The sequence below is a fragment of the Cavia porcellus genome, unplaced genomic scaffold (assembly GCF_034190915.1).
Source record: "Cavia porcellus strain 051 isolate PalLab524CR breed Dunkin Hartley unplaced genomic scaffold, mCavPor4.1 scaffold_28, whole genome shotgun sequence".
Classification (NCBI taxonomy): Eukaryota; Metazoa; Chordata; class Mammalia; order Rodentia; family Caviidae; genus Cavia; species Cavia porcellus.
Window position 1 is genome coordinate 18,001,220 of NW_026947511.1, and position 144,179 is coordinate 18,145,398.

A 144,179-nucleotide genomic window follows, 5' to 3' on the forward strand; every position below is an offset into this window, starting at 1 on the left:
ACAATGTCCAGGAAGATTGTATACTTCATAGAACTCAGTCAGTGAGGAACCAGCAAAAGGACCTGCACACCAGAGAATAAAATGCTCGCTATAACTGTCCGAGGTGTGTCTGTTTACAAGAAATCTGATGTTGCAAGACATACTTATATAAGTACTTCATGGCTCGAGTCCATTCCTTGGGTTTGGGTTTGTGAGCATACACCTCACAACCTGCCACACAAATAAAGGCCCCGTGTGAATTGTCTAAGAGCAAATGAAGGGAAAGAAGTTGGTTCTGCCATCAGCTGACTGTGGAGCAAAAAGAAGCACAGAGACAAAAAAAAAAAAGATCAAGAGTTTGGGAAGAATACAAACTGTAGTTTGGAATGAAGACAAGCACCTCATATTCCACAGAATTATTAGATAAATACAGCAAACTTCTTTTAGGTTGTGAGATGGAAGGTTCTAACCAAACCCAAACCGTGTGTGTGTGTGTGTGTGTGTGTGTGTGTGTGTGTGTGTGTGCGTGTGTGGTTGAGTAGCATCATGGATTCCATACTGGAATTTCAGCTATTTGACAAAATTTATTTGTAACCTCCCAATCGATGCTAATGGCATTTTCTCAGCCATTTTTGGACATAAATAAGGCAGCCAAAAAAAGCTGAGTTATCCAATATACGCAATGCTACCTGATATGGAAAAAGTCATTCAGCTCTCATAAACAAATATCTGGTTCCATGATTTTCTGTTATGAGTATGTGTGTGTGTGTGTGTGTGTGTGTGTGTGTGTGTGTGAGAGAGAGAGAGAGAGAGAGAGAGAGAGAGAGAGAGAGAGAGTTACTTAAAATGGCCTTCCCTGTTGAAATTTTATCTTAGGTTCCTAAAAAAACCAGAAAGTTATAGTACGCCTAAGAAAGAATATAAGTGTGGAAAATCTTCACTCAAGTGCAAGTGCTAGAGCTGGGGGCTCAATGTTAATAAATCAGCATACATATTGATACATCAAGGTACCGCAATACCATTTCAACATCAACCTCCTAGAACTAGTGTTCAGACTCTGCAGGTTACAAGGTACAATGCCACCAAAGACTGCCTTTTCTTTGAAGTTCCCAGACACCTGCCTTTCTGACCAACTGGTTACAAATTTGGGAGTTTCAAGGATGCCCTCAGGTTCAATAAATCATAAGGATGACTGATAGAACTCAGGAGAGTACCACACCTATATTTATAATTTATTACAAAAGACACAAATTGGCTGGGGATTTAGCTCAGTGGTATAAGTGCTCACCTGGCAAGCACAAGGTTGTGAGTTCAATCCCCAGTACCAAAAAACCAAAAGACACAACTGAATGAAGAAATTCTATGAAGGCTGGTCCCAAACATGTATCTTTTGTGATCTTAAAATGGTTTGGCTGAGAAAAATAAGAGGCTGAAGGTATAGCTCAATAGTAGAGTACATGCTTAGCACTCTCACTTAGAATGGCTAAGGCCCTGGGTTGTATTCTTAGCACCAAGGCAGAAGGGAGAAGAGAAGGTGGGAGGAGAAGGAGGAGGAAAGGAGGGAGAAGGAGAGGGGAAGGAAGGAGAAGGGGGAGGAAAGGGGAGGAGAGGGAGGGGGAAGGAGAAGGAGATCATTCATAAGGGCAACAAAAACACTAACGTATCAAAAGATAAAGTTTTATTTTAAAATTTTTATGACATTTTGGGACCTCTATTGGTTAAATAGGAGATGATTCAGTGGTCAGAGACTGAAAGGGGAACCTCAGCCAGGCCTGTCTGTCCAGATTCTTCTAGGCCTCTCTGTGTGTCATTGCTTCCTCCAGATACAGGACAGGCTCTGGAATGAGCGTTTGTGGCCTACCATCAGACAAAATTTTCAGAGAACTTTTTACGGCCAGGGAAGATTAAAATATTTCTGACTTCTATGGGTGCCCTTGGGGGAGAAGAGTTTTAGTTTCTACAACTTGCCAGGAGGAAGAAGATCTCTGGCTTGGCCTGAAGGAAAGGAATGCTAATATCTATGGCCGGCCTTACAGACTGAAAAGCAAGCAGGGGAAAGAAAGGCTGGAGAGTGTCACAAAGAGACTTGCCTGCGGCCCTTCCAATATCCTTCAGCTCAAAGTACTCAGCATGCCACAACTCCTTACTTTGAGGCATCATTTTTCTGAGCCCAGTCATGCTACAGAAGTAACTGTGAACAAAATGGAAAATCTTTTGCTGTTGTGGAAATTCCCTTTTACTGAGCAAGCAGAATGTGCCAGGAAGAAGACAATAAGGGAGAGTAAAGAAGAGACAATAAATAGACAAGAAAAATGAGACGGTAATAAAGCCTATGGAGAGGGGCTGGTGACTTAGCTCAGCTGCGTAAGCACCTGCCTGGCAAGTATGAGGTCGTGAGTTCAATCCCCGGTACCAATAAATAAATAAATAAACCCTATGAGGGAAATGAGTGGTTTAAAATCCTTGAGCAATGAGGCCGTAGCTGATGTTACTGGGGAGAAAACCATGTATATCAGTGATGCATTCACAGAGGATTAGAAAGTGTGGGTGAGGCAAGTTTGAATACGTGAGCTGGCAGTTTCAGGTAACACCAAGTGCAAAGTTCAGGTGTAGAATAAAAGAATAGCAAGATCACTGCCAGACTAGCCAGCGGGTGAGTGTGACAGGAATGGTAGGGAATGAGATCCAAAGACTGTCACAGCTTTGAGAAGAGAAAGATCTGTAAGCCATTGTGAGTATTTTGGATTATAGTCAAGTGTAATAAGAAGCAATTGGAGGACTTTGAGCAGGAATGTAAAACACTTTAACTTGGATTTTAACAGTCATTCTTGCTACTAAGTGAAGAGTGCAGAGAAGGTGAAAAGAAGTCAAATATTCTTGCAGTGAGGGTGCTTTAGAGAAATCTTGGAATGTGAACGAGGGTGACTTAAATCAGTGTTATGGTTTGTGTCTGGATGTCCTCTAAAGCCTCATGCACTGTTAGATGGGACTTTTTTGGAGGCGGCTGAATCTAGAATTTGTGATTGATTCATAGTGCAACTCTGGGATTAAGGATGAGTGGTTGCTGGATCAGTCCAATGCTTGGGTTGGCACTGCCCTAATCCCAAAAGTCTAGATGAGATAAAAGGGACAGAAAGAGACTTGTTTCTCCCTTTTTGGCTCTTGTTGCTCTTGCTGTCTTCCACCTCCATGTGTTGTCTGTCCGCCATGAGCTTCCCTGCTTGGAACCAGCCAATTAGGGACTGAAACTTCTACAAAATGTGAGCTAAATTAATCTTCTCTCCTTTAACTTAGGGTTTCAGGTATTTTGTCAGCAATGGGCGAAATGTAACCAAGACACTTAGGGTGATTGCACTGGAATTAATGAGAGGGAGAAAGAACATGGATGTATTTTGAATGAAAAAAATCAACAATATTTCCCAGTGAAATGGATGTGGGGGTATGTGAAAAAGAGAAATCAAGGATGCCTGCAAGTTTTGTTGCAAGGATAATTGAAAAGATGATTAAATGTGCTGGGGGGGGGGGCACAAGGAAGGAATTTGTATATTTTTCTAAGTGTTTGAATATTCAATGTTTTACTGAATTGTATCATGGCTATACTATTTATGATTAGTACAGGGGTTGGGGCTACATACAGTTTCAATCAATATTAATAACTATTTAGCAACACTTAAGATCCCAGCTTAACTCTTCAGTGAAATAAGTTGCTTTGCAAAATACCCAGAACAACCTGACTGTATGTAAGGATAGTCTATGAGAAATAACTATCTGTTCTGAGTTACTGACTTGCCACCTGACAAACTAAAGGGAGTGTTCCAACCTGTGATACTCAGGAGAAACTACATTTGAATGCATGACTGTCTGATATTTTTTCTTAAAAAAAAACTGGAACGATAATTAGCAGTTTAAGAGCTAGAGATTAAAATAGAAATGTCATTGGGAGGAGAATATTTGACCTTTAGAAACAAAAAACTTTGTATATGTCTTTCAATCATATTGTTTTGTGCCTTTTGCTGTAATATTTAGTTTCCAAGAAAGTAAACAGAATGTGTTTCTTACAAAAAGACAACTGGCAGCCTCTGTACAGATCCTACACTTGTTTAACTGCTTATTTCAAACAATTTTATTGATTATAATTTACAGTATCAAAGTGCAAAAGTTCCATGAGTTTTAACAGCTAGATTGGTGTACCCACTGTCACAGTAAGGGTGAACAATACTAACTACATCATCATTTCCCACTAACTCTCCCTCCACTTCCTTTGGCAAGCACCTTCTCTATTTATGGTGAAGATGATGTCAAAGCTACCAATCTCTGTTCCGCCAGGGAAAAATCAAGTCTGTGAGTCTGTAGTGTTTCTCCTTTTGGGTAGAAGGAAGATCTTCCACACCAGAATAATATTTCCTGTTATATTTTGAGTAGAGCAATATTATTTAAGGTTTTCAAAGTTTTATCAAATATTCTCATTTTCTTCAAGTGCTGTTAGGTAAAACCTATGTTTATCTTTGGGTGGGACTTCACTACATTCATATCAATGCAAGATCAAAGATATATATGTAGTAAAATATAGAAAGGGGAGAACAGATGAGTAGAGGGTGAGAAGGCTGAATATGCACTAGCCCAGGACCCAAATCGACTCTAACACTAGCAATGTATGACGCTGATGTACTGATGTCCTGACTTGATGTATTAGTACATCTACTTCCTTGATGACTTCTGTATGCTTCAGGCCACAGAGTGCCTGATTCTGCTGCACACAGAACACTCCCACCTTCTTCTACCACGTCCCATTGCCATCTTCTGCTGCCCCCCAACCTGTACCCACAGGCCTGGCCCACAGAAGGTGGCAGATCCAGGGTATGGAACCCAGTGAGTCTTTGAGGCTCTCATAAATCTCTGGGCATCACATCAAATTTTGTTCCCTCAGAAAGTGTGTTTCTAAATTTCCCTTTTGACATTCTCTTTTCCCTTTGACACTCCTTGGTGGCCGTCTGTACAGACCAAACTCAACCAAAAGAGGAACTAATCAAAATAAAGGGAAAGGCTGACAATGATCTCAATAACTCTCAAGCTGCATAAGTAGTTTGTTTATTATAAGATAGAACATCTACAAATATGGATATGTAACCTAATTTCTTCAGCTTTGTTCAGTTTCCATTTAATGCTAGTATTTGATGAGAACAAACTGAACCATTTGTTATACAAAATGAAAATATTTTTATTAGAGGAGAGGCCACTGAACAACAAAAACTATGCTTAAATTTTTCTCACAATGCAGTCAGTAACATCTCCTAATTTAGAAAAAAAACTAGTATGCTGTAGCATATTCCTACTAATGTAAAAGATCTGACTTACAGATAGAGCTTAGCTGTATTTGAATTATGGTATACCTCATTTGTACTCAAGCTGCTGGCTGCTATCTTAGCAAAGGTGTTAAATTACTTGGGATAAACTGTTTCACCTACCAGTGAGGATTGTAATGGAAGTAAATTTTAACGTAAAAATGCTTTACACAGAAAAAATATAAAAACTATTGTGATTTAAAGCTTGGTGACTGAAAAATGAAAGGATTAAAGCTTTATTTTTTAATACATATGTACTAAAAATCCACGAAATATAAAACAAAGATTGTACATTAATGGACATAAAATACAGATTGTGCATTAATGGACCTAGAGAGTTGGTTTATCCATAACAAAAAAATGTTGTGACTTTTAATTAGGTAAAGATTTCTTAGACTCAATATTAAATGTACCATATATAAAAGAAAAATAAATGAATGAATTGAACCTCGGCAAATTTCAGAACTTATGGTCTTTAAAACAAAACAAAATGTCGTCTCTGTCATGAGAATAAAATCCTATCCAATCAGTGGAAAAAAAATTGATAAATTACATGTCTGATAAAGAACTTGTATACAGAATGAGTAATGAACTCCCAATAAGGAAAAAAAATGCTATGATAAAAAATTGGACAAAAGAGTTGAACACTTACCTCTACAAAAAGATATACAAGTAGCAAATAGGTTCACACAATGACATTTAACAACATTAGGTATAAGTTAAATGCAAGTTCAAACCACAGTGAGTTACAGCTACACATATATTAAATTAGAATATCTAAAAATGCTGTAAAACCAACTGTACTAGTATTGGTGAGGATGTGAAACAACTGTCAAAATCACAGAACAGTGAAATCACTTTTGAGAATAGTTTAGCAATTTCTTAAAATATAAAACTACCATATGACTCAACCATTCTGCTTCTAGGTATTTATTTAAGGAAAAGGCGATCATTTGTTCACATGAGAAACTTGACAAAAGTTCAGAATAGCTTCCTTATGTTAAAAACCGTGCAATTCAAACTTCTTTCAGTGGGTTAACGAACAAATTATGCTATGTGCATACAATAGAATTCCATTCCACGATAAAAGGCACGAACTATTGATACATGCAGCTATGAGAATGAGTTTGCAAACAGTTATTCCAAAAGAAGTCAGATCGAATACATAGCTAAGAAGTACACGAGCAAGCTGGGTATAACAGCACACACCCGCAATCCCAGCCACGCAGGTGGCAAGGCAGGAAGAGCACAAATTTGGGGCGAGCCTATACAGTGCAGTCAGATCCTGTGTTGTGGCTTGTGTCTAGATACTCCCCCTCCCCTAAAGTCTTGCGTGGTCTTGGACTTGTTTCTCCACTGGTTTGTTGCCTTGCTAACTTTTGCCAGCCATGAACTGTTTCTCCTCTGCAGTGCCTATCTGCCATGGAGTTAGCCAATTACAGACTGAAAGCTCTACAAACTATGACCCAAAATAAACTTTTCCTACTTTAACTTTGGGTGTCAGGTATTTTGTCTCAGCAATGAGAAAAGTAATTAAGACACCCTATTTCAAAATTAAATTAAGGAGGTAGCTCAGTAGCAGAGTACTTATCTAACACTTGCCAGTCCCTGGGTTCAATATTTAATAACACACACATACAAATACACAATCCCTCACCATACATGTAAAGTATATGAAAAATGAATGTTTAAACTAACGTTTGTAGCTTTAAAGTAAGCTGTACTTTCCCTGAGAATGGAGATCTTTTCATAACTTTACGTAAATCTTAAAACCTGGTATTAGGAACCCCACAACTCCATTATTTTAAAAAATGATTTTGACCATTCAATTCCTTTTGTCTTTCTACAAAGATTTTAAAATTGAAATGTGTATTTCTATGTACAAAGATTCTTCTAGGATTTTAATTAGAATTACGCTTAAAAATAGATCATTCTGGTAATAACTGATATCTTAAAAACATTAAATTTTCCCATCCATAAACACAGTATAATCTCAGTGAATGCAAGTCTTTTTTGAATTTTCTTCAGTGCTTTGTGTTTATATCATCTGTAAGTTTCAGTTCACAATAGCAAATAGGTTTTTAAATATATATTATTAAACAATATGACCTAAAGAATTATTACATAAAAGAGAAGAAGACTTGTTGGTCTGCACACTAAGATCAAAGGCTGATGAAGATAGTCTGATTCAGCAAAGTGGTTGAAATAGAGAGATTAAAGGGAAGAAAAGAATGAGATATCAACAAAGCCAATGAAGAAAGAAGACGTTTGTATCAGAAGGTACAGTCAAATGTGTCAAATGCTAGTAGTCATGTACAATGACAAGTGAAAGTTGAACGTCAGATGCTGATCTTGACCAGGACATTGAGGGTGGGGTTGCTGAGAAATCCTCGAGTGAGTTCAGTGAGAATAGGAGGGCTGGGGATTTAGCTCAGTGCCAAAGCACTGACCTGCTAAGTGTAAGGTCCTGAGTTCAATCCCCTGTACAAAAAAAAAGGCAGAGACTAGGAGTGGAAAATTTGCTGTAAAGGGTGCAAACAAATAAGATGGTAAGTATAGAGATAAGAAAAACATCAGTAAAAGATGTGTAAGAGAGTATTATAGCTACAAAAAAATCGTGTGTGTATGCTTATAAAAATGATAGAGGGGAACATTCAAGTTGAAGAGAAGAAGCAAAGACAATTCCACTAGAGATGGTTTTTAATATGAAAGAACATATACTGCATTTCAGGGCAACAGTGAAAGAATGACTACGATAGACATTGCCAGTGTTCATCCATTAGAGTGATAATGGGAGATACCAGCAAGCAAGCCCAGTTGGAACCAGCATTCATGCACAGGCTGCCATTGGACAGGGAACAGCCAGGCCCAAGCCTCTCCCCATGAGTCAGCACTATTCATGGACTGCAGGGAGAGAGAACAAAGCCACACCAGCAAACAAGCCCAGTCTGGGAACCAGTGCCATGCATGGGCCACTGGCGACTGGGAATATCCAAATCCCAATCCCTTCCAGTGCACAGGCTGGTAAACAAAAAGTACCAATCCCCACTTTCTTACCACTCTCTCCGTAAGTGACCAGTTTATCCAAAGAAACATAGGCTGTAATGATAGCTATCAAGGTGAAACACAATTGGATGTGTGTGGTGCTTTGGTGTTTCACTAATACTGCAGGTCTAGGGCCAGCAGTCTGATCACAGGTTCAGAGAAAGCGGTACATAGTGTGGCATCTGGGGGCATCTTGTTCTGAGGGTTGTAGCCATTGTTGATTCCCTATGGTCTTGTTTTGAAGTCTAATATCATTTTCATTGTTTTGTTGGTTGGGTTTTATTCTGTTTTGTTTGATTGTGTTAAATCTGATGGCAGGAGCAGCTATTTCAAAGATAGTAAGATATATTATGGTAGGAATTTTGGACATGCTATTAGCCTATTTTGAAATCCTTTACTGCATTCATTGTTTTGTTTTTATTGTTTGTATTCCATTCTGTTCTGCTTGATTTTTACTATGTCCAAAGTTATCAATAGCTATTTTGAAGACATCAAAAGGCATTATGGTGACTATTGTTGATTTCATAACGTTTTGAATTCCTATATCTCTTACACTGATTTGTTTTGGTTTACTTTATTCTGTTTTATCCTCTTTAAAATAAAATTAAGAAAGAAGAAAGATAGTAGGAGAAAAACCCATGGTGTAGAAGGAATTAGACTGGCAGATTTGAAGAAGTGGTTGTGTGAAAGTTCTTTTGATTGCTGCCATTTTCTTTTTGAAAAAAAATGGACAGGCACAGTGGCACATGCCCATTTCCCCAGCTGAGGTATAAAGCTCACACATTTGAGGCCAGGCTTGAACTTAGTAGGACACTGACCCAAAATAAAATAAAATTGAGATGGACTATGGATGTAGCTCAGTGGTAGAGCACTTGCCTAACATGGTAAACCCTGTTTCAATCCCCAGTACAGTAAAATAAATGGACTCTGAAAGAATGATGAAGAGACGTAGTGAAACAGTTTTCTGGGATAAGGTAGGAGTGAATTGACTTGGGAAACCTAATAAGATCACTTTGACAGTACTTCAGTCCCACATGAAATCACAAATTTCAAGTGGTTCTAGTTAGACCATTATATTTTTCTATAGCCATTTTTTGCTCTGAGATACAGGCATTGCATCTGTGGAAAATTGAAGACCATCATTATTTTAAGCTTTCCTGGTGACTATTACGGAGGGCACATGACAAGGGAGTTTGGAACTGTGTCTATGGGAGTGGCTATAATGAAAGACCTTTAAATCTAAGTCGCCTAATAACTAAAATAAAGACATGGGGCCTGGAATTTAGCTCATTGGCACAAGTGCCTGCTTGGCAAGCACAAGGTCATGAGTTCAATACCTGGTGCCAAATAAATAAATAAATAAACTAAAGATACAGAGATGCTGAACAATGCAAAGGTTAGTTAGGATCAAGGCACTGGATACTTATGGGGAAAAAATAGTTGACTTGGGGCTGGGGATTTAGCTCAGCGGCATAAGCGCCTGTCTTGCAAGCAAGCAGTCGTGAGTTTGATCCCCTGTATTGATAAAAAGGAAAAAGACAAAATAATAATAATAATAATTGACTTAATGGTAGACAGAGGGAGTTGAAAGGATAGGAGATAGTAAGATTATATGGTAATTATTCATGAGTGTTTTAAGTGGGTATGGAGAGCAAAATAATTAGAAGTGAAGTGATCAGGGACAGGGAGCTCAGGATCTTAAGATCATCATCATCAACATGTATCATCTGTGTATACATGGGTGTTACCATGGATCATGTTAGAAACTATGGAATATGAATGCAAACCAGGTACCATATTTGCTCTCATTGGAGGGGCAGTGAATAGATGTAATAAAGACAGAGAGCAAATCTTTGTAGGAGCTTGCCTTGCTTTATTGAAGGAACACAGACATGAATAATAATGATCTTGGAACTGGCTATAGAACACCTGTCAATTTAAAGTTATATAACTATAAGGACAAATAACTACCCCTAAACTTCAATATCTCCAATTAATATGTAAGGAATTATATAATACCATTTAAAAGGATTACTGTAGCAAGTTAACAGTTTGATGCTTCAAGAAATTTATTTCAGTTGCTTGGATACTTGTTATATAGAATATGTTTCAAAGAATTAAGTTTTTAAGCCCTTTTTGTAAAAGCAAGATCTCCACAAATGCTTTAAAGAAAAAGTAAAAAATAACCCATAAAAACTGCATCAACACATATTCACACAGTTACTTACTGAGCACAAATATAATTAATCAGGGAGAGAAAAGATGGTGGGTAGATAACAGCAGCTACAGAGGCTCTCTGAGATAGCCAGCTTAGATTCCAGGAATGGTACGGTGCGGAGAATCCTAAGCAGAAGGAGATATACCCTGTTGACCCAGGAACGAACTAACCTGAGAGAAACCAACTGGAAATGCAGTACAGGTGCCACAGTTGGAACAGCTAAAGTCTTGGTGCCACTGCTAGAACTCACAGATTGAACTCACTGCTGCTGCCATGCCTGAATTGGTTTCAACTCACTGGAGATGCAAATGCTCTGAGAGAAGGAATCAGTGAACCAAATTAAGAGCAGAGCTAGCGGGGAACCCTGCATTAACCTGCAGTGAGTGAAAGGAATAAAGACCTTTCCATAGACAAAGAGGCTCTAACAAGAGGACATTCTGACTGGGCAGACTGGCCGGAACAGGGTGCTGCAGTGACTTCAGTCATATATTCCCTTCTCAAGCGGGACTGGTGGGGAGCACTTGACCTGGGTGATACCACGGACTGAGGCCCAATAGGCTAGCCCAAATGAAGTCCCTACGACTGGCAGTGGATCCTAACGCAGTGAAGCCTTCAGAATGTTGACCTGAAAGGGCGGGCCCATCATAGGCTGCCCAAGTCTGTTTCTCCTTAGTACACTGCAGTGGGCAGGACCACCTAGTCAGCACACTTCAGGCAAACTGAAATGACAAAAAAAGAAACTGGGCCTCCTATACACACCTGTATGGAAGGAACAAAAAATATGAGAAGAGGAGGCCACAATAAAGGGTCCTCAGTCCCCAATCCTGAGAATACTGATCCAGGAAAGGTAAATACAAAGGAGAATGAGGACAGAAAACATGCAATATCAGGCATGGCACCAATAGACATAAAGTGATATCTTTGGGACCTCATGGATGAGTTCAAAAGTGAAGCATTTAACCAAGAAAAGCAAGATATAAGTAGAATAGTTAAAGAAATGCTAAACACCTCCCAAGAAAAAAACAGATGGTAGAATGGAAGAACAAAAAAGGGGGAGGGAATTGTTTGGTAAAGAAAATAGAGAAAACATGGAATACATGAAGCAGGTTCAAAGAGATTACCAGGAAACTAAAAACTCTATTGAAAGCTGGCATAATAGCTTGAAAGAAACTAAGGATAGATTATCTAAACTGGAAGACAGGTTTGTAATGTGGGAACATGAAAGAAAAACTTCTTAAAAATAACAAGGAAACAAGCAATAACAATACAAAGGCTAGAAAATGACAAAAGAATCTATAACTTAAGAATAAAGAATGTAAATGAAGAAGCAGTGGTACAAACAAAGGAAATGCAAAGGCTATTCACAGAAATAATCAAGGAAAACTTCCCAAACATAGGAAAAGGAAAGGATGCTCAGATGTATGAGGCATACAGAACTCCAGCCACTTACAATCAAAACAGAACTACACTCAGGCATATAATAAAGATTCCAGAAATCCAATATAAGAACAGAATATTAAAAGCTGTCAGAGACAAGAGACAGATCACTTAAAGGGAACACCCACCAGAATTACAGCAGACTTCTCAGCACAAATAATTAAATCTTGAAGAGTATGGGACAAAATAATCCAAGCTTTGAAAGACAATAACCTCCAGCCAAGACTGACATATCCTGCACAACTGTCCCCAGAAATTAATGGAGAAACAAGGTGCTTCCAAGATAAAGAGGACTGGGGGAATTTGCAACCACCAATCCAACTCTACAGAGAATACTGCAAGACATTCTAGAGAGAGAAAAGTACCACAATTCCAGAAACAATGGCAGAGAGGCCACAATGAATGGAGCAGAAAGTGAAATGAAGAAGATAAACAGACAACTAATGACAGAAAAAGAGCTCAACAGAAATGAGACAAAGAAGGTTGGATATAATTTCTAATAAAGATGGCCTAGATATACTAACTTAAGGGAAAAAAGAGAGACTCACAGGCAGAGTGGATCAAGAGGTAGGGTCCACCGAGAGGCTCTTTATAGGAAATATAATTAACCTGAAGAAGGTTATATGGACCAAAATCAAACATAAGAAATCGGAACTTGATATGATAGGGAACCAGAGAGTAATAGGCGTAACTAGACCATTATTTATAATAGGTTGAACAGACAAGCTTTAATAAATGAAGAAATGTAACTAGAAATCCAGCCCAGGAGTAAGAAAGTTTGGGAACACTTAGGTAAATAGCAGATTGCCCCTCAATACAAAACCATGAGTGTTGGGGAGACCCAAAAATACACAGCTCATTCTGGAGGAGTAAAAGGGAAGAATAGTCTTAAAAAAAAAAACAGCAGAAGGTATAGCTAATAGTGTATCAGGAATTAAAACCCGTATTACTTGCACCACTCTGCTTGGTTGAAACTTGTTCCATCCTAGTTTGTATACAAGCACTGGATCTGAGGGCACAGACAGCTCTCCCAAACATATCAGGACATAGCACAGTGGTCATCTTTAATTTCCTATTAACTCAATCAGGATCCCTGTATGACTTATACTGTTGTATCATGACTGATCCTAGTTAAATTTGACTTGTTTTATTGTTGCTTGTTATTAACAGATTTTATTCAAAACTGCTAGCTTGCTGGTATCAAGTTGAGGAGTATGGACAACTATACTGAAAATGACAATGATTCACCATGATATCCATTCTGATTTGATTACTACCTGTTTTTGTAGCTCTCCACCATCTACAAAGTTGTATTTCTGTTAATCCTGTTATGTACTGATATGTTCAATTATACTTTATCAGATGATATAGTCAATTTTGATGATGATAACAAGAAACAGCACAGTGATCATGATAGAATTCCTTAAACAGCAGATTTATATGTCTTTTTTAGTTTTATATGTCTATAAGAAAAAGGTTAGTTCTGTCCTACTTTGTTCTGTTTCTCCCTCTAATATAGAAAGGATAGAAATACATGTTAAGATTCATGCTTGCGTAAAACCTATAAACAGTTTATGAGAACTGATCTTATTTTTTTTTTTTTAATTTTATTTAAGGAGAAAAGAAAAAAAAAGCAGGGAAAGGGTACAAGTTATACAGATTTACAGAAAAAAAATGAACAGTAGGAAATCACTAGTTAATGGATTACATATTGTCATCTTAGAAATAATTGTTCAAGTCACAAAATTAGAGCTTGTAAAGTGGACATTCCATCAATGATACTGCAAACAGTTCTGTTCATTGATCCAATAAAACTCTGTGATATCATTTTCTATCTTATACACTTAAATATACATGCAGTTATATAGTTTGGAGCACTTTCTTTTCTTCTCTTTTGTACCATGACTATTACACATTTTGGGTTTCATTGCTCCCACGGTTCTTATTGCTTTTTTGGAAGAGAGTAAAACCAAATGTGACATAACAGAACAGAATCGGTCAAGTCAAAAGGGTGGACATAATAGATAATGTAAAAACATAATACAAGGTGATCAACAATGGTTACCATAATGCCTCCCGCTATCTCTAATAGAATTGCCTATATCATTAGTTATAATACAATTGAACAAAACAGTAAAGAACAAAACCGACAAAACCAAAACATTGGAGACATTGTAGGTCTTCAAAAAGTAGACAAAAGTCAACAAGAATGGGCGTCATAATGAATCTCATTATCTTCACAGCTGATGCCTAAACTTTCGAACCTGATACTATCCAGCAAAACAGAATAGGGGAACATCAGTTAAAAACCAGATGGTGAGAGTAATACAGGGCTTTAAATCAAGGTAATGAAAAGTCAAAGTAGGTTACTATAATATATCCTGCTATTTTTTTTCCTTTAATTAAAAGGATAAAGATAAAAAAGTAAATAATGGAGTGGAGATTGAGATAAAAGAGGGCATAACAACGAAACAGCACAGATCAAAACATAACCATTTAAGCAGAATAGTGTTTCACCACCAGATAATCCTAACCTAAAAGTAGTTACCATATTGTTTCTTTCTTTGAAATCCTTGAGTACAACTTCGTATACTGTAGCATTAAGTATATCAAAACAATGTAAAACCATTCAAGAGAATGACAGCATTACAGAGTATTTAGAATCGACTAACAAAATGAACAATGGTTTCTGTATAATCTCCTTGTCTTTAAAAGGTTTTTGCTTATACTATCGTACATAATAAAATCCAATAAGATACAGCCTATTTAGACCATTGGAGACAGAAGGACAAAAGCTAGATGAGACTTCAAAACAAGATGATACTAAATCTGTATTACCTATTAAGATGTCATTTTCTCCAAAATAGCTGTTCCTATCATCCAATCTTCTCTGCCTCATTTCTGTTAAGCTCTTTTTCTGTCCGTAGCTGTCAGTTTGTCTTCTTCATTTTGTTCTCTGCTCCATTCGTTGTGGCCTCTCTGCCATTATTTCTGGATTCTTTGTATTTTTCTTTTTTTAGAATATCCTGCAATACTCTCTGTAGAGTTGAATTGGTGGTTGCAAATTCCCCCAGTTCCTCTTTATCCTGGAAGCACCTTGTTTTTCCATCAATTTCCAGGGACAGTTGTGCAGGATATCTCAATCTTGGCTGGAGATTATTATCTTTCAATGCTTGAATTATTTCCCCCCACGCTCTTCGTGATTTGATGGTTTGTGCAGAGAAATCTGCTGTAATTCTGATGGGTGTTCCCTTGTAGGTGGTCTGTTTCTTGTCTCTTACAGCTTTTAATATTCTGTTCTTGTATTGAATTTCTGGAATTTTTATTATTATATGCCTGGGTGTTGCTCTGTTTGGGTTGTAGGTAGCTGGGGTCCTGTATGCCTCATACGAGAACTGATCTTATGACACATGCTGAAATGAACAAATACTTTGAAAGAAAGAAAGGGGCACTGCAGTATCCAGTGATGATTCTGGAGTGTTATGATGTGAAATTTAGCAATATATTAATCTTTGTTCAGAAGGATTTTAATCTAATAAATTTTGTTAGGTCTCAACATAAATAAAGATATGGATAAAGGCATACATGTCTAAGTGCATAGGATTGATAACCATAATACTTAGTTTTTGTTAGATAGTTGAACAGAATTGTTTGCAGTCTTTCTGGTTGAATTCCCATTTATATGTTCCACTTGTGTATCTTGAACAACTATTTGTGGGGGGACAATATGTATACATCAACTAGTGATTTATTACTGTTTCTTTTCTTTGAAAGTATGTACTATTTCTTTAAATAAATAAAAACTATATACTATATAATTAATCAGGCAGAATTACTATAGATCTAGAATGTGGAAATTAGTGATAATTCCATTGATTGCTTTAGATAAACCCAGAGTGCTAGATGTTGTCATTCCTAAAAGAAGACACACTAATTCCAAGAAAAATATTCAAGGAAAAGTAGGAAGTTGGTATGGTTTGGATAAGATTTAGTGTGTCCTCAAACATCCATGTGCTAGAAAGTTGATCCCAAATGAGGTAATGTTGAGAGGTGGTTGAATCTTTAACAAATAGGACCTAGAGGAAGGTAATTAGATTGTAGCGGTAGGATATTACCCTTGAAAGGGATTAATGCTGAGCTCTAGGAATGGATTAGTCCCATCAGTTTGCATTGTTCTAAAAGAGCTTGGCTCACTTGTTTTCTATTAGCCACGTGACCTCTTCCTCTCACACATTGGTACAATGATGCCATTCACCATTTTATGATACAACCAGAAAGCCATCATCCTGGGTTGAACAGATGGGATCACCATATTGTCTACATTTAGCCTCCAAAACCAGAGCCAAATAAACCTGTTTTCTCAGTATAGTTTCCAGTCTCAGACATTTTAATATAGCAACACAAAAATTAACTAATCTGTGAATTTCCAGTGTGCTGTCTGGAAAAAACAAGTGAGACATGCAAGAGAAACAACAATTATAAACAAGCATTTCTCCTCAGAATTTTCACCCTTCTTGGGATTTTGTATGCTAATAATAGAAAAACATAGTGATGGGGGCTGGGGATTTAGTTCAGTGGCATAAGCACCTGTCTTGCAAGCAGGCAGTCATGAGTTCAATCTCCGGTACCGATAAAAAAAAAAAGAAAAACATAGTGACAAACATGACAATGAATTAATGTGAACTTATCATTTAGAGGAATAAATATCCAGTTAAGTGGTCAAAATAGCATAGTTCAAATAGTATTTTAGAATTGAGTATCTTCTGAAACTAAAACTGAACAAAACTACTAGTTTAGTGGAAAACACATTTTAATATAATAAAAGGTATGCTTTTTAGCATAACGTTTTACACAGAAGTATACCAGTTTATACATAATTGGAAAAAAATCAATTGACATTCCAGTTAACATCAAGAAAGCTCATGAACAATGTAAGATTGCTTAGGATAACAAGTCACCATAAAATGATAATTTAAAATTGAAAAGGCCACACTGGGAGACTGCCTACTTCCTTTACCTAGCAAAGGTAATGGTTAATAACCCAAATGAAAGGGGAAATACAGGATATGTGAAAAGAGGTTTTAGGGTCAGGGATACATTCAGTGGCATAATGCTTGCCTGGCAAGCACAAGGTGCTGAGTTCAATTCTCAGTATGAAAAGAAAACAAAAAAAAAGTGGTTTTAAAATCTGCATAAGATTCTTGTCTTGCTTTTATGCTCAGATTCTCAGAATTAAATGTCCAGTCTCACTTGTTCTAACTTTGCTACCTGATGAAACTACAGACCTTGAGACAAGGAAAAGCCTAGCAAGCAGTAGCAAACTTGCGTTTTTTAATATCCTCTGGACCTCTGTCTGTCCTTTTGCTTGTACACCAAAAAGTGATCTATAAGCTCCTAGATTCAGGTGCTTCCTTGGTGCCCTGCCCCCACTCTTGTGAAGACTTTCCTCTGTTGTTTCTAATAAACCACATCTGGTGTTGTTCAAGAACCCAGAGAGAGAAGACTGGTTATACCATGACAAGATTCACCTTCCTGGTGTGCTGTAAGTTGATTTGATGGTTGGAGTACATATGGTTGATGAGGTAGAGTGTGTGGTTGGTTGCCTTGTGGTCTCCCTGTGTTAGTGTCCATTCAGTGTCTTCTAACATTGATTCTGGGTTTGGCAACTGTAGCAAACTTAAAATGGGAGTTTGAAATCAAATATTTTTTAACCTTCTTTAGGATCCTACCACAACTAAAAGAAATGTCTGGGCCAATCTCCTGAAAGGATGAGAAAGAGACATCATTCCATACTGCATGCCCCAGCTTACCTGCCTGGTGATTGCGGAGACATGAGGAAGTCTAGCCAATAGCAGCAGAACCACACAACCCAATTGTAGAGCCATGCAAATAATGAAGATAGTTGTTTAAGCCACTTACATTTTGGGTGTTATGCAGCATTAATTGCTAATACAGTGATGAGTGGCCCTAGACCCAATGACTATAGAGAGTGGAAAATGGAAACAACGGATGGTCCATTCATCTGCTGGTGAACATATAGTCCATTTATGGTTTATGTTTAGATATTCCCAACCACAAAACCTCATATGATCATAGGTAAAGCTATTGGAAGGTGATTGGATAATGGGGTCTCATGACTTGCTATTAGGAGGTGGATGTGGTTGGAAGAGATGGATCATTGGGGTGTGGCCTGGGTCTATTTCTTCCTCACTGCCCCATTTACCCCTTTCTCTGGCTTTTGTAGTCACGTCATGGACTGGTTCTAGCCTGCCGTGATCCTCTGTTGTGGTATCCTGCCTTGGAGCCAGCTGACTACTGACTAAAACATCTACAACTATGAATCAAAATAAACCTTTCCTGCTGTGAATTGTGGGTTTCAGGTATCATGTTCCAGGGATGAGAAAGTGAGCAGATTTTGATACCAAAGAAGTGGGCTCATTGCTGTGACTACCTGATCATGTGGTTTAGAGGCCTTTGGAAGTGGCTTGTAGGAGTTTGGAAAGGTTTTGAGATACCAGCTGGAGAAGCACCCCTAATATGCTATGAACCGAGCATGACGGGAAGCTTCCATCAGAGCTCAGAAGACCACAATGCTAATAGAAAGGCATCCAGTAAAGACAAGGCTCAGTAGTTTCAGCGGGGAAGAAGTATTATATCTAAATTATGTAGAAACATTGTAGGCAGTCAGACAGGGTGGACCTCAGGGAGTCAGTGCTGAAGATAAGAACTTAGCAGAATGTGGCTGGAGGCACATCTAAAGATTAGAGTCACAATGGCCAGATTTACATATTTTACTAAAAGAGAAATAGGGCAATTTGACCCTTTGATACCTTTTGACCTTTGACCCAAAGAGACCCTTTGATATCTCATTAGGAATGGATTATCCTCTCCCAAGAAACTGAGACTAAGACAAAAACTAAGACTATGGTAAGGCTAAGGTTATAAACACTAAGGAAACTAAGACTGACTACAAATTATAAACCAAAGTTAATCTATATGTGCTTGCAACTATTGGATCAATATGGCCTAAGCATCTTTACTTTTTGTTGTTGTTGTTGTTGTTGTTTTGTTTTTTTGTATTGGCAATCCAATTTGGCACCCTGCACTTGCCAGGCAGGCACTTATGCAGCTAAGCCACATCCCTGACAGTATCTTTTACTTGTAATCCTATTGATCATAGTTTTGTATCCACCTCTTGATTTTGCTCTAGAAAGCCTCCCCTGTAAAGTGGAGTATGTAGTAACCCACTTTTAGTTGCATCCTGTCTTTTGCATGAGCTGTTTCTCTCTCAATAAAATTTCCTACTCTTAAGCTTCATCATTCCTCAGAATTCACATTGATTCTGGGAACCCCAAACTTGGCACGTTGTGATATAGGGGAATGCCACTCCCAACCTACTATATGTCCAATACAAGCTTATGTTCTCTAAAATTAAAGAATGAATTTTAGGAACAATGGAGGTTAAGAGCAGAATTTATATATTGAGACAAAGAAAGTTTCTGTCTGAGAGAAACAGACAGACAGACAGAAGGGATCTCAAGTGGCTGCTCTTGTAATCTACAAACGAGCCCCCAAACTCGAGTTCAAAAAATGGGGCAAAAACATATTTTAAAAAAGCAGCGCTGATTTATTTTATCCTGGGCCCAGCGACACAGTACAGTTGGAGTTTGCAAAAGCTGTGTGTCTCTCTCAAAGCTTGCAGCCTTTATGTACATATCACAGTTTACAAAGTAAGGGGTTATGGGAGTAGATCAGGAAATCTGATAAGGAAATGTTTTCCTTAGCAGAGGACAGAGAAGTCTAGCAGTAATTAATAATCTTTTGTCAGCTTATTTTAGCACCACATCTGTTATTTGTAGAGGGCAACAATGGTTAACATATCAATTAGGTTAGGTTTCTAGGGATTCACAATTCTTTACAGAGGGGAGCATTGATTAACATATCAATTAGGTCACCCAGGGGGAAGGGGGAAAAACCCGCATACAGAACAGTATGGCAGCCTTACAGTTACTTTGGTCATATAAACATAGTGAAGCTCTTTTTGCTAGTGTACAGCAGCTGCCAAGAACTCTGTCTTTTCTAGGGTCTTTTATAAAGCAAAATCATGATGTGAGACGGGTCCAAGGTGGGGAAATGCCACGACCCAATGCAGCTCCTGAAGTTCTTGGAGGTAAGGACCATAAGAGGATAAGAAAAACAAGAGACAAAACTGAGGTCAGATGGAGCCCTTATCCTCCGGATGGGAGGAAAGGTACTGCTCAACCAATGTAGCATTTTTATTTATATATGATGTCAATTTCAGTCCCTCTGCCTAGCAATCCATTGCTTGGGTTGTCTAGGGGCTTGGTGTTTTCCTGAGCCATAGCAACTTCTTCACTTGACTGACCAGGTTACTCTTTGTTTAATGGCAGGGTCACCTCTGGTTCATGCCCTAGGTCAATTTCTAGCTTCCACGGCTCCCAACAGGGAAAAATGGGAACTTGCAAGGTGGGCATAAAGTGGGACAGCACTGTGGTCAAACGATAAGATTAACTGCTCTGGTAAAATTGATTAAATCAGAAACAAATGCGGAAGCAAGTCATGTACTAAGTGGGCATGCTTAATCTCAGTGACTCTTCCTGTAGGGGTTTGGGATGGTGACTCCTTGACTTCCTTAGGATGATAAACTATTTAGACAGTCAATCCCTAGGGTATGGGTGTATTTGCTTTGCATTTTGTCTTGAAATCTGGCTCCCAGATGAGGTGTCTTTCTCCTCCAAGGTCAAAGACATCTGGTCCTCTGTGCTGGCTCCCTCGAGGGCCTAGCCCTGTCTGACTGCCTATAACATTTTTAACTCAGCTTCTTGTAACTATTGGACATCTAGTAGGTTTTGAGTTATAATCATTTGGAAGTCCTACAACAGAAGGACTTCACTGGTTAGTTGGACCCAAGATGGAATGTGTTATTCTCTGACAGAAAATTTGTCTGCATTTTGGTTGTGTCCAGAGACATTGTAGGAAGCTGAGACTAAGGGTGGCACAATAAATTTCTCTGGCAGAAGAAATTCCAAGGCAGTTTAAAGTTGAAGCAATGGCATACATAGGTACCATCAGAGGCTTTTAAACAGCTCTACACTGAAAAACAAGAGCAAAGGGCACAGTTGAGTGTTTTGAAAAGGTTTGAGTTTCATCAGCAAGGAAGCACCTGTAAGCTTAGAGCCTGCAAATATAGAGCAGTGGAGAGCTTGGTGAACAAATTAGCATTAAAAAGCAGCTTGAGTCCCTTAACAGTAGAAAAAAATGCCTTGAAGTAATGTGAGGAACCAGTAGGGCCTCACCTTCTCAAAAATGCAAGTCTTTGCGTCCAGAAGAAAGTCCCAGGGCACCATGCTCCAGAAGGCGGCCACTTAGGGAATTTGTTCCTCTCTGTTCATTTTCTAGCACCCTGTCATCCAGGCCCTCAGGAAGCCTGGCTATAGCTACAGCTAACTACAGACTGTCTGTGATACTGCTTTGAGATGCAATCAGAATATCAGAAAGCAAGATTTGTAAGGGCAGGGAGCCTTTCACACAGATTTCAAAAGAAGGCCTGGGATAGCAGGCAGTGTGTTCCTGAGAGGGCAGTGTGGGAGCTTGTGACGGTGAAACCAAAAGTGCAGTGCAAATTGCTGAATGTTGGAAAACCCAGAAACATGGACTATCTGAGAAAAGCTCCAAGGGGTGAGCAAAACTGGTGAGAGGCCACAAGGGCCACAGCCACTAGCGATGCTGGAAAACTGGGGCTCTTAGGCACTGGAGTTCATATACTGCCAGACTGCCCCAGCTGCCACACGTGGAACTACACAATTTGTACACTCTGGTGGGTGTTGATTTTGCTTTGGTCCCATTGCTTTCTATTCCATTTCTCCTTTTTGGAATGGAAATATTTACCCTGTGCCTTTGTATATTGAAAATGTTTTAACTTTTCTTTTTTCAGGGCTTGCAGCTGAGTTTGCCTTGAATCTCAGAGTAACTTTGTGCTTGCAACGCTGCAGCTCTTAAGACTTCGGCAAATCCCAGACTAGACACTTTTTGCATAGAGATGCAGGAGTCTTTTGCAGGCAAGGGGCTGAATGTTATGGTTAATATCTATATATTCCCCCAAAACTTGATGTGCTCGTGGGTGGGGCTTTTGGGAGGTGATTAGATTATGGGAGTCCATGGCTGATTTGCTGTTATAAGTGGTGGGCCACTAATGTGTGGCCTAAATCTATTTCTTCCCTGCTCCTCCTTTGATCTCTCTCTTCTGCTTCCTGCTGCCATGCTAGAAGTTATTTCTCCTTTCATGACTCACGCTGTTCATCCTTGGGGCCAGCAGACTAGGGACTGAAACTTCTACAAACTGGAGCCAAAATAAACCTTTCCTCCTTTAAGTTGTAGATGGTGGCTATTGTGCTTCTGTGACAAGAAAGTAATGGAGAGACCAAGACTTAGCTACTACAAATTATGCTGCCTTAAACATGGGTATTCATGTATGCCTACAATATGACAACTTCAACTTTTTCAGGAAGTTACCTAGAAAATCTATTTTATTTATACACATTGGGGTACTACTCTGTCATAAGCTTGAGGCATTCATAGGTAAATGGTATAACCTGAAACCACATTATGAAGCCACACAAACTTAAGTATCACGTGGTTTCTCTTCTATATGTACCATGTATATTCTCATTCAAATGGATGAAGGAGCAAGACATGGGAGGGAAGAGAAAGAGGAGAAAGAGAAAGAAGATGAATAAAAGAAAAAATTATGAAAACAGAACTTTTACAAATGTGAAGGGGCCCAAGAGTTGGAGAAAGTGGGGAGGGAAGAGAGGGATAGGAGATGGAAAGAAAAAACTGTGCATTACATACATGTATCAACTGCCCACAGTAAATGTAATCATTATGCACTGCAAACATGTACTAGTTAAAAACAGTATAGAAAAAAAAAGACCTGAGAACTAAAAGTTATGGCAGTAGTTTCTTTACAATTGGGAGGAGAAAGTTCTTTGAATTGGATCCAAGACTGAGAAATTGTCAATTTACCTTAAATTTATGATCTTTAAAATGTGTTGAGTTATTCTCCAGATACTAACAAATGTCCAGACACTTTCACATTCCGGTTTCTCTGAACTTGTTCTATGAAAGCAAACGACGCAACTAAGGCTTTCTATCATAGTCAGGAGACTGCAAGAGGAATGTACTTGCATCTAGCAAAGGTCAAACCACAGAATGTTCTTAATAAACTCGAATAAACAACTGAAGTCAGTATTCAGGCCAATTCAATCTATTCAAATTCATTTTCAAAATAAATGCTATATCCTTTACCTATATTTTTTATAACATTTCAAGATACTTTGCCAAGGTATGCTAACGTAATAAATACAATTTTTTATTAAACTTTTTTTTTTATCGGTACCAGGGATCGAACTCACGACTGCTTGCTTGTAAGGCAGGCATTTATGCCACTGGGCTAAATCCCCAGCCCCAATAAATACAATTTTAAGAGCTGGAGGTGTAGCTCAGTGGTAGTGCACTTGTTTAGCACATACAAGGCCCTAGGTTTGATCTCCCAGCACTGGAAAAATAATTTTAAAGACCTTCCTAACTTTCCTTAGAAATACATAGCTATGACATCAAATCAAACATTTTCAGGGTATATTAACCAACTGTACCATACCGCTTACATCACAACATCTCTAAAATGTTTAGGTGACAAGTACCCAGTATATATACAAAATGTTTTCAACTGACAAAGTACTATTCACATAGGGAAAAATGCAAATAGCACAAATACAACATGAAAAGCTTATTATTACATACCTCCCAAAATGTATTGCAGAAGGCAGTGGCTGAGGATGTAACTTAGCTAATGAACTTTTCTTCCAATTGAAAATGGCCAGCATTATCTTGAGCCATCATTGCTGGCTGCCTTTGCTCACTTTTGAACCTGTTTATTTCTCTGTTGCCAGCTCTCTTGTTTTCAAATAGCCAGGCTGGGTCTCTACTGAGTTGTCCTGTCCAAATTCTACTGTGCTTCCTACACTTAAGAATGTTTTGCAAGTCTTACAACTTAAATGGTAGACCCCATCTAGGCCTACTTAATCAGTATCCCCCAAGTGATTATTTTCACTCTTAAAATTATTTTTACTGTCATTTCAGCTCATCATCTTTATACTCAGCTGTAAACTGAGTAGAGCAGTGTGTTTATTTTCAGCAGTTAAACAGCCAGGAAGAAAAAAAAATACTTCACAGAGTATTGATCTGTCCTACAGTGTACATTCAGAAGTAGGAATAAAGAAGGAATGTATTTTGAGCACTGACCTAAAATTGCTGCAATGTAATGAATCACTGTTCATGTTATGCGAAGTGACTTCCCTCTCATAATTTTACTTATCAGTGTGTCAGTCACAACCCCAGTAACACTTTATATCGCACTGACATGAACTTTCCTCTGTACCAGACAGTATGTATCTTGAGAAATGAGGTACTGAATCTTATTCACCCTTTTAAAATTACCAAAGCCAAAGACTGTGCATAGTAGAGACTGTCTGACATTGTCATCTTTAAAAAGTGAAAAGACTGACTTGGTCACTGATTAGGCAACCAATTCACAGTTTCATTCACGCAAAAATATCTTACATACTGAAGTTTAAAATTTATATATCTTCACAGCCAAGTCAACTTGTTTTTCCTATACATTTACTTTTCTTACTAGGCTAACTCCAAAGTTTTTAGCTGATGGCAGAAAAAATATTCAAAATAGCTATAACTTCATTGCTGAGATTCATGTTTCTTCCCACAAACATGCAGCTTAATTATCTTTGAATCCTTAATGATTTCCCTAATTTCTGGTACCTGAATCACAAATATTTGTTGAATGAGTTATTTTTCAAGTTACCACAAGTGTGCTAGCATCTTACAATTAATGGGAAAAAAAGCTCCAATGAAAAACATTTTAATGGGTTGTCAAATATACAGTTATTGGAATTATCTAAATATTACTTATAAAAATTGGTATACCACATTAGATGATTCTATAAAACACAAATTACACATTGACAATAACCCCTGCAGTCCAAGAATATCCATCAATAGTACAAATTACAAACACACTAAGAAAAAAAAACTAAAGACATGAGACACTTAAACCAAAATAACTGTGACTAAATACATTCATTCATGGAATACAAAACAAAAAAAAGTATCACTGCACATTGTCACTAATAACATAATTTTAGGTGCAATTTCACATGCTTTCATTAATCTTCCAGTACAATTCCCATGTAAAGTGTCTTTGTGCACACCATTTTTATTTATATGCAGGTGCATTGTACATCATAAAGACTGTTCAACCTCATAATTGTTTATACTGTATGTGAACACCAGGCCAAAATTTAACCTCAATAACAAAATTTAAAATTAAAATTGAAAGCATATACTAATTTAATTGTATGAACAGTATTTCCTCTTAGATGCTATCAATATTCCGTAACAATTTAATAACAAAAGATGGTGCCTCCAACCTTCCTAAAATATCAACAAACATTTTAAGCTATATCTGTGAGTCAAAAACTAATTTCACATTGCCATACTTAAAATATCAGGTTATTTGAAGGTAAAATTGAGGCCTAAAATATCCGCTTGTGAATATGTAATGGAATGTTTTTCACAGTTATGTTACATTAAACACCATAACAAATGGGCAGATAAATAAACGTACCTTTATCAGTAAGAAAAATTAAGGCTTTTTCATGTAATCTGTAACTACCATCCGAATTCAAGAATCAAATGAAGGTTATGATCCAGAAAAACATTACTTCTAACCTCTCTATCACACTGATATTAGTTCCTTCATCCTAATTCAATACTTGGAGGAGAGGCGGCTAACAGTGCTTGGCACCTGGTGTATGTCCATAAGTGCTCTGAATGAACTAAGAAGCCAGCCTCCAAGGGCAGTGCTACTTGTTTCCCTAACACTAGGTAACTGCCGCCTCTTCAGATAAGCAAAGAGACAATTTTTAAAAAGACAAAGTCTCCTGGGCTACGCGAACATTATAGAAAGTACAAGAAAGGATAACTGAAGTTACAAATTACCAAACCAAGGTCAAAGGCACTGGATGAGGAAGATAATTACAAAGCATTGTAAACAATTTTTAAAGCGAATCAATTTTTAAAAATCAAATTCTAAGAGAAAATAATGCTAAATGATGACAATACTTTAAAATAGTGGACAAAATCTCTGCAATTTCACAATGGAATCTTCCAATATTCTAGTCTTCTTTCATCTCACAATATCCCAAATCCTAAAAATGAACATGTTTTTAGTTCCATGAAAGAAGAAAACTTAAAGAACTCTGGAAACTGATTTTTTCAAATGTCATTAAATTTGGTAAACTTAAAGATATGACATAAAGATCATCTTGAAATCATAAAATACTAAATTACACTCAATATTCAGAACAAAAGTTCTTATTCAGTTGAACAGAGTCTCAGAGTAGCAAACTGTAGTGTAAAGAGGCAAAGTAGTATGAGTTTTCCAAACACACAAAGAATTATGAATACTGATTTGAAATACCACAAGATCCATGGTACATCCATTTAATATACATGTTTGTAAGTTTTTTTGAAAAACTATTTAGATAAAATATTATCATTTATCATTGACTTTAATTTATTTGAATCTATGCAACTTTCATTCATATTAAAATATTAATGTAAATACTTTATTATAAAACTATTTTACAGTTTAAATTTTATTTGAGAAATATATTCACATCCACAGTTTCTTAAAAGTCCTTTTTATGAGTGCATTCCATAAGAAACACACAAAATTATTAACTCATGTTTGGGGGGGAGACTAATAATCTTACTGCTTCAAACTATAACCTTACTTTGCTTATTTCTTAAACATTTACATGTTTAAATATGATTGCTGAATAGTGATCATTCATCCCCACAGTGGCAAATTTCACGGTAATCTTAAAAGACAGGACTAGATAATAAAATAGTCACACACAGATACATAATAGATACTTACTACATTACATGAAAGCTTACTTACAAAGTAAGGTAAAATGGGCATTGGATAACAGTGATTAAAAAATGTAAACAAAAAGAATTAAATGTTAATCATTTCCCTGAAAAACAAAGATAAAAGCACTTTTTATTTTCTTAAAAACAAAACATGATCTATTGTATCAAAAAGGTAAGACACAGATTTTACAATACTATATTTCCAAATACAGATGAAGAAAATCTGCAACAGCTGATTCAGACTTTATTGAGCAAAGGATCTGATAACACTTTATTAAGAAAAAGCCTTAACATTCAACATAGTACTTATTATCTGACTACTATTGAACCATTATTGAAACAACAACAACAACAACAACAACAAAGGTCTATATTGTAAGAAAAAACATAAAACTTAAAATTTTTTTTCTATTAATTATAATTTGAAGTTGATTCTGACAAAAAAATGAACAAAAACCCTATAGCCAAAACTCACTTGGGCTGCAGAGAAAAACCATGAAGTCCTTGTGAAAAGTACTTTACACTGACTCATGGATTTTTTAAAGTTATTCCGGTTTAACAGATTTAGTAAACACAAAATTTGTACAGCACTTTTGTTGTTTTTGTTTGGACTCACCTCCCAGTCCAAACATGAATATAGAAAAATTATTCAACCACTTATGTTAATCATGTAGTAAACCAGAGGGGAAGTAATAACACCATTAACATCAAAGGTATTTGCAAATTCAATTTCAAAGTTAATATTTTTAGTGTCAAATAGTTAATATTTTAAAAGGTAGTATATGTAAAATAAAACACTTTCAAATCTAATTTTTCCAGGAAAAGTAACATTGCTTCTGCCCCTAGTGAAATTAAATTACAATTTCTCTGTTGAATAAGATATAAAATAACTGTGAAGTACAAGTATGGATACAGATAATGCACCAAACACTGTATGACGTGCTTAGTATTTTCATTAACATTTATACAACTCGATGCCATCTTTCACTGTTTAACTAAATTTGGAAAAATACTATTTTTTACAACAAATATTTATACTACTGCTTGACAAGAGACATATAGATATATAAATTTTAAAAGGAAAGCCTTCAAAAATTACTTAAAGGAAAAATAAAACAACAATCATCCACCTTCTTGAAGCCTCTGAGAAAAAGGTGTTACATGGTTATGACACTTCTCACAATGTAATGAGCATCAATTCCAATTTTGCCATAAAGAACTTAAAAGAAAATAATTTCCTCTCTTCTTCTGACCCTGTTAAGAATATCAGTGCCCTTAACAGCAAGGCATTTGTTGTTGTTGTTGTTGTTGCTGATTTCAATTATATTTTTCACACAGTATTTTGAAAGAAACAGATAAATGGAAACTAAAGGGAAATCTGCTTTTGGAATGCCACAATTCTAAACCATTTCACTAAGAAGCACCTTTGATATGCTGGTCTGAACTTTTAATATAAAACCTAAACAGTACTTATTTCTGAAGTAGGATTTTTCTCCAGTTTTATAACTTCATACATACCAATACTAAGGACATTAACCTGTGCTTTCTAGATTTTTCAAGGTGTTTAATAATGTAATAGGTAACATATGGCTCATTGTCAAGGTTGGGTGGACAGAGATTTCATGATAAATTGGCTACAAAAAGCTAAATAAACTCTTATAACTGAATAATGATTTGTATTTTGCTTAAGCCAAACAGATGTTGAAGCCATGTACCACCACAGTCCCTGCTTAACGTTCCTGTTTCTTTATTCTTCATAGTTTTCTAATGAACAAATTAGTATTCCTGAGTAAGAGTATAAAAAAGATAATCTTTCTACCAAAAGTATAAAGACAAATAAAACATCGACTCACAATACAAAGTTTTTACACAGCATTACAGATGCAGACAATGACTACTGCTCTTCAGTACAACTGGCTCGTTCTTTAAAAGACTGCAGCAAAAGATTCAACTGTCTAAAATATTTCGAAGTACAGTAATTAAATTCTTTAAACCATAAACATATCCCTCATCTATCGTGTTGCTAGGAAATACATGAGCAAAATCTATCATTCGCACTTCTACTTCTGCAATCTCTTGGCAACCAGTAGGAAGATGGCAGAAAACTTTTTCCAGTTGGGAAAGTACATTTCCATTTAAATGTTCTTGTGACATGCTTTTCCATCCATTGTCTTGCTCCATATTTTCAACTTTCAGTGAAGTCTGACTGTGATGCTTCTTTGAATACATTTTTCTGTGACGCGCATACATCTTGGATAAGTTCTTGCCTACTGAAGACTCTATTTTTCCATTCACTGTGGAACTTAACATATGAAAGTTATTATTGTACTCCAGTACTTCTGTGTCTGACAGTTGTCCTTTGGACAAGAATTTTTCTGCCAAAGTTCTATCATTTGATTTTGTAGTGGTTGGCTGAGATGAACCTTCATAAACAAATAGTAAAGAACTTGCATAAAAGTTAAGTTGCTTCTGGCTTTCAAACCATTGCAGAATTTTCTCAATCTTCTCAATACTGGCAGCAATAGCATCTTTTCTTAAGCTGAACCCATTATGAAAAAACTTGGAGATGCCTATAAAATAAAATGTATTAGGATTAGAATCAAATTATGAAGTATCACTACTTGAAAGAAAACTCAAAGTAGATAAAATTCTACAAATTCTTCCCATTATCCCTTACAATTATCTGAATACTTATTAGTCATAGAATTCTACTATAGGTAGATATAAAAACTTAGACCACAACCTAATTTTTGGTGAAGATTTCGTATTAGAAAACATTTAAACAATAGCAATGTTTCTTATTCAAACAGAAATTTATTACAGGTAGGCTAGAAATATAGTTAAATGTAATTCCAAATTTTGTTTTATTTGCTATTGTGATGGATTTTATAACAAAACTACCTGCTTCTTACAATCACATTTAAGAGCTAATTTAAAATCCAAAATCAAATAACTATTTTTAATAGTGTCATAGCCCACAACCAAGTATTAAACCATAATTCTACTAATTCTTCTTTTTCTCAATAATACTGATTTGTTTTTCATAAAAGTGAAGCATGTTTTTCTGGGACTAACACTTCTCTAGGTTGACACGTTATACTCAAAATTCTGATTTTTAAATATTCTAACCACTTTTAAAACTGTATGTTAAAACTTTATCATATTTGGAAATTTATAGGTATATACCATTTGATTTTTACTTTTATAATTAATGTGTCCACCCTCTCTTGTATAGAAGAAATGTATTTAGATAGTACCAAACTGCAGCCCAAGTAAATATTCTTAAAATAGCCAATTGAACACTATCCTGTTGTTAAGTTCACACTGGATGTCCATCTTCTATACATAAAATAAAAATTCTTCTAAAAATAAAAATTCTTCACTCTGTATTACACATAAACTCTTCTCTACATTAGAAGAGACAAAAGTAAACTATTCCAGAGATACAGGTTATATTTGCTTTTGTACTGTTGACTATCAATATTCAGAAGCATGTATGTAACCAACTTTAATTAGCCCTGTTTTATACCATTTAATGTTCCTTGGTACACCTAGAAGCTTATATAGCTCTAAAGTACATAAGAAGTCTCAAAAAATGCATTACATGCAACATGACTGATACACTATAATGTCTTCTATATAACAAGCAGTTTCAGTATTCTATGACACATAATCTACCTAAAACATAAATTTTAATGACAACCTTAGTTTCAGTGTTGAGCTAAAAGATTTGTCCTCAGATGTTTAATATCTTTAAAAAGGGTGCTTCTATAGTTTAGATCTGTTGTCTTCTAAGGGGCGTGTCGTAGGCATGCTTGGTGGGAGACAGTGAAAAATCTTCCAGGTCTAGATCACTATGGCTCTGCCCTTAAAGGGAATATTGGGATCCCAGCTCTCGCTCCTTCTCTCTTTGCTTCCTGATCATCATGAAGTGAACTTTTCTTCCCCAGTCACTATTGCCATGATGTATGATGCTGCAACAGGCCTCAAAACAAGAAGGCCACGTCACTATAGATAAACTGTGAACAAAAATGAACATCCCCTTTTGAATTGATCATCTCAGAAATTTTTTCAGTCACAGAAAGCTAACTAACACCCATATTTATAAGAAATTAATAAAAATGTAAAAAAAGGACATTTGTGATCCCATGGTTTTGTTGTTATAAAGTAACAATTATGATTAATCCAATTCTGTGAATCTAAGCTTCATTTCCCCCAAAAATGTTTACTATGAATTGAATCACTATTTAAAAGGAGAATTAAAGCAATTTTAGAATTATTTCAACATTGTGATAATAAAAGCATTAATTTTTAAGTATTTACCATCCTTTATAGTTTCTTTTGTTAAGCTTCTTCCAAAGTGCTGGTTTTGTGTCTCATAACTATCAGAATGAACATGATAAACCTGCCAAAAAAAAATTCAGTGAACATTAAAAACAAAAATACTTCTCAAACACGTAGGTTTTAACCCAGCAATGCAAAGATAATTAAAGATGAAACCTACTGACATAATTCATTCTACTAGACTTGAGAAGAAAAAAATATTTATATCAATGAATGTTGAAAAGTATTTAAAAATTTAGGATCTCTATTGAGGATAATTCTTTATAAGGAGAAATATTTCCAATATAATAAAAATATTTATTTCAATCCACCAAAAATTAACTTGAAGGATAAATAAAAAAGCATTTCTTTTAAAATATAGAAAGACTTCATGGAAAGTACAATACCTTTATTATTTAATACTGTTCAGAATTACTATCAAATGTAAATAAATGAGAAAAAGATATTAGATAATATAATCATTTGGAAATAACAAAAAAGCCCTATTTTTGGTACATAATAGTTGTATACTGGAAAATCAACTGAAATACAATGAATAAAATTGGTAGTGATAGTTAAGCATAAATAAGCAGAAAATAACCATAATATATCATATATGATCATATATATAAGATGTAATATAAGAAAAGACCCTATTTACAAATGAAACAAAAGAAGAATTAAGATGTAAAAGACCTACATATGAAAACATTTCTAAGATGGCTGGGGATTTAGCTCAGCAGTTTAAGTGCCTGCCTGGCAAGTGTGAGGTTGTGAGTTTGATTCCCAGTACCAAAAAACCCCAAACAATAAAAACAACATTTCTAAGACACACCCATGTTCTTCAAGAGACAATATCATGAAACACATCAGTTCTATTCAAGTTAACCTACAACTATAATGATACTATAATAAAATCATCTACAATGTTATAGCCATCTGAGCTAATTCCAAAGTTCACAGAAAGACCAGGGCATGACGGTACATCTCTATAGAGTCACCTACTCTAGAGGCTGAGGCAAGGCAATCACTTGAGCACAGGAGTTTAAGGCCAGCCTGGGCAACATAGCAACACAGCAAGGCCTTAACCTCCTAAAAGACAAAGAAAAGAAAAGAGAAGAGGAAAAAGGGAAAAAAAGTTCACCCAGAAAATAACCAGGAAAAAAATCAAAGTAACATTAGAAAGGAATGGTTAACTCTATCATGTGACCAAATACTGAACCATTTTAGAATGAGTAATGTATGGCAATTCAGTGCATGGTAACACAGCTTTAATCAGGGGCAAGGATGGACATATAGACTAAAAGTGAAACAGTTTCAGCCTGTTAACATGCTCTTTTTCTGTTTATTTCTACTTAGCAAAAACCAGAATGAAAAGATTTTCTCAAAAGTTGTTCTCTTGGGCTGGGGATTTAGCTCAGCGGCATAAGCACCTGCCTTGCAAGCAGGCAGTTGTGAGTTCGATCCCCGGTACCGATAAAAAAAAAAAAGTTGTTCTCCTGCCCTGAAAACATGTACTATATAGCAAAAGAAAAAAGGGATTCTGAAAGAGCAAATAGGATCCAAAATGTATGATACTGTGAAAGTGAAAGGGGAAGAAACTGCTCAAAAGGAAAGAACTGGGATGAAGGAAAAAAGAAAGAAGGGGGAAAATACACGTAACATATACACACACACACACACACACACACACACACATACATGTACACATATATATGACGGGTTAAAAAATTTTTATTTTATTTTTTGTTCTTTTTGAGACAGAGTCTCGCTATGCAGTTCAGGCTGGCCTTGGGTCTCATTTTGCGGCCCAGGATGGTCTTGAACTTGGAACGATTCTCCTGCCTCAAACTGTCAAGTGTTGGGATTACAGGTGTGTGCCACCACATCTGGCTTTTGACAGATAACTATATCACTAATCTGTTAGTTTATCAAAAAGAACAGTTTGTGCTTTAATTGTTTGACCATTTTTTATGCCAAATCTTGTAATCTGAGCAACTACTTTGAAGATAACAATACACAATACAGCACCAGTTAATTAATCTCCTATTATGTTTTGAAATTTTCTATCATTGTCTTTGTTCTTTTTTCATTTAAAAAAAATGACTCCTATTAAGCCTCATGGTTCATCCTTAGTTTTAATGTTCAAGAATCATATAATTAACTCTGTATTCACACTGTCACTTTCATTTGTCATTTCACACTTCTACCATGTAAGTGCACAATGTGTAATTATAAACTGTCATTACTATACAGAAAAAGCTATAAAAACTCTATAGTAAACCAGTTATAATTTTGTAGTGTTAGAGACTAAATTCAGGGTCTCACTTTAGCTAAGCATAGATCTACCAGTGAGCTACATCCGCACAAACAGGTGAATCAATTTGATCTACAGACCTAAACTTGAGTACTATCAAAGAGAAGAATAAAGTTAGAGAATCTACAATTCAAAACTTCCTCCAAAGATACATTAATCAAGACACTGTGGTATATGTATACAGGAATTGGAACATCTATATATTTCCAGTAGAATATAAAATGGTACAACAATTTTTGAAAAACACTTTAGCAGCTTCGTAAAAAGTTAAACATAATGTAACCACAGGATATACAAATTTCTCACTTAGAAATCTACCAAAAAATAAAAAAAAAATTCATTTCCTTTCAAAGTTATACACAGATATTCATAATAACCTTATTTATAACAGCCAAAACGGGAAACAACCCAAACTGCACCAGTGAATGGCTGAATAAAACATGATACATTCATAACAGAATATTATTCAGCAATCAAAAAAACAAAATGGGTGATGAATGCTACAATATAGATAAACTTTGAAATTATTAAGCTGACTAAAGAAGCCAGTCATGAAACACCACATATAGCAATGTATGATTCCATTTACACAAGATGTTCAGAAGAGAAATCCATGGTAAAGTCTGGGTAGGGATGGGAATATGAAGGATGAAAGTGCTTGTAGATGCAAAGATTTTTGAAAGACTGAGTTAAAAAAAAAAAAAAAAGGTGAATGTGAACCCGGGCATGGATGCTGACTAGCTTATAAAAGTTCAAGCCCAGTCTGGGTAACTCAGAAAGACTTTAACTCAAAAAAATGGGTAGAGAGAGTACTCAGTGCAAAGGTGCTAGGCTAAGTCTTAAGTAGAGAGAAAAACAGTATGTAGTGATTGTTACCCAACAATATGAGTAGACAAAACTAATAAATTGTACACAGTTCTCCCTCAATACCATAGAGGACAAACTCTAAAGTCCTTAGACCTTAGATACAAAAATGCAAGGATACTCAAGTCCATTCTAGAAAATGGCATGTATCTGCATATAACTTAGGTACATATGCAATACACCTGTTATCCTTTAAAATCTCTCTAGAAAACTTACAGTATTTAATGAACTGTAAATACTATAAAAACGTTTCATGTTGTATTGCCTAGGAAACAGTGACAAGGGAAAAAAGTCTGTTCATGTTAGTATCAATGCAATGAACAAAAATCTCCCAGCTTAATAGTGAGTAAAGACTAGCAACAAAATACAACCTCTCTAGGACCTGGTATGGGGACACGTGGAAGACAACGTGGTAAAGAAAAAACAAGTAGATCTCCACAAATTGAGGGGAACTAACAGGAAAACTAGAAAGTACAGAGAAGCTGGAAAAACAGAGTATAATGCAAAGAAAAGAACAAAGCAGTCTGGAAAACAAACTCTGGGTCCCAAAGAAGCGAACCCCTAAAGTAGCATTTGCGAAGCCCACAAAGGATTGGCAACTCCAAGGAGAAACAATGAGCCAGGCCAGCAGCATTCACCCCTAGAAAAGCCGAAGGTTATTGTAAACTGCAAAGACAGCATGGGGTTTTACTCTCAAAGTGACTCCTTCTATATACCAGGCTGGAGCTGGAGAAGAAATCCACTGAAGCACCTGCCATAATTCAGAGTGGTATCTTTCATTCATCCTTATGGTATGTCAATAACCAGTTCTCTGACTCTGTTATTGTAGCTGATTTCAATGCTACTGCCACAGTGATGGTCTTGCCACTAACTGGCTTTTACTGTACACCAATATTTGGGTTGTCTGTGTGTCATCAATAATGCTATGGTTCATTTCTGGGGAAATGGTTGCTGGGCCAATTATATACCACACCTAGAAGAGGTGATCGGATTTGGAAGAGAGGCAAAGGCCTATAGTTAGCCACACCCCTAGTGCATCACAGGAAAGCAGACACTAACTAAAGAGCTCTTACCAGCAACAAAGTCTTTCCACTATAACAGACCCCAACTCTTAGCACAATAAACAAACAAATGAGCAAGAGATATATGAGAATACAAAGCAACAAATACCTCCACAAATTTCCCAGTTCCCCAAAGATAATCCATGAGGCAATAACAGGGAGGAAAACAAAGGTCAAATAGTTGGATTTCATGAAATGATAAAGAGACCAAAAAAAAAAAAATTCAATGAGACACTCTACAAACTCAACAATGACATAACCAGGCAACAAAGTTCATAAAGTGGTCAGTGAATTTACACATGACACTAATAAAAAGCTAGCTGAGCTAATAAACAAAGCAAAACATAAACAATCAATTTAGCAAAGAATTAGAGACCAGCACAAATGAAATTCAAAGTTCTATTGAAAGTATTGACAGCAGAAATGATCAATGAGAAAACACTATCAGAACCAAAAGACTGGGCTGATGTAGGTAAGCATGTACTCAGACTTACCTTAAAAACAACAAAAAAACATGGAAAATGCATCTCCAATTTGCTATATGACACAAAGTCTGATCTAAAGTTAACAGGAATTAATGAAAAACCAGGAAGCAATATGAATGGTATACAAAAAAAGAATCTATTTACAGAAATAATAGCAGAAAACTTTCCAAGTACAGGAAAAAGAATTTAACATACAAGTAAGATGCAGAATTCAAAACAGCCACAATTAGAAACAGACTGCACCACCACTAATCATACTCAAATCCCCAGAAGTCCAACATATGGACAAAATCTTAAAAGCTGTTAAACAGAAACAAAAAAAATCACTTATAAAAGGAAATTCTATAGAATTACAGCAGATTTCTCTACACAGACCTTAAAGGTCAGAAGAGCTTAGAGTGAAGTATTTCAAGCTTTAAAAGAAAATAACTTTCAACTAAGACTAATATATCCTATAAAAGTATCTTTCAATTTATGGAAAAATAAGACAATTGCATGAGGAAGGGCACTATAAGAAATTTATGATCACCAAAACCAGAACTCCAAAAAAATTTTCAAAGATATTTTAGAAAGACAACAAAGCTAAGACTGGCAAAAAGTCTAAGGAAATGAATACACCAAGCAGGTTTAAGCAGATAAGCAGAAAGCATGAAAAAAGGGAAAAGGCATAAGCGCCTGCCTTGCAAGCAGGCAGTCGTGAGGTGGGAAATCAGTAATATAGAAGTAATGCAATAACAAAAATAAGTTAATATCTTTCAATAATAATTCTCCATGTGAACTGCTTCAACCCTCCAACAAAATGACACAGATTGGTAGATTGGATCAAAAAACAAAATTCAGTTATATGCTATATATATTAAATATATTTAATCAAAAAAGAAATTAACAAACTAAAAATCAAAGAAATAAAAATAATATTCCATGCAACAGGAGCCAAAAAGCAAGCAGCAGCTATCCCATTTTCAAACAAACTAGACTTTAAACCAAAACTGATCAGAACATTCAAAGAAGGTCAGTACATATTGATTAAGGGATTAATTCAACAAGAAGACATAACAAATATGAATACACAGGCATCAAACACCACCACATAAAATTCTATAAAATAAACACTACTGGACATAAAAGATCAGATAAACATATACTGCCACAAATAGATCAACTAAACAAAAAATATCAGAGTTCAACCATGGTTTTAAATTAATGGTCTTAATATTTATCTATAGTGTTCTACCTAACAATGGAATGGTCTTCTCAGCAGCACATGGAATCTTTTCCAAAATAATCCACATTCTAGTCCACAAAGTACGCACAAATGCAAAATAATTGAAATTATCACTTGCATGTTTTCAGATCAAAGTGCAATAAAACTAGAAGCTGATGGAAAAAAGGGATCATAGAAATTATGCAGATGAATGGAGATTAAACAATACATGCTTTAATAATCAAAGAGTCACAGAAGAAATCAGTTTCTAGAATCAATAATGCTTGTACAACATGCCAGTACAACACACCAGAACCTATGGGACACAACGATAGTAGTCCTAAGAAAGAGGTTTAGAGCTCTCAGAAAAACACAGAGCACCAGAATAACACCCTTCAAATAAATAATCTGATGGACATCAGAAGGCAAGCCCTGTCTGCAACCAGTGCCATGCACAGGTCACCACCAGACTGGGGACAACCAGACCCAAATCTTTCCCCATGATTCAGTGCCATTTAAAACTGCGGGGAGAACCAGCAAGGCTACACCAGGAAGCAAGCCCCATCTAGGAACCAGCACCATGCATGTGCCACCGCCCAACTGGGAACAGCTAGACCCCAGCTCTTTCCAGCGCATGGGCTGGCAAACAAGAAGCACTATCTCCCCCTGCTCCCTGGTAAGTGACCAGCTCATCTGGAGAAACACAGGCTGTGATGATAGCTATTGAGGTGAAATGTAATTGGATGCCTGCAGTGCTTTGATGTTTCACTGACCTTGCAGGTCTAGGGTCAGTGGTCTAATCATCTGTTCAGAGGATAGCAGTAGGCAGTATGGTATCCGCGGGGGAGTGGGTGGATCTCCTTCTGAGGGTTGTAGCCACTGTTGATTCCTTATGGTCTTGTTTTGAAGTCCTATATAATTTTCATTGTTTTGTTGGGTTGGGTTTTATTCTCTTTTGTTTTGTTTGATTACATTAAATCCGATGGCATGAGCAGCTATTTGAAAGACAACTAGATATATTACGGTAACACTTTCAGATTTACTATTGGCTTACTTTGAAGTCCTTCACTGCACTGTTTTGTTTTTATTCTTTGCATTCTATTCTGTTCTGCTTGACTTTTACTATATCTGAAGGTATCTGCAGATATTTTGAAGACAACAAAATGCGTTACTGTAACTATTGTTGATTTCATAACGTTTTGAAGTCCTGTATCATACAGGTTTGTTTTGATTGGTTTTATTCTGTTTTATTATCCTTGGTTTTATCCTCTTTAAGATAAAATAAAAATTAACCTAATGATGCACCTCAAGGTTTTAGAAAAACAAGAACAATACAAATTCAAAACTAGTAAAAGGAAGGAAACTATAAATATCAGAGCAGAAATTAAAAGAAACAACAAAAAAATACAAATTAGTGAAAGAATTAAAAAAAAGTATCAGTGAATTGAATAGGTGGTTCTTTAAAATAAGAAGGGCAAACTTTTAGTCGTCTTGCCACAAACAAAATCAAAGACACAAATCAATGCAACTAGAAATGAAAAAGGCAGTCACAATAGACTTCACCAAAATCCAGATTATAGTAACTACTTCAAAAACCTGTACTTGGTTCGGAATTCAGCTCAATGGTTTAAGCACCTGCCTGGCAAGTGCGCAGTTGAGAGTTCCATACCCAGTACCAAAAACAAAACAAAAAAACCTATGTTCAAAAAAGTGGAAAATTCTGAATAAACGAATGTATTTTTACACATACTGTACATAAATTATTAAAACTGAACCAAAAAGATATAAAAGGTTGTGTGTAGTGGCACGTGCCTGTATAAGCCCAGCAGTGGGGAGGTTGAGGCAGGAAGATTGCCTTGAGTTTGAGGCCAGCGTGGACTCCATAGAGACCAAAAAAAAAAAGGCAAAACATATAAAACCCCTGAATATTTCTGTAACATGGAATGAAACTAAAGTAATAATACAAAAAACCTCACAAAACTAATAAAATTCCAGGACCCAATATATTAACTGCTGAATTCTGTAAGAACTTGAAGAAGACCTAACATTAATACTTTTCAGTATCTCCAACACATTCCTGAGAGCCTAAACCACCAATGGTACATGCATATTGTCCCATCAGGGAATGTATACCACTGGGGTACAAACAGATCTAATCACTTTTATTAGTCTTACTAATAAAATAAACGGCCTATGAAGGAATTAAATCTAGTTAGTTACTTGAATCTGAATCATTACTGGTCAAATATAAATACTATTCATACAGATTTTTAAAAATATTATAATCAACAAATTTATTTCATTAAAAGAAATCTATTTGTATTTATAAATATTTTATCAGTAATTAATTCCCTAAATTTTAACATGGAAAGTACCCATTGCTGGTACATATAATATACATTTAGAGCCACAAATCAGCTGTGTTAAGGAAGCATAATATGATGACCTCTGGCCTGCTAAACAATCCCTTTATTTCCATTATTGTATTCAATGAAATTCTGGGAAGTGGTATAAGGCACCTAAACAGTATCAGAAGTGGTTCAAGCCAATAGGAATGAGTCACAGTTGGCTAAATCCATGGATGTAGAATCCATTGATATCAGAGTGAACTGTTTCTTATCATCTACCTTGGCCGCCTCATGTGAGTATGTGGGGTGGCAATGAGGCTTAACCTGGGCCTTGTACATACTGGGTAACTACTCCTGCAATGCTGTATACTCTCAACCCTTAACTGTATTATGAGTGAAGTGAATGGTAAGTAAATTATGTCTCAGTAAAGATATTTGAAATAAAAACAAATTTCTGTTTTTCTAGGGAAGAAACACATCCCAGCAGAGCTAAATCATGCAGTGCCTTTCTTATCCTAATATGTATCCTAAAAGCAATGGAAACCCACTGAAGAGCTTTTAAATAAGTGAATATCATGATTAGATATATATTTTCCAGTATTTGTAATAGACTACAAAAGACCAAACTGAACACAAGTGAAAAAAGTCTAACAAGGTAACAGTGAAAATGAGACCCAAATGTTCAGAAATCAAGATCAATAAAACAGATGACAGCTCTGAGAGGGAACAGTGGCAACAGGTTTCTACTTTGCAAAACTGGATGTATGATAATACCATTTACAGAGATAGGGAATAAAAGAGATTCCATGTGAGTACCAAGATTACTGCTTTGTGAAACGGATGTATCCATTTTGCCTGGACTGCTTTCAAGATGTTTTTGAAGATCACTAAAATACAATGTCTAACAGACTGAAATACACAGTTCAGAAGATCAAAGAAAAGGCAGAGGATGAACACACACACTTGGAAACTGTGTCACAGACAGTAAACCAATGAGAACAGAAACACAAAATAGGAAGAAATAGAAAAGAGAAGCAGCATTAAAATGGAACCAAAAAGTAACATTTTAAGAATGAACAGAAAGAAATGAGCTAGTAAAGATTGTAAAATATCCTTAGGAAAAAAGCAGGGTGGGTGGTGGGAAGTCACAGACACAAGAAAAATTGTCTCAAGAAAGATCTGGTCAGTGTAGAGGTTTTTCAAAGTAAAATTTGATGAATATAAAAAATGCTACTTGGACTTAAGTGACATGTAGGTGTCATTAAAGACCACAGAAAAGAACCAATCTGGTAGCATGATGGGACAGAAAACAGACTGGAATGGGCTGAATTCTGAACGGAAAATAAGGGAATGAAAATGGTCTAGTTCTGAATGGGAGACCAGTTAAATCTACAGCTGAAGAGCACAGCAGAATAGTGGCGGGGGGAGGAAGGAGTTGATCCTTTTTGTTTTTTTAAAAATGAGCAAGAATGTCAATATATAGGTAGAAGTTGAAGGTAGCAGGAATGACAAGACAGAATTAATACGGCTGTTTAGTAACACAGATCCAGAGGACAAAGGAAAGGGCTACGTTTAGACAAAAGGACTGAACATTCTCCCACGCAGCCAGGAGAGGCAAGGTCTGTGCTGTATCTGTTGGCAGGAAATTAAGGCAAACCTTGTCTAATGGTTTTTATTTTTTCTGAAGTGGAAGGCAAAGCCATCTGCTGAAAGTGAGAAGGAATGTGAGAGTCAGAGATCTGTAAACAGTGGGGGCTGAAATAGCCGTTTTCTGTGGGATCCCTGTTGCTTGTTTTATAATCAATCTTTACTCCTTTCCCCTTTCTTATATACCCACATTTAATTATAGTTTTCTAAAATGGAATGACTGCTGGAACAATTTCTCTGGTTTTATCAGAATTAAAATATCAAATTCAACTTGATAATCATAATGTGTTATTAGCACAATAATAATCATCTATAATATTTCCTATTGGTTCCCCTATTTAAAAACTCTAAAGCAAGATTCCATATTGTGTAACAGGATGAATTTCAAGGCCACCCACTACGCTTACCCAGGTAAAGACACCATTTCTTTACAGGAGATTTTCTTCCCCCACAATGTATCGAGACCTTGGCACCGCCTGTAAAATGGCCTTAACCATTCTTCCTTCCCATCCTTGCGTGCACAGTCACTCTCCTGTGACTTCGCTTTGTCCACCATCAGAAGAGAAGCCTGTTTCCCAGCCCTATCAATCCAGGCTGACCCTGTGACAGACCACTGAATTCACAAAATGACGGCCAGTAACTTCCTAACCAACAGTTCAAGCATGCTTGCCGCTCCTACTTATGCCTCTCAGAATACAGTGCTGTGACATGAAAAAGCTTGAGCTAGAATTCAACACCACAAGGACAAAAAGCTCTGCCAGTCAGTACCAACTACCAGACAGTCTGGGCCAGCAAGCCCCTTTCAAATCTTCAGGTAACTGCAGCCACACGAAAGATTCTGGGTGTGATTACGGGAAGAACTACGTGAGCCAGCTCAAACTGTCAATCTAAAGGCTTACCAACGAGTAGTAAGTTATAGATGGATAGATAGGCAGGCAGACAAATAAAAGAAGTACAGTGGGGTAAACACACATAATGATAATATGCTATATATATTCCAAAAGAGCTAGAATAAAGATTTTGATCACCACAAAGAAACAATGTTTGAGGAGATAAATATGTTTACACTGGTATAAACATTATACAATGTATACTTACATGCAAAACTTGTACACATTAAAAATTAAAAAAAATTAAATGCCAATCATAGACTTGTAAGCACATAAAAATTGTTTTAAATCACAAATTTTAAAACAATGACCTATATATTAATTTTTGTTTTCTATTTTAAAAATTACTGAATATATATGAATGGTACTTTTCTTATGGGAAAATCATAATAGTTTTTACTTTTAATACTTATTTTGCATTTGAATTTAAAGCTGCTTTAAAACAAAACAAAATTACCAGAGTTGTAGTCTTAAGATTCAGTCATACATTTATTAGTCCCTAGTATGCACCAGAATTAGACACTGATAAGATATACTCCTATTAGAGAACAAGACATAAAAATCCCCATCCTCATAAAGTTTATAAACTGAAGAATTATAAATTCTAAAACACACTATCTCCTTATATACTCATACTAACATATGCATAATTTTCAAGGGAAGAACGTTTAAAGAAAAATGTGTATATTATTCTGATAATCACTCTTACCCTCATGCCAAGCACCAAGAATCCAATCTCTTCCATTAATGGGTACTTGCTGACCTGTTGCTGAATCTTCTCAGATGAGGCAAAAGGATCATAGCTTTTTCGCCCTATCTTTACATCCATTATACAAGGCCTATTAAATTTATGGGTCACATCTTCCAGTTTTAGGTATAAATCTGTTATTGAAGAAAAATCTTAATTAGTGAAAACCAAATATATTACTACTCAAGTAACTGCCAGGGCAAAACAAAATGAGGCTATCTTTAAACAGAAAAATTACAATAAATCTAGAGTCAACAATTATTAACTACCATAAAAAAGAGCAACAAATTCATAACAAGTATAAATATTACAGAGGAACTTGTAAGATGTAAGTTAAACATATTCAACCATAAACAAAAGGTAGAAAGTAGGTATAAAGTTTCTATGGGCATTAAAAAGGAAACAAATGCACTTATTTCAAAAACTATTACATTCATCCTCATGTGAATATAACTTATGCCATCAATGCCTCAATAAGAAATCTAAGTATTTTAAAAGCTTACTCTTTATTTAAAATTATAAACAGGAATAAGTCTCTCTCACAGAGCATATAATATAACAGAAGTACAGGTTAAGATATGATAAATCAATCTAAATGATTATCATTATCAAATATATATATTCTGGTCTTACTAGTTTCAAAGAGAAAACAAATACCTTGCTTTTAAGAACACAGGGGACTTCCCAAACATTTGGTTTTCTGCATACATCTTCCCACAGAAAACTTAAATTGAGATTCACATACAATGTTATAAAAGCCCTGATTATCCTACAGATGAACTTCTTACAGTTTGAGCTTGAAAGCAGGGATCCAAGTGCAATGAGGGAAGAAAAGAAATTCTCCCCTTTCATGAGTAAAATAATCTTAAAGTTCTGAATGAAATTATGACCTGTGAAGTTTTAAGGGCCTCAGATATAAGAGGCATAAATCTCTTCTTTCAAAGGATCTGAGATAAAAAGCTAAGTTTTAACCCTTATAGGTAGAGGAGGGTTTTGACTATGCAGATGGTGAGCCCAAATATGACAACAAATGAAGTGCAGTCCAAGACCAGTACTGACTTATAAGAAGGACCTCTTCATGCTTCTGACAGACATCATCAAGAGAATAAAAGAACACAAAATGTCTAAGCACAGACAGAACATGGCAGACAATACAAGGTAATGAGATAAGTGGCAACACTCTGATAAAGGAGCTAGAACCCATCCAGTCTGTGCCTTAGAAAACAACCACAGGATGAGAAGCAGCAGCACAGGACAGTTCCCTCTAGATTCTCCACCATCTCCAATCAACATGAGCAAAAAGGAAACATCCATATTCTTCTATAGCTGTACAGGAATTTCAGCAACAAGACCTGTATTCCAAGTACCAAAAAAAGACTGGAGATCAAACACAGTGGATACTTGTCATTCACAAACTATCATTAATTAAAAAACAAGACTCTAAAATTCCTATTCAGATGAAGATGTATAAAAGTATAAAGACAGTCAAGAACCCACTGTTATATCTCAGTGTAAAGTTATTTTCCATCTGTCAAGTTGGTAGTGATTAAAACACAATAAAATGCTTCTTTATGATATGCCATAAGCTAAAGTTGAATATAACATTTCGCTTTCTCCTTTTCCCTCTTGAAGAGGAGGAAATCACAAATGCAAATTCTATTTATGGTAGGAATATAATAAACATTTGCTGAATAAATGGTTGTCCTTCCCATTCCTGCTGCCACAGTGAAACTTTGGACTTGGCCTTGCTTACACTGTAATAAACTGAGTCATTTCTATAGTAAGTAAGACTAAGTATCATGGTTTTGTAAAAATGAAAGCTTTACATTTATTCTGACTAGTCAAATTTGTTTTTCTTTGTTTTACTATCAGGTTTTCTAATATGTTTTATATAACTGGAGTTTCTAAATAATTCCTATTTATCAGTTTTCAGAAGTAAAATAATAAATTATGGCCTTGTAAGGATTGTTGTTCTTGGAGTTTGAATACGATTTGAATTTTAAGTGAAAATTAAGAATTTGAGATTCTCATTTGAATCCTTTCTTCTAAGTTACAAAAACCACCAAATCTGTTTTAGAGATACAGAGAATTAATGTTGTGCATCTACCAGCTTGTCACAAGTACTTTTGAAAAAAGCATACAGGAAAATGAGGCATGATCTGAACATTATGATTGTTACTGATCTTCGTTATAGGTCGTCATCTGTATTTAAATCTGAATATTAATTCACTCTGAGAATGCTACAGTTCTTTTCATATAATAAAGCTTACTTTAAAGTAGGCCAATCTTGAGATTCATTCATTTAAATGATCAAAGACATTTTACTATAAGACAGCCTCATAAGGAAATGCCAGACTGGATAACAAACACCTTTTCAGATAGGCCCCTCTAGGGTTAGAATAAAGCAGTACTTTTCCATTTTTAAGTCACAAGTAGACTATGGATTCAACTCAAGGGGCAATAACCAAAATTTTTTTGAAGAGAGAAAATACAAGATTGAGCACTGTTGGAGGGCTGTCTCAATCTTACTCACACTGAGCGTCAATGTAAAAACGTGCTTCATATCGTAGACAAAGTTGTTTTTAAAAAAACTTGATTAGAGAGAATGTTACTGTCTACCCAGCTAAAGAGCCATCCAGAGCCTCGAAGCTGCTTCCTTTTAGTTACTGTCATACTATGAAATCTCGTCTGTCTTGGTCAGTCACTAAAGCTGGCATCCAGTACAAACGTGGCCAGTCATCATTTAGAACTGAGACTCACATATAACCTGGGTCTGGGTCACTAACATATCCCATAACATATAAAACCCTTCATGAAAAGCAAGATTTCTTTGGTGGGACTAGCACATAAAGGCAGGAAGGGTTAATAAACATATAGATATATAATAAATATATAGAAAGTTATATCTTTGGACTCTTGATAGGGTTTGGCTTCTAGTTCCGATCTTATCTTGGACTCAAGTGATCTTATAAGACATTCCTGTATCCTTATACTAATAAAGTCTTCCTTTCTGATTAATGAAGCACAGGTCTGTCACTATAACTTGCACCCAAAGAATCTTAACCAAAATAGTAAGAGTTTAAAAACTCTTGTGTTGAAAGCTGAGGAAAAAAGTTCAGTTCTCAGCTCCACCATTTGTTAGTCAGGTCACTAGTATTTTTATATGCCTCATTTATATGTAAAATAGAGATAATTATAGAAACTACTGAAGGGTTAACATGAAGACTAAATGAGACACTACAATGCAAAGGGCTTAGTACAGTGTCAGTACTAGTTCCATAAATGGAGGTTAAAATAGTCCTCTACTCTGCCCAAAATGAAATCCTAGGCATTCAGTACCTAATTACTGTGTAAGGCACTTCTCTGGCCTTCATCAAGCCTTCATCGAGCTGCATTGTTTGGAACTCATTTCTTAACCATTAAGTATACATTAAATATTAAATACACATATGATGAATAAACACTAAAATCTGCCAATCATGTTAGGTTACCAATGGGTCCCAGTTGGAGCTCAATATTCAGGATAAATAAAAAACTGTAAGACGATTCTCTGGAGTCTACCTTTGCAGGAACGATAACCACAAAATAAAAAGACAAGAGTCACAATTAGGCGTTTGATAATGGATTTTTTTGCAACCCTGAGGCTAGTATCAGCTAAACATTAAAAATATCTATTATATATCGATTTTTATCTCAAGTCAAAAAATATGTTATCTTGACTCATATTCATACTCAATCTGGTACTAACTTCAAGCAGGCCTTACAGTAGCTCAACTATCATACTGTATTCCCCAAATCAACTCTTGTCCATCCTGAGATCACTACTTCTTACTTCTTTCCTCAAATACACCCAGCTGTTTTTTTTTAACTCTGAAAAGTTAGTTAAAATAACAGATGATAAGGATTATTGCAGCACATAAGTTTTAAAAGCTATTTTAATGATGCAAAATAACAAAAATAAAATGTATTTTTAAATGCATACAAAAATGGACTAAAAATAAGATATATATGCTCCATCTCTAATAGTTTAGGTTCACTGTAACTAAGGTCAAAAATATAAATTACATTAATATGATGCTTAGAAAGCATGATATTACATTCTAAGATGTGGTATGCAAATATAGCACTTTGAATATTAAAAACAGCTACTTTTACATATCTGGTCATGTATATATAAATAATAAAGATAGCACAACTGACTGGGTTTACTTTTTTAAACTTTGGAAACTCTCTTGTAAACCAACTTACAAGTCAGTCTTTCCCAGATTCTAGGCCTGGTGTTTATAAGCCCAGATCCAAAAGAGGTAGTCTCTAAAGTTTGGTGCTAATAGGTATTTGCATAATAAATAAAAGTCATCAGCTATTCATAAATATGTGGTGTTTATTTCAAGCAGCACAGGGCTTGCCTGGCAAATGCGAGGTCACAAGTTCAATCCTCGGTACCCAAAACAAAACAAAAAGAAGTCACAGTAATTAGAAGTATAGTTAAAGAGGTTATGGTAAATATTCTAACACTTTCCCATTAATTCACTGAAAAACTATGTGTACAATTTCTATTATTTTTCTTTAAAGATTTTTTAAGAGAAAGATCACAAAAATAACTACCAGGTCCTGTATTTCAAAATATAACACTTCATGCTATTAAAAGACTAGTAAGATTTCTCAATAACTTTTATTCATGAAACCATTAACATGCTCAAAATATTTATATACTTTCATGATGTTGGTGATAGTATAAAATTATACAAGGTTACTCTAAATGAAGAAAATCTGTCTTTATTATATGATTATATCTTAAATATAAGGCTTTGTAATGTATTATGTATAAAAAATTCCTATAGCAGATTTTCTGTTTACAGAACAGACTTGACACTTTATGAAAGAGAAAATTTTCCAGATTCAAAAGTGGAAAAAAAGAAATATTTAAACTACAGAAGGGAAAAAACCAAACAGTGAATAGATAAACAGTAAAGATAAAATAGCTTTTCAAAATACAATGGGGGAAGTCATTTAAGGAACTGCAAGATAACTTATTTAGAACCTCCTAATGAATATCAGTGATTCCGTAAATCATGAAAACATCGGTTCCAAGTGTTACTAAGTTTTTTTGATCACTGTGTCTGTAAAATGTACTATTTGCTACAGTCTTCACTTCTAAACCTCCCAACAAAAGAGGCAAGGCCAGACGGGCAACAAATGCCCCAATATCAAGCCAAATGCAAAAGAGAGAAAACCTTGCTTTCTATAGCAGTCATTAATCATTTCTGAGAACAAAAGTTGAAAAAAGAAAAAAACTGTAAGTAGAGATGTGAGCCCACGAAGTGAGTAAAGGGAGGGGGAGGGAAAATACGTAAATGTCAGTTTGTTCTAGTACCTGCTTCTTGAAACTTGATTAGTAACTAGATCCAAAAACCTAGCCACCAGGGCAGAGATTACATTGCATTTGATAGCTCTCAATCTGTTCAATTTACTTGATTGTTAATAGTTTTCTACACCTCCAAATGAAAATATCTAAAGGTTCTTGACATTACAGGTAGGGCTCCTACATGTTTACACAAGCATTATAAACAACTTATTACATATATATTTGAATGTAATTCCTCAAAATGTTAATAGTAAACCTACTGGTCACATTCTGAAATTAAATAATGGTGATCAGTGTACAACTCTGAATATACTAAAATCACTGGGTTACAGGCTTTTCTAATGGGTGTGTTTTATGGTATGTAAATTATATTTCAAGCTGTCATAAAGAAAAATCTATACTGGTAAAGACACTATTATAGAATAACTTTGCTGAGCAAGTTAGCTTTATGTGTTTTACTACTTTCAATATTTTACTATTTTGACTTATATTTTTCTAAACTCTTTCATGAGCACGCAAGATGCCTAAAAACAAAAATAGGAAATAATGTATTTCACACCACATGAAGCACAGTGATGCAAATCATAGTAATCTACTAAAATTTAATAAAATATCTATTTTCATGGTTTTTCACCTAAACATTTATATATGTTTGCCATCTTATATTTATTTACAATCAAAACAGTAAGAACAGAAAGATGATCCCATGACACATGTAGCAAAATCAAACTTAACCAATCTGCATGGTACAATTTTGTCCACTTCTTCCAGAGAAAATAAAGCAGGAAAAGACAGAAACACACCTTGAGGTAATTGTTAGTATTATTGGACCCCTATCCTTTATTTGCCACTTAAATGTTTTCCTCTTTTCTATTTCTCTCAGTTCATCTTCTCATCTTAATAGCACCAATATTTCTAGTTAGACTCAACTAAAAGAGAATTCACAAGATATTTTATATAATAGGCAGAATATATGCAAATTTATATAGTACTAAACTCAAAAAGATTACTCAGTGAAGTTAACAAAACATGTAAATAACCAAAGTAGCAGCTAAGTATTTCATTTGTGAAGTTAATTTAAAAGCAACATGCTGATCTGAATATACATAGGTACATATATAGACTTAGAACTGAAAGATCTTTAGTAAAAGGAAAGAGGGTAATCTACTCAGGACCTTTTCTCTCCTCTCTCTCTCTCTCTCTCTCTCTCTCTCTCTCTCTCTCTCTCTCAGAAGCACTCTTTCTTTCAATAAATATATTCTGCTCCAAAAAAAAAAAACTTAAATAAATAAAAGGAATAGAGATTCAACGTGCCTAATCCAAAAATCTGAAATGAAATGTACCATGCCACCAAACTTGAAACCTTTTGAGCATCCACATTGACATTACAATGGAAAACTTCACACATGACTTCAAGGGTCAGATCACAGACAAATTCAGGTGCACTACAAATAATGTATAAAATTATCTTTATGCTATAGAGTATATATAAAATATGAGTGAGTTTCATTACATCTGGCTTTAAGTCTAAGATAATCTCATTATGTATATGCAAATACTCCAAAATCTGAAAAAGTCCTGACCTGAAACACTTCTGATCACCAGCATTTTGGATAAGAGACACTAAACATGAAACTAGTAGAGGCTTAGCTTTCATATTTGGAGACAAAGAGAAGAATCCTAACTATCTGAAGCTGCCATCAACTTACTATGAAGATACACACAGGGCGATGCCCCAAGTCCCTACTAATGAAATCGGCACACTGATTCAAACAGTCAAAGGCAAACAAGAAGAAAGGAACAAGCTCAAACTAGGATCCTTTTCTATTCTCAAAATGAGATTTAGTTGACATCAGAAAATCACTTATCATCAGTCTCTAACACAGACCTGCATACATTTGTGTTTTAACCAGACTATAGGTTACACATAAACACACTCAGGTCAGAAGCCCCTTCTTTCACCATTCACCTTTGTCAATAATCAAGCAGGCTGCTTATTTAAAGTCTGACTACTCTGGAAAAAGCTTTCAAGAGGCAATATACTGCTTAACCAACCAACCAATGTTGAGGAAAATAATTTTTCTTTAATATACATCATTTTGTCATCTATGAAACTTCCCTGTGCTTTTCAAAAGATTACAATTTAAGGCCTGCAGGCAGGAAATAAAGAGGTGGGGAGACACCAGAAATTATGTAAAACAGTTTTGGTATGTTTTTATTACTCAAAATAGGAAAAGAAATTATACAATAACTTAGGAAAGAACATTAAATTTACACACTAAGTATTAGTACTGTGTACTACTATAGAACACTAGTTCTATATACTATCATAAACACTTTATTCAGTGGTAAGAAATTACTCACTTATATATACCATTTAATAAAATTGTTACAAAAAAGCAAGAGTATTAATAAGAATAGCTAGTAGAAAAGGGCTAGAAATAAAAACATATTTCATGTTTCATATTATATACTGTTTTTATAATGCCTTTCAGAAAGCAATTATACATTAAAACTAAAAGATGTATTTTTAAGAAAATGTTACCATTTGGTGCAGTGGGAGGTGACCAGACACCATAATATTTTGGCAAATATTTCCGTAGCTCTAGAAGAATACCGTCACTACAATCAGCAGCATAAACCTGAATCAAAGAGAAGTAATAACAATTGTTATTATTTTATAATGCTTTCAAACTGCTCTATATATTTCTCAAATAAAACACAATAATACCAAATCATAATTTATCTGGTAGATATTCCAACTGGAAGTAAATTCAGAATAAGCAAAAAGATTACTGTATGTCTACAACAAAAACTATGTACTACTACCAGGCATGGTGGTGCACACCTATGGTCCCAGCAGTTGGGAGACTGAGACAGGAGGGCCACCAGGCCAGCTAGAGCTGCAAAGTAAGTTTAAGACCAGCTTGAACTACATAGTGAAACCCTCTCTCAAGAAGACAAAAAAGAAAATTACGTATTATTTACAGCCTATTCTAGTTGATAATCTAATTTTACACTTTCACTATCCTTGAATTATTTTATAACTATGTAAATTAGAGATAACTGATAGCAAGTGTAAAATAATTTTTGTCCACAGACAAGCAAATGAAATCTGACCACAAAAGGTTCAATTAACTTCTCGCCACACCGCAGGGGGAGAGAGAATTTAAGTGTCTACGTTTGAATTCATCTCAATTTCTTTTTATTCTATATAATCTGTGCTTTTTCAATTTCACTCTTTACCAGATTTTTTTTTGGTACTGGGGATAGAACTCATGACCGTGCACTTGCAAGGCAGGCGCTTATGCCACTGAGCTAAATCCCTAGCCTTTAGCAAGTTTTAATAGGTAAATCCTATTGAGCCTTCCAGGAACAGTGCCCTTATCTAATACCAATTATTCAACAAAATAAATAAGGATAAACTCTGTCACATTCTATGAACCCAAAGACACTTAGTATCAAAAGTAGATATGGACACTATATGAAGAAAATAGTTCAGTCTCACACTAACAGATGAAAAAAAGCTTAAAAACTAAGTAAGCAAAATCTAAAAGCACAAAGACACATTCAAACTGTTTTTATTTTGGAAATTATAAATTATCACATTAACAATGAAAACTCACAATCATTTCAATAGAAACAGAAAAGATAGCTAAAAAATATTAAATACCTACCCATTTGTGTTTTAAATTGATTCTTGAAAGAAAACAGAAAAGATTCTATGTATTTTCCTGCCTGTGTCCCCCTACCATGGCCACAACCTCCACCAAGAGACTGGCTTGAATCAGCTGCACCCAGTGCCCTATGCCCTCTTGCAGCTGAGAGGTCTGCAAAAAACAAAGCGCAGGAGGAGACCTGAGGCTAATCCACTCACTCCTCCAGTTCCCTCCCTACTAGGTTCTGTCTAATCACAAACTTGCCTTCCCCCAGGGGCTGCAGTAACTGTGTACTCCTTGCCTCTTCAGGCCTAGAGATGCTGTCAGATGCTCCCATGTAATCCCTAGCTCATGTGCTAAAAGTTTGGTCTCTAGGTTGGTGCTGCTGAGAGGTGGTAGAAACTCGGGTCGGCTCTAGTGAGAGGTCCTAGATCACTAGGGGTACATCTGTGAAGAGGAGTGTGGTCGACTGATCTCCCTTTCTCTCATTTTCTGCACCTGGTCATAAGGCGAACCAATCTCCTCTGCCACACACTCCTGCTGACTTGCTAAGTCAGCTGACCATGCACTGAAACCTCAAACTATGGGCCAAAAACCTTTCTTCTTTAAATTGATTATCTAAATACTTTGTTATAGTTATAGAAAGCTAACACAGAAATCTGGTAATGAGAAATGGGGTTGTTGTGATTATAAATAAATCAACATAGAAATACCTTTAGAACTGGTTAACTGAAGAAGTGTGGGAAAGACTTGAAGGAGCCAACTATCCAAAAAAACCTCACAAAAACAAAACAAAAAAATCAAGAATGTTTTAAGTAGGACTTAATAGAAGGATCTGGCAGAAGCTCAGCAGACCAGAATGCTGACTGAAATACAAGGAGCACAGGGAATGGTGATGAAGTTAGAGAAGTAATGAAGACACCCTGCAAATTGGACTAAAGACCACCCTTCTACGTCATGACCAAAGCAGGCGGGGGGCTGCATTATATTTATGCCCTTAGAGTAGGCTAATCTTAACGGTATGGACCCCATTCATCTGGCAGAAGACATTTCAAGTTAGCAAAACACTCAGGCCACAGCATGGGTATTAGTGGTCATTCTTAGCCAAATTTGTAGTAATGAGGCCTCAGGGACAAGGCTGTCCAGGACCCTGCGTGTCCATTTCCTGCCACAGCGTGCCCCAGGGCAATCAGACACAGGATTTAATGTAGGTGTCAGTCTTTCTTTGATCTGACCCTCTTATCAATTTGCTCATATCTCTCTTGGAATATATTTATTCTCTGTTACTGTATCTTAGAAGTGTGCAATTTTTTTCTTTTATAGTGTCTCAGTTTCTTGTGAGTCTCAGAACAGACTTGAACTGTTTAAGCAAAAGTGAAACAGTTAAAAGATTTTTGGGGGGACTCTTAAGAGATGGACTAAATCATTTTACACTCTAAGAAGGACATGAGCCTTTGGGAGCTAAGGGCAGAATGCTAGTTTGAAACTCAAGGGCCACGTGTAAATGCTTGTTATCTAGTTCAGAGCTAATGGAAAGAGTTACAACCTACTAGGAGGTCTAAGCTTACTGTGGGTCTCCTAAAGCGGATTAAGGGACGCTGGTCTTTTTCTCTTTCTTTTTCTGTACCTTTCATCACACACTCTCACCATGAGGTATTGCCCCATCTTAGCCTAAATTAATGGGATCCACTTGCCATGGGCTGCGCCCTCTGAAATTGTTAAGACAAAAGGAACCTTTTCTCTTTATAAGCCAATCAATGCAGGTATTTGTTACAGTAGCAAAAAGCACAGATGATAAAAATTTATCTCCTGCAAATTGTCTCAAGCCCTGACAACACTTTTGTAAGCAATTCCTTTATTAAACTGCCAGAGTACAACATTCACTTTTTGACAAAACCTTGACTCATAAAGAGGACAATTAATCTGAGAAAAAGTATCTACCACAAATTTAGTCATATTTTAAGAGAAGGAGTTAAATGACACCATCAACACTCCTATTCAGCACTGAATTAAAGGTCCCTAACAAAAGAACAGAGGCTCAAAATGGTGAAAACAAATTTATAAACACACTGCTGGACATGGTGGCACATGACTGTAATCACAGCCCTCAAGAGGCTGAGGCAGGAGGACTAGCATGGGTTTGAGAACAGCCTGGACTACATAGTGAGTTCAAGGCCAGCCTGGACTACATAGCAAAACTCTGTCTCAAAAAACTAAAAGATATAACTGTCTATAAAGAAAAGCCCAAAGTCTCTTAGATATGTACAACTGAATACAAGATCAGAAAGACACAAGTATCTATTTCATTTTTAAATATTACAAACCACTGTAAAGAGTACTTTAAAAATACAAGCCAGGTGTGGTGGCACACACCTGTAATCCCAGCACTTGGGAGGCTGAGGCAGGAGGATGTTGCAAGTTCGAGACCAGCCCCGGGTTACAAAGTGAGCTCATGGCCAGCCTGAACTGCATAGTGAGATCCTGTCTCAAAAAGACAAAAAAAAAAAAAAGTAATTTAAAAATATCGTAAACCATGAAAACAAAAAATAAATAAGACAAATTCAACACATTATATATGTCCTTTACCGAGTAAATATAAAGCACTTTCTTGAAGAAAGATACATTATAGCCTGAGGGTGTAAATTAGTGTACAATACTTGCTTTGCATGCTCAAGGCCCTGGGTTTAATTCTGAGCATGGGAAGAAGAAAACAGTATTGTAACTGTTATAATCACCAATTCTAGTGCCAGACTGTTTACTTTCTACTGTAGTTACCATTTACTATTCAGATGATTTTTTTCAAACTATTTGAACTAATTATGCTTTAATGAGCACATCTATAAAATGGATAACAACAAAATTGAGACTATGGACTGTTGTGAGGATTAATTAATATTAGTGAAGAATTTACACAAGTACCCAGCACACAGTGTTACAGAAGTGCTAAATAAAATACAGAATAGAGAAAAATGCTATGGAAAAAAATTCACTCAATACAATAATAAACATCAATTCTCTTTAAACTAATAGTTCATTTATTTTGACAAGAAAATCCAACAGAAAAAAGGAGAAAAGTAAAAAATTTGTAATTATAAATGATAGTATTTTTGACCTATTAGGTTTGATAACAATGAAAAAAGATGATATTCAGTATTAACTGTTCTCCATAAGACACTTAGAACCTACTGCAGTACAAGCCAAAGGACAGACAGTTCAGGAGTAGAGTGTTCAATTCAATTTCATATGCTAAAATCTAACCTATAAAAATCTTATGGGTACATAAAAATGTTTATTATCACTGCTGCACTGTTTGAAATGGCAACAATAAGTACAGACATGATATAATTATTAAAGCAAAATTAAATCAATCTATAAGAGTTTATATATAATTTGTGACAGTCAAAAAAAAATAACATGTATTTGGTAAATACATTCCCCCAAATATCTGAAAAGCTACCTTCTAAAATGTTAAAAAAAATATATTTATTTTCATGGAAAAGAAGATATTTGAAAAATTTGTAATTTTTATTCTAAGTATTACTATTTAGCTTTTTTTAAATGATAAAACAGTAAGATCATAAAAGTTCAAAAAAATCACTGTTTATTAAGTAATGATTAGAGTATGCCTTGGCATATTCAGTAAGTTTTTAGCTGGTACTATGAAATTACTAAAAGTCATACAAAATTAAGTAATGAAACTAACTGAAAGACAAAGAGACCTAACTGTTTCAACTCTAAGCCATTATACTACCGGCACTGCTTTTCTAAGGTGAGAAAACTGGGGTTACCTGACGGTACAGTTTGGATCTAAATACCTTCCAAAGGCCCATGGTTAAAGGCTTGGTCTCCAGTTTGGGGAGGTGGGACGTGGCACAAGGCTCTCAGGCCTGCCCTTCAGGGAGGCCTGGTCATGGGAAGACCCTGACCTCTTTCTTTATTTTTGCTTTTTGGCCAAGGGTAAGCAATTTCATTCTACTATTTGCTTCTACCACTAATATGCTACCTTACCACAGACCCAAAGAAAAGTGTCAACTAAACGTGGATTAAATGCTAAAACTATAAGCCAAAATCAATTTTATTCTCTTTACAAATCAACTATCTCAGGTTATAGTAATAGAAAACTAACACATCTGGTAACATAAATTAGCTTCTCTAAATGCCTGGATATAGAGTATACAGTATATAGAATATAACTACATTTTGCAAATAAAAATGGACATTTAGTTCAATATATACAGGTACATTTACAAAAACAGCACAAAACACTTTAAATCACGTATGTTCAAAAGAATACACAATGTATGACTGCCCAAACACATAAACCCATGTATTCGCATTACACAAAGGTCCAACATTAGGAAAAAAAAACAAAAAGCAAATGCCAAAGCATATGATAGAATATCCCAGACATAACACAATTTCTAACTGCTGGCGTACAATTCCACGTAGCCTCAAAATTATGATTCATACAATTTAATGGTTATTAAGTGTGCTCATATATTCTGGGTCAACAAATAAATAGATTATTTTTAAACTATTTGGTGGAGATGGAGGATGAGTCTACTATTTAAGCATATCTGGAACACAATATACCATATAAATCTCACTGCAACTTATAAACATTTCCATGGGGTTACAGAGCTCGGAGAAAGTAACTCAACAGTCCACAATCAGACATCCAAATGGTTGAACCAAAATTAGAACACCAATCTGTGTAATTCTATGTAAAACCTATGATCCAGTATCATGGCACTTTCCACACCAAACTGTGTAAAGGCTATGTTTTAATATCACATCACTTATCACAACAGGAGAAACAAACAAACCTTCACTGTTTTAGGAATATAACCCATATAAAGGGCTGCATTAGGTGTCACCAAAACTCATGCATCTTAACACCTGATACTTCACAGCGTGAACATACTTGGAGATAGCTGAGTTGTTTTTGTTATTGTTGTTTTCCAGTACTGGAAATTGAACTCGGGGTCTTTGACTTGAATTACATCCCCAGGACTTTAAAAAAAAATTTGAGACAGGGTTAAATTGCCCAGGTTGGGTTCAAATTTGCCATCCTCCTGCCTTGGCTTCCCAGAGTGAGCACAGTTACAAGTAACCAAGGTTAAATGAGTTTATTAGAGACAGGTGTAATCTGATATGATAATGATCTCTAACAGTAAAAAATCAGGACATAAGCACAAGCAGAGAAGACCATGAGAAGACAAAGAAAAGAGCCATCTATAAGCAAGGAGAGATACTGTCAAAAGAAACCAACTCTGACTACGTCCTGATGTATTCTAACCACCAGAACTGTGAAGACATAATTTCACTGATTTAGCCAACCAACGTACACTACTTTGACTACACCCACCCATTCCTTTCAGAACAACTGATTAAACTTGTGATAGCTTTTTCTATTAGGTGACCTCTAAACTTGAGAACTTCCATAAGGTAAAAAGATACTGGCAAGATATTTAATATAGGAATGACGAAAGAACTTCCAATGGAAAAAATTATTATTATGCTTTCACCTATATAGTACTCAGACTAAGTACAATACAAAAACAAAAACCACCTAAAATAAAAAAGGCAACAGTGAATGGGTATTATTATAGACTCATAAACTGGATTAAGGATAAAACAATATACAGAAGGAATCAAACATATAAGCAATTTTAAAGTCACATAGGATACCTCACAGAAACTGGGACAAACTAACACACAGATACTAAGTTTTATTGATTATGTATCCAGAAACCACAAGTATTAGTTTAGAAAATAGCATGTTAGATTAATAAAATGCCTAAACATTTATTAATAGACATCACCATCTTTATGGTATTTAGTTTAAACACAAAGCTTTCAAAAGCATTTGAGTTTGCTATTCAAATACATTTTTATACAGAATGACAAGTTTAAATTATATAGAGTATTCTGAAAAAAATCATTAAGTAGTCTGGGATGTATAAGAAGCATATGATCTATACAATGATTTAAGCAATGGACTTTAATACAAAGAATTACGAGCACTAATAAGAGTAACTACAAGACATAAAATGAATTAACTCCCTATGGTCCTACAGCTGAGAGAGTACGTAGGGAACGACAAATTTGGAAAGTGAGCTTGTTTCCTAAGCAAACTTCAACAGAGAAGGCATAATTGAAGCCTACTGGATGGCAGGGATGTTCACTTGGTTATCTATCCCAGTGGTGGTCCACAAAAGGACATGAATAAAGCAACTATACAAGCCGGATAGTCAACAGCTGGGCATGTGGACACACATGAGGAGTTGGGGTGTCACAAGAGGCAGGCGGCCTTCTGTGCCTAATATCCATCCTACAGTGGCAACAGGGGACAAATATGAAGAGGAGATGAAGTAAAGGAGTCAGGGTGCCCATTTACAGAGGGCCTCCTTCATGTTGGAAAGGCCATAAGAAGATGATGACCAGTCTGGGACACGGCTCTGAGGCTGCTGAGCATCTGTATTTGCAGACACAGATCACCTGCCCTGTTGACCAGTGAGACAGTAGAAAAACCCTCCCTCCTACAATGTCTTTTCTGTGCTCTCAATCAAGAATGTTTAACAGTATCCTCACAATCAATGAGAAACCTTTAAAGGAGCTGATCTTAGTGTCAAAGGGGAAGTAACAAATGGAGAATTTGGAACTCAAGGGCAATAAATTGGTAAGTGGGAGAGAACGGTTTATAGTGTACCAAACATTTAAAGAGTATTATCTGCTATTTCAAACTCAGTTTAGAAGTTAGACATATGCTTAAAAAATCACACACAGGGCCAGGGATATAGCTCAGCTGCACAGCGCCTGCCTAGAAAGCAGGAAGCCAAGTGAGATTCCAGGGTGGGGGGGTGGTAAAGATCACACAATATCTTAAGTACAGACCAATATCCCTTATAAATAAAGATACAAAACATCTTAACACAATATTAACAAAACAAATCCACTGACAGAGAAATGGTTACATCTTGATCACATATAATTTACTCCCAGGATAAGAAGCAGGTTCATCTCATAAAATCAATCAATATAATAACATAATATTAAAAGAATAAAGGATAAAAACATGATGTCAATGGCAAGGGATTTAGTTCAGCGGCATAAGCGCTTGCCTGGCAAGAGGGAGGTCGTGAGTTTGATACTGGTACCAAAAACAAAGAAAAAAAGACAAACAACAACAAAAAAAATGATGTCAAAACTCCTTAATCTACTGAAGGCCATAAAAAAATTCTAACTAGCTTTTGGCAGAAACTGACAAGCTGACCCTAAAATGCAAATTGAAATACAAAGAACCCAAAACAGTAAGAGACAATTTTCAAAAAGAACAAAGCTGGAGGGCTCATATTACCCAAATTCAAGATTTATTAAATAGTTACAATAATCAGTAACGTATGGATAGACATTTAGATCAATGAAATTGAGAACCTATAAGCTACTCTGAACTAGTAATCAATTTACTGCTTCTCAATTTCACATTCAGCCTTCCTAAGTTACAGAACTGAATTCCTTTAACATTTCTCTTACATTTATAGTCAGCTGACTTGACAAAGCCATTAAAACAATTTAATGGGTTAAGTACAGTTATTTCAACAAATAGTGCTGTGAGGACTGGATATTCATATGCAAAGGGATGACACTGGATACCTTTCCCACCCTTTGGTAAAAGAAATAAAACATCTAAAAGTAACAGCTAAAGCTATAAACGCTTGAAAGAAAGAGTAAGTATGAACCTTAATGACCTTGAATTAGACACTACTTCCTTAGATATAACACCAAAAACAGAGCAACAGAAGAAAAATTAAGTTGGACTTCAAAATTCAAGTTTGCATTCAAAGAAAATGAGGACAACCTGCAAAATGGCAGAAAATATTTGCAAATCATGTAAGAACTTGTACCTAAAATATATAAATAATAACCTTAAGTATGCAACTAAATTTTTAAAATACAGCTCTATTAAAAAACAGGAGAATTGGGGATGACAATATGTAATGTATGTACCACTGTTGCCCCGACTGATGTGCTTTGAAACTTGGTTGTAATTTCTTTTTTCTTCCCTTTTATCTTTGAATAAAATGGATTTTTTTAAAAAACAGGCAGAATATCCTGATAGGTATTATTCTTGAAAAGATATACAAATGGCCAGTATGTACTTGAAAATATAGTCAACATCATTAGCAACGAAGGAAACACAAATCAAAACAAGCTACAATGTGATAATACTATTTCACAATCAGTAGGATGCTATTTGAAACAAAAATAGAAAGCAAGTGACGGTGAGCACGTACAGCAACTACAACACTTATATTACTGCTGGATATGTAAAATAATGCAGCCAGTTTAGGAAATAATTTGACAGTTACTCAAAAAAATTAAGTGTAGAATTAACAAATGACCTCACAGTCCCATCCCTGAGCATGTACTTGAAATAGAAATAACATGCTCCAGTATTTATATATGCATGTATATAGCAGCACAATTAATAAAAGCCAAAAGGTGAACCAACCCAAATGTCTAACAAGTGAATTGGAGAGCAAACTGTAGTACATAAGCACAATGGACTGGATATTCAGTGACTCAGTACTATTCAGTGATAAAGAATAAATGAAACAACACATGCTATGATACACATGATTCTATACACAAAAAAGGTCACGGTTCATATGACCCCACTTACATAAAATTACTGAGACGGGTTACGGAATACCACCAGGTCAACTCTACTTAAAAGATGAGCATTTGTCTTCATTTTGGCTCAATCAGATCCTGATTTTGTGTATGGACACGTTCAGAGCTGGCCAGGATATTTCTTTATTCCCTCAGCTGGCTTTAAGCAATGCAATGGGGTCTAGCTGATATGTAGTCTTTAAAGCAGTAGGGGAAGAGGTGTCAATAAAGTAATGCGAGAGTGATGCTCAGCCTACAGCCTCCAACTAGTACGCAGGAGCTAAGTGGATCTAACCTTGATGTCTCTGGATTGCGCCCTGAGAAAGAGGCCGTGATGTCTAAGGGCATGAAGTCTACACATCAAAGCTGAAGCCCAGACCCCAAAACACAAGTATTTCCTCAAGCTGTGCTATGCAGGTTACTCTTTCTGCACACCGCTTTCTGCGTATCGTAGAGACACTATCTCACCTACATAGCCCAGCTCACAGTGCTCATGTACCTTACACAACTCTCACACACATCCCTGAGCCACTCATCTCTCCATGAAGTATAAAACCTGTGTTCAGCCCTGGGTGGAGGCCTTTGTTCTGTGAGTCACTGTTCACAGCTGCCTCAGGCTTCCCCTTACTCCCTGCTACTACACACGTGTGTTCAGTTTCTTTATCCTCACCGTGGACTGAACTGCACCAGAAGCGGCAGATTGGAATTATCTACAGGAATTTCAGTAACTCTTCCCTGGGATTACAAATGTGGACTCCTCTGGACCTCAACAAAGTTCAGAAGGGTTTTTTATAGTGATAATTGGAGATGGCAAACTGGTTGGGGAAGTGGGCATGATCTGTTAATTATGAAATTTCAGGACACACACACAGAACAGTTCCCAAAGCCCGGCACGTGGATCCAATTAGAAAGGAGCACCTTCAATTCCTCCAGAGTACTGAGCAGGTTATCAACAGGAAGGCCTACACCTGAGGTCTGCCTGCATAGTAGGAGATGTAAAACACAAACCACTGTTGAGTGCTGGATGACTATGTTCTGCTTACACAGTATCAAGCTGTAGAGTGTAATTTTTCATATGTTTACTTGGCCCAAATGTATTTTGCAAAGCCTGTTTCTTTTCCTGTCTCCAACAACAGAACACCTTACTACCTATTACACTTGTTTTGACCAACTTGTAACCAGAAGATCCCAGAGCCTGGTAATGTTGCTATGAAGAGGCAAGTCTGAAGAATGCAGATTAGCGGTAGACAGCCGCTGAGGAAAGGAGTAATCCAGTATAGTAGCTTAACAGATACAGAGGGTAGAAGGTTTTCTTCTCCCACAACCTCCCACACTGGGGACTAACCACAGGGTCTCATGCATGCTGGACCAGCACTCTATCACTGAGCTAAATTCCCAGCCTTTTCTTAAAATCTGATTTTGAAAAAGGGTCTTGTTAAATTGCCAAGGCTGGCCTCAAACCTGCATTCCTCCTGCTTCAGCCTCTCAAGGAGCTGGGACTACAAGTGGGTGCCACTATATCTGGCTATAAATTTGGTTTTTGTCACCTACCCCTTCAACCTGGTGCTACAATGCTGGGGACAGAACTCAGGGACTCTAACATGCTACCCAAGTGCTTTACCATTGAACATCTCTAACCCAAGGATTTCTTTTGAGTAATGAAAATATTTTGAAATTAGATAGAGGTAGTAGTCACAGAACATGTGATATAATCAAAAATATCCCCAACCACATGGTTAATTAGATGTTAAATATGTCCTCTCTTTCTTTTGGAGATTCACCATGCAAGTTAGCACTTTAAAGACTGTAAGAAATCCTATAGTAAAAACATTTATTTATTTTAGCATTTCTGAGAACTACTAACACTCTCAGTGAAATGATTTTCAAATTGTATGTTCAAAATCCATTGACTGAAATCAATTTAGTGACTCAGAATCTTTAAGAAATGAGTAGAACAGAAAATACTAGACCATATCACATACAGTAAAAGATAAACATTGTCATGAAGTTTTTGTTTCCATTATACTCAGTGAACTAGGACATGTTGTCAAACATATTTCTTACTGTGAGTCACCACCAGAAAATGCTAAAAATCATTTTGAATACAACAAAACAAATCTTACATGACTTACCATATTATAAAATTCCAGCTCTCTCGGGCCCCTTGGAGGTGGCTGTAACTGTTTCAACACTGTGCCATCTGGATGTTGCAGTATTCCTATGGGACAGAAATTAGACATTTAAAGCTTTAATTATAATGAACCTTGTTTCACAAAATAGTTTTTCTGAAGGACCAGGAAAACCAATTTTATAAATTTAAGGCTTACTTTTATTTCAAAAATATTAATATTAAACCCACATGTTTTAGTACTTATTGTACACAAAGCACCAGAATATAAACGCTAAATCATATAGCTTTATTGCCTCCACCATTACTCCCTGATAGCCTCCTCAGACTAAGAAATAAAATATATGTGTAAATTTTTACAGAAATTCCTCAGTAACAGACTTTTTGTGAGATACTAAGTTCTGGTTTCAAAAGTTAAAAATTATAGCACAAATAGATTCAACTTTCATAAACAAATACGTGTTAACTATCTATATAGATTAGCCTACTTGGCATAATGTATCAACTATTGTAATCATCCAATAACCTGTTTTGAAACTTGGTTTGTTATTTTTTTCTTTTCTATTTACTTCTTTAAAATTAAGTTAAAAAAATAAAAAAACAATTTCCTATTTGGTAATGTATTTTAAGTCTCTCTTATCTGTTGTAAGAAAACAAGTAAAAAATTTTCCTGATTCAGATGCACTGTGTGCAGCTCTACAAAGAGCACACGAATTATCCAGCCACCAGGAAAAGAGGGCTGAAATCAGGCACCAAACATGGAACAGAAAGAGGTACACTTTTATAATCTCTCCACACAAAGTGGAAGCCTTTTTCAAGCATCACCGTATGTATAATAACTAGCTCTATCCCTATAACCCAAACACCCATTTTTAAATTTAAATCTTAAATTTTAATGTAACCAGATTTCACAAAATCCTGCTAGCTAAAACAGAATACAATAAATAAATCTATTTAGAATTTTGATAAAATATTCCACTTGAGTTTCTATTTCTTTGTGTACATGTTAAGAATTTTTAATTATGGCAAGAATACAGAATTTAATCAACAAAAGCAATGACGATGTCTCAACTTAAGGAAGAACATCAAGTTTAAGATCAAAACAGAATAAAACGAAGGTAAGTATTAATACCTATGGATAAGATTAGTTGGTAAACAGTTAAAACATTTGAGGATGTCAATTTGTGAAGACTGGGCCTTAGAACAAGGCCTTTAGTCCTACGGTTCTGACATTCCCTTTGGAACTAAAAAGGAGTAACAGATGCAAAGGAGCCTCAATGAACAGAATTCCACAGTGCAAACAGGGGTCTTCATAAGCAAAGAAACCACAGCTGCTTCCCCACTTTGAGACAAATACCTATTCCAGATACAGATTAGACAAACAGATTTTATCAGGAAAGCAGAAGTTCCTCAAGCTATCCACAACAGTGTGGGATAGAAGAACAAATACAAAATATACTGTTAGGTCCAACAAACCTCCCAAACCACTCACTCTACAACGTTACTCTTCAAGTTTTGTGAGAAAGAGGAAAATGGGAATCTCTAAATTCCAAGATTCAAAGTAAACCAATAGTAACTGAAATTTAAGCTAAATCCTCATGCCCACCCTCACCAAGATTCAGCTTTCAAGAATAAAAAGGAGGCATCTTAGAAGGCTGACTGCAGTGCAGCATCAGTTCAGATAAAACCTAGCCGGAAATACTTATCAACTGCTCCCATAATAGAGGAAGTACATTGTTACAATTTATATCTAGATATTCCCCCAAAAAATTCTTTTCCAGGCTTTAAAGAAAATCACTGGGGTAAGACTGAAACCCAGAAAGTTACTCTCAAAGTTATGGACTATGAGGAAAGGAAATATCACTTCTCTAAGAATAAAAAACGACCCTTTTTCTCTATGGAACAAAGGTATTAAACTCTTAGGGTACCAACAGCAAGCCACATGGCCCCTGAGGTACAAGGTGAAAATCCACTGTGATTGGGGAACAGTTTAAAAACTCTAACTCTCAGGAGCTGGGGGATAGGGATTGAAGTGAAGTAAGAAACTATGCTAGGTCCTGACCTCAGATTGCACACAAAAGGCCTGATAAAGACACAAAACACAAAGTGACTATTACAGAAAGAAGGGCAGAATTCTAAATAAGCCCCTTTCCCCAGACTCAGGATCACAAAAAGACTTAAAGCCAAGAGTTAAACAGAGGTACTAAGAAAAATGCTCTGGCATGTCAGCTCCGCCCTACCATGAGATAAAACCAGAGGAATTCCAAATCCTTGGTGCACTGAAGGTGTATGAGTCACTTCCAGCTGCCATAACAAAATGCCACACAGTGTTCAGCTTCAATGACAGAAATCTATTTACAATAGTTCTGAAGGCTAGAAGACTCAGATCAAGGTGGGATAGACCAGTACCTGGTGAGGAAGCTCTTAGCTTGTAGGTCATCTCACTGTATTCTCATAAGGGTGAAAGACAGAGCAGGTCTCTAGTGTCTCCTCTTAGGACAGTCCTATGAGATCCGGGCTCTACCTTTTTGACCTCTTTTTAACCTTACTACCTCTATAAAAGCTCTATCTTCAATTAGGTGTGGAGGTGCACTCTGTAATCCCAGCAACCAGGGGAAGATGGGGCAGGAAAATTGCCAATTGGGGCCCAGCCCCAATTAGTTACTTAACAAATAAAAAATAAAAGGGGCTGAGGATGTAAACCAATCCAAAGGCCTAGGGTTTAGCATCTACCAACAAACAAACAAACAAACAACCCTATGGGCAGGAGAGAGAGAGACTTCAACATCTGAATTTATAGAGACACAAACAGTCCATACTGGACAGTAAATTTAACAACAACAAAATTCAAATCTAAATCTATTTCTAACTAAATTGGCTTAAATTACCAAAGTAATAGTAAAGCAAAAGAGGTATATATTTCAGGAACAAATATTACTTGCCTCAGTTGCTACAATTTTACTATAGCACATAATAACCACTGGAATTTCATAAAAATTACCAGACATATGAATAAGCAAGAAAACAACAATTAAGCATACATGTGTAGAAACCACTTCAGAGGTGACACTTACATGTTAGAATTCTCAGACAAGGTAACTTAAAATAACAATATGCTAAAGGTTAGAACAGTAAAGGTAGGCAACGTGCATGAAACAGTAGGAATTTTTCATTTATTTGTTGGCCGCTTGTCTGTCTTCCTCTGTAAAGTGTTTATTTCTGTTGCCCATTTCTTGACTGGGTCTTTAATTTTAGATGATTTAATTTTTTTGAGCTCTCTGTATATTCCAGGTATTAGTCTTTGGTCTGAGGAGCAGTTGGCAAAAACTTTTCCCATTCTGTAGGTTGTCTCTTCACTCTACTGATGGATCCTTTTCCTGTTCAACATCTCTGACCATGAGAGAAATGCAAATTAAAACAACTCTAAGATTCCATCTTATTACACAAAGAATGGCAATTATTAAGAAATTAAACAATAAAAAATGCTGGCGGAGGCTATGTTGAAAAAGTATCGCTCTTTCATTGATGGTGAGAATGCAAATAGTATAAACATTATGGAATTCAGTATGGGAATTTCTTAAACAACTGGAATTAGAAATTACTTGATCTACTTATCCCCACTAGGTTATCTTTCCCAAAGAGCTTATGTTGTCATACTACAGTGATACGTGCATATCAATGTTTACAGCAATACATTTTTCATAGTTAAATTCTGGAAGCAGCTTGTATACCCATCAACACATGACCGTATAAAGAAAATGTGGTGCCTCCGAAAATGTAGTACTACTCAGCCCTGAGCTGACGGCTCCTTCTCCCTGAAACAGACTCGCTTCGCGAGAGAAGCTGTTGAAACCTGGGGATGCACAGTGATGGTGATGGTGACAGCTGGTGACCTCAGAGTCCTCTACACAGACATGGCAGTGGAGAGGAGTGGCAGATGTGGAGGGCTGCACAGGCTGATGCTGTTGGTCCTGATATTCCATGACTGAGATTAACTAAGGGTCACTGAAAACATAGGGGCACAGTGTCAAAGAACCAGGAACTAAGACCACACAAGCAACAACTTCTAAGAGTCCCAAATACTAGCAATAAAGCACCCCCCCCATTGGCAATTTACAAGCATCTCCCTAGGAATTAAATGAAAAAAAGAAAAGGAATGAGAAGACACTTAAAACAAGATGCAACCCCAGACATATCGTACACCAAAGGCAACTCAAGGGGATAATGAGGTGGGAAAATCCAAAAGCACCCCATTAGGTCTCTCTAAGGTAGAAACAACAAAGATTGAATGTGGCTCTGAAAAAAATGAAATCAGAAATAATCTCTCTAATGACTACAGAGATTACCAAAATACACATCATGCTTACCAATGTTAGAGCAGACACAAACAAAAAGTAGATGAGCTTAAGCAAATTATGGAAGGGTAGCATAGAAATGAAATGAAATGGAATCCTTCAAGCAGATATCCAGGACAATAAAAATGACACTCAAAATATTCAAAGCAGGTTAGGTGAATGTGAGAACAGGATCTCAAATATTTAAGATAGGTTTGCAGTCAGTGACCAGGAAAAGAAAGATTTCTCAAAAATAGCAAGAGACCATGAGAAATCAATCCAGCAGCTGCTAGATGAGACAAAGAATAATTTAAGATTAATTGGAGTCAAGAACAAGCAGAAAATACCACAAATGATATTAAAAACATGTCCACAGATAGTGTGACAGAAAACTTTCCTGAGAAAAAGAATTTAACATTAAAATAAAAGAGGTATACAGAACCCCAATTAGCAAAGATCAAAAAAAAAAAACTTTTATCCAGGCATATCACAGTTAAGATTCCAAAAATTCAACCCAGGACTAGAATCCTAACTGCTGTTAGAGAAAAGAAACAAATCACCTGTAAAGGAAAGCCCATCAGAATTACAGCTGACTTCTCAACACAAAATCTCAAGTCAAGGAGAACTTGCAGTGAAGTACTCCAAGTTCTTCTAAAGGAAAACAACTTTAGCCCAGATTGAAGTAAACTGAAAAACTATCTTTCAAAATTCATGGAGAAATAAGATACTTCTATGACAAACAACATCTAAGCAACTTATGACCACAAAACCAGCATGCCAAAATATTCTGAAGGACATTCTAGAAAGAGATAAGAAATACAATTCCTTAAACCCCAACAGAAGAATCCAAACAGGGAATACAAACAATTAGAAGAGAAAGGGGGGCAGCAAACAATATGACAGGGATAAGTCAATACATATCAGTTATAATCACCAGCCAAGAGACACAGACTGGCAGAACAGACCAAGAAGCAAACCCAACAACATGCTGCATGCAAGAAACACATTTAATTCAAAAAGAAATTCACAGACTAAAAGTCAAAGGATGGAAAACAATACTCCATGCAACAGGAGCCCCCCAAAAAATGAGGGGTAGCTACTTTATTTGCAGACAAAGTGAATTTCAAACCAAGACTGATCAAGGGGAAAAAGGGTCACTATATTCTCACATCTCTCAATCCAAGAGTAAGAGATAACAATCATAAATACATATGAAACAAATACTAGTGCACCCAACTATATAAAACAATTACTAACGGGCATGAAAAAATCAAACAAACCCTAAATCAGTTGTATTGGGAGACCTCAATACCACACTGTCACAAAAAGACCTATCAACTGGACAAAAAAAATCATTAATAATAGAATTAAATCAAACTTTTGAACAAATGGACCTAGTGGATGTCATCTATAGAGTGTTCCAACCCACAACAGCAGAATACATTCTTCTCACTGCACATGGGACATTCTCCAAAATAGACCATATACTGGCTCATGCAACTTGCTTAAGTAAATGCAATTACTTAAGTAACTGAAATTATCCCATGCATAGTATCAGACCACAGTGCAATGAAGTTGGAAATCAACAGCAAAAGAAACCACAAAAACTTAATAAACACATGGAAATTAAACAGCACCCTACTGAACAACTAGTAAGTCACACGTGAAATTAAAAAAGAAATTAGATATTTTATGATAATACAACATACTGGAACTTGTGGGCCACAATGAAAGCAGTGTTACAGAGGGAAATTTATTAGCAGTAAATACCCTTATCAGGAAAACAGAGTAAGCAAATATAAACCACTTAATGTTGAAACTCAAACTTCTAGAAAAACAAGAGCAAGCTAAACCAAAAGATTGTACAAGTGAGGAAATTATAATGATCAGAGCAGAAATAAACACTACAGACTAAAAAAAAATACAAATAATCAATGAATAGAAGAGTTGGTTCTTTGAAAGAGTAAATAAAATTAACAAACTGTTAGCCAACCTTATCAAAAGCGGAAAGGAAAAGCTCAAATCCACACAATTAGGAATGAAAAAGGCAAAAGCATAACAGATCCTGCAGAAATTCAGAAAAACATCTATACCTACTTTGAAAACTTGTATTCTAATAAGATGGAAAACACAGAAAAATTGAACAGATGCATATATGACTTTCCAAAGCTAAATCAAGAAGATATAAAAATCCTAAATAAAGCACTATCAATCAGTGAAAACCTATCAACAAAGAAAAGCCCATGCCCTGATGGATTCACTGTTGAATTCTACAGGAAATTGAGAGAAAACCTAACACCACTACTTCTCAAACTCTTTAATGAAATTGAACAGGAAGCAGTACACTTATACCAAAACCAGAGAAGGACCCAAGGAAGAGAATTATAGGCCAATCTCCTTAGTGAACTGATGCAAAAACCCTCAATAAGATACTGGCAAACAGACTGCAGCAAATCGTCAATATTATACACCATGGTCAAGTGGGATTCATCTCAGAGATGCAGGGATGGTTCAACATACATAAGTACATAAATGTAATATCTATTATTAACAGAGCCAACGACAAAAATCGTATAATCAGCTTAATACATGCAGAAAAAACTTCTGACAAAATGCAACACCCATTCATGATTAAAAACCCTAGAAAAAAATTGGAAAAGATGGTCACTATCTGTATCTGATAAATGCCATTTACGACAAACCAATAGCCAACATCATACTAAGCAGACAAAAACTGAAAGCTTTCACTCTAAAATCAGGAACAAGACAAGGATGTCTACTGTCTCCACTCTTATTCAACAGCCCTTGAAACTTTAGCAACTGGACAACAGAAAGAAATAAAAGGAAAAAAGATAGGAAAAGAAGAAGTTAAACTATCATTAGTTGCAGAAGACATGATACTCTATGTAGAAGACCCCAAAAACTACACGAAAAGACTTCTAGATTTATTAAGCAAATTCAGTAACATAGCTGGTTACAAAGTCAACACTCAAAAATCAGGAGCCTTCCTGTATACAAATAACAAACTCACTGAGAGAGAAATCAGGGAAACTATCTTTTATAATATCCCAAAAAAATGAAGTATCTAGGAATCAAATCTAACACACAAGGTAAAAGACCTCTACATTGAAAACTACAGTACCCTGAAAAAGGAAACTGAAGAGGATATTAGCAAATGGAGAGATATCCTGTGCTCTTGGGTAGGAAGAACAAATACAGTGAATATGGCCATATTACCAAAAGTGTTATACAAATTCAATGCAATCACAATCAAAATTCCAACAGCATATTTCATAAAATTAGAGAAAACAATCCCAAAATTCATCTGGAACCAGAAGAGACCTAGAATAGCAAAGGCAATCCTGGGCATCAAAGACAAGCCAGGGGGCATCACAATCCCTGACTTGAAATTATACTATAAAGCTAATACAATAAAAATAGTGTAGTATTGGCAAAAAAAACAGATCCAAAGATCAATGGAACAGATTAGAAGATGAAGAAACAACTCCAGACACACTAAGCCACCTTATCATTGACAAAGGTGCCAAACACATTTACTGGAAGAAAGATAGCCTATTTAATAAATGGTGCTGGAAAAACTGCCTCTATACATGCTAAAGATTAAAACTGGATGCATAAATCAGAATGGACCAAAGATCTAAATATTGAAAGAAACACTGAATCTGCTGAAAGACAGAGTAGGTGAAACTCTTGAAGACACTGGTGTACACAAAGACTTTATGAACAAAATCCCGATGGTACAGGAACTATCACAAAGAATCAATAACTGCAAGATTTGCAAGGTTTTTTAAGATTAATCTTTTATTCCATGTACCTTATTTGTGTTACATGAATTTAAAAGTAACGTGAACTATCATTTCATAACTTGATATTAAACATATAAACAAAACTGAAAAATATTGGTTGCTATCCTATGTCAAAATACTGAAGGAAACATAATATACTTATCTCCAACAGGAGGGAACAGATACTGGTCCTCTTTTTCTGCTTTGCATGCACTGACTACTTAGCTTCTGAACAAGTTCCCATTTCCGTTTTCTCTTCCAATACTGTATTTATCTTTTCTTATTCTTTCCAGTTCAAAAATGAATTTCTAGTGTTTGCCCGCTGTACCTCAGACAAAGAATTACTATCGGAAATATATAAAGAACTTAAAAAAATCAGTCCTCCCAGATTTAAAAACCCAATCCAAAAATGGACATCTGAGATGAATAAAAACTTCTCAGATGAAGAAATATGAACAGCAAATAAATATGTGAAAAAACATCACTGGTCATTTGAGAGAAATAAAACAATACTGAGATTTCATCTCACCCCCCGAAAGAAAAGCTACTATCAAGAAACAAACACTGGAGGAGCTGTGGGGAAAGGAATCCTCCACTGTTGGTAGGAATGCAGACTGGGGCAACCACCACGGAAATCAGTGTGGAGGTTCTTCAAAACAATAGGATTGGTGGCACCATTCAACCCAGCTATTCCCCTTCTGGGTATCTTCCTAAAACAATTAAAAACATACCACAGGGATATATGTGTACCCAAGTTTATAGGAGCACATTTTATAGTAGCAAGATCTTAGAAATAACCTAAATGCTCATCAACTGAGGAATGGATAAAAAAGATGTGGTATTTACATACAATGAAGTACTATTCAGCCATAAAGAAGGATAAACGGGAGACTTTATAGGTAAATGGATGCAACTAGAGACCATACTCATTAGTGAAATAAATAAGACACACACATGTTAACATAGTTCATCAGAGAAGCTGAAAGAAAAATCATATGTATATGTGTGCACATATATATAAAAAATAGCTAAAATAGTTACACTACTGATTTCTCTAAGTTTGCTGATGAGAAAAATTTATGCTGGTATTCTTCAGACAACTGAATGCAGATGTCTTGTGTTCTGGTCCAATGATTTGGGGATGACAATGTGCAATGTATGTAACCGTTGTTGTCCCGGTTGACATGTTTTGAAATTCTGTTGTAGGTTTTTTTTTATTCTTGAAATAAAATGGATTTGGGAAAAAAAAGTCAACTTTGAAACATGTGTAGGAAAATGGATATACCTGGAAAATGCAATGCTTAGTGAAATAAACCAGACACACAAGATTAAATACCGTATGGTATCTCTCTTTAGAGAGAGACAAAGTACAAACAAGACGAAAGGGACAAAAAGGTACATAGAAAGGGCAAGGAAATCAATCTCTTGCAATAGGGACATGGCCCAAGGGAACAAGGGTCAGGGGTGAAAAGGAAGGAAAGGGGAAGTGAGAATAAAGATACGCCAGGCCAGGAACCTAAGAACCCCATTACTGTCAACGTTATACGCCGTAACATGAGTTAGGACAAATAATGTCAACAAGCATGAGAAGAGAACTGGAGGAAGGAGGCGGGAAAGGCAGGGAGCCTGAAAAACAAAGCAGCATGCTGTAGTGTGTACACAGAACCACTCGCCAAGGTGACGGTAAACTACACGAATTGCAAACACATATAAATAAAATTAAACTTTAAAAAAAGATTATGAATTTTAGCAAAGAGAAATTTCAAGAGTCAAATGGAAATAGCAGAAATAAAAATATATAGCAAGAGAGACGATGTTTTCCAGGCCAGGAGTGGTGGCACGCGCCTGTGATCCCAGCACTTAGGCAGCTGAGGCAGGAGGACTACCACAAATCTGAGGCAGCCTGGATTATACACAGTGAGACTAAGGACAGCCCAAAGTCTACAGCAAGTCGCTATCACAAAAATCAAAACGAAATAAGGGGTGCTTTTCAGGGTCTCAACAGTAGGCTCCACACAGCCAAGGAAAGGATCAGAAAATGTGACACCAGGTGAAAAGTGAACAAAAGGTGGGGGGAGGGGAAAAATCAAAAGAAAGCACCAAAGTTCTATGGGATAATATCAAATTGTCTGAAACAACTATTTGTACCTTAGAATCCCAGGAAAATGTGAAGGACACAATCATGTTGACTGTAGCATTATTCACAACAGCTAAGAGGTGGTAATAACCTAAATGTCCACAGACAGATTACTAGATAAAGGAAATCTGGCAAACTCATACAAAGGAATATTACTCAGCCTTTAAAATGAAGAGAATTCTTATGCTACAAGATGAACAAAATCGTGAAGATACTGTTAAGTGAAATAAGCCATTTACAAGAAGATACACACTGTATGATTCTAGGTTATAAGTCCAATTTATGTACAGTAGTTAAACTCGTGGAAATAGAAGAAGAATGATGGTTGACAGGGGTTAGGGAGAAGGAACACGGAGTTGTTCAGTGTATATAGACTTGTAGGTAAAAGACACAAGTTCCAGAGATTTGCTGCTGCTATATACTTAAAAATAGCTTAAAGGGTAAATTTTATATTTTTTTGAGTACACAAACAAAAAAATGTTGTGCAAGGCTAGCTGAACTGCATAGCAAGTCCCTGTCTCAAAAAGACAAAAAAAATGGTGTAAGTCAGGCATGGTAGTACAAGACTGTAACTCTAGATCTCAGAGCAGTACGGTTGGAGGGAAGCCTGGGCAACTTGGCCTGGAACTGTTTCAAACTAAAAGAAATTTAGAAGGCTGGGGCTATAGCTCAGTGGAAGAACAGTCTAGGTTACTATTGTGTTCTTCTCTTTTTTAAAAATTTTTCTTCTAGAAATTGCTATAACAAATATATACTTTTATTAGAAATAAAATTGTGAAAGCCAGGCAAGGTGGTGTATGCCTGTAACCCAGAACGTCAGGAAAAGGAATCTTATCATATATAAACAAAAATATTTTATAATAGGTCAGTTCTTTAAGAAGACACAAAATCCTAAATAAACATCTAGTAATAGAATTTCAAAATACACAAAGTAAAAACTGACAGAACTAAAAAAAATAAACAATTCCACAAAGGACGAAACCAGTGTCTTTCTCAATATTTAATAAAACAAGTAGACAGATCACTAATCAAGATATATAAAGCTTGAGCAATACAATCAAACAACTTGACCCAGCAAATAGGATATTACATTCATAGACTCCTACCTCCAGCTGGGCAACAGTGGCCTTTACCTATAATTCCAACTACTCAGGAGGCTAAGGCAAGATGATCACATGAACCCTTATGTAGGAGGCCAATCTGACAACACTGCAAATCATCTCCAAAAAGTAATAAATTAAGCTACATTCAATAAAATATATACTCTCTTCAAGTATAAACCGAGTTACTACCAACACTATGCTAGACCATAAAACAAGTAAAAAATCTAGCAGAATTGGCATCATATAAAGAATATTCTGATTGCAATAGCAATAAGAGAAGTGTGAGAAACATCAAATAATTTATGGTTTTTTTGTTTTGTTTTGGGGTGTTTTTTTGTTTGTTTGCTTTTTGAGACAAGGTCTCACTATGCAGTTCAGGCTCACCTTGGTCACCAGGCTGGTCTAGAACTTGTAAACGATTCTCCTGCCTTAGTTTCCCAAATGCTGGGATTACAGGAGTGCATTACCACACCCAGCTTTTAATACCAAATAATTTGAAAGTAACCAACATACTTCCAATTATCTATGGCTCAAAATTTAGGAGGAAGATTAGAAAGTACTTTCAATTAAATGATAATAAAAATCCAACTTATCAAAATTTTAGAATGCAGCTCAAGTATTGCTTAGTACTTATAGAAATGTGAAAGTTCTAAGTATTTGTATTAGAAAAAGAAAAAGGTTTCAACTTAAGATATAAGAAAAAACCCTACTAACTTCAAAACAGTAGAAAGACATAAGCAAACATTAAGGAAGAAATGGAGAATGGAGAAAACTCAGTGAACTCAAAAAAGATATTAGCATCAATAAAACTTAAAATCTCTAGTCAGATGGATCAAGGAGAAAAAGGAAAACAATTATTAGAAAAACAAAAGACAAGTCCTACACACATGAAAAGGATGAGAATTAATGAATTTCATTTTAATAAGTACAACAACTCAGATGAAATGAATAATGCCTTTAGCAACATAATAAATCTGAACTACTAGGTCTGCTAAAACTAGTTATAATTAAAAACCTTTAAGACAAATTCAAATGGCTTTATTTGAAAATGTTATCAAGCTAAACAATACTAAACAAAAATAAATAAATAAACAATCTTAGCAAATTCACAAGAAAATAGGCAAGTATTTTCCGAAATTCTTTCATGAAGTCAAAATAATTCTTTTTTGGGAGGTGTGGGTACTGGGAATCGAACTCATGACCTGGTACTTGCCAGGCAGGCATTTATACTGCTGAGCTAAACTCTTGGTCCCTAATTCTGACTTTTTAAAAGTCCAACAAAGACTAAAAACAAAAATAAAACAAAAAAAAAACAAATTATAGACAATGATCTCACATGAACACAGTCACACAAATCTTCAACAAAATACTATTAAATTTAATCTAACAGTACTTACAAGATCATTTATCTTGCCCAGGTGGATTCAATTCCAGGAATGTAATACTGGCTAAAATAATCCAAATTGAATAAATATGGAACTAATATTTTCAGGAGGCAAAGAGCTCTCAATGAAGAAAAAGGGAGACACGAGCAGAAAACAAAGAAAAACAACCACGTGGTGTTAGATGAAAGTTATAGATTTGGAGAGCCAAGCTTTCCGTGGTGAGAGCTTGTCTAACACGTACAAGGCCTGAGTTCAAGCCTCAGAACTGCAAATAAATAAATAACAAGTATGGGGCTTTGGGTATAGCTTAGTGGCAAAACACATGCTCAGCATGGGGAAACTCTGAATTCAACCTCCGATACGCATGTGTGTGCACACATACCCTGCTAAATTATAGGCAAGAAAATGAACTTACATTGTTAAGAATATGAAAAATTATGTATTTCTTAATCCAGTCACTGAAATGACAAAAAGAATCACATGTAAGGAGCAATGTCCCTACCTGGTATCCAGATTATGTCTGCAAACACCATTCACCCTGACAGGCACTAGTTTCCTGGAACAAAAACTGCTCACTCAAAGGCACAAACAGGGAAAGCACAAAATTACATGAAACATGCTTAATGACAGAAAATGAAAAAATGCTGTAAAAGAAAAAATGCGAAATGTAAAAAAGACACAGGTGCCAGCTGAAAAAGCTGTCACTGTCCTAATTCAGATAACATCAGCATTAAAAGCAGCAGCAATCCTGCCCTGCAAGCAGGCGATCGTGAGTTCGATCCCCAGTACCAGAAAAAAAGAAAAAAAAAAGCAGCAGCAATAATAATGGATAATAAAAAAATGGATATTCATTTAAGTTTGCAAAATCAACTAATACATTCTAGGGAAGAATTAATGAGGGAAATTTAGCCTTATGTAGAATGCCAACTATTTAGGGCAACAGAATTAGACTTATTTCTGTTTTTCAACTATCACAGTACTGAATTTGTCAAATACTATATCATCAAAGGATGCTTAACCCACTGCATATAAAGTATGATGAACAAGAGTATCAGTCTCAAGAGTCCTCCCAAGTTATTACATTAGCAAAAGCGGTAACTTTATAGTAGAACAAATCTGGCAGGCAGCATTTACTGTGATCAAAGTTTTGTCAACAATAATGCAACCAACATGCCCTGTGATAGGATGCTTTGAGAAGATCCCATGATTTGTATACTATTCTTACCAAAAATGCATTACCTGAACCTAACCATGAAGAAACAGATAAAATGTAAAGGATGCTCTAAAATGCCATACGTCTGAAACTCTTAATTTGTACAATAAAAAAAAGATAAAGGAAAAATAACTATTCTAAAAGACAACTAATCATGTAACAGCTCAGTGCAATGTCTGAAGCTAGAAGGGGAAATACACTGCTCTAAAGAATATTAGAATATTTCTCGGCCTTTTAGCTAAGATCATGTAATAGTTGTTCTAACATTTCTGGAACAATGGCAAAAGCTAAATATACTAAATTTGATCATTTTATCATGGTTAGGTAGAAAACAGTTGTATTTTTGGGAGATACACAATTATGATCAGAAGAGGTCATGATGGCTGAAATTTATCCTTAAGAGGCTCTACAAAATCATCATCATCTACCAAGAGTTTTAAAAAGTATATGGCAAAATGCTAGTAACTGGTAAATCCAGAGGAATGCTATGTATCAGTTCATGGTACTACTCTGGCAACATTTTAATAATTTTTTAAAGTTCTTTAAAAAGGCAGGACAGTTTACAAAATCATTACATACTTTGCGGAAATCTAGCTAGCTCTACACTGAAAACTTTAACAGGAGAAATTAAAGAAAGACTAAAATGAAGAACTATAAGATGTTCAAGTACTAGAAAGCTCAAGGCTTTGAAGAAATCAACTCTCACCAATACAGCCTATACATTCAAAGCAATGCCAAAAAAATCTCATCAGGCTTCTTGGGAAATGGGACCAGTTGCTTTAAAACCTTACATGGAAATGGAAAAGGTCAGAAAAACCCAAGACAATCTTCAAAAAAGAAAGTAGGATGCATATTCTACTGTTGATCAAGACTTACATGCAGCAACATGAATCAATACAAAGTATTATCACTAGGGTAAATAAACAAATGAAAATAATTTAAAAGGCCAAAGCAAATCCAGGAAGCTGACTGAATAAACAGTAGTACATATGGACAATGGAGTACAACTGAGCTATAAAAAAATACACAGGAACTCTATGAACTGGTACATATTGAACTCTAGGACATACTGTTAAGTTTTAAAAACAAAGTAGAAAACTATAGCATGCTTCCTCTTGTGTCAGAAAGATGAGGAAATAAAATTTTGTTGTTGTTGTTTTGTTTTGGTCTTTCTGAGAGAGAGTCTCACTATGCAAGTTCAGGCTGGCCTTAAGCTTTGTAGCCCAGGTTGGCCTTGAAGAACTCCCAATGATCCTCCTGCCTCAGCCTCCTGAGTGCTGCATTATAGACATGCACCACCATGCCAGGCTCAACACTTCTATATATTGGCTTATTTGTGAAAAAGAAAAAAAAATGTTGAATCACAAATAAAGATTGTACAAGGGAAGGGGCTGGGGATTTAGCTCAGCGGCATAAGCACCTGCCTTGCAAGCAGGCGGTCATGAGTTCGATCCCTGGTACCGATTAAAAAAAAAAACAAGATTGTACAAGGGGTACAAAAAATGGGGTACACTGATATGAAAATGATTCTTGTTGCTAAGCATGGTGGTGCACACCTGTAATTTCAGCACCTGGGTGGCCGAGGCAGGAGGATCACTGTGACTTCAAGTCTAGCCTATACTCCATAGCAAGAGACCCTTGTCTCAAACATCCACCCCAAAAAAGTGATACTTGTGATTATATTTTTCTGTGAAGTTTTGACTTTCAGAAGCCTATTAATTTGTATGTAAGCATTCAAATATGCAATTAAACAAAAGTGGAAAAAAGGGAACTGAATTTAAACAGAAATAAATGAGTGGAAATATTTCAAATAAAAAATACTGTTGTAAAGTGCAGTGGTACAAGCCAAAGAACTTTTAAACAGTTTCCAAGCACATTTCTCAGTATAAGAAAATTTCATCAGGGGCTGGGGATTTAGCTCAGTAGGTTAAGCACCTGCCTGGCAAGCATGAGGTCATGAGTTCGATCCCCAGCACCAAAAAAAAAAAAAAGAAAGAAAAGAAAATTTCATCTTGAATTCTTTACTCTAGGTTTGTTTGAAACTTATAGGACTGAGCAAAAGAATAAACACACTGACAAGTCGGGCTTCTCACTGAGGAGGATGGGAAACACAAACTGAGAACCAAGTAAGCAAAGGAGAACTTCCCGTTGGAATGAAATGAAGTATGAAAGTGTGACTTCTCATAAAGTGTTCATCAGCACTGGTCATTTGAGAGATGCAAATTAAAACACTGAGATTCCATCTCTCCTCAGAAAGATTGGCTATTATCAAGAAATGAACCCGTAACAAATGCTGGTGGGGCAGTGGAGAAAAAGGAATCCTGCTTCCCTGTTGGTGGGAATGCAGGCTGGGGCAACCACTTGGAAATCAGCGTGGAGGCTGCTCAAAAAACTAGGACTAGTGGTCCCACTCGACCCAGCTATTCCCCTTCTGGGTATCTTCCTAAAACAATTAAAAACATCATACCACAGTATTATATATGTGCACCCAAGTTTATAAAAGCACAACTTGTAACAGCCATATCTTGGAAGCAACCTAAATGCCATTCAACTAAGGAATGGATAAAAAAGATGTGGTATTTTTATAAAATGCAATACTCAACTGTAAAGAAGATAAACTGGAGACTTTTATAGGTAAAGGATGTACTTGAGACCATACTCACAAGTGAAATAAATCAGACACATATATGAAATCATCATAGTGTCTGAGTGTGAAAAGCTGAAAAAAAGCATGTGTGTGTGTGTGTGTGTGTGTGTGTGTGTGTGTATAAAACAGTCAAGATAGTAACACTATTGATTTCTCTCAGTTCATTGAAGAGAAAGATTTGTGCTGGTACTGTTCAGACAACTGAATGCAGATGTCTGGTATTCTGGTTAAATAATATGAGGATGACAATGTGCAAAGTATGTACCATTGCTGCCCCCGATTGACATGTTTTGAAATTCTATTTTTTTCTCTTTGAAATAACATGGATTTTAAAGAACAAAAAAGTGTGATTTCTAAAGTATTTATATACCCATTTAATTACATCCATGGAGAACACCTGGAAACACTGACGCCCTAGCAGCTATGACCACATGTCACGCAGACCTTAATTTCTAAAAAATACCACTTCCCACTAAAAAGGAACCAGTGTTCCTTACACAAATGGCTGACTCAACAGCTGGGGAGGAGAAGACACAAGTTTAAAATAACTTCTTGTGATGGAAAGGAAGCATTACCTATGGGCAAATACAGCAACAAAGTTTTGTAACAGAGTCTGACACCTAAAATAGGATTCCATGCATCCAAATTGATCATAAATAAGAACATAACAAGTATAGGAATAAAAGGAGGGTCATTTCTTATAGCAAGAATCATCAACAGATGTCAAATCTAGAGGTGAATTTTGATGAGAATCTGAGTATCATTATAATCCTCAGTATCTTCCTACAGATAGTTTATTAGTTGTAAGGGAAAACAAATATTAACTATGTACTGAACAAACCAGACCACACTTGTATCAGATGATGGAAATTAACCACAAATAAAGGGTAAGATGAACACTGTAGCTTTCTCCATATATCTTTTGAAGGATGCCTTTCTATAGTGTCCCAGCCAGAAATGCATCACCAGACTCTCATAAGGAACCATCAGAAAGTCAAAGTGAGGAACATGTCTTCAAGTTAGTAGCCTTTATTCTTCAAAATGACAATATCATACGAAAGAAGGGCTGAGTGTTCTACAAATTGAAGGAATTTAAGAGACATTATAACTAAATGCCATCGATGATGCTGAACAAATGCAGTAAAATACATCATACGAACAGCCAAATAAGAACATGAGCTGTAGGCTGAAGTTCTGCCTGTTACATTTCTCATACTTAATAAATATACTGTGGCTACAGAAGAGAATACCTCTGTTCTTAGGGAGTATACTCTGAAGTATTGTATAAGTGACAAGATGCATGCAACCTACTCACATGCAGTACAGAAAAACATGTGCACAGATAAAACGTAAAACAAATTTGGCAAAATGTTAAGTTCTCTCTACTGTTCTCACAACTTTTCTGTAAGTCAACTTCAATAAGGAAAACCCAATAAGACAAAATAATTGTGGATCTTCTTCATATAATATTTTCAGTTTATGCTAATTTTAGTCAGCTTTGGTAGCTTAAATTGGTATCTATTACACTTTTGTGAAACCTACAGAAATAAGTGAACAATGTGGATAGTATGCTACAACATACAAGAACACGTAACACAGAATTTACAACAGAAAAAAAAATACTGAAAAAAATCTAAAAATCTACCACTAATGCAAATTCTGATACATCTACTCTGTAGACATGGCAGTTTTTAAAGACTTTAGTACAGTTTCTAACTTACTCAATGGCTCTGCTTAACGATGGTTTGACTTTAGGATGGTATAAAAGCAGACATTCAGTAGAAACTATACTACAAATTTTGAATTTTTCAGCTTTTTCCAGACTGAGGACCTATGCTGAGCAGTGGAGGCAAACCCAGCTCCCAGATGACTACCAGAATCAGTCTAACAACAGTACACTACACTGCTGCGCTATGTGTTCAGTAAGTTAAGAGTTCTGTTAAGAATATTAAAGGCATTTTCAATTTATAATAATTTTATCATGATGTAAGCATATCATAATCCAAGGAGCACCTATAATTCATTTAAAAAGCTATGCACTATATTATATATTAGATTGAAAAAGTTGATGATATATCTGTCTATATGAAAAAAAAAATTTTTTTTTTTTTTTTGCCTTTTTGAGACAGTATCTCACTATGCAGTTCATGCTGGCCTTGATCTCACTTTGCTGCCCAAACTGGTCTCCAACTTGCAATGATCCTCCCGCCTCAGCCTCTAGAGTGGGGGATTACAGGAGTGCTCCACCATGCCCAGCTTCACAATTGTTTTAATGTGTTTATGTGCCCAGAAACAAAGCCTTAGGGTAAATTGTTACCAGTGACGACTCTGGGAGAATGAGAACAAGAAAAAGGCATTATTTAGTTTGAATTATTTTCCTAAAAGACCACGTATTTTCAAAATCAAAAACTGTATTTTTAAAACTACGACTTAAATGTATATCACCTGGAAAATAATCATTGGAGAACATAAAATATAACTTTGATATCAGAAATGCTTATATACTGTTGTTACTTAGCTACAACAAAATGTATCTTTCTGTGCAAGCACCTTTGTTCTATCAAGTGTCATCCTGTCTTGCCTTTTTTTGGGGGGGGTGCTATTGGAGATTAAACCAAGGATCTTTTTACAGAGCACTGAGTCATTTAGATACATGGCTGGGCTTGAACTTATGATCGTCCACCTCAGCTTCCCAGAATGTTGGGGACTGACAAAACCAACAATCCTTTTATGGAAATGGGTAAGATATCAACTTTAAAATGAAAGACATTGCTTACTTAATAACAGTAATAAAAATGAGAAAACAAATCCATACAATGTTTAACAAAGCATACTGAGAATCACTTCAATTGACAAACTAAAGTACGCGCTAAACACTATACTTTAAACTGTAAATGTTTATGACAGTGGAGATACAGAGATTGTTGAACTTTAAATTGCTAACCATTTTATGAATAAGGAGGATTATCAGTATTCAGGTGTCCTTTTATAGTACTAACAATATGCCTAAGTGTGTAAATATCTGCGACTCTAAATGAACAAATATTTATTAGATTGTGGGGATGTAAAACAGTCTTTTGTCAAAAACATCTTACGAAATTGAAAACTAGGTTTACTTTCATATTAAATGTAATAGCACAATTAAGGACTATTTTCTTTGAAATCTAAATTACTGCTTTAGGCAGTCTGGGTAACAAATTAACCACCACTGTTTGTACTGTACTTTTAAGTCACATTCAGAGTACAGCTGTAATTAATCAAAGATAACTCTGAATAGGATCAGTATGACATACTTTGATAAGCAAAAGGCTATACTCAACAATTAGAGAAATTGCTTTTATTTATTTTGGTTTATTTTCCTCACGTATGTCAATCTCTACACTATTAGGAACATTATTATTACAGCTGATTAACATATATCAATAAACATGCCTTTATTAACAGTGCCTCTATAAGTATTTTCAAACTCATTGCATAAGAGGAAATGTCTCTGAGACATTTGGCTATGTTGTTTTCTAAGTCAGTGCACTAAAGGACTGTCAATTTTCACTCTTTCATTTCCTGACCGTAACTGAGTTTCAATCTGCGTACTTTCGGCAAGCACAATACATGGTGGAAAAAACAGCAATTCAAGGAAAATCCAAGTCACGCATAGTAGCTGCCGGTGATTCTAGGCTTCTCACTTAAACCAGGCTTGGCCTTAGTTACCATATCTAAAAACATCAGTTACTTCCTTACCAGCCTAAGCCTGAATCATCTTACCAGTAAAAGCCAAATCATCTGTAGTGGTTGATCTGGGTCAAAAATCTACAATATCCACACACTCATCCATCAGATTCTCCCGTAATCATGGCCAAGAACCACTGAATAGACTAGGAAAATTATATTCCCTAAATTAAGGCCCTGTATTGTGCTTTAAAACTCGTGAACTCACAGAACGTATCACAAAGGCCACAAAAAGTCTCATAAAAGATAAACAGGGAAAAATGAGTGCTTTTATCTGTGTAACATTCTAGTACAATAGCAGGGTGTATTTCTTACTAAGGATCCGAGGTTCTAACACTCCTGAACACCACGCCTCCCAGAGAAATCCAGTAGACAACAGAAATCCTCCTCAAAGAGCAGGGGAGTGAACAGGACAAACCAAGACACACCACACACCCCCCATAAAGCCCTGGTTTTTCTTTCCCTCCAGCTATGTAGCTGCACCCCAGAGAGAAACTAATTTAGAGTCATCTGCATTTCATTCCTTTCTGTTGCAATAGCTACCCGCCTATAATAAACAGACCTTGTGCTCGAGGGAGAATTTACTTCCCTGTCCAGTAAAAATAAAGTTCCTTATTTTTACGAAGAATGCCATCTCCAATCAACACCAACCCTCCCCGGGGAGACCAGGCACGCCTCTCTCTACCACCCCAGTGGCAAAAGCTGGCGTCCCACACCCTAGAAGTCGCCCAGTTTCCCACCCCTTCAGCTCGGGCGGCGAGGCTGCGGGGGAGCGCGGCAGAGGCCAGGGTGCGGCGTGCAGAGCAGGGACCGCGGGCGCAGGGCTGCCTCGGCCGGCCGGGGGCTCGAGGAGACAGAAGGGGCGCCGAGCCCCGCGCCAGCCTCACTCACCCACTTTGTCCTTCCCGTACATGTGCCCGGCCACCTGATGCGAGAGGGGCACGCAGCCGTTGAGGAAACGCAGCCTGCCGGCCGCCGACTGCGAGATGCCTTCGGGGGCGGCATTGGTCGCCGGTGGGCTCCTCATTTCTGGGGTGCCGGGCGCCTCGAGCCGGAGCGGGGATGGAGGTTCCGTTGCCATAACGGAGAAAAGGGGTAGCAGCGGCGGCGACAGCAGGAAAATAGGGCGGAGGGAGGGGGCGCCGGAGAAGCCGGGGGTCGCTCAGGCTCGGCCGCGAGGAGGCCTGGGGGTTCCCGCGGCCGCTGCCCGCTGAGGCCCGGGAAGGGGGCCCATGACGCCGCGGAGGCGTGGGCGCTCCCTGCCCAACTCTCGGCGGAGCGCGGCTCCCGGCTCCGGATCCCGCCCGGCGCTGCCCCGGAGACCAAACCCAGCCGGCAGCGGCGCCCCGCGGTCCCAGGGGCCCGGACGGCGACCGCGGCCCCACCTCCCGCGCCCCCGCCCCCTCCCGCCGTCCTCCAGTCCGCGCGGCCGCCGCGCGTCAGCGCCGCCCGCCCTCCCGCCAGCTTCCGACTGCGCGACCGCGGCCGCCGCCGCACCGAGCATGCCCAGAAAGCCGCCCGACGGGACCCCCGCGGCGGGGCGCGCGGCGCGGCCCGGGGGGTATGGCCTCCTGCGGGGTTGAGGGTCTTTGTCCCCGCAACTCAGGGGCTGGCTCTACTGAGCGTGCCTCCGAGCTTCCCGGGTAGCAGTCGCAGAACCTCGGGCTTCCAGGTGTGAGGTGCTGCCAGTTACTGGGAGAGCTGGGAGTGGGCGCAGAGCAAAGACAGGGACCTTGGGAGACGTCCCTGCTCTGCAGTCAGCACTGTGCTCTTGCCCTGCGCGAAGCACGGCTCCGAAACACACTTCGTTAGCCCCTCCCAAACGCTGTGTCCAAACTGCGCTTACCAAAAAAGAAAACAAAAAACCAAAGTAACCGACACTAATTTAGGGAGAGCGCTCTTGGGAGATAGAAAATAATCCTAATAGTTTTAGCTATTTTTGGAGGGAGGCACGTTTTTGAGGGAATGAGCTACTCTCCTCCCTCCTACCGTCGCTCTGGACCTCGACAGCGCAGGTTCCAAGGTGGGTGACTGGGTCAAAGGCAGAAGAAAGGGACGATGCACACCAAGGGCTGCGGAGGTTTGGGGATGACATTCTGGTTGATACCTGTGTGCCTTGTCGGGTACGTAAGAAAACTAAATGTGTCCCTGCGTAGAGTTAGACAAGAAGTGAGCAAAAGGATTTTAGGCGCCGTCTTAACCGGTTAAGGAAACAGACCTACTGACAACAGCCTTCGACCAGCAGAGTCACACACCTGGAAGAGATGGACAATCTGACCCGCACGCCTCGTTCCCAGAGCCCCGCCCCTCGGAGTTGCGCAAACTCAATCGCTGCCTCTAAGTCTTCCTGCTGCCCCGCCCCCCCGCGGCTGTCAAAATCCGAACTACACTTCCTTAAGGCCGGGGCCACAGCGCCGCGCATGCTCAGAGTTCACGAGGTGGATCGCACACGTGCTTCCAGCCTGCCGCGGCGCCTGCGCAATAGCGACCCGGAGTCTGTGCCCTTAGGACGCTTTTGGTACCTTGACTCCAGCTGTCTGCGCGAGGTCATTTGTGCTCGGCGGCTTGTGCACACGCCTTGCGAGCGGCGGCGCCATGGGTCTGACTTCCAATTCCAGCGTGCGAGGTGAGGGGGGGCCTGGAAGCTCGCGAGGCTTGCGACCTACGCACCGGTTGCAACGTCTGAGTATCCTCTAGGCTGTTAGGGCGGTCCTGCGCCGCGCCTTGGGTCCGGTGACCTTGAGGTGCCGAAGGGGACGCTTGGGGGCCTGGGCTGAGCGGGAAAGGGGCGAGTCAGGGCGTGGATGAAGAGTTTCACCGGGTATAGTGATTGTCCAGCTCTACAGTCCACGTTTCCTCCAATCATCCCAAACCTAGGACCAAATAATGATTGTACTGGAGGTTCTTCTCTTTCACTCCCAAAATGCTTCTGCGTCCTTAAGTTGTAGGACCTGGGAGAAAAAATGGAAAATGAAGTAAAGGGGGAAAAAAGTCTCCTTTCTTACGTTGAAATCAACGTGGAACCAAAAAGTCAGTTTTCGCGACCCTGAATATTGCATGACTAATCACATCTTTCTTTCTTTGTTTGTTTAAGGTGAAACAATACAATCCGAGGTCCTCATTATACGCAGTTTTTTGTTGTTGTCTTTCTAGCATCTGACGTTTTTTGACAGTAATCCAAAACCATTTTTTAAAAATCAAGTTCATTGATCTTTCAGCTTTCTCAGTCTTATCTTGTGTCAGAAGCTAGGGTTTGGAAGAAAACAATACTTTGCAGAAAGTTGAATTAAGAGAACCTAGAAAATGTATTTAGTGTGGAGTTTCAATTTACTCGCAATTCTTAGTGATATTATAATTGATAATACCATCTACAAGCTGTAAGATATATGTGCTCTTTCTGCCTAGTTATAAAACACCACTTCCCTGGGTTTGGTTACCTGTAACTGTAGTTGCCTAAAGGACTATAGTTGTCTAATGGTAAAGAGATTGTCCGCAAATTAATTACAATTAACCCCCACTGATTCAGTAAAAGTAGTACTGAACATCTGTAGTGCCAGGTTCTCTGAGAAGTTTCTGTTAATCTGAGCCTTAATATTCTAAGAGAAATTCTATAAACTGGAGAGTTCTGCTTCTGTTAAAATGTACTTGACAGAGAAAAAAATAACATTTCCAAGTTAGTAATGATAACAAAAAATTATTACAAAATTTACCTAGACGAATATTCATCGTAGGGCTCTTTTGAATAGAGTCACAAGATGCATTTAAAATAGGGAGTGATTTTGGGTTAAACTTTGAGGGTTAAGATTATGGAGTAAAATTAAATGAGGATTGTGCTGCTATTTTAAATTTTATAGGACTGTTTGCACATGTATCAGTTGTGCCAAAAGACTTCACAATACGTTTTTGATTAAAGTATGGAATTATTTTGTGTAAGTGGGCACTGAACTCAAGTTGCATGCTGTCAGAGTAGGATGTAGATGAACTCTTGGGAAGTCTTACCTCTGTTCGCCAGCTAATCTTTCCTGCAATCAAGGTGAGGTTTTTTGGTTTGGTTTTTAAATCCCACAATAGAGTTCAAAGATGACTTTCCCATTAGTTTACCATTTTCCATGGGGAGCATATCTGTGAAGCATGTTATTAACTAAAAGTGCTCAACTTTTTTGTGTGTAGTAACTATTTTTAATGTTTAGTTCTTAGAATAAGTTTGTTTTTTAATGTCATTTAGTTGAAGGAATATAAGACATTTAGTTTTCAAAAGAATCAAAAGTTTGATTCTACTCTTAATTTTTAATCCTATTTTTAAACCTTTTAATACCACAAGTTGAAAATCAATTTAGATTTTTTTTTTTTTTTTTTTTTTTTTTTGTGGTACCAGAGATCGAACTCATGACCCCGAGCTTGCCAGGCAGGCACTTATGCCGCTGAGCTAAATCCCCGGACCCAATTTAAATCTTTTAATTAAGGGGAAGATGTTCGCGTGTCTGCTCAGTTAAATAAATTCATGATTATAAACTGCCTAAAATGGAAGGTGACGATATTAAGAACTGTGTTCAAGGGAAAGTAAAAACTGTGTACATGCATAATTCTTGTAACAGGAAAAACTAATGGTTGACTTATCAGTAAAAAGAGAGATCAGGCCAGCACTAGGGATCAGGAAAGGCAATGAGAATGAGTGATTAATACTGAAATCCTATCAAAGGTCTGTATCCCTTTGGGAGCTCTGGATCCTGGTTTGGTTGAAGAGAGGATTCGTTCACTGCAGTTTCCACCCCAAGGTGGTCTTCAGTGCCCACTTTCCCAGTCTCTTGTGACTCTTCTTCAGGTCTCTGTAGGTGACCTCTGATTTCACTGTGCTCCTTAATGCCTACTGTGGGAGTCTATTCCCATCCTTAACCTCTTTGCTGTTTGCAAGACATTGAACTCTCAGGCCATTTTCCCGCCATAGCCTCCGGATACCATTTTCTTCTGCTTCCTTTAACTCTTGCCTTGCTGATACTTGTTGCTTTTGTCTTTAAGCCCCTCAAACAGGTTCTCGTCTCTTCAGCCTAAAAGTCACTTATAATTTACGCTCATCTTTAAAAAAGATTTCCTTTTTTAAGTTGACTCTAGGGATTGAATTCAAGATCTTTGCAGTGTGTATTTGTTTTGTTGTTTTATTTTTCGAGAGAGACAGGGTCTCCTAAATTGGAAAATTCCCTAGGCTGGGATTGAACTTGAAATCCTCTTACCTTAGCTTCCCAGAGTGCTGGAGGTTACAGACATGTGCCACCATGCTGGACCTTTTGTTTTGTTTTGTTTTTTCTTCTCATCTTTATTGGTTGTGGTTATTCTTTTTTTTGTTTTTGTTTTTTTAGTTGGGAAGATGGGTGCTCTTACTACCTATGTTATGGAAGCTGGGCTGATCTCAAACTTGAGTTCAAGTAGCCTTGCTTCATCAGCCTCCTGATTACAAGAATGTGCCTTAAGGACATACTTGAAAAAGGCTTCCACAACCTGCCTTCTTAACCTTCCTTTCCCTCAAATCATGTTTTCCACAAGTTTTACTTGCAAGTTACATAGCTATTTTACCTAAAAGTTAAATAGGAATTTATCTGTATACGTTGTGTTTTGTTATCCATACAAAACTCTGATCATTACAATGCATGTAACCCAAACTGCATCTCACAAATTCTTATTCTGACTTTTATATGCTTGTGCATTTTATTGAAACTAAGGAATAATTTTCCGGTTCATTTAACCTCAACATTAATTCAGTAAATTCGCTGATCATCAAAAGTAACTACGTACAAGACTATTTTCTGAGAAGGAATATACAGATCATAGAAAAAAAGCAGTATCTCCTATAGGTTATAAACAGTAGTTAGGGTGGGATTCAAAGTTATAGATAAAAGAAGATTGGAACTAGGTGAGGGTAAGTCAGGGTTCATTTTCATGCTTCCTGTGTGTGTGAGAGAAATGGTCTGTATTTAAAGAATTTTGTGTGTTTATTTTTAACAAATTATGAAGGGGGCAAAAAAAATCAGTTGGTTTAAGAGCAGTGCAGTGATAAGGTGGACAGATGGGCTTCCAAGGGCAAATTAGTCATCCATTATTTCTTTCTGTTCAGCTAACATGTAATGCTAGGTGTATGCCAGACCTTGAGAAAGATGTTACCAGGCATAGTCAGTACAACCCGCCTCCCCAGAGGCAGGGGTGTCCACACAGCTCCTATCCCAGCTTTTCAGAGACACATCCCAATTTTGTGGCAGTTCATGGTAAGAGAAGGCAGCGTACAGTAAAGGAGTTAAAAGAAAAGAAAAAAGATATCTAAATTAAAGCAAAGTAATCCTCAGAATAAAGAAAATTTGAGGACTGGTTTATAAATAAGAGGGTATGGGTTTGGGACCAAGTCCCAAGTTTTCTGTATCTCTGAACAATTTTAAGAGAAAAAAACTTAAGTTATACAATAGCAGGTCAAAGGAAGAGTAAAAAAGAGGGCATTCACTTAGAAATGTTACCGTTCTTAGATGGAGTGGAGTTTGATCTAATTAAAGGAAAAATTATTATGAGAAATGTCGATAGAAAAGAAAAAATGAGGCAGAAATAATGCTCCAGATTTTGAGGCGTCCCAGTTCTGATCCCATACCAGAAAGTTGCCCATATAAAAAACAAAAACAAAAAGAATCTTAGTAAAATTTGTTTTTGCTTCTAAGAATGACTGTTTATAACTGTGTAGCTACTTACGATTGAATGTTTCTTGGGTTGTGTATTTTGTTTACTTGCTGGGATTTTTAATTCTTTCTGTATCCTAATTGTTGATTTTTGATTGCCATCATTTTGCCAATCTCTATAGTTCCTTTTTCTTTCTTTTCTCTAGAGTTGTCAGTGGCATCTGTAGCTTTTTGCCAGAAAAAGACTGATTCAGGTCACAGTAATGAAATGATAAAATAGCAACATTTTTCTTACTTCTGGGAACTGTTAAATTTGTCCATAATGAGAATGGAGAATTAGAATTTGAGAAGAAGAAAAAAATGAATTCTTTTCTTAGGTCCTTATCTAGGTCTGTGATTCTAAAATACTCATCGGAAGAAACAAAGTTAATTTTTAGCACAAATAATGGTATTATGACATTTACTTTAGGATCTCTTTGTATATGTTTTCAGTCCCTGGGGGTCAGCTACTCTTGGGTGATATCTAGATTCAACTCCTTGTCTCTAAATGATTCCTGTGGTGGTGCTTCTTTACGGTGGTGCTTCTTTTCTGAGTCAGTTCTGTAATTTTTTTCACTGTCTCAAGGGGAAAGCCAGGCATGGTGACTCACTCCTGTAATCCCAGTACTTGGGATGCTGAGACAGGAGAATTGTTTGGAGACTAGCCTGGGCTACAAAGTGAGCCCAAGGCCACCCTGAACTGCGTAGTGATATCCTGTCTCAAAAAGACCAAAAAAATAAAAAACTTTTTAAAAATGTGGAGGGTTTGGGGGGAATCCAGATGAAGTAAGGTTTTGTTGTTGTTATGTTTTAAGTCACCATAAGCATTCAGTTGGTAATATCAGAAAGGAAAATAGAACGTTTTAACAATTAAGAAAGTTTTTTTGAATCTATTATGTGTATCACCTGGAAATTCCTATAAGATTTTTCATATATATATATATATATATAAAATGAGTCAAAGTACTATAACTTTAAAAACTTTAGTCTATAACTTTAGTCTATAACTAAAATCAACAGTAGTTAAGGAGTTGTTTTATTGGCCTTTTGGGATATTGACTGTTCAGTTTTTACTAAAGACAACATTCAGCAAACATTGTTGGGCATGTACTTTGCAAAGCAATGTTGTAGTTTGTTTTAAAGCAGCTGTTAGCTAAGAAATAAATTGCTATAGCTTCTTACATAGGCAATATTTTCTCAACAGTCCCATGGCAAATAATGTATCTAAAAAGAATATCACAAATCAAACTGAAAATCACAGCATTGCAGTGATTACAGTTGCAGCCTGCTTACCACAAGGCAGTGCAACTAATCTGCCTTAAAATTCAAGAGAAATTTGTACAAATGTGTATTTTAAAAACGTCCAGCTGGGCTTCCCATATTCCCAGCACTTAATAGGCTGAGGCAGAAGGATCACTGTTGAAGGCCAGCCTGTACTACGTAGCAAGACCCTGTCTCAAACAATAAATAAATTAATTTAAAAATCCTTGAGGGGTTGTAGTGGTGTGCCCCTGTAATCCCAGCACTCTGGAAGTTGAGGCAGGAGGGTCACAGGTTTGAAAACAGAAAGACTACATAGCAAGGTGAAGTCCAGGCCATACTGCACAGAGAAACACTGTTCAAAAAAAATTGTGATCAGGTTAAAGATTTGAAGCTCCTGTCAAGTGACGGATTGTCCCAGTGATGAATTACCTGGAAAGATCAATTGTTAACATTTTTATTTTAGCAGGTATAGCAAAGATAAATGGAAATATGAGGGAAGGAAAACAATCTAAATTACAAACAAAAATACTGTAGTTGAAAATAAAACTCATACAACATGCTAACTAGGAACAGTTGATAAAAATTAAATTATTAAATAAACTAGAAGACCAAGATAAAAGTAAGTAAGTTTGAGAGTAATGATTCCTTTCTATATTAGAGTTTTTTTTAATTGAGCTCCAATTTTATGTAAGATAGTATTTGGTATGGTGATTGATCACATTAGTAAAAGAAGAAATTTTACTGAAGAGTGCCAGTAAGCCATACGGGTAATTGTTCATTATGAATTTTTATTTGGTCTTGGAATGTGTTTTTTGTACTTATGTCTCTAGGGCTTTACTTGATAGTCTGGGAACTTACTTCAAACGCTGTGAAGATCTGGTTTAGGAAGTGCTGGGCATTAGTCCAGTATGTTTGTCCTGACCCCTGTTCAACTTCTTCCTGCAGCCCGCTCCATGCTGGGACTAGACAACTCTCTTCTGAGGCTGAGGCTAAGCAGATTATGCAGAATTTCCTTCTCTCCATCATTGCCTGGACCTGGGGTAGTTGTTAAGCACTTGGGTTTCTAAAGCTTCCTTTACAAGCTACACCAAAAGAATAAACAAATGGCCTGTTAATCCGACAAGCTTTATGATTATTATGAGAAAGTAGAATAATACTAAATTTAAAGTGGGATTTGTAGGGAATGACATCATTCACTTATAATGGAAATTTAGAATTAAGTGAGAATGTTGACTGTATATGCATTAATCGTGTTTTATATAAAATTAATATTTTTTTATTTGTTTTAACTGGCATTCTGAAATTTTAAAAAACACTTTTGAATGATTTTTAAATCCAGACTCCTGCAGTGTTTATCATTTGAATGTTTCGCATTGGGTAGTTTTGTCCCCAGTAATACAACAACAAAAAAAAGTGGGAAGAGTTATTTTGTTTTATGTGTCCCCCTTTTGTCTCCCCCTTTAGATACTGTTTTTAGTTGTGCTTTATGCAGTTGTTGCCAGACTTCTGATAATCTAAAACACTGTAAAGTCACCAAAAGAGCTTACTACTTAAATGAACTTTGATACTATTTTGTTAACATAATCACCTGATTTTTTTTTTCTCATTTATGACACAGATTTTTGTTTTTCAGTGGTTTTGCTTTTTTTTTTAACCAATACTTGCTGGCTGACTTTTTTTTTTTTTTTTTTTTTTGTCTTTTTCCTTTTTATCTGTACCAGGGGTCGAACTCACGACTGCCTGCTTGCAAGGCAGGTGCTTATGCCGCTGAGCTAAATCTCCAGCCCCTTGACTTGTTATTTTGAAACTATGAACATTTTAAAAAGACTTAAATAGCCTTGCTTTTCCTTCTGTTAGAGAAAATAACCTTTGTTTCCCTTCTCTAGCTTAATTTAGCTGTCATCCCTCAATAGAAAATACACAAATGCTCTAAGAGCTGGAGAAAGTCTTACCAAAGACCTATCATTACTCCAGTGTGCTCTGGTCATTTTGTTAACTTTGAAAATCTTTGATTGTTAGGCTGTTTGAAATTCAAAAATCGGATTTTTGTGTACATTTGTGTTAGATGATTAGTGTATGTTTTGGTTTCCATAATTGCACTTCTTTTCCTTCCCTGCTGTAGTTGAATGGATTGCAGCAGTGACCCTTGCTGCAGGAACAGCTGTAATTGGATATCTAGCTTACAAAAAATTCTATGTTAAAGATCATCGCAATAAGTCTATCATAAACCTTCACATCCAGAAAGACAACCCCAAAGTAGTACATGCTTTTGACATGGAGGATCTGGGAGACAAAGCTGTGTACTGCCGTTGTTGGAGGTCTAAAAAGGTGAGGAAAACAAATGTTTCACACACGCCATTTTTAATGTAACATTTCTTTTTTATACCATTTTATCCAACTTTATTTTCAAATGTTGTTGTTATCCCTCTTTATTTTTTTCTAATTCTGTTAAATATATTTACTGAAACCACTATGCAGTAAAATTACATCATACCCTCCGTGGAGTTCAGGTAAATTTAACCATATTCTTGTCCAAAGGAGATAAAAAAGTGTCTAATGTACTCTTAGGATTTCCTCAAGTGGATTCTAGCTTCTGCTGTCCTACTGTCCCAGGTTATAGGAATATCTGAACACAAAGAAAAACAAAGATGTCAAGTCTTTTTTTTTCAAAGTCCATTCTAGGACAATTTTTAGAAATTTCAAAAGAAACTCTGTAATAATTATTCTTATTGGCAGATATCCTAAGCTCCCTTTCAGCTGCAGCTCCTATACTTAAATAACTAACTTAAGGTCCTTAAAAATCTTACTTTCTTTTATAAGTATTATATTTTATAAACTTTCTTGTGGCTGTATCACCTATGATACGTTTAGACATGAAGTAGGGCAGTGAACTAAGTAAGATGTCAGAATCCTCCCCCCAGGGTCAGCTTGAAAGAATTTATATACTGAGTTCAGAGTGACTGATGTATTGAGAAATGTTTTGTAAAGACGGTGTGTACAGCCACTAAAAACATTCAGGTAAAATGGATTTCACAAGAATGATACTAAAATGCTTTAAAAAATAAAACAATGAAGTATTATATCTGGATTACCATTTAGCTAAGTGATAAAAAGCTTGCCCAGCATGCCTGAGGCCTCTGAAAAAAAATTCATTTCTGAAAACAGTATACTGGAGACTTCTTCCTACAGTGGAGATCCATTTTCATGACTCCGTATTATATATATGAAAGAAGCTATGGACTAGATATTAAAAATTGTATTTCACTAAACCATTTCTCCCTATATATAAAACTTAGATTATGTCTAAAAACTGCTTACTGAGTGTATGGAATACAAACCACAATTGTAGGGCTGTTACAACAAATTGTACCTAAAGAAAACCATTGTTCATTTGGATTTGAAATTGTTAGTAGAAGTACTCATGAAATCACTAGAAAATAATTTCTTAATAACATTCCATACACTAAACTTTTCTTTTTTAAATGTCCTTATGGTAAGCTATAGTCTCTTGTTGCTCACTAAAATGAAATAATGTATCTAGAAAGTGTAGAATTTGTGCCAGAGTATCAAATAGTTCTCTATTTTATATAGCTTTTGTTGTAGAAAATTTGGTTCACAAACAGAAGCATTTGACAGAATTTTATTTTTCTTTGCAAGCTCTGCATCCGGTGACAAGCACAATTATGGCCATCTTTTCAAAAACTGTAAAACAAATTAAGTTTTGTGAACCAAGTTACCACCATGTATATATACTGTAGGAGAAAAGTTAAATAGTAATAGATGTGTTAGATGTATACTTAGTACAAGTGTTTTAGATAAAAGGAAGGGTTTATACCATGGACTAGAGTTTTCTAAGAAGGTTTAGTAATAATATTTGAGAGTCAAGTTTGCCCCTGAAAAGATTGATGGCATCTGAATAAGATACATTAAGGATCCTTTTTCAGAAACAAGAAAATTTGTATGAAGAAAACAGATGAAGACTTTAGTCTGCTCCTTGCATCAGGTCCTCTTTCTCCAAGAATGTGTCTAAATTGAAGAAAAGCTTGAGCACAAATGAGAATTTGTACTTCCAGACATGAAGCAGAGGGACTGTGGAGAATATCAGGCACACAATTATGATCATATACCAGGGTGCCAGCTCTGAAAATAGAAGGAAAAAAACATGAAAAATTTTGAGGAAGAACCAACCGAAATTAAGGCAGAAATACTGAAGGATCCAAGCATATGGATAAGAAAAGGATTACGCTATTAACAGTAAAAAGGGATTCAGAATGAAAGCCCATTTCTCAGGGCAGTGATCACAATTCCAAAGAGTGGATTTGAGGTGACAGTTGAACAGAGGTGTACAGCAGATGAGCCAAAATGTGGGAGTAAAGCTGAGGCCTCAGGGTTGCAGATAGAGATCAGTAGAACTGATGAGTCAAGTATAGGAATGCAACTGATCTGTGATACGATAAAAATTAAGAGCTCAGTATGAAATCTGAGAGAGTTTTCCACATTTGAGAAAGAGTCATAGCCATGGAATGGGCCAGAGGTTAGAATGAAGCCAAAAATCTTGTGGGTTCAAAGTGATAAAAAAATTTTCAGAGATTGGATACTAAACGTTGGCCTGTACAAAAACAACCAGGTAGACTGTTGGATGAAGCAAGTAGGCAGTTGATCTTTTGATGTCATTTCAACACGAATTGGAATTAAAGATGCGCCCAAGCAGATTATAATATTAATTACTAATAAAGAAATGCAGAAATTTCAGTTAAGTACAGTGAGTGGAAAGAAAACAACAAGGTTGCCACTTCAGTGAACTGTAAGGCATGACTTTGAGAGCCAGCAAAGAATGTTTCCTTTGGTTAGGCTTCCCAGGAAGTAAAGTGTCCAATAAGTAAATATGAACTTTGTTAAACTAAGATCTCAAGTATTGCAGGAAGAATCACAAATGGACACAGTTTTAGTTGTTTAAATATTTATTAGATGTTAAAATTCAACAAAACATTCCAAGATTGTCCTTTAATTTTACAGTTTAGAATGTCCAGATGGTTAGACGAGGGATGGCCATTTCTACAAGTAGACTTTAAGTAGAAGGAATGTCAGAATCAGACCAGTTATTTTATTTTCATTTTTCTCAGTGTCTTTTGAGGAACAGGGAGTTGGAAGGTCTTTATGCCATTTAATGATCATCTTTGCATCTAGGATTTAGCAGTTCCAAATTTTCACAGAATCTTGGGCACTTGTTATGCCTGCATGGACCTGTTAAAGATTGACTTGGAATATTATTCAAGTGAATGAGTGTTTTTATTCTTCAGATACCTTTGGAAACTCCCCACATCCCTGAGGTTATCACAAAGTGCCAAGTCACACTTTTACTTAGCAGTTCACAAAAGACATATAATTAATATTTTTGGCTAAATGATCTGTTGGGGTAGTGTTCAGTGACTTTCAGCTCATTCAAACCAGATGTACCTATTTCTAACAAAATCTAAATACTTTTTTACCAAGCAAGAAAAATTACATGTAACAGAACTTTGTTCCCTTCCACATCCTCTTTTTTGTTTTGTTTTGTTGTTTTATTTTGTTTATGGCTCTTCAGATTGAACCTAGGGCCTTGCACATGATACACTAGCACTGTATCCTGGCTGCATTTCTGGACCTTTTTTCGAATTTTTGAGACAGTTTCACTAAGTTGTCCAAACTGACCTCAAATTTGGAGAATTCCTGTCTCAGCCTCTAAGTAGATGTGTATCAGTCCTGCATTGAGGTACAAACACCCCTACCTAATGAATCAGAGTATAATTGTATAATTTGCACTTGTTAATATACCCCATTCCTTCTGTCCCAGGCTTGGTACACCCTCTTATGTTTCAGAAACTGTATCACCACAGAGCTATCCATATTTAAATTAACAGTGAAAAAAATCTAATAGAAAGGAAATGATTAAAGTGACTTCCAAAAAAAGGTATTTGAGACAGTGGTGTCTAGAAAGAAGGTGGAAGGAAGTGAAAATAAACATATTGATGAGCTTCAGCTTTAAATTGGAAGAAATAATCTTACTTTCAATATAAGAAAATATCCCAGGTGTGGTATCACATGCCTATAATCCTAGCACTTGGGAGACTGAGGCAAGAGGATGACCATGAGTTTGAGGCCAGCCTGGGCTACACATTGAACTCAAGATAGCCTGAACTACACGGTGAGGCCTTGTGTCAAAAAAACAAGACAACCCCAAAACCTGTTAAGAATATGAGCAGATTGCATTGAAACTCCAGGGTCAGCCTGGACTGCAGAGGTAACACTCTGTCTCCAAAACAGAAACACAAAACCAAGAAAATAAACTAAGTTCAATGTAAGAAGAAAGAGTATGCAATACAGCCTTGCTAGATTCCCACCTCCCTACTTACCTCAAAGGACATGTAGAATTTTTTCCTTGCATTTGAATGATGGTGGTTATAGGGTTGCTTCTGTTTTAGTAGATACGAAAAGAGAGAAAATGAATCTCTGTCCTATTAGAAATAATGAGTTTATTGTGACTCTTGTTTCTTCATAGGAATTACATTTGATTAGATTCCTTGGAAATCTATATAAGAATGGTCTTGTAAAATCATAACTTTCTCTTTCTGGCTCTTTAAATTCATTATCTAATTTTTTACTAAGTATGTTAGACCGTTATAAAATGTCATATTGTTCTCTGTGATAGTACCAAGGATTTCATTGCCTTAGTTTTTTTTCTCAACAAAAGCAACCATGTTTCTCAGTTTATGTAATGAGTCAAAATGACCCCAGGCAACTTCCTTGGAACAGAACCTCCAAACTATTACATGTATAAAGTTTACCGAAGATCGGGGGGAAAAAAAACAAAGTTCATAGAAGAAAGATCATGTGTTGATTTTTTTCAAATTGTTTTAGGTAGAAGAAGAGATAGCTCAAGGAGGAGCATTTATTTTAAATCACCTTAAAAACAAGCGACTTAAGATGTAGGAGTCATTCAGTAAACAAATTTTGTGTTTTTTATAAAGAGACTAAAATGTTACCATTTACTGATATTTTTCTGTTAAATTTTTATGTCAACCTCTTTTCTCCCTCTATGTCTCCAGTTACAAAGGTTTCTAATTTTCAAGTTGGGTTGACATAAAAGGATATTTTCTGGATTTGCAAGAACCTGTCTCAATTTGATTCAAAAACTTGCTCCAAGATTTGTTAATAAATACTAGTGTCTTGTAATAAATTTGATAGAATTTGATAAGAAAAAAAGAAATTAATGCTTTGTTTAAATTGCTCATTTTGGCTCGATTGAAAGAAGTTTTTAGATTTTTTTATTAAAATGAGAAATCAGTAATAAATGAATATAATCACATGAAGTTTAGGATAAGATTCTGATTTAGGGCTGCGGATGTAGTCTAGTGGAAGAGTATTTGCCTACCTTGCACAAGGTCCTGAGTTCAGTACTCCATACCACATATGTGCTACACACACATACAGATTCTGATTTAAGAGTCATAAATCCTGGGCTTGTCAGTGGCATACATGTTACTTGTTTTTCTTTTAAGACAAAAGGTTAATTCATGAGGTTTTTTTTCTAAACTAAAACCTAATTATTCAGGTTGAATTGCAGTGTTGGCACTTTATGATAAATCAGTGGGTTTTGGGTTGTAGCTTAAGTACTCAGTCTCTAAAAGTTGGCCATCTTTAGGTTAAGTGGTATAAAAAAATAACCATTAGAAGATTGCATCCCCAGTACCCTCACAAAAAGAACCTGTGTTAACGCCCAAATACTTTTTAGTGTTTAGTTTATATTTAAAATATTAATGGTTTATATACTTTAATGTATCATAATTAATAGCCATGATTACTACTCACTAATTTTCAGAGAAGTATTTTTTGTTTTTAAGACTATGAAGAAGCATGCCAGGGATTTAGCTCAGTCATGCAGTGCCTGCCTGGCAAATGTGAGGCCACAAGTTTAATTCCCAGGACCCCCAACCCCCAAAATGAAGGCTGATTTCAGTCTTTAGGCAGAAGTGGATAACTGAAGTATAATTTTAGACATTTCACCTTAATATTTAAAAAACTAGATTTCTCTCCTGTCTTGATTCTACTGTATTTGTCTAGGAAAATAATGTGCAAAAGTATATTAGGTTTTCTAGAAATAAAAAGATAAAAACTAAGTGTGCCATTTCAGTAGGTTTTTTTCATTTTTCAACTAGCCACAGGGGAGAACATCTGTAATCATGGCTCCTTGGAAGGTTAAGACAGGAAGATCTCTAGTTTAAGACCACCCTGGACAACTTAAGTAGACCCTATACTGAAAATTAAAAGGGCAGGGATATGGCTCAGTGGTAGAGTGCCCGAGTTTGAGATGCATTACTACAAAGGAATGTTACATTTTTCAGAAATGCATTTTGTAACCTGCATGGGTAAAACTCTAGAGTGCAATGCTTTGAATGTCTGTGTGATTTTATAGAAATAAAGTTATTTACAATGTAAACTTTTTTCTCACTATGAAATCATGTTTTTGAAACATGCTGTACTTTGAAATGCTGTCCTTTGCTGTGGGATACATTTCAGTCTGTTTTTATGACCTCTTTGCTCATCTGTATCTTATTAAAAAAAGAAAAAGTATAAGCTTCTGTACATAACATTCACACTTCCATCTGCTGCTAGATTTATATCTAGAAATACATGTTGATACTTTGAGATATTCTATAATTTTTAATTACTTTAATGCCTTTTAGAATTATGTACAGATAGAAGAATTAAGATTTAATGTGAGCTAAATATTATTTTAACCTCAGGATAGAGGGTTCTGAATATCATAGTTTTAGATGATATATAGATTATCAAAATTGAGGTATCTGAAATTATTGTTCTTCACTTTGAGGGGGGCTGGGAATCAAACTCATGACCTCACACTTGCCAGCCAGGCGCTTATGCTACTGAGCTAAATTGCCAGCCCTGTTTTTCACTTTATTGAGGTGATTATTACCGCAAAGTACAATATTCCATCACTTTATTCCTCTAAGTAAGTTCTTTCAATGCTGCAGTGTACCTTGTATCAAACTGAAACTGCATATGTAGGTGCACTGAAAACATCAAGAATAGTACCAAGATACTCTGCTGGCATAGAAATAAAATGTATAAGTACAGAAGGAAAGAAATGAAGCATTCACTAATAATTGGAATCCCTAAATGTAAAATACAAAGCATCATCTGAAACATTATAGAATTCTTGTACTTTTAGTTGAATAATAATGAGAATATATTTCCAGAATGCAAGGATATATAGAGAATGTGAATATTCAGATATGAAACCATAAGAAATATAAAATAACAAAAATGATCTTAGCAGAATATCCCTGAGACATGAAAATAAAAACTACAAGAGAAATAAGATGTGCCAAAAAAAATTCTCAAAGCTTGTCTAGAAGAATAAGTAAAATTCAGTAACGTTAGCAAAAGATAATGAATGAAAACTAGCCCATTTTAAACAGTTATCTCACTGTGGTAGGCTGATCAGTGTAAATAAGCACTACAAATAAGCACTTGCATAATGAATTTATTTTGATAGAATTTTGAATAAAGGCATGACAGTTTTCAAACTGTCACAGGCTATAATATATAATAGTGATGCAATAGGAAGGATTTTAGAATAGAGTCTCTCAAAGTATGCTCTACAGAATGGTATGGTAGTAAACATCAAAGTTAAAAGTGTCTATAGACAACTTGAAAAATTATGGGTTAAACTAGTGTTTTTTACAGTATGACTTCTTTTAAAACGTATGTTTTCTAACCAATTAAACTGAAGCAGAATATCTTGCAGGATTTCATCTTTGAAACACACTGGAAAACACTGAGAAATTTAGTTTTGTTCCTTTCTTCCCTCCGCTGGACACCAAAATGGCACTTACTCATAAAATGTTAAATTATGAAAAGGAACGAAAGTTGGAAACTTATATTAATCACATTTCTAAAGCAAAAATTCTCAATGAGAGGCTGGGGATTTAGCTCAGCAGCTCAAGTATTTGCTGATAAGCATGAGATCATGAGTTCAAACCCCAGTACCAAAAAAAAAAATCTTAATGAACCATGTTTAAAAGGGAAATATTGGTATAATCATATGAAAGTAAAAAAATTAAACATACTAAAAATAAACAAAATGATAATAATGTGGAGAACAGTTTGCTACAAGGCTGATAACAAAGGAATCATACACAAATATTTTTAAATGAGTGAATTTAAAAATCTTATAAATAGAGTTGTGGATAAATAAAAGCTCAGGGACATAAAGCTCTGGGTTTAATCCCCAACACACAGAAAAACCTTAACAGAATAAACAACAGACCTAATTCTGTATAAAACGGGTTAGTACACAGGCTTGGAAATATCCATCATCAAATACAATAATAAAGTTGAACTAATGATCTATATATTATCCTCACAGGATTTCTTCCTCTTAGCCTATGTACTTTATTTTGTTTTGTTTTGGTTTTGGTACCAGGGATCAAATTCACGACCTCACACTTGCCAGACAGGCATTTATGCCACTGAGCTAAATCCCCAGCCCTCCTATGAACTTTATATATGCCTATATAAAGCAGCCAGGAAAAATCATTTTAAGTTACGATACATGTAAGTTAGTATCACTCCCCACTTCACCAAGCATAATATTGCTTTGAGCATTAAACATTTCACTTCTCTTTCTTCCTAGTTCCCATTCTGTGATGGATCTCACACAAAACACAATGAGGAGACTGGAGACAACGTGGGACCTCTGATCATCAAGAAAAAGGAAACTTAATTGGACAGTTTCGATGCTAAAAGTCAACTCATTGTGATGTTATGTGATTGTTTAATCAGAATGGCTACCACTTCTGTCTGATTCACCCCTCCTGGATTCTAGATGTGGTATATTGCAAATTTCAGCTTTCATGTTCATGGCATTTGCCTTACTTGTTGAAACATCGTGGTGCACATTTGTTTAAACAGAAAAAAAAAGGAAAAAACCAATTTCATGGCTTGTGGGTTCTTTTAGTCTTGTCAGGATCCGTTTCTTCACATTTAAGATATGGTGTTAGAATATAGTTGTATCTTGAAGTTAACATTAAATTATTTTCAAAGTCTTATATATGCAGATCCTACTTGTTTGAAAGAAAATTACTCCCTTTTCATATTTCTTAACCTACAAGATAAATAGGATATGATTAAGTTGCATTAATTTCTTAATACAGTCTAGGAAAACCCTGTTATGACCATGATTTTCTTCTTGCATTGGTAATGACAATAAGAAAATGTGGTTTCTGTGTCTTCAAAATTTTCAATTAGAATGGACTGTGAATATTTTTTCAATTATAAATCATCCAGGTTAGTAATAAAGGGGCAGCAACTTCCTTGTGTTCATCTTCATGAATATTAAATTGGTCCATTAAGGAACCAAAAGTAGAAATTTAGATCTTGATGATGATAGATTTAAAGTGACCATGAAAAGTGTCTTTAAATGTAATTTCCAGGATGCTGGCCCAAGGAGTGGTCAGCCCTCCAAACTAAGGATATGGAAGGAGACCAAACACATGATCAGTCCTTTGATCACAAGGCCACACATCCATGACAGAAATAGTAGTCACAAAGTATGCTCACGGGCGTGAGAAAAAATTTTATTTTCCACATTGGATAATCAAACACATGACATATAATAGTGAAATTATTTTAGAAATTTAAAAGAATTAGATATTTTAAGTGACTTAATACATTTTCTTAAAAGGAAAAATTTGAAGACAATTGCATCTGTAATGCTCTGCAAAGACTCAGCAGAAGCAATGGATTCATTACTGATTCTAAAAAAGAAAACTGAAAACTAAAAATGATTAGATACAGTAAAAGAAGACAGAAATAATAGGTGTTAGAGTTTTATAGATGAGAAGGAAAAGTCATGACAGCATAGATAATTTGGGCAATCAGGTAATTTGACATTGATAGAACAAGTAAACATTTCCTTTAGTACACTTGCATTCTCAGTAGTAGTTGATCACAAAATTCCAACCATGGGTGTCATAAGAATCAAAACAGACTGCAATATCCCTACATCTGTTCTGTGCTGTTTGTTCATGCAATGCAAGCTTCAGATATGCCAGGCAAGCTGTTTACCACTGAGGCCCCAATCACAGATATATTTAAAATACATTGTTTAATGTATTAAATAGGTAGTGGTTGCTGCTAAAATTATGCACACTTGTTTTAAGTAACCTGTGAGACTGCTCTAGGTGTGTTTTTAAAGAATATCTTCAGTACAAGATCATGAGTTCGATCCCCGGTACCAAAAAAACCCTACAATCTTCTTCACTTAGGTTAGAATTTTTCACTGCCAGCCCCCAGTTTTTTAAGTAATTATGAATGATCAGCCTCAGAGACCATCATCATTTTAAATTTAAAGGTTGTTTTAAAGAAAAATCTGTAAACCTCCAAAATTTCTGAAGCATTACAGTATACAATAAACTATCTTTAATTTAAAATTATATTGTTACACTTTATTTTTAATTTAAAATTATATTGATTAGTGGGAAGGGGACACCTAGCATCTGTTCTCAAACTATTTTTTCAAAGGTATAGCTTTGTATGAGGCTTTGAGTGGGGGAATTTGGAAGTGATCACTACAATGGAATAGAGATCTCGATAGTTAAAAATGATTAGGTAATTGCATTTTCAGGGTCATGTTAAAATCTTATCATATGCTTTTGAACCAATTTGCTCTATGATATTAAAACATTTACATTACCAAAATTTAATAAGTATGGTTAATATGAGATCTTTTACACAAACATTGTGTGTAAGCAGGGGGCCATGTCACATACCTATAAGGCCCCGGCACTTTAGAGGGATGATACAGAATAGCAAGTTTGAGGTCAGCTAGGGCAATTTAGCAATTTAGGCAGACGCTGCCTCAAAATCAATACTTCTAAACTAGGGCTAGAACTGTAACTTAATGCAAAGACTCTGGGTTCAATCTGCAGGACCACAAAAATAGAACTGCAATTATTGTTCTAGTTAAATACCTTAAAGCTTCAAATTGCCTTTTATTTGATTGTTAGACAAATGGGGCTCCAGCATTTTTTCTGTGCATCATTTATGTTCCCAATGATATCTGCAGCAAAATTTTATGCTAGGATAAGAAGTTTCTGATGTAGACAAGCTTGTTCTGTACATGGAGCAACACATTGATTAGCCATCTATAGGCCATGTAATTAAGTATGAAGCATGTTGGAGAATTAGAAACTGACAGATTAGATTATATAATCTATGGTATAAGTTACATAATTGTAATTTGATTTGGGATAATTATACTTTATAAACTATGGCACCTATATTATGTATATCCAGTGTTTTTTACTATAAAGTAGATAAAATTATTTTAAATTCATTATGGAAGTATCTGGTTTGTTTGAAGATAAACATTGACTAAGGTTCCTGCTTAGCAACATGTATAATGCTTGAGTATCTATGAGGGTGTATTATTGTACTGGCTGCCAAAAGCTGTGCTTGATTTTTGGGGTTTTTGTTTTATTTTGTTTGCTTTGTTTTTTACAACCCCCCCCCCCTTCGTAGCTTTTTAAACTGAAGCATCTGAACTCAATGGCATTTTAAGCATTTGTCCCCAAATTCTAGGACAAGATTAAAATTTTCTACTATCCATGGTGGAGTAGGCTAATGGCTATCAATTTGATTGTGTGTGTGTGTATGTGTGTGTGTGTGTGTGTGTGGTGCTAGGGATTGAATCTAGGGCTTTAGCATGGTAGGTAAGCAACAGTGCTACATCCCCAGTCCTTAATTTTTTATTTATTGTTTATTTTATTTTTTTTGAGACAAGGTCTCACTATGCATTTCAAACTGACCTTGAACTCACCATGTAGCCTAGCCTAGCCTTGAACTTGTAGGCAATCTCACCTCAGCCTCTAATGCTGGGATACAGGCATGCCCCACCACAGCTGACCTGAATTTAATTTTTAAAAATGTTTCTAGCTTGTATTAAAATATTCTTTATTCAGTGGAACACTGATATTACATTTGCCTTAAATATCTTTTTTTTAGCAAAATGAATCGACAGCCATATATTGATGCATACTGTTTAAATGCTCCATGAAATTTGCAAGCCTAGGAATTACCAGGCCAAGGGCCAAGTCATTTAAGTCCTGAGTAATGTCATTTTATTAAAGTACTAACATGGCTTCATTGATTTTGACAGTTTGTATATGTGCCATTTTCATATCTGATAGCAATGTGGTGAGGCTTCACAGAAAGTGATTTTTAAAAAGTTTTTTTTTTTTCACATTAACCATCGTGAATCCAAGTAAAGGACAATGCCAATCTAAATCCCTTCTCAACCTATAATTGTGAATGATTATGCAGTATGAATATTTGCAATGAATAATGGCTGAGTATCAACTTTTCTTGAGAAAAGGCTGTATATTTTTACGAGTTGAATAAATTGGGTGGGCTAGTGGTAGAGTGCTTGCCTACCATGGGCAAAACCCTTGGTTCAACTCCCAGAACCCCCCAGTTTCATAAAGAAATTGCAAGTTGAGGGCTGGGGATTTAGCTCAGCGGCATAAGTGCCTCCCTTGCAAGTACATGGTCATGAGTTCAATCCCTAGTATCAATAAAAAAAAAGAAAAGGAATTACAAGTTGCCAACAATCATGCTAAATGTGAAAGGCTAGTAATAATTTCCATCATTAAATCAGTGAAAAAATATAAAGTTAAAAATTACAGGTGTTTAGATAACACGATGGTGTTATCTTTGATATATCTGAACAACAAAAAGGCAGTTCAATCTCAAAATGGATTTGAGAAGGCAAGCTTAGAAATGCATCATTATACCTGGCTCTAAGCTTTTATTTTTGTTTACTTATGTGTTTCTCATAAGCTTTCATGATGCAGATTCCCTCTCGTTTTGGACAATAAAATTTCTTCACCTTCATCTTACCAACATTACTTAGTATCCTTTGTGTGAAAGTGTTCCTATTTCTTCACTCTGCACCCCTTCCATCAAAAAGCATTTCAGTTTTCACTTAGAACAACCTCATCCCTTTTTTTTTTATTTTGTTTTTCTTAGAATCCACAGCAACTTCGTACTGTGTCTGCTTCAGTCCTAACCCAGGACGCCACCTAGTGTAGAGTGCCTGATAATGAGAATACTAACTAAAAGTGACATTTTTTAATTTCACATATTCAGTATAGGGAATTGTTTTAAGTTCCTGGTTCTAAAGTATCGTTGTATCCTTGTAAATTGGTCACTCACAGATATTTTCATTTCTGACTTCTTTATGATTTTTTTTTGAGACAGTGTCTCATTATGCAGTTCAGGCTGGCCTTGAGCTCACTTTGTAGCCCAGGCTGGTCTTGAACTTGCAACAATCCTCCTGTCTCAGCCTCCCGAGTGCTGGGATTACAGGCATGAGCCACCATGCCTGGCTTCTTTATGCTTTTGACATCTCAATTGAGATATCTCTGGCAATGTTTGAAGTCTCACTCTTGTTTAACCCCTGAAAAGCAAAATAATGTTTCTAATTTTGGTTATTACACTATTCTCAGTGCCTAGCACAGGTAAAAGTATGCAGCAGATATTCAGTAATTATTTATTATAAGACCTGAATGCAATTTTTAAAGGATACAAAGATAATCGCCAAGAAACCACATTATTTCTGTCTTACCCCAAACCTGAGTTTTTCAAACTATTTTTCTACATCAAATGTCTAAAATTGTATTAATTGGGGTAGGACTGCTGTGGAAGTTCCTAGTGTTTAGCAAAATGGGCAACTTTTATTTATATTTGTACCTCCTTCAAGGCAGTATGGATACATGCAACAAACATGGACTGCACATTCCTGTTGTGCCCTTCATGAATTGGGATCCTGAGAAATTATTCAGTGGTTAATTTTATGTGTCAGTTTGCTGGGGTCACAGAGTGTCCAGATGTTTGGTAGAACATCCTTGTGGTGTTTTTGTGTGTGTCTGAGGAAGATTAACATTTAAGTTGACAGTTTGAGGCCACAGCCAAGTGCTGTCACACTACATAGATGGGCTCATCCGATCCTCTGAAGGCCTGAAGAGACCAAAAGCCCTGAGCCTCCAGGAAGAGATCCCTCTGTGTGACTGCTGCCTTTGAGCACTGTTTCTTTCCCAGGCCTCAGCTTCTGGCCTTCAGACTGACTCCACCCTGCCTGTGCTCTTGAGGCCTCAGCTTGCTAGCTCTTCTTACAGATCTGTCTGGTCTGATCAGCCTCCATACTCAGGTATCTCTGTCTGTTCTGCCTCTCTCCCTGTTGCCTTCCTATGGGTTCTGTTTCTCTTGAAAATCTATGCAGGCTCTTTTTCTAAGCATATAAAAGAGAAATTGTACCTATTCTGTGAGTGTTACAGAACTTAGGCAGCTACCATGGTGTCTCACATACAATATATACTTGCTTGACTTCCTTACCCTAAAACGTGTCACTTGATAAAAGGTTGAGAGGTTCAGAGTAGCTTCCCACATGTTACAGAGAAGTAATTGACCACTGGTAAATGTTTGCTAATATTCCCTTTTCTAACAAGATCCCCTATTTTTCTTCATGAAAAAAAAATCCATTTTTAAAGGGTCTTTATGTAGTGATTTCTGAAAATGATAATGAAGCATCTACAGGAGACCCAAATGCAGAACAGAGGTCAAAGCAAAACAAAGCATAAATATTTTTGTAGGATTTTTTCTAGTTTATTTATTTGGGTACCAGGGATTGAACCCAGGCCTCATGTATGCTAAGCATGCGCTCTATTACTGAGCTACATGTTCAGGCCCATGAGTAACTTTTCAGTGGGAAAGAGTGGTGAGCTAATTTTGAGACTGGGAGATCAGTTCAGAGCAATCCATCTTTCCCTGTCCGCTAAGATGGCTCCAGCTGATTCCAACAATGGTTACATTTGCAATGCCCCAGAGGGTGAACAAATATCAGCAATACACTCATACACTTGTGCTATTTGAAATCTAGTAGTTAGTCCTGATGGATTAAGTCAAAGTGGAAGCCAACCCTCCTGCATAAGGCAAAGCTTGAAAGGATTTTTATTCAGCCATTATCTCCTCCCCAAAGAGGCTAAAAAGTTAAGATTAGTGGTAGTTAAGTATTGTCATTGCCTAATGAAGAGATAGCTGATCTAGATAAAAATAACCTCTCTGCAAATAGTGCTGATTTTTTATTATTTTCTTAACTGATATATAGCATCATAAAATTATATATATTAATGGAATGTCATGGTTTAATATTGTGTAAAGTTTAAACAGGATTAAACATAGATCTTCATGGTAATTAAATCCATTCTTCTAGCTTTTTGAGATACATAGTACATTAAGCTTCTCTATAGTCACCCTACTGTGCAATTAGCACCCCAGCAATTCTTTAATTCAACTGTAACAATATCCGTTGGTCAACTTTTCCCTGGATCTTTCCCCCGACTCACTCCAGCCTCATATCCACCATTCTACTGTCAGCTTAATATCAGATCAATTTTTAGATTTCATATGGGTGAAATGATAAAGTGCTTGTCTTTCAGGCCTGGCTTTTTCTTAACATAATGATCTCTAGTTTCATTCATGTTATCACAAATACCAGGATTTTATTCTTTTTATGATTGAATAACATTCCATTGTGTATATGTGTCTCCTTTCTCCATTCAGTTGATGGATGTGTAGGTTATTTCTATTTTTTAGCTATTGTGAATAGTGCTGAAATAAATATGAACTGCAGGTATCTGTTGTAAATTAAGCTATACCAAAATGCAATTTTGAAAAGGTTTATTTTACTAGTTTAGGCCGTGACCATAGGATTCACTACCCATTAATTAGCAACCTGAGGGATTCCTAACAAAGACCTAAGAGCCCTTGATGTGGTCATTTAAACTCTCTGAACCACTGTAAAACAGGTATATTAGGACTATCTCACCAAGTATCATAAAAATAAAATGCATATGTGTTTGGTCCTCCATTAGATGAGAGAGAGAGAACGGAAAAAGAAAGAAAAGAGGCTTTATTGCAGGCCTGGGAGGGCTGTGGAAGAGAGGCAAGCACCCTCTGAAGGAACCAAAGACATACCTCGGGCTTTATTTGGAAATGACAGGGCTGGAGTTACAGGGGTGGACAGAATGATGCATCGACAGCTCATTGGAGCCTTGGTGCATGCACAAAAAGCGGGACATTCAACATTCCAGTTTTGGCAGAGTAAAGGTCAGTGCCCCAGGGAAGCACTGTCCAGTGCCATGTTGACTTGCACATGGGAAAAAACCATCAATATGAAGCATTTATCAAAAAACAAAATTGAAACAAATTTAGTTGGAGATCTAACTGGCTTTTATCAACAGTTTGAGGAACTAAGACTGTTACATCAGTTGTTACTAGTTACATCAGTTGTTTGTTTTCCAGGGCTGAGGGTCAAAGCCAGGGCTCCACACATGGCAAACGCTCTATCACTGAGCTACATCACCAGCCCTAGATTACTTTTTTAGTAAGGGTTAAAAGAGAGGAGATTTTCTTATTATGCTGCCAACTTAGGTGGACTAAAATCTGTTTTCAGAAAAAGATGGTGTGTTTGGAAATCTGTCTACTTCCTTAAAGTTAGATAAAGTGGCATTTAGCACGAATCACTTGGTCTCTTAGGGCCTAGTGCAAGAGCTCTGCCCAAACAAGGGTTTCCCAAACTTTTTGTTTAGCGTACTTTACACTGTGCCCAACACAGGTATTTTGCTCTTTAACAACCTACCAGAGTGTTTTAGAACTTATTACTGGGTAGTAATGACTGTTTCCTTTGAAAGAAGTTGTTTTCCTGATCAGAAACTAAAGTCAGTTGTAGCTCTAATGAGCCAACTCTTGACTTGGAATGTAAGTTTGTTTTGTTTACTGCATCCTTTCCTTCACAGTGTCTGAAGACTCACTAACAATCTGGAGAACGTTGAAAGCAGTAAACACACCTTGCAAAGGTGGTGAGACTGAAAATTAAGAACTGAGAGAAGCAGCGTAGACTTCCTACATGTGCTCCCCTGTTGTCCTTCAGCCTCTCTCATTAGTAAAGGCTTGCACCAACTGAGAAATGCAAACTTGCGGAAATTCCCATGCCCACCAGAGGGAGTCCTAGCCAGAGGCAGCTGTTTCTATGACAAAGCACAGTGGGTTAGAGTTGCTTTTTCTTTTTGTTTTTGTGCAAGTTTCTCATTATCATGTCATCCAGATTAGAAAAACTGCAGTACTGTTAACTAAAGGAAGTTTGCCACTTTCATTTCAAAGAAGCATTTTCATTTCAAAGATTTTAATTAGTGTCCTAAGACAGACAATGTAAACCCTGAAGGCAAAACAAATGCTGTATGGTAAGCTGATCAAAGGATGTGGCTGTCAGACTGCTCTTTTGTCTGTGGGCGCAATAGAGGTAAGAACAGGTAAGAACTTTAAAGAACTCCACATGTAATAAAAAATAAAATGTCTAATCTTGCATTGCCCTCAAACATACCTTAAACCATAGGAATTTTTTGTTTTTGTTTTTGTTTTTGTCTCTTTGAGACAGGGTCTCTGTGCTGCTTAAGCTGGCCTTGAGCTCATTTGATAACCCAGCCTGATCTCGAACTTGCCATGGTCCTCCTGCCTCAACCTTCCTAGTACTTGTTAGAGTATTCTGGCGCAATAGAGAAGCAAAAGTACAAAAATGAACAGTTTTATTGAGTTGAGGACGTGGAAAGGAGCACAAAACCAATGGTGGTTGGGCTGTCTCCTTACAGCCAGATACAGAGAGACAGAGGGTTATATGACCTCTGATTGAAGTGGGCTATGGGGTGGATATTGATGACACGTGAGGCACTGACTGGAATTCTCTGTGCATGCAAACAGAAAGTCCCTTTAGGGCTGAAGAAGAAGAAGGAAGTGGTAAGGTTCCCTTTGGCCTTCTGCCACATTAGATTACCGCCATAACTGTACAGTAATTTATACTGGGGCAAGAACCTTTCAGTGCTGGGATTATAGGTGTGCGCCACCACGCCCAGCTTGGAAACGTTTAACCAAATTCCTGTGTGAAACATGTTTCTGTAGCCTTTATTTTCTAATTTTCCAATTAGTAATGAGTTAGATTTTTCTTGTTTTATTAAAAGGACTCCAAATATTCATAATTCTTGACTAGGGTAAAATGAAAAGTCAACTCTCTAGGTGTGTACCTTTTTCTCTGTGTGTATTGTATTTATGATGTATTACAAGTCAAAAAGGTCACTTTACAGGTACAAAGCAAAGCATAAATGATGAGCTAGAGAACTCACAAACATGCCAGTGCTTGCTTACTTTGGTGGTAATTAGGTTTAGTAGGGGAGGCCCCACCTTTGAGCCTCAGCAGTACAAAAGAAGGAGGAAGGAGGCAGAGGACATACTTTTGAGGATTACAATTTGCATTGGAAGGTGCAGAAAGCCCAGAAGCATCCAGAGGAAAGCACTAAATTCTTTTTTTTTTTTCCTTGTCTTTTTTGTTTTTATCAGTACCAGGGATGGAACTCATGACCGCCTGCTTGCAAGGCAGGCGCTTATGCTGCTGAGCTAAATCCCCAGCCCCGAAAGCACTAAATTCTAATAGAAATACTGAGCAGAAAAAGTCAAACAAGAGCTAGGGCTTGAAACACCAAGCACACAGTAAGGAAAAGGGAAGACCTGTTTGAGTTGCCTGTTGAATGGCACTAGCTCAGATAAACAGCCTCACCTGCAGTAATGTGTGAACACAAGCCAAGCAATCAAAAGACTCAGTATGAAATGGAATTTCAAGACAACTTTCCTATGATGCAAATTTTATTACATTTTCTTTAATCCCACTGAGTTACTGCAGTTATCATTTTAAACCAGATCCTTTCATAAGAGCTGTGTCCTAATAAACACTATCAACTTGGCATAGGGTTTTTTGGAGATTACAAAATACTTCTCAAATTGTATCTCTGTTGATCTACACAGCAGCCCTACGAGGTAGGTAATTTTTTTGCTCTTCATTTTATAAGTGGCCTGAAAAGTTAAGTGCCTTGCAAAGGTCACACCATCAACAAGGGAGTATTAGAGTCAAAATCAGACATAGGCTGACTTGGAGTCCTCTGTATTTTCTGTAGCAAAAGATTACTTTTTTTTCTTGTCAGTTTTGGGGATCAAACCCAGAGGTATTCTACCCCTGAGTGACATCCCCAGTCTTTTTTTATCTTTTTATTTTTTTTTTGTCTTTTTCCTTCTGATCGGTACCAGGGATTGAACTCACGATTGCCTGCTTGCAAGGTAGGCGCTTATGCCACTGAGCTAAATCCCCAGCCCTACTTTTTTTTTTAACTGTTAGACAAGGTCTAAGTTAAGTTGCCCAGGGGAGTCTTAAATTTGTGACCCATCTGCCTCAGTTTCCCTGAAGGCCAGATCACCTCTCATCTCATGCATAAAAGTATAAGCACAGTTTGCCCTCCATATCTGCTATGTTCCACGTCCTCAGGCATAACAATTATGGATTGAACACGTTCAAAGATTATTCAGTGCCCTGGGTCATGCCCAACACCCCCAGCTCCCCAAGAAAAGAAAAGAAAGGAAAATAATAGGGGTAAATATATCTGTACTAAACATGTACACTGTCTTCCATATCAGCATTCCTGAAACAATGCAGTATTATCTATTTCCTTTGCATTTACATTGAATCGAGTAATATAAGTAATCGGGATTGATAGAATGTTAAAAACAAGTATAGGCCAGGGAAATAACTCGGCAGCACAGCACCTGCCTGGTAAGCGTGAAGCCCTCAGTTTGATGCCCAGTACCAAAAAAAATAAAAGCCAATACAACGTATCTCGTACAAAGGACTTCAGCATCCACAGATCATGAAACCTGATTTTATTTTATTCTTTTTTTAAAAAGGGACTTAGTTATTGTTATTTTCCAAATGTACCAAAAAGTTAGAAAATAACCCTCCTTGGAGGCTAATTTTAATTTTTTCTCTTCTATGTCTTCCTGTATCTCTATTCTTTCTTTCTTCTATTTTTCTCCTTTAGTTTATAAATGTATTTATTCATCTATCTTTTGTGTATCTCTGAACCTTGGCATCTGGATGTCTATTCTGCTTCTGTTATTTTGTCCTTGTCATTGTTTTGTGGAGACTCTAGAGACAATAGACATAGCTTTCATATGCTGGTTGGCTCATCTCTTCTTGTCTAAGATATTTAAGCATGTGATGTTGTATTAAGTAAAAATTACAGGAGCCCATTGTTTTGGATTAGGCTCCTACCTGGGTCCCAACAGCCCGGACTAAAAGTCAGAATGGAGTGACCCATGCTAAAGTCCCACATCACCAGAGGAAGGCAGGGTGAGTTGTTATGTGATCTCCTGAGAAACCAGGAGAAAGTGACAACAGCCAAATTTCCCAAACAAGCTCTGTTCAAGTGGCACCATAATAAATCATCTTCTGCCAGCACCCTTACAAAAAAAAAAAAAGTAACTCTAAGTAATCTAATGCTAACTGGTCATTTTCTATTTTTCTGTTCCCACCTTTCAAGAAAAAAATTTTGAAATGATCAATCCATTTTTCTTTGTTTTTGCTTTCTTCAGCATTTCTCCCTCTAGAAAAATCAACCTCTTCTGCACTTACTCTATTTTATGGAATGAAATGTTGTCCATTCTAGAGCTTAAAATTAAGCCGATTAATATCTTTAAATTAAATTGTTTTAATTTTATTTTTCAATGGATCCTAACTCTCTGGGCTTCCATTTACAATACAGATCTCAGAATCCACTATATCTAAAATAGTCTCTGACAGGATATAAGATTTCAGACTGCTTATTTCAGAACTCGCTTGTCACAGTGCCACAAGCCTTCATGTTCCCAGGCTGCAGATCAAATGTCTGTCCTGGATTAAATTATGTTGATTTTCTATAACATCTCTTCAACCTAATCATATTATCTCCACCAACAGTTTCTTTCCTAAATAATAACGTATGTGAGCAATCTTTGGCTTGCTCCTTAGTGCTATTTCCTATGATAATTATTCTTCAAATCTCATTAGCCATCAGATTTTTCACATGTGAGCCATAAACCTCACACCGCTCTCCTTCATTGCAGTCTGCCTAAAACTAGGCAAAATGGGATTTCATATCCAAGTTTCACCTACATAATCCCTGAGGACTTGCTGATTTACAAACTAATCCTAGTCACAGAAAATCTTTGGAGAGAGTTCTGATCAAGCAGGTGTTTTTTTTGTTGTTGTTTTGTTTTGTTTTTTCCTGAGATATTTCGACCTTCCTTTTCTTAATCCAGTGACCTCGGAGAATGAGCAAATGTCTCAACAGTATCAGAATTCCCTTTGGCTTTTGACCTCGTATACAGTGAATTCCTCTCCCTGCTTTTTTCTGTTCAAACTTTATTTGTTGCAGGAAGAAGATATGGTCAATATATATGGTGAATATTTAAAAATTTTTAAGTTATTGCTGTAAGAGGTACATTGCCAGTACCCCTCCTAAAATACTCCCCTTCAAACAGACTTATCCATTATTCTTGCCACTTTCTTTTTTTTTTTAACTTTCTTTTTTTAAGGATGTATATGTGATACATAATAATTGCATTCCTCTTGGGAAATTGGTACATATACATCTTGCATCTTAATCATGTTTAACTTCCACTTCCTCTCCTTATCCTCCTGTCTGTCCTGTTCCCCATAAACAGTTCTGAAAGCCTTCTTTCTTCCCCCACTTTTTTTTTAATTTTTAAAATACATCTTTGCTGTACATAATTATTACATTCGTCATGGGAGTTTGGTACTTATACATGATACATGGAAGTCCTATTTTGTGAGCGTCCTTATAAGATATGATAAAAAATTCAGTGAATCCTGCTGCTAAGTGCTATCCAAAAGAAAGGCAAGTTCCTAAAACCACTGTAGTACATCCTCATCCACCTTTTTCACCGGATCTGGCGCCATGTGATGTCTGGCTCTTCCACCAAAGTCAAAATGACCGTAGATGGTGTTTTGAATCTAGTTGGGATAGCAAGGCAGCCACAAAAACACAAATAAAAAAGAGGACTTTCAGAACTGCTTCAGAAAGTAGTCAAAATGAGGAGACAACTGTCTGAAGCAAAGGAAAGCATTTTGAAGAGAACTAATGTCTTTTATTATAATAAATTTTTAAAATGGAAACATTTACTGTATTTTCAGTCAAACCTCATTATAGGGCATTTCTTTGGCTTCTTTTTGTATGACTTTTCTTCTTCCTATATGAGGTAGCTACTGACAAAGCTGGCTGCATATCTTGGTCTCATCTTTCTTGTATCACTTGTATGACCCTTAGCAAATTAGTTAAGCCCTGTGACCCTCAAGCTTTGTGTGTCAAATGGGAAAGATAATGGCTACTTCAAAGTGTTGTGATGAGGTGCAAACCAGATAGTGTCTCTAAAGCACTCAACAAAAATGTCTGGTACATAGTAAGTGCCAAGAAGCCATGTTATTTATTATTATTATTCCTCCAACTTGCAATTTTTTCCAATACTCACCTCTCAGTTTCTTCACTGCACAATCTTTCTATTCTCCAACTAACTTACAAGGTCTGTCTCCCTGAAGATGGAACCTCTATATAACCTTCTACCAAAGCGTCAATCAGAATGCCATAATAGTGATTCAATGTAATGGATAGTGTGATATTAGACATGGTGGCCTCAGAGAAGTAAACTGAGCTCAGAGAGAAAGGCCCTTCAGCATCTAGACCTAGACCTCCTGAGCAATCCACAACAAAATCTCTAAAGATGCAGAGTAAGATAGTAAGATACATCTGCATTTGTCACAGTATGTCTTGTGTTCCTCCTCCACTCTCCACCCCAACCCCACTGTCATGCAGATCTAACCCAGGGCCTCACATATGCTAGGCAAACACCGTAACACTGAGCTATATCCCCAACCCTTTTGTTTTTATTTAGAGACAGACTCTCACTAAGTTGCCCCCGCTGGCTTCAAAGTTGGGGTCCCCTGCCTCAGACTCTTGAGTCTGGGATTACAGACATGCACCACAATGTCTGACTATATTTCTTCTTTTGAGAAATGTACGTTCACTTGCCTATTTCTGATTGGATTGCTGGTTCTTTGGTGTTAATTTTTTTTATTTTCTTATATATCCAGGATACTAATCAGTCAGATGAGTAGCCGGTAAAGACATGCTGCCATCCCTAAGCTGTCTCATCACTCTGTTGCTTCTTTCCTTTGCTGTGGCCAAGCTTTCTAATGTGATGTTCCATTTGTCAATTTTTGCTTTTGTTTCCTGAGCACTTGCAGTATGATTCAGGAAATCATTATCTGTGACAATATTATTGAAGCATTTCCCTTAAATTTTTTCCTAGCAATTACAAAATTTCAGGTCTTAATATCTTTGATCAATTTTTAGTCGCTTTTTGAGTGGGATGAGAGATAGAAGTATAGTTTAATCTTCTACTTGGTGCCTGTTTCCCAGACATCATTTGATAGAAGAGGCTGTCTTTTCTCCAGTTTTGGCACCTTTCTTTTTTTTTTTTTTTTTTTGTCTTTTTCCTTTTTATCGGTACCGGGGATCGAACTCACGACTGCCTGCTTGCAAGGCAGGCGCTTATGCCGCTGAGCTAAACCCCCAGCCCCTTGGCACCTTTCTTGAGAACCAGTTGGCTAGAAATGCAAAGGTCGGGGCTGGAGATTTAGCTCAGCGGCATAAGCGCCTGCCTTGCAAGCAGGCAGTTGTGAGTTCAATCCCTGGTACTGATAAAAAGGAAAAAGACAAAAAAAAAAAAAAGTGTCCTCTGCTCCAGTGGTGTATATGTTTGTTTATACCAATACCAATTTAAATTCTTTTTTAAATTAATAGTTTGCTGTGTGTTCTATGCTTGATTTGTGTCCACATGGGCTTCTCCTGACCATTCAAAAAGTTTATAATTTTACTTTAGTTTCCGTTAGTATGAACTGTACTCTCCCATGTTCAGATAATTCTGGCTGCTACATATTAAAAAAGTATGTCATGAGAATATTTGTACTTTTTTATCCTAGTCTTCCATCTCTGCCACCAACCTAAATGGATCCCTAAGAGAAGCAAGTTCCACGTCACAGAGATGGCAAGTGTAAAGCCTGCAGTAGATTTAGCTTAGTTTACTTGGGGTCAGAATGGTCATTAGGGCAATGTTGGCCAAGGTTAACAGTGGACTTTAAGATGAAATTCCCACCAGGTATTTGAGCAGGAGGCTGACTTCTGATTTCCATGCAACCTAAGCCTCTGGGCAGAGACTAAATCAGTAGAAATGTAAAACACAGAAACAAGGAAATCATCTAAGAGACTACTGCAATAATACAAATGAAGCAAAAGACTGTGGCTTTACCTATAATGGAGTGGTAGAGAGAACTGGTGAGATACAGGATATATTTTAAAGCTCAGTATGGTAAATCAACAGATTTGCAATGAATTGGATAGAGCTGTAAGAGAAAGAGAAAGAATTACTGCAAAGCTTTTGACCTCAGAGCTTACTGGGATGTTCTCCAAATCACTTTAAGAAGATAGCAAACTGATTATTAAACCCCAGATTAGCAAACCAGATAGTTAAACCTACTATTAAACTACAAAAATAATCCAAATGATGTAGTAAGTGGTGCATAAATTTCTTAAAAACCTATAGAAAAGAAACAGAACCTCAATTCAAGTCAGCATTTAATATAAATCGTATTTCAAATCATCAATAAATCAAATCATCAAAGTATTATATTAAAATGATTACACAGTTGGCTGAAAAAAATAGAATAGTTTTAGATACCAGCATTGCTTGGCGTCTCACAACAAAATAAATTCCAGATTTACCCCTCTCCTAAAAAATATAAGGGTACAGAGAAACAATAAAGTTACAAAAGACAGAAAAATATTTTTTAACTCAGTGAAAGGATGAATAAATTAGGAGCTGGGGATTTAGCTCAGCGGCATAAGTGCCTTCCTTACAAGCAGGCAGTCGTGAGTTCAATCCCTGGTACCGATTAAAAGGAAATGTATAAATTGTTAAAACTTCATTTTAAAAAACAAACAAAATTTCCGTGACAAACACAAAGAATAAGATCAAAAGATGAACAAGATATGGTCAGGGCTAAAGTGTGTATTGTTGCTAGTATCACCAAAATAGATTAATCTTATTTTTCAATACTTCTGTATTCATAACAGTTTTTATTTTTTAAGAATAATAAGATTAACAAAAGCAGTCCAGTTCAATGGCACATGCCTGTGATCCCAGTGCTTGGGAGGCTGAGGCAGAAAGCACTCTAAGTTTGGGTCCCACCTGGGCAACTTAGCATGACCAAAGCTCAAAAATAGATGGATCCAAGTATAGTGACACATGCCTGCAATCCTAACTCTCAAGAGACTAGCAGATGGGTTCCCTTGAGTTTGAGACCAGCCAGGGCTACCTAGTGAGTTCAAGACCATCCTGAACTACATAGCCAGATCCAGTCTCAAAAAATAATAATAATAGCAGAAATATAATAATGATGATGATAAATGAAAAAGGCTGGAGATATAACTTAATGAAAGGGCATAGAGTTAAATCTCCAAAACTGCAGAGAAAAAGAAAGAAAGAAAGAAAAAAGAAAGAAAGAAAGAGAGATAAAGGAAGAACAAGCCCTATAGAAATTCAGAAATTGGGCGTAACTTTTTTTTTTTTTTTGTCTTTTTCATTTTTATCGGTACCGGGATCGAACTCACGACTGCCTGCTTGCAAGGCAGGTACTTATGCCACTGAGCTAAATCCCCAGCCCAATTGGGTGTAACTGTAAACACAGACAGATGAATGTGGCACTAGAAGCAAAAGTTTCATCTAGCATCTAAGTAGGGAGCTGGACACCAACCACAAAATCTGTTAGCTCACCTAAGTATGACTGCTCCTTACCTTCCAGAATACCACATAAGATTTACTGCTGAATGAGGTTATTGTGGAATAGGGCTAGATTCCAGGATACTAGACAAGACAGTGGGTTTTATTAAATATGCCTATACATGGGCCAAATTTAAATTTATATATTAAATGGCGAGACTTGCAGCTTGTAACTCCTTTCCCACTTCAACTCAATTGAATAGTCAAGAAAAGCTAACATTTGTAACACAGATAACCCTAAAGTAATATCTATTAGACCCTCCTAAATATTAATTAATAACCAGCGATCACCAGATCCATGAGGTAAGACTCTTACATGAAAACCAGCAGCAAACATACAACGGAGAAAAGAATTTTGACGTTATTAGGTGTTTAAAAGTGCCAAGGAGTTTGCAGATGTGTGGTGTGCACTTATAATTCCAGCACTTGGGAGGCTGAGACAGAAGGATCACTGCATGTACAAGGCCAGCCTGGGCTACATAGTGAACTTGAGTCCACCTGAACTATACAGCAAAATCTTGTCTCAAAAACAGAAGAAAACAAACAGACAAAGAACGTGGTCATGTTGTATGACTATTAAAACTGTACAAAAAATGACCCAGAAGTTGTAGTCAATGTGCAGGTGTAGGTGTGCATCTAGAAGGATGGGGACAGAAGAGATAAAAACATTTTTAAAAAGAGACAAAAAATTGAAGAGTGGACACAATCCTAGGTAGTCTATTTATCTGTCATTTCATGATTTCCAGTATTATAACTATTCTTAACTTTGAAATACATAGTACCCTTCGGACTGTTTGAAAAGGTTAGAACTCCTTTGAAGACATAAGATCTTAAGAAAAATTGCTGAATGTTACAAGACTATGACTCTGTGTTGGTCAGCTTTTAATCTGTGGCAAAGTACCTGAGATAATCATTCTGTTAATTTTCTATCATTGTGATAAAATACCCATGATAATCAACTTTTATAAAGCAAAGTTTTGTTTTGGCTTATTGTTGCACAGGTTCAGTTCATGGTCCCTCGCCCGATGGTTTTGGGCCTGTGGTGGGATCGCACAACACTTACACATTTGTGGTGAGAACGTACACTAGTAAAATCAGTATGGAGATTCCTCAAAAATACTGCAAATGGAAATCTCATTCAACTCAGGTACTCCTCTTCTTCCAAGTATTTCCCACTGCACTTTGGTTTGCAAACTTAATTCTCCCCACAATTCTGGTCACAGAATTGTTCCATATCACATATTCATATGTATAGGCTTGCAATTTGGTTGCAACCAGAATAGTGGATGACAGTGACTAGAACTATGAAAATAATTGTGTGAAATGAGGTGCCACTATATCTTTCTGAAACAGTTTAGACCTCATAGTACATTGATACATAACCATGCTTATATCAGCACAACTCATAATAGCTAAATCTTGGAAGCAGCCTAAATATTCATCAATAGATGAGTGGGTAAAGAAAAGAGGATCTGTATACACAATGGAGTATTACTCTCCCATAAAGAAAGATAAACTTGACTTATTTGTAAGAAAATGGATGCACCTTGAGATCATAATGCTAAGTGAATAAATCAAACTCAGAAAGGTAAATAACATGCAGTTTCTCTTATATGACAAATTCAAGGTATTAAAAATTTAAAGAGCACACTAAAAGATACAGTATAAGGAACAAGGATGTAGAACTTTTGTGGGTGAAAAGGAGATCTAGGGAGAGAGACGGGGGAATGAAGAAGTAAAAAGGATTAAGGTGAGGTATGTGTACATACTAATTCCTTATGATGAGCATATTCACTGTATCACAAATATGTACCAATAAAAAATTAGAAAAATTTGTTATTGAGTATTTTGTAGTTTCTTATATATTCTGGATATTAACTCCTTGTTGGACGCAAATATCTTTTCCCTTGTCTAGAGATAATTTCTTCATTCTTACATTTATTTGATTGGTTGTTCAGAAGGTTTATAATTTGAAGCAATTCCATATGCCTGTTTTGCCATTGTTTCCCATGTTTTTTCCGGGGATTTCATCCAAAAATTCCATTCTGATAGCATATGTTTTTCCTATTATCTTCTGGTAGTTTCATAATTTCAGGTCTAATATTTAAATCTTTAACCCATTTGAATTGGTGAGAAATGCCTGTCTAGTTTTATTCTTCTGCATGTGGGTACCCAGTTTTTCCAATACCATGTATTAAAAAAGACTGTCCATTCTTAATGGGTTCTTAGAAATTTTATTTTAAAAATTCAATTGATAGTAGGTACATTGCAATAGTTCTAGGCTCTCTGTCTGTTCCATTGGTATAGATATCTGTTTTAATACCATTGCCATGCTTTTTTGATTATTGTGGCTTTATAACACATAGTACATAAAGTCGTGTACTATCTGGGACCTGGCCAAGATCTCTGTCTGTATGAGGGATATGACAAAAGGATGAAATAGGAAACACAGACAAAGTTAGTAATGCATTAAGAGGGGCTGGGATGTCAGGGCCTCAAGATGTCCAGAGGAAAAAAAACCACTCCAAGCCAGTCACTGCTTACTGGGTGCATACAGTGATAGGAGGGGCTAGCAGGAGATTCAACGGTGGTAGACAACTCAAAGATCAGTGACTCAGCAGGCAATGGGTAATGGGGGGGGGTAACTCAGGAGGGCAGAGACTTTATGCTAAGAAGGATTTTACCCTGGAGTGTATTTTTGTTTTGTTTTGTTTTTTTTTGCAGTACAGGGATTTGAACTCATGACCTTGCACTTGCCAGGCAGGCGCTTATGCCACTGAGCTAAATCCCTGGCCCTTTCCTAGAGTGTTTTTTAATCTTCATGATTTCAGTTTAGTCTTAGTGAGTGGAAGACTATTGCACTCTTTGTCCCTAAAGAGTTCATGAGAAATCTCAAAAGGGTGATAGTGATCATCCCAAGGCTCCATTTATCACTTAGGGAAGTGTTCAAAATTAGCCATTGTGAGTTTGTGATTCCCAACAATGCTTCCCGCTTTGTTCTTTTTGCCCAAGAACAAACTTTGGCTGTTCAGAATATTTTTGTGATTCTCTACAAGTTTCAGGATTGTTTTTTCTAGGTTTTATTCTGATTTAGTTTTTGTTGTTGTTGCATGGTTGGTTGGGATTATAGGCATGTTCCAGCACAATCAGTTTGTTTTGTTGTTTTTATGTTTGTTTGTTTGTTTCAGGGAAGATCTTACTATTGCACTATCTTATATAGCCCAGGCTGGCCTCGAACTCACAGTAGTCCTCTTGCCTCAACCTCCCAAATACTAAGATTACAGGCACACACAACCATGCCTGGCCCACTTTGTTTTTTCTAGTTCTGTTAAGAACATTATTGCAGGACTGGGAATATAGCTCAGTGGCACAGGCCTGCCTGGCATGCACAAAGTTCTAAGTTTGATTCCTGGTAACTCCCTTCCCCCAAAAAAAGGGATGTCATTGCAGTAAATTCATGGATGACTTTGGGTAACATGAACATTTTTAACAATATTAATTCTTACTACCTTGAGCACAAGAGGTCTTCCCATTTGTTTGTATCCTTTTCCAATGCTTCCATAAGTGTTTTATATAGTTTTCATTGTAAAAACATTCTATTTCTTTGGTTAAATTCTTTCCTAGATGTGTAATTTTTGTAGCTATTGTAAATGAGATTTTTTACAATTTTTCTTTCAGATAATTTTTATGTGCTAGTTTCGTACCCTGAAACTTTGTTATATTTGCTTGTTAGTTCTAATTTTTTTTGGTGGAGTCTTTAAAGATTTTCTGGGGCTGGGGGTTTAGCTCAGAGGCATAAGCACCTGCCTTGCAAGCAGGCGGTCATGAGTTCGATCCCCGGTACTGATAAAAAGGAAAAAAAAAAAAAAAACAAAACTTTCATTCTGGGGCTGGGGATTTAGCTCAGCAGCATAAGAGCCTGCCTTGCAAGCAGGTGGTTGTGAGTTCGATCCCCAGTACCGATTTAAAAAAAAAAAAAAAAAGATTTTCTATATATAAAATCATGATACGCGATGCTTCTACTCACATTCCTCACTGAGCTAAGTCTGCATCTTCATTTGAAGATAATGCCCAAACTAGGCAGGACTAGGAGAGAACTGAAAGCTAGAAAAGGATAAAAGAGGCAACTGCTAAAAGTATAAACTGCAAATATAGTTTCCTTAACTCTGGAAGACATAGTAGTACAAGGCACAGTGGAACAAATTTAATTTTTGCACTTCCTTTTTGATTCCTGGTATACTCTGTGACTGTGAAAACAGAGAGGAGCCTTGGTATGCAATTCTAGACCAAGAGAGAGACAGGCATACTTTCAGTATATTACAGCTGTGTTGGGAGCTAATTTTAACAGTATGAATGGTTAGCTGTTTTTTAGGTAACTCCACTGGGACTTAACACTGGTGGGCATTGCTAGAGAGAGCCATTAGCCACTGACTGTACCGTTCAATTGAGAGCACAGTCTTTTTATATGCATTTTACTAGACTAAAGTTCAGAGAGGTTAAATAAATTATGCAAAGTCACATAGCTGTTAATTAGACGGGATCAAATTCAAACCCAATGTCCTCAGACTCTAAAAATCCAAGATCACATACATGAATTTTTTTTCACTCAATCCTACACCAACATGAATGCCAAAGTTATCTGTATTTCAAGAGGAAAGAGTACATTCTAGATGAAGACTGGCAGAAAAGTCAGGTTAGTTCCTTTTTCAAAGTAAGGGCAGAGAAAAAAGAGAATAAAGAAAGGAAATACATCAAAGGGAAGAAGATGAAAAAAATAGGAAGAGACAAGTTTGAGGGACATGTACTAGCTATTTATTGCTGCATAGCAATATTGTCAGAAACTGAACAGCTTCAAATAATACATATTTATTTTTATCTCATCATTTTTGTATGTCAGGTATACAGCTGTGGCTTCATTTCAGCATCTTACAAAGTTGAAACCAAGGTGTTGGTTAGGCTGTGGTTTTCATGTCAAGGTTTGATCAGGGAAGGATCTATTTCAGACTCAGTTGGTAGCAGAAATAGTTCCTTGTGGCCTATTGAACTGAGGGTCTCATTTTCTCTCTGTCATTTATATTCCCTGGCTGGTTTCAGGTCACCTCAGTTTCTTGTAATTTGGGCCTTCCCAAAATAACCCTTTACTGGATTTATTAATGCCAACAACACGGGCATTATACTTTAAGTGACACATTTGTGGAAGTGAAATGCTTATCACTTTTGCAAATGCCTGCTGCATTAGGGACTGCTGCATTATGAATTTGTTTTTTTAATTTCTCAAAGCTAGCACATAATAAGTTCTAGAGACATGACAGTGAATACTGTAGACATTCAGAGGAGTAAAACTTGTATCTATTTCACATAACTCTAGATATAACAATAGGACTAATAGGCATATGTAAGAAATTTTAGGTTCACTAGAAGGAGGAGTGTTAACAATCTATCCCCATGAAAGAAAGCCAGCAGATCCACCTCTACCTGCTGGTCACCAGCACTGAAAGGCTCCTTCCTGAGGGCAGCCAGCATAGGCAGAGAGAGCTGGCAGAACCACTTGCAGTTCGCTGCCACCTGGAGGCTGATTCCTGCCAACGCCAATGTAGGCCCAGAAAGTCAGCAGATCCACATCTGCCTGCAAGGTTGGCCACTGGAAGGTTCCTTCCTGGGAGGAGCCAGCCCAGGCACAAAGAACCACGAGGTTGATCTTTGCCTGCCAGGCTGCTGCCAGTAGAAGTCTTGCTTCCTGGGGCAGCCAGTGGGCACAGGGACACTTAGCCAGGAAAGCCCCACGCACCCCACCCTCAAGCCACCATTGGAGGCCCTTCCTTCCTTTGGGCAGGCATCACTCATCAGAAGAATCAGACAAACACACCCCTGTATGCCTGCCACCATCACGGGAGTCCCAGTTTTGACATGAAGGCTGAGGGAAGCAGCCCCATCACCATGCAACCTTGGCCATTGGGAAAGCTCCAGTGTAGCTGCACAGGTCTGGAGAAGCCCACCACATGCCCTGCTAGGGCATCCTGTAAACCTGGGGTTAGAGGAACACAGTATAGGGGGATGCCTGTCCCATCCCCCTATACTGCACAGGGGCAGCCAATGTGGGAAGTGCCCGGGACCTCACAACCAGCTTGTTGGGAGGAACACAGGAGAATGTCAAGACAAAGAAGCAAAATGCAATCTCAGACCTCTGGCCCACACAGAACAAGTCTGGGAGATACAGTCATGGAAGACAACAGAAGTCACACACCTGAAATCTCCAAGTGGATAGCAACTGAAGAAAAGAAACAACTTCATAAGACTGTAAAAGTAAGCACATCAGAAATAATGTCTCAGGTAAAAGAAGAAATGAAAAACATAATGAAAGAATTGCTCATTTTTTCTTTAAATAAATTTTAAAAATAGAATTGCTCAGCATAGCTAAAGAAGACAAGAAAAAAAAGAGGAGCATAGAAAAATGATAGATACCTTGAATGAAAAATATAGAAACTAATTACAATACATGAAACCGATTCAAAAAGATGTCCAAGAAATTAAAACTCAATTGAAAGCTGGAAAACCTGCTTGAAAGAGACTGAAAATAGATTTTCAGACCTTGAAGACAGAATTGCAGCCAGTGACTAGAAAGGAAAGATCTGTTAAAAATAATGAGGAATGGGGCTGGCGATTTAGCTCAGCGGCATAAGTGCCTGCCTTGCAAGCAGGCGGTCGTGAGTTCAATCCCTGGTACCAATAAAAAGGAAAAAGACAAAAAAAAATAATAATGAGGAATCAGGAAATAACAATTCAATGGCTGCAAAATAATTCAAAGAAGCATAAGAGTGATAGGTATCAATGAAAAAGCAGGGGTCAACACAAATGAAATAAAAAGGTTATTTACAGAAGTAATAGAAGAAACTTCCCAAACATGGGAAAAGGATCTGGTACTGCAAATAAGTGAGGCATTTAGAAGTATAAATAGCCATAACCAAAGTAAAGCTACACTCAGACATATGATAATCAAGATCCCAAAAATTCAACACAAGAACAAAATATTAAAAGCTGTTAGAGAAAACAAACAGATCAGCTACAAAGGAAAACCAATCAGAATTATGACAAACTTATCAACACAAACCATCAAGTCAAGAAGAGTTTGGAGTGAAGTGTTTCAAACCCTGAAAGAAAACAACTTCCAACCCAGATTGATCCACCCTGCAAAACTATCTTTCAAAACTGATGGAAAAATAAGATACTTCCATGATAAGCAACAGTTGAAGGAATTCTTGACCACCAAATCAACCATACAGAGAGTGCTAAAGAATATTCAAGAGAGAGATAAAGATGATCATGGTTCCAGGAACAGCAGGAGAGGAGGATCACCAAACAAGATAGGCAATTGAGTGCAGGGGAAAAATGGAGGGCCAACAACAGGAGGATAGCATGGAAGAGACAAACCAATGCATGCTGGTTGTAACCATTAATATCTCAATTTTTTATGGTCTGAATTTAGTAATAAAAAGAAACACAGGGAGAGTGTATCAAGAAACAAGGTCTATTGATATACTGTATATAAAAAATATTTACTTCAAAAGGAAATCCTTAAACTGAAAATCAAAGGAAAGAAAATATGCAACAGGAGACCAGAAAAAAGCAACGATAACTTGCCCATCAACCACAGAATGGATAAGAAAGATACAGTATTTTCATACAATGGAAAGCTATCCAGCTACAAACTAAAATAATCTCAATGCTTTCTAGGTAATTGGATGCAACTGGAGATCATGTTCATGGGCGAAACAATTTGAACTCATACAGGTGAACATTAACATAAAAAACAGAAAGAGTTAGTAGGATCCAAAAACACAACAGATATTATAAAAGTGATAGGGGAGGAAACACTTAGGAGGAGAAGATGGTAACTGATGTTAATTTCTTATTGTCTTGTCTTGTCTCGAACTCTTGCATTGTTTTCACAATTTTGTTAGGTTTGGTTCTGTTCTGTTTTGTTTTGTTAGATTTTATTGTGTCTGATGGTAAGGGCAGCTATTTTGAACATAATAGGATGCATTATGGTAATCATGGTAGGTTTCCTATTATCTTGTTTTGAAGTCCTATAATGCTTTCATTCTTTTAATTGGTTTTATTCTGTTTTGTTTTGATTTGATTATGTATGATGGTATGAACAGCTATTTTGAATAAAATGAGATATAGTAACCATTGTTCATTTCCTGTTATCTGATTTTGAAGTCTTGTAATGCTTTCATTCTTTTGTTTTGATTGGTTTTAGCCTGTTTTCTATTATTTGATTTCATTGTGTATGAGGATATGGACAACTATTTTGAAGAGAATAATAGACATTATGGTAACCATTGTTGATTTCCTGCTGTCTTGTTTTGAAGTCCCATCATGCTTTCATGCTTTTGTTTTGATTGATTTTATACTATTTTCTTTTGTTTGATTGCATCGTATGTGAAGGTATGGACAACTATTTTGAAGAAAATGGCAGACATATGATAGCCACTGTTAATTTCCTGTTGTCTTGTTGTGAAGTCCTATGTTGTTTGCAATGTTCTGTTTTGCTTTACTTTGTTTTGTTTGGTTTTGTTTTATTCTCTTTAAAATAAAATATTTTAAAAATAATAGCATAACTGATCTGTTTCCTACTCTCATTATAGATCAGTGGTCTGGAGACTCCTGTATTTGTTGAAGTATAAACCATGTGATTCCCTAACATCTTTTCCTAACTTCCAGTCTACGACTTTATGAAGTCACTAGACTTTGCTTCCCTGGGGCATCTCATCTGTAGTTTTTTCTTGAGTTCGATATATAAAAAGATTCTTTTTCTTGAAGGGCATGATGAAGAAATCAGAAATAAAAAGAACTCAGATTTTTTTTGTCAAAGCAAACTTAAGCTGCAGTTACTTGATTCATTTACCCTACATTATATATTCTGTCAAGATAAAACAAAGTTCAGGAATAAGAACTCTAGTACATAAATGAGGTTACTCTGTCTGGGTTTTATGAGCCTTTTAATTCGGAGAAGGAAAGATGGGAGAAAATAAAAGTATGACGCCAGATGTCTTGCCCGGTGTCACATTGGAAAAGGACAAAAATTGTCTTTGCAGTGGGAGGAAAATGAAGACAACTTGAATCCAGGTGGTGGGAACCTTTTAAGGGACTTTCAGTGGACCAAGTGTGAACGATAATGATAGGAAAGAGACAGCGATGAACCCTTTTCACCAGTTCTGTTTGTTTCTTAAACCCGCCCTCACCCGTCACACACTTCCTTTTTCCCCAATGACTTCCTCTTTGCCCACCGTTTCCTAGTTCCCTCCAAAGGCTTCTCTGTTTTCCCTACCTTCACTGCCCAAGCATCTTCTTTTCTGATTACCTAGATTGTTTCCATTTTTCCGAGATGTTTATTCAAATTTGATCTCTGTTGCTGTATTCTTCTGATTGTCTGAAGACTGAGACATCAACACCCTGACACTGTCTATGCCAGGCTTTGAGGGACCTCGGGAAATACAGAGAGGGCCTCTTTTTTCAAGAATTCTCTGTACTCGGTTCTTACCCCTACCCACTCTTCTGTACAACAGTGAGTATTTAGCATAGTTTTTCTCTGCTTCAGTGCTTACAGTGTGTCTCCAGCTCTCTCCCCCACCACAGTCCATTTGCTAGCTTGTTCTTTAATGTTATGCTTTGTGCACTGCTGGTAAGCAGGAAAAAAGGAGCTGAAATCCACGGGTTTTCATGGCAGGCTGTTTTGATGAACCCAGCAGATAGTATAAAGCATTAACGGACAATGTTTTGTTTGTACAAGATAAATAATTTCATTTTAGTTAACTTTTAAATACTAAACATCAACCTTTGTAAAGGAAATGTTGGCACTATCTTTAAAAACTAAAAATTTGTGTGCCCTTTAACCCAGAAGCTCCACTTCTAAAAATTTGTCCTGTAGGTTAATGTTATAAACATAAGGTTTTTACATGACATGCTTTTTGTAATAGCAAGCCAAGGGAAACAACCTTAGGGGAAGAGAACAGAGTTCATATTAAATAAATCATAGCACACAGCTACAATAAAATAAAATGCAGTCACTAAAAGAAACGGAGCAGATGTTTTTATACTGATACAAAACTCTATGATGTACACTAAATAAGAAATGTGGGAAGGTGTGGAAGACGTGTATACTCTAGTCATAACTGCCATTTGCATGAAAAAATATATTTACATGTATGTATTTGAATGTGTAGACACACATATGTGGTAATTAAATATCATAAGGTTTTGAGAAAAGTCAGTGTAGTTTTATGCGTAGCTACCATACTCTAAATATTTTGTGACACCAAATGTAGCAGATCAATTTCTGGAATCTAAACCTATACTTGAAGATGGCTAGAAATAATTGGTCTCCACAAGCCAAGTGTATAAAGGAAATAGCTTGCCAGTACCTGTAGAGACAAGAAAATCAGGATTTTGCTGTCTTCTACAGGTAGATCAAAAGGACGTGAACTTTCTTTTCTTAGTAGATCTCTGTAAATCAATTTAATTTGGTTCTTAGGGTCCTGACATGCCAGGAGCAGACCCCATTTTTCCTATGTTACTCTTCTTTCCTTTTAAAGTTCCAACTCTAAATACTCTTGTAAGGCTCTGGGCAAGACTTCCCCTACAAAGCCTTCTTGACTGTGAGTCCCTGTAATGACACCTTTTTCCTGACTTGAGAAGTTTTGGTCTAGATCTTTGCTAAAGGATTGGCATATAATATTTATATTATTTATCTTTTTATCTCTATGGATGTGTACTGAATTTCCAATTAGACTGTGCACACCTGCAAAGCAATTCCACCCAGTGGTAGACAGACCTTGATTCAAACCCACTGCTAGTTAGAAACTACATGTTCCTGTGTAATCTTGCTTGTTTTGCTAAAGCCTCCTCTCTCTCTCTCTCTCTCTTCTATAAAAGGAAGATAATAAAACCTAATTTATAAGCGTGATAAGATGACAGACCCACGAAACGCATGGAAAACCGTCTGTCCCTTCATGTCGTACAGTACTTGTGGGCATCAGAAGTGAAGCATATTAAGCCAGGTTCTAATAGAGTAAGGAAGGAAGTCATTAGTGTATATTTATTTATTTATGATACCATAGGTTTTTTAAAGGATAAACCAAATAAAAGAATAATTTTCAAAGATGAACACTACAGTGATCAAATACCTTGTAGTGCAGAATCATTAAACATTCCTCATTCATTATGCCAAAATTATTTTCAGTAATATCACATAAAGAAGTAACGAGTAGGGCTGGGGATTTAGCTCAGTGGCACAAAGCCTGCCTGGCAAACATGAGGTTGTGAGTTCAATCCCCTGTACCAAATAAATAAATAAATAACCAGTAATAGCCAGGAAAAAAATGATGCTTTCTTTTACTTAACATCATATATATATGGACATTCAGTTATGAGCATATATCTAAATATTCATATATATGAATATATAATCATGTTGATAAAATTAAGAATTAAAAAGTAATTGTTTTCAGTGTCGTATATGCACTCAAGGCTTTGCCTATGCTGCACAAGCACGCTACTACTGAATCACATACCCATCCCATTTTATTTTTATTTTGAGTAAGATCTTCATAAATTGGTTATGTTAGACTTGAATTTGGGATCCTCCTACATCAGGTTCCTGAATAGTTGGAATTACAGATGTGCATGACCACATCTCATTAAAAAGTAAATATTTCAACAAAATAAAATATAGCACATTAGTACTTTGAGTGACATTAATGTATTTTTTACCAGACGGGAAATATCTAGATATTGGTCCGTGCGGTAATGAATAACAATACCACTTGCTCTGTTTTTTCACTGCAAGTTTAGAAATATTTGTCGATGACTTCAGTTTATCCTTCTTCATATTTAATAGTGTAGCAAGATTTAGTGTCCTATCTTTAGAACAAAGCATGATTTAATAATTTTAACTTGGGAAGGATCTTCACATGAATGAACAAATATAAAAGAGAAGAAATCTTAAACATGAAGATAAGCCAGGCAGAGTCATAAACATCAGATCTAGCAAGAAATTCCATAAAGTCCAAAAAAGACTCATACTTTTGTCTTTAGGATTAATTTTAGAGACTTCAGATGTCTCAGGGAGTGGCAGGAATGTGGCTCAGTGGCAAAGAGATTGTTTAGCATGTAAAGGCCCTGGTTTGATCTTCAGTATTTCAAGAAAAAACAAAAAAGTCTCAAAAATTTTGTCATTAAAATGTTTTCTCCACAAAGATATTTGTCATAAATTACATTTTAATAATTTAGTGAAGCTTCCCAAAAGTTTTCATCTGATAGATAAATCTGAGAAAATAACTAACAGTAAATATCAGCATTTTAAAAATACATTGTTTTAAAATAGCTGTGCAGTGTTTGGCATTGAAATACTGACTTTTGATTTTTTAAGCAATGAAAAATTAGCATCGTTCATATTTCCTCTTGACATTCTTCTTTGAACCATTATTCTTTTTAAATATAAATATCTGCTTTCTCTCTATTTTATTACTGTGTAGCATTTTCCACAATGTCTGTGAATAAATCAAGATACAATTTTAAAACTTTGTGTTTTACTGTACTAATGTAAAGCAGTTTCAAGTTCAAATTTTTTGAAATATTTTTGTATGTCACTAACTTCATCTAAAAACTCTATGTCAGAAAAAGGTAACTCCAAACATTTTTTATATCTCTTACTGTTTATTTCGAATCCATAGTTTAAATGCAGAAATATGTAAGTGACAAAGAGTTGGAGGCAGAACCTGCTGAGAGACCACATGTAGTTCCTTACCATTATGAACTTCCTTTGAAAATAAATGTGTGTAGCTAAATTCAGTCAGATCAAGGGCAAACAATATAACTGAAAATTCTCCAAGGTAATGTCCATGTGGCATACAAAACTGCAAAAGGATCAGCAATCGAAATGTGTTAATTAGCTTACATATGTATTACTTAAATATGTGATGAATATGTTCTAAATTTAAGTTGTGCTGAGAGCTACACAACTATGTGAATTTACCAAGCACCATTGACTGTGCAGTTTAATCTCTCTCTCTTCTCTCTCTCTCTCTCTCTCTCTCTCTCTCTCTCTCTCTCTCTGTGTGTGTGTGTGTGTGTGTGTGTGTGTATGTGTGTGGTGTGTCTGGTCATACGGTGCTAAAGATCAAACCTATATAGCCTTACACAAGTGTATGCCAATTACTGAACTATATCTCTAGCCCTGAAATGAATAATTTAAATAGGTGAATTTTATGCTACATGAATTATGTCTAAGTAAAGATTTTTAAAAGAAAAGGAAACCCAAGAGGAATTTCAATCCTAAAATAAATTAGGAGATAGGAATCTCTCATCACTGACATTGCTTAGAATTCCTGCAAGTTTTACAGAGTTTTTAAATTTTCTATAATGAATCCTCTGTAGTCTGCCCTAGAGGGAACACCCATAGCCCTACATTATTAGCACACCACAGTATCAGTAATTTTGCATAATGTAGTTGTGACTAAATTGTATACCTTTGGGCTCTCAACTCAAGGCAGGAATCCAAACATGCTCTGTGCATATTATAGCTGCTCAGATGCAAAACCATAGCAATGCAGAGGAGGGTGGAATCCAGCACTAAATCACATATCCAAGGACGACCTTGCAGTTTCTCAGCCATGGATACTGAATTTGCTGTGCTACAGTTCCTTATCTGAACTGTCTCTCTCTTACTCTTTCTGCATTTCTCTGCTCCAGAGTTTATTGTTAGAAATATCTGAAAATTATTCTAAGAAGCTTAATGTTCTTAAACCTGTCAGTTGCCTGAGACATTTTTTAACACCAGCAAAATAAGGTGATCTTTCCTTTTTAAGGTGTGATAGCGGCTGTGGAGCTAAGACACCTACATTCACACTAATTTTGCCTCTTTTTCCTGCAAAGGCAAGAAAAACTGCAATACAGACACCCAAAGTTTGTTTTTCAGGTGGGTGGGATGATAACATTGAGATGTGATTCAGTGGTTTCCTATCTCCTGCCAGGGCGATGGGCTGGGGAAAGTTCAGAAATTAACAACACAGCAGTCACTTATGTAAGTGCAACCTTTATGGGGTGTTATTCTCAAAACCCAGAAGCTGCGGCTCCCCTTCCCCTAACTGTTCAGTTGCTCTCTCTGCATTCCTAACAGGGTAGCATCAAAGCAGCACCATTATCCCCTAGCAAATCCCTTTCTGTCTCTTCTCATTTCTTCCACGTCCTGATCATCTAACAGCACAGTGTGTCTATTTTCGCACGACAGCAATGGGTGGAATCCTCTGACAACAGACAACACAAGTCAGAAGGCAGGCTCACTGAAGGGTCTGGCTCCCAGGGTTGACGGGCACTCATCTGCTCCCACTACGACAGAAGGCATGAAGAACACATCTCGGCCTGACTGTCCAGAACCAACCAGAGTACACTGAATGAATGCCAAATTTCACTCTCTGACGGTTCAACTATTTTCAAGAGATGGGAAAATTGACACGGGAAGAATATATATTTGAAAAGTCATATATGATAGTGTAGGGAAAGACATGATAGTATCGTAAGTCGTTAAGCTCAGTCACATGGACTCTATGTGATCTCACAAACTTATTTTTCTCTTTATAACCTCTCTGTCTACATGTAAAGAGGGGCTAATAAAATATTTCCTTCACTGAAAGGCGGACATGTTTGTATTTCAGTGTTTATGACAGTGGGATTTCTTCGTACCTGTGCTGTTTGACACACTGTGCCAGAGACTGACCACCCTGGAGAATTATCGAGAGTGAAAAGTAAAAATTTCATCAAATGAACTTCATTAACATATTTTCTCTTCACGAAGTTAGAAGGAACATGTTCAAATCCATGGATACGAGATGTTACACATATCAGTGGGACACAGGGTGTGTGTGTGTGTGAGTAACTCTGCTCACAGGTCTTCAGCTTGCATAGAGTTCAGCAGAGGGAGCTCACCCTCACTGCAGATGGCCACACCTGGGGAGAGCTAACACAGGGCAGGAGGACCCACTTCTGCAATGGGCTGTTCATGTGTGATACCTGGTGTTTTGAATTTTTTTTTTAAACTTTAGTACTCACTGTATGGAGGTATAATTTATGTAACATAAAATTTACCAATTTAAAATGCACATTTCAATTATTTTTAAAACTTAATTTATCTGGAACAACAATTACCATCCTCCAATTTTAGAATATATCCACTGCCACAGTAAGTTCCTTTGTGTCTATTTGCAGTTAACACTTGCATTACCAAGCCTAGGCAAATGTTGATCTGCTTATAAATTTGCCTTTGTTGGACATTTCATATAAATAAAACAAAATGCCACATAGGTCATTGGCATTTTTTTTCCATTTAGAAGAATGTTTTTGATGCTCCTCCATGTTGTAGCATATGTTGGTAGTTTGTTCCTTTTTTTTGCTTAATAATATTCCATTTTCTACTTATAACACATTCGATCTATTCACCAGTTGATGGACATTTGGATTGTGTACAATTATTATCTATTATGAATAATGGTTCTATGAATATTTATGTATATGTCTCCATCTGTACACATTATGTTTCTTCTGGATAGATTCATAAGTACAGAAAAAAATTTTTGGTACTCAGAATCAAACTCAGGACCTCATACTTGCCAGGCAGGTGGATGTGCCACTGAGCTATATCCCCAGCTGTGAAATTGCTAAGTTACAGGCTTATGTTTATGTTGAATATTTTTATAAACTACTAAAATGGTTTTCCAGTATGACTATGCTATTTTACATTCCCACCAGCTATTTATGAAGGTTTAGATTTTCCACACGCTCTCTAGCACTTTTCTGTGTTTTTTTTTTTTTTTTTTCAGAAGATACACTGTTTTTTTGGTACCAGGGATCAAACTCATGACCTTGCACTTGCCAAACAGGTACTTATGCCACTGAGTTAAACATCTAGCAAAAAAGACACTCTTAAAAATTGTGGTAAAGTCACAAAAAATAAACTTACTATCTTAAGTATTTCTAAGTGCATATAGCTCAGTAGTGTTAAGTATATTCACATTGTCGAGCAACCAATCTCCAGATTTTTTTTTTTTTTTGTCTTTTTGAGACAGGGTCTTGTTATGCAGCTCCAGTTGGCCTTGAGCTTACTCTGTGACCCAGGCCAGTCTTGAACTTGCAATGTTGCTCTGCCTCAGCCTTCCAAATTCTGAGGATTATAGGTGTGTACCCCCATACCCAGAACCAGCACTTTTTCATCTTGCAAAACTGAAACTCTGTATCCATTATACAACTTCCCCCACCCCACCCCTGGAAACCACCCTTCTTTCTGTTTCTATGAACCTGACTGCTGCAGATACGTCACATAAATGGAATCAGACAGTATTAGTCATCATGGGACTGGCTTATATCCCAGAGCAAACTTACCGTCTTCGGCATTCGGGCATTCATCTCATGTAACAAGTCAGAATTTCCTTCCTTCTGAAGGCTGAAGGTGTGGGCTTTGAAAGGTTAAGGAATGCTGTATTCGTTATCCCCAGGACTACAAATACGTCTTGGAGTTCTCATTACAAGGGATGGGGAGGGCAACAGAAAGGATGTGGACAAATATTGAGGAAAGAAAGACTGTGAAAGTGGAAATATATACAGAAAGAAATTATAAATATAGATTTTATCCTGGATTTGCTCAGATTGAGCCCAACTGTCAACTCCCTTTGGGAATTAAAAGTAATCACCTTTTTTCTGCTGTTTGTGAGGCTCTTCCTAGGTGGGCTTGTTTTTGGCATCTTCATAACTCTTAATTGATTATAAAGCTGGCTCTGCATTTACTGCCTATAATTAGATCTTGTTAGGCTTTGCAGAAAAGTGCGACCAACCATGACTCAGACATTTGTAAATAAGGGCTATGTCATGTAGATTTGTTTAACAACTTTGATAGCATTAGTACATTTATTACTCTTTAAATTGGAGAATAAAACAACAACCATCTTTCTCAGTAAATAACAATGTATTCATCTATTGCTTTAGATATTAGAGGACCGTTTTCAATTGTAAGATAGCAAAAAATTCCCAGAGCAGTGATGGGGAAGGCTGTATCCAGAATATTTATACCATAACCTAAAATGAAAAATCGTGTCAAAGAAGAAAAGGGCTAAAGTTATGAAAATGCTTGTAGAAAGTCACAAGATTTCTAGATATTGGAGGAAAAATGTTAGTGGAATTTCAAAAGGAGAAGTTCTCTTAACAAGCACTTTGGACCACATCAGCAATTCTTAAACCTGTTTGAAGTATTAGAAGCCATGATTCTAATAAACTGTAAGGCAGAATCCAAGCACAATAGCAGCATTTTTCTGAGCAAGTACCACCCTCTCCTCTACCTTGCTCCAATTCTCACAATGCCAGTCCTAACTTCTTGGGGTTATGATGAAATCCCGGCCTGCCTCAGGGTGCTCCCCAAAAAGTCTACTCATTGGGCACCTTGTGGAAGAATAGGGTGATGCCACTGCCTGATGGAGAAGCATTCCAGTTACCTCAAGTTGCTTGGAATTTTATGTATTTTTTGTTTGTTTGTTTTGATTTTTGGTACCAGGGATTGAACTCATGATCTCATGCTTATGGGGCAGGTACTTACCCCACTGAGCTAACCCCCCAACCCAGGTCAGAATTTTATTAAACTTTGATTAAAATCACAAAGGTATTGTTTTTCTATCTCATCAAACAAACATCCCAAACAAACAAATAATGTTTAAATACTTTTTTTTTGGCTTTTTCCTTTTTATCGGTACCAGGGATCAAACTCACAACTGCCTGCTTGCAAGGCAGGCGCTTATGCCGCTGAACTAAATCCCCAGCCCCATGTTTAAATACTTTTCTGCTTGCTATTTGATGCTTAGAACTTGCTTCTATTGTTAACAACAACCACAAAAAGAAAAAAAAAAAAAAAAAAAAGATGGACAGGACCACTCTTGAAACAAATGTGGGCTAGGCATAACAGAAACATGCTAAGGACACTTTTTTATTCTTTCCCCAAACTCTGGTTCGAATCTATTTTCAAGTGAAGACCCATTCAACACTGGAGATGTGCAGGGCACAGGATTATGCACCAATCGCGGACCTCTCCTGAGACTGTTCCTCTTGAAATCTGGCCTGTAGTTGGGCAGAGTTTGTGGGGGAGGGTTAATGTTGGGATTTGTGAGCCAACAACCCAAACGGCTATTCAGAAAATACAGCACCGTGAAAAATGCTGCGACTAAATGTGTACTGAACACCTGTTCTGAGCCATTCCCAGCTCTTCTGCCTGGGCTTCACCTCCTGATTATTCTAGTTTTATTATTACAGGACTTCAGAAACAAACGGGGGAAAGGCCCTGATGTGTCTGAAGACCTGGGTAGCCTATAAACTCAAAACTGTCCAGGGACAAACAAGAGTTCTTACCAGCTCAAAAAGCATTTATGGGTGGAAAGAATTGGGAATACTTGGCCCCCTCTAGTCAAGGAGAACTAATGCTGAACAGTACAGCTTCAAAGAAGTGAGACAGAATCAGAAAGGCCTGAATTCCCAACCGCATTCTCTGTCATTTACAGGAAGTAGGTTTTTGAAAATATGCCTCTTAGGGTGGCCCTATTTATGCCACTTTCTTTCTTCAAATCTTGCAGTTTCTGTTTGCATAGATGTCCTGCTCAGATGGCTCATGGAGTGGTGATAGTGCTTCAGTCTATATAAGCTTTTTCAATGTTTCCTTGAGGAGCCAGGTAGGGATCTCTTTCTTGTCTGCTGTTTGCCTTAAGCTTTAGCATAAACCCACTAAGCTTCATTAGGAAGGTATTTGTCTCTTCGTGATTTCTATTTCAAATTGAGAAAAGAACCCCAGGTTTGACTGGAAACAAATGCACAGAGAGACAACAGACAGATGCAAAGACAAATACTTCTTTAGAGATAACAGGGAGCAAGCAAAACTGGCAACTGAATGGAAAAATCAAGAGACAGATCCACCGCTGCCTGCTGGGCAGCGCCACCAGAAAGCTCCACCCTGCAGGCAGCTAGCAGGAGCAGGGACACACAGCCAGATAAGCCCTGTGCATCCATAGACTCCTATTGGAGGCCCTTAGTTCCCTCAGGCAGCCATCACCCACTAGTAGAATCAGACAAACACGCCCCTGCATGCCTGCCACCATTGCAGGAGGTCCAGTGTAGACACACAGGCTGAGAGAAGAAGCCCCACCTCCATGCACCCCTGATCATCAGGGAAGCCCCAGTGTAGCTGCACAGGTTTGGAGAAGCCCACCACATGCCCTGCTAGGGCATCCTGTAAACCTGGGGTTAGAGAAACACAGGTACCTGTCCCATCCCCCTATGCTGCATAGGGGCAGCCTATGTGGGAAGTACCTGGGACCCCACAACCAGCTTGTTGGGAGGAACCCAGAGAATGTCAAGATGAAGGAGTAAAAGGCAATCTCAGACCTCTAGCTAGCACAGAACAAGTCTGGGAGATACAATCATGGAAGACAACAAAAAATCATATACTTTAAATCTATGAGAGGATAGCAACTGAAGTAAGCAAACACCTTCATGAGATTGTAAAAGCAATCAAATCAGAAATAATGTCTTAGGTAAAAGAAGAAATCACAAACATACTGAAAGAATTGCTCAGCATGTCTAAAGAAGACATAGACAAAAAAGAGGAGCACAGGAAAATGATGGAAACCTTGAATGAATGTAGAGAGGAATTACAATGCATGAAACAGATTCAAAGAGAGATCCAGAAAATTAAAAGTTCAACCAAAAGCAGGCAAAACTGATGGAAAGAGACTAAAGATAGACTTTCAAACCTTGAATACAAGATTGCAGCTAGTTACTGTGAGAGGAAAGATCTCTTAAAAATAACATGGAATCAGGTAATAACATCTCAATGGCTGCAAGGTGATGCAAAGAAGCATAATTTAAGAGTGATGGGTGTCAGTAAAGAAGCAAGGGTCAACACAAATAAATTTAAAAGGATATTCACAGAAGTAATAGAAGAAAACTTCCCAAACATGGGAAATGGATCTGGTATGCAGATAAGTTAGGCATATACGATTCCAACTAGCCATAACCAAAGTAAATCTACACCCAGCATATGATAATCAAGATCCCAGAAATCCAGCACAAGAACAGAATATTAAAAGCTGTTAGAGAAAAGAGGCAGATCACCTATAAAGGAAAACCAATCAGAATCATAGCAGACATCAACACAAACCATCAAAGCAAGAAGTATTTGGAGTGAAGTGTTTCAAACCTGAAAGAAAACAACTTCCAATTCAAATAGATCTACACTGCAAAAGTATCTTTCAAAGTTGATGGAAAAATAGCATACTTCCATGATTAAGAATAACTGAAGGACTTCTTGAACACCAAATCAAACCTACAGAGAGTGCTAAAGGATATTAGAGAGAGAGAGATAAAGATGACCAGCAGCAGGGGAGGATCATGAAACAAGACAGGCAGTTGAATGAAGAAGAAAAGTGGAGGGCCAACAACAGGAAGATAGCAGGGCAGAGACAAACCAATGTATGTCGGTTGTAACCATTAATGTAGATGGTCTCAGTTTAGCAGTAAAAAGAAACACAGGGAAAGTGAACCAAGAAACAAGATCCGTCAATTTACTGTATACAAGAAACATATTTCACTGGAAAAGAACTTCATAGCCTGAAAATCAAAGGAGAGAAAACAATTGTTCCAGGTGAGAGGAGACCAAAAAAAGCAAGAATAACTCATCAACTGCAGAATGGATAAGAAAGACATGATATTTTCATGCAGTGGAAAGTTACCCAGCTATAAAGTAGAATAATCTCCAGGCTCCTGTAGGTAAATGGATACAACTGGAGATCATGTCCATGGCTGAAACAGTTCGAACTCATATGCATGAACCCTAGCATAAGAAACAGAAGGAGTTAATGGGATCCAAAAGCAAAATAGTTTATGTAACAGTGATAGGGGAGAGAACACCTGGGAGGGAAAGGTGGTAACTACTGTTAATTTCTTATTGTCTTGTCTAGAACTCTTGCATTGTTTCACAGTTTTGTTAGGTTTGGCTTTGTTCTGTCTTGTTTTGTTAGATTTTACTGTGCCTAATGGTAGGGGCAGCTATTTTGAATATAATGGGATATATTATGGTAATCATGGTTTCCTATTATATTGCTTTGAAGTCCTATAACGCTTTCGTTCATTTGCTTGATTGATTTTATTGTTTTGTTTGATTTTATTATGTATGATGGTATCAACAGCTATTTTGAAGAAATTGAGGCATTATGGTAGCCACTGCTAATTTCCTACCATCTTGCTTTGAAATCCTATCATGCTTTTATTCTTCTGTTTTGGTAGGTTCTATCCTGTTATGTTTTATTTGATTTTATTATGTGTGATGGTATGGGCAACTTTTTGAAGAAAATGAGATATTATAGTAGCCATTGTTCATTTCCTATTATCTGGTTTTGAAGTCCTGTAATGCTTTCATTCGTTTGAATAGTTTTATACTGTTTTGTTATGTTTGATATCATTGTGTATAAAGGTACAGTCAACCTTTTCGTAGAAAACAAGATACATTACAGTAGCCACTGTTGATGTCCTGTTGTCTTGTTGTGAAGTGCTGTGTTGCTTGCATTGTTCTGTTTGATTTGCTTTGTTTGGTTTGGTTTTATTCTCTTTAAAATAAAAAATAAAGAAATAAAAAAGAAAGAAAAATCAAATAACTTCTGTTCCAGAGAGGGAAGACCTGGTAGTGTTGTTCCCAGCAATGTAGCCAGCCTTGCTGGCCTCACACCTGAGACTAAGTTGATGGACTGTAGTCCTGGTGTTGTAGTCTGGGGTTATACACAGAGAACAATTCAGATCAGGACATGGAGTTTATAATATTTTTATAATGGTCACCGGAAGTTAGTACAGGAGAATGCAGGAAATCTATCCGCAACACCAACGACATAGATTATATAAGTCAAGAGCCTAAACCCCACGGCAATGTCCCACATGAGTCCAGATAAAAACCCAGAGCTCAGGACAACGCCTCCATGAGTCCAACTGGAAGTCCAGAGCTCACAAGAAGAACTCACGCCAGTCTCTTTTACGGATTCGTGCCGGGAAGACCCAAGGGTCAGCGGTGGAAGCCAGAAAGTCCATGCCAGCAGGATGAAGGCGCTGTGCTAGTGGGATGAGGGTTCTACACTGGAGCTGAGAAGTCACACTCACAACAAAGAACGGGGCTGTCCTGAAAGGAACCACAACTGTCTTCAGCGACACAAAGGCCCCGAGCTCCTCCGACGACAAGCACAGTCAGGAACGTGCCAGGAAGCAGCGTGACGAGTTCACCCTGGAGACCAGGCAGCACATGTCTTCCCCTCTGGAGCCAGGAAGCAACGCTTGATGTGAAGACCAAAGCTTCTCGAGGAGAACCAACAGCTGAGACAGCAACTCGTAGGAGAACTAACAATGCCTCCATAACGCCTCAATCCCTCTCCAACAGCTCTCCTCTCCACCTATTTATCCTGGCAGCCCTCCTCAGGTGGAGTATCTTCTCTCAATGCATGCTGATGTAATCCAGCTGGCGTTAAGTTGACCACTAGTTATCGAACCATAACACCTGGGTTCCTGGCAGGTGCCCTGCTTCACTGTGTCACAAACAGCTGGGAACAGCTCGATCTTTTTATCAGACCTTTCCTTTCACTCCAGTTTCTTTCTTCTCTTCACTTCTCTTCTCTTTCCTTTTCTTTTCTCCTTTCCTTTCTTTTTCTCTTTCTCTCTTCCCTCTTTCTTTCCTTCCTTTCTTCCATTTTTCTTTTCCCTTCCCTTCCCTCTCCTCCCCCTCCTTTTCTTTCTTTACAGTGCTGGGTGTTTCAAACTAAAGCCTTGCCTAGGCCAGGCAAGCACTCTACCGCTGAACTACATCCCTAACCTTTTTTTCTTTTTTTAAATTTTGAATTTCTAACTTGCAAAGGCCTCAAATTTGTGATCCTCCCCCCTCAGCTTAACAAGTAACTTGTATTATATGTATGTCTGACCTTACCGTGGTCTCTAAAAATTTCTGACCTGATCAATATTGGTTCCTCCAAGATCTTAACAATTTTCACTGTCACTTTGACTCTGTCATCAGATGTCTTGGTAAATAAACCTGCCTGGCCCAGGGAGCTCTTTACATTCCTCTTCCACTTGGTCAGGGAGCCTCTGCGTGGACATCTCCAAGTTACTCAGTCTTTTTCATTTAGCTTTTTCCCTCTGGACTATTGTTTCTCTCCATCTGACCCAACAACTACTCTGTTGTGGGGTAGGTGGATCAGGCCCTCTAGTACGCATACTGGGAGGCACAAGGAAGGGTGCAGGAATCCCCTGTTGCCGCACCTGACCCATGGATGGATGAGCTGCCCTGCTGCACTTTCTGTAACCCCAGCTCCAATCAGATCTAAAATGTGACTCTGGCTAGCTATTCTGATGCATACCTGGGGTGGGGAACTCCCACTATGCAGATGTTGGCCTTAAAGGATACTGAGATATTCTTTCTTTGCTTATTTGGAAAGATGAAGATATAGAAACAGAATGTAGCTATAGATAGAAACAGAAGCTATAGATAGAAAGGACTGGTCTCAGGAAAAAGTGAGTGATTGCAATTCGACCTGAGGATTTAAATTCCAACGTGGTCAGACTTTATTTCCTTTAAACATTTTAATGGAGATATAATTACATAGCATACTCTAAAGTTTAAATGTATCATTCAGTGGCTTTAAGTATATTTATTGAGGTCAGCAGCTATTACCACAAACTAATTTTAGAACAATTTGATCATTAAAAAATAAAATACCCTACTGGATGTTGTGGAGTACACCTGTAACCAAGCAGTTGGAGGCTGATGCTGAAGGATCACCATAGACTTAAGGCCACCCTGGACTATGTCACAAGTTCAAGATCAGCCTGAGTGATATAGTGAGACCTATCTCAAAAAACAAAAAACAAGCAAGTAAGCAAACAAACAAACAAAAATCCATACCCATTAGAAGTTAATCTTAATTTTCTTCTTTCTCCTCTCCCCAGAATTTTGGCAACCAGTAAACTACATTTTAAGCCTGTAGATTTGCCTTTTCTGGACATTTAATAATGGGATAATACAATAGGTAATATTTTACGACTGGGTTCTTGCATTAGCATGTTTTAGAGGTTAATCCTGATTGTAATTTTGTTTAGTATTTTATTCCTTTTTATTGTAGAGTAATATTCTATCATCCATGTACCACATTTTGTCTTCCCATTTACCAGTTAATGGCTGCTAGATTATTTCTTCTTTATAATTATGAATAATGGTGCAATGAACATTTGTGTATAAGTTTTTATGTGGATGTATTTTTTCACTGCTCCTGGGTAGTTATCTAGAAGTAGAATTGCTAGATCATATGGTAAATTTATGTTTAACATTTGGAGGAACTGCCAAACTATTTCTCAAACTACACTATTTTACATTCTCACCAGCAATGAATGTGGCATCTAATTTCTCTGCGTCCTTTACACAGCTTGTCTTTTTTTAAAAAAAGAATGGTTTATTTAACTAATCACACACACACCTCCTCCCCACTTCTGCAGTTTGGTGGCTATGGGGGTTACACTTGGGGCCTTATGCATGCAAACTACCTACTCTGCACAGAGCTCTACACTTAGCCTCTGAGTCTTTTTTTTTTTTTTAAGACAGGATATTGCTATGTGGCCCATGCTAACCCCCTAAACTCCTTGGGCTCAACTGATGCTCTTGCCTCAGCTTCCTGAGTAGCTGAGATTGCGGACACATAGCCAGCACTGTCAGTCTTTTCTTTTTATTAAATCTCAGAAGGGATGAAAGATTATCTTACTGATTTACATTTCTGTAGTGATGTTGAATATCTTTTCATGTGTTTATCATCCACGAGAAGCATATATCTTCCTTGAAGAACTGTCCAATCAAATCTTTACCCACCTTAAAATTGTTTTCTTTATATTGTTAAGTTACCACAGTCCTTTCTATATGCTAGGTACAAGTCCCTTACCAGATGTACAATTTACAAATTTTTGTCTAAGTTTGTATGTTTTTTGTTTGTTTGTTTTTTGGTACCAGGGATCAAACTCACAACCTTGCCAAGCAGACACTGAGCTAAAACCCCAGCCCTAGAGGTTTTTTTTCCATGCCCTCTTAAAAGCACTGTTAGTCCTTTTCCTCAGTACC

The 144,179-nt window shown here is 36.8% G+C and overlaps 2 protein-coding genes across 5 annotated transcripts; one reads left to right on the forward strand and one right to left on the reverse strand.

Moving 5' to 3' along the window:
* Positions 1-24,963: 24,963 nt before the first annotated feature.
* Positions 24,964-84,465, reverse strand: Ipmk (inositol polyphosphate multikinase). 2 transcript variants are annotated; one of them, XM_063239518.1, is made up of 6 exons: positions 84,015-84,465; positions 62,777-62,862; positions 50,855-50,951; positions 42,906-43,078; positions 31,381-31,462; positions 24,964-29,627 (listed from the first exon to the last, which is right to left on the reverse strand). In XM_063239518.1, exons 1-6 carry the CDS (start codon positions 84,202-84,204, stop codon positions 29,005-29,007), a joined length of 1,251 nt encoding a protein of 416 aa, XP_063095588.1. In that variant the 5' UTR covers positions 84,205-84,465; the 3' UTR covers positions 24,964-29,004. The 2 variants fall into 2 exon arrangements, with proteins under 2 accessions (XP_063095588.1, XP_063095589.1); XM_063239519.1 differs by lacking the exons at positions 62,777-62,862; positions 84,015-84,465 and adding an exon at positions 54,342-54,510.
* Positions 84,466-85,189: 724 nt separating this feature from the next.
* On the forward strand, positions 85,190-106,035 carry Cisd1 (CDGSH iron sulfur domain 1). 3 transcript variants are annotated; one of them, XM_063239520.1, is made up of 4 exons: positions 85,190-85,749; positions 92,021-92,115; positions 93,198-93,403; positions 101,772-106,035. In XM_063239520.1, exons 1-4 carry the CDS (start codon positions 85,388-85,390, stop codon positions 101,859-101,861), a joined length of 753 nt encoding a protein of 250 aa, XP_063095590.1. In that variant the 5' UTR covers positions 85,190-85,387; the 3' UTR covers positions 101,862-106,035. The 3 variants fall into 3 exon arrangements, with proteins under 3 accessions (XP_063095590.1, XP_063095591.1, XP_003474037.1); XM_003473989.5 differs by lacking the exon at positions 92,021-92,115 and having other exon boundaries at positions 85,560-85,749; XM_063239521.1 differs by lacking the exons at positions 92,021-92,115; positions 93,198-93,403.
* The last annotated feature ends 38,144 nt before the right edge of the window (positions 106,036-144,179 follow it).

What these genes read in the sequence shown, in the direction of transcription:
- Ipmk (XM_063239518.1), bottom strand. Translation starts at nt 84,204, where the DNA reads ATGGCAACGGAACCTCCATCCCCGCTCCGGCTCGAGGCGCCCGGCACC. An exon ending in ACCTCCCACTGCACCAAATG is followed by an intron (nt 43,079 to 50,854) that starts GTAACATTTTCT and finishes CTTCAATAACAG; the next exon opens with ATTTATACCTAAAACTGGAA. An exon ending in TCTTGGTGCTTGGCATGAGG is followed by an intron (nt 31,463 to 42,905) that starts GTAAGAGTGATT and finishes TTTTTTTGGCAG; the next exon opens with GTTTATCATGTTCATTCTGA.
- Cisd1 (XM_063239520.1), top strand. Translation starts at nt 85,388, where the DNA reads ATGGACAATCTGACCCGCACGCCTCGTTCCCAGAGCCCCGCCCCTCGG. An exon ending in TTCCAATTCCAGCGTGCGAG is followed by an intron (nt 85,750 to 92,020) that starts GTGAGGGGGGGC and finishes TTCTTCCTGCAG; the next exon opens with CCCGCTCCATGCTGGGACTA. An exon ending in CATCATTGCCTGGACCTGGG is followed by an intron (nt 92,116 to 93,197) that starts GTAGTTGTTAAG and finishes TCCCTGCTGTAG; the next exon opens with TTGAATGGATTGCAGCAGTG.